Raw genomic sequence first — 143,329 nt, 5'->3', positions numbered from 1 at the left:
ATACAGAAAACAGTTTCAACGAGAGCATCGTTTATGATGCCATCACAGAAACGTGTTCAAGAAAAGTATCGTAAATCAAAGAAAAAAATTGAACAGCACAGGAAAACTCAGGCACAAAGCTAACAACAATATAATTTGGATAGAATAGTCTTTTTAATAAAAAAGCCGTGTAGAAACGTAGAAACATACCAGGTCTAAAACTCGAAAAGTGAAATTGTAAACTGAGTGCTCTACCTGTCTATTTTGACCTCCTCATTGAGCTTTTTTGGTAACGTTACTTTGTTTTGACTTCAGGCAAAGGATTTCAGGTCAAATAAAAAATTAATTTAGTTTGCAATCGATCTTTAAGACCACATAAACTTTTGTGCCTGAAAATAAGAGACGCAGAGATCATTACTTTTCTGCTAATTGAAGAAAACTGAATGAAGAAAACTGTTGAAACTGAGAAAGCTAATGAAGAAAACTGCTACAAAACCGCATCAAAAGACTGTCGAAGGTTGATTTTGGAAGACCGCAGTGCTTGAAACAGTTAAAAAAATTAAAAATGGCGATTTTGACTTAACAAACAAAGAGCGCCGGAGGATTCCAAAAAAAAGAATTTTCTGATGGTACAGAAAGGTTGAATGCATCACAAGCTCCTAACAGCTGGTGAAACCGTTAATTTAGATCACTACTGACAACAAATGATCAATTTAAACAATGCATTGATCGAAAAACGTTATGGAGGCGCCAGGTGGGGCTCAATGGCACTGCAACTGGCGTCTCCATGACACACAAAACAAAACTGGGTCAGGATGAAATGAAATCGGATAGGAGTTGCTATCCCCCAAGCTGCATTCACCGCGCTTTTTCCGAATATCATTCATTTTCATCGATGGGACACGTATTTGCTGAGCAGCACTTCGTTTCCTACGAGGAAGTCGAAATTGGATGACTACATTGGATATCTAAAGGCAATATTCCGTTTGTAATTTAGCTGTTGTTAAGCATTTTCTACTATTAATTGTAGCAATTTTTCCTGAGAACTGGTGCATTTATTACTGAACTTAACTGCATTTATTACTGAAACAGTACTTATGGCACTGTTTCATTCATGGTGCATCAAAACAAATTACACAATATTGTCCTCTGAAATGAAGAGCGAATGCTCTTCTAAAAAAACGAATGAATAATCTTATCCTATCCTAATCCTTACCCTAATAAAAAACGAATGAATTCTATTAGATGGAGTTACAACCTTTAGAAAGTGGTGAAACAGCCTACCATTGTTTTGAAACGCTTGCTTGTTTTCACTTTTAATTTTTCGCGTGTTCAGTTTTTGTTAATCAATTCGGCACAATGCTAATTTTATGAACATCGTGTGAGAAGCGGTATCTTTCAGAAGCAGTGTTCATTATATGGTTAATAATTAAACCACAACAGCACTCATAAACGAATTAATCATCAACGCACACATTTAACGACACCGTCAACATAACACGGACATTAAAAGCAAACAGCCCATTATAATATACCTCGTTCGGAAGAAGTATCGCTCTGCATGACGCCAACGTTTACGACGACCAGACCAACCAGCATATGCCGCTCTCGTCAGAAACAGACACACTGTGCCGCAAAAAGAGTGAAAGACTATACCAAAAATAGTCAGAAGGTCCTATCACTTTCCACACATCCAGCCTGCAGTTTTTTGTAACTCCAATCCATTATGGTGCTATCCAGGAGTGTGCAACCCACAACCATCGAACGGCAATTTCCGATAAGTGAATATGATAGCCGAAACTAAACGATCCTCCCAGCACGGTCACCAGCGCGGTTATGCTCACCGTTGGCGTACTCGCTATGTCGTGCGTTCGGCCATTAATATGCTGGAAGAAATTTATTACTATCACAAAAATGTACATCTATCATGGGCCTGAAGTTGCTGCCTTTTTGCGCAGCGGGTGACCAGCCGCTCCTGCAATGGTAATGATAGCAAAAAAGTCCAGCAAAACTCTGAACAAATGGATCGCTTTTCCGACCGATCTCAGCAGGAAGCAAAGCGCAAAGTTTCTTTTTATCGTTCGCTTAAGCGTCAACCAAATTGGGCAGGCATTCTGGGCAAAGCAATCACAAGCATAACTGTATTTTAATGATCGTATCAGGAAGCGAAAAATTCTAAATTTCTTCACACAATATGTGAACATCGCACCACACTCGACTCGGTGGACAGTAATTGGCACTAATGTTCTATTGCAAATGAGAATAATAAATTAGCTGAAATGATTTGTGGAAATTGCTTAAATGTTGCACCATTTTCCTGGCAACCTTAACAAAAATCAATAGCTTATAAACCATGATGCTCTGAAAAAGGAAACAAAATAGAGTCGTTACGTTCAATTAACATCATTTACTGCATCACCGCTGAAAACCACGGAGTGGGAGCTACATCATGACACCAATGGGAACCTCATTTATGGGTTAATGAACCGAGCATCTGTTACAAGCACACGCATAATATTTATGTTCCACACAATATATACAAATGCATGATCGAACTCGTCCATAAAATTCCATCCATAAACTCAACAACTCCAGAAGCAAACGCATGAGAAGAATTAAGGTACTGCATTACGTCGTTATAGGTAGCGGGTCCTTCGATTTCTGTGAAGCAAGCAACATTTCTTGGTACCAATGATTAACGACACAAATTTTCAACTTCTCCAATCGTGATTTGTACTTCTCACGTCATGGCAAACACCGAAGGGCCTATCGAAAAGCCACCGTGCAGAGTCTTCTGGACTTCAACCCCAACAAACACTCGCCTGATAGTACTCGTGGGAAAGTTCAACCAGAAAGAAAGTTCCGTGTACCCAGCGAGGTGCAAAAGTCATCGATCATCAATCACGTATCCAAACTTGTGTCTCGTTTGATCATTCAAGCATTACTCAAGCAGTGTTCATCAAATTGCCGTCATCGATACGCTAGCGAAATCAGTCACGCCATCAGCCTTATCGCCACACCGTCCCGGGGTTTTCAAAAATATGCGTGATTGATGTAGCCGTACAACTGCCGAAGGTTTTTGCACCATAAATGCTGAATAAAAAGTTTCTTCCAGTTGGTTCAAGAAAATCCGTCCATTCTTATTGTCATGCACCGTGCTAATTGTCAATAAACTCGACGAATATATCTTATGAATATTTTCATCATTCCCCATTTCACAAATGCTATGTCTGAATGCACAGTTTAAAATATTACAACACTTCTTCTTACAAACTGTTCCAAAAATTTCCTCAAAAATCCATAGTAATGACGCAAAAATATAATAAATAATCTTACAGTAGTTAAACCTTAACATCTTACTAATAACTAACACGAAAAAAACTGTGTCTGCCGCACAATAACCTTAAACAAAATAATACACAATAACTTTACACAATAACCAAACACGATTTACGCCAGACTTGCACCAGTGTGGTGAAATAACGAAAATGGTTAACTTGCAAACATCGAAATATAACCACCGATTTGACTCACGAAAAGGGCACCGTACGCTAGCTTCAGATCAGCCGGCCTACCCGTAGTTTGAAGTCTCAGCCATTTTAATTAAAACTTCCCCGAAAGTATGCATATTTACCCTCGGTTGCAACACTTGAACCAACTCTCCGCGGACAACCGTGAAAACCACGCAAAATCGTTCCCATCTTGTGCATAATTGCCAAGGCGCCAAACAAAATTTGGTATAAGACAACATGCCCCGAAAACAAACAATCAAATCAAATTATCCTTCAAAGACTGATTCCTGTCGGGGCCATGTAACCATATAAAGTTCCGCCGGGGAAGCTCCAAGCGAACGAAAACTTTTGCACGCTACACGGAGCACAAAACTTCTTACACCGGAATTTTCCATCGCAAATAGAAAACATTTCCCAGTACGTGAAGAACGCGGAGCCCCTCTTTCATCTTTCGATTTTTCTGAGATGTAGCTGAGCGGGTGTCTTTTTTTTTGTTCGAATCAAGGCTGCCCATAGTTCTCTGTCTCTGGCGCAGACGATGCCACACTGCTCCGTCTCACCGTTCGTCCAAAGGATTCTCGCCCGAGGAGCGATACGATACCTATGCAAATTTGCAGATAATCATCCTGTGGCTACGGCAACACCCAGAAGCCTCGCTCTCTCGCCTAGGTCAACATTATATTGCTTCAGTCGGCCGGGTCGAAGCGAAAACATAAACTCAATTAAAGTTGCCAAAGTTTTATCTGACGCTTTTTATTTTCGGGTTTAAAAAAGAGCTTCCTGGAAGCGCTCTAAGTGCTTCCACTCGCCGAAGAAGCTGAATGCCCATAATGTAGCGCACATCTCTGGAGCGGTTTGACGCAAGACTACCATCCTGCGGATCGATGCGCCTTATTCAATTTATTGTTCCTCTCGGTTTTTGTGGTTTTCCCTGTGTTCGCTATGTTTCGCAGAGCCATAGGCACGATTATGATGGCGAAGCACTTTAATCTGATGTTTAAAAACTAAAAGCCAAATGTATTGTGAACTCACAAAGGAAGACTAATGATTGCTTCGTTTGGCAAGGAACTATAGAACCCATGCACAAAAGGCGGCAAAGATATGAACTAAAAATACTGCTTTTAAAGATATTTTATGCAAAACTGCAAATAAACTCAACGGCATTACTCGTTAGCCGAAAAACTGGCACGAAATTGTGAATAAACTGTACATTTTTATGACGAAAAAAACTTCCCAACGCTGTCACATGTAGAGCAAGACGTTGATGAATCCATTAAGCTGTCACGTGCGCCAAAGCTTCGGCTGAACGAAACGGGAATGCAATGTCCGGGGCAATCATCTTCTGAAAGATGACACGGATAAATAGGAAAGGGCCTGGATGGGGCGAAAGTTGAAGATTGTTTAGCGCATAGCTCAGAGGGCGAGCCATTTGAGATGGATGGTCGCTAAAGTCAATTATCGCAAAGTGTGTCCAATGGCTAGGGCTGTTAGGTGCACAAGGAAACGGATTTTAAATGGCTGCCAGCTATGGTAAGACGAAAATTTAAGAGGTGAAAAATATGGCTTGAGTTATACCCTCTGGCAACATTATTTAGTTTTGACACTGAAAGCATGACACACTCTATGAGTAAGTTTAAGTATAACTTGATTGGTGCATGTCAGTTTGAGTTTCAAAATGTGCAAATTGGTAAAGAAATATAGAGCTTAATGTAAAATAATATTTATGGCCAGCTTTTGCAAAAGTTAAAACTAGTTAAGTTAAACGTGTAACTCTCGTTGCTTACGGTTCCAATAAATACCCATCACAAGTTGTTTATTATTTCGATGCTCGTTGACTTGCCGTGCTTTGAAAATGCCTGCGGTACACTTCCATGTGACTGTGCAAGCTTTTAAGACAATTTATTTGACTTACACAAATTTTTATAAAAGCTTGTTTGTAGCACTATTTAAGCAATGTTTTAAGGACCAGCAATTGAGAGCTAAATTAAAGATATTCTTCTAAGAATGCTGAGGAACTATTATTACAACGACTCTACGAGACATAATAATAAGAATTATATAATATTTAAAAAACCAATCCAAAAATTATCATCATCATTTATCACCATGATGTTTAGAATAAATTCTCACCAACTTATTCAGCTATCTCTCATGCTGTTGTGTGATATTGTGATTATTATGTGATATTTACTAAAACTTGAGCAATGAAAAAGTAGGCAAGAAGATCATTTCATACTTCATGAAAACTTGGAAAAATGTGAAAGAGTTTCTGAGTAGCACCTCATAGCCTTCCCAAACACATTTCAACGAAAACTTTTTTAAAAACTAATCATTCTATCGAAATTTTGAAATAGAAGTACCATCGATCAATTATGAAATTAGAGTTTCTGTTAAATATGAAATGTGCTATGCAATAAAGAGACAGATTCACACGTGTGCAGAGAAGCCTCCCAAGAGCACCAAACAAGAAAACCATCAGACCATTGCACATCATTTATTCGGTTCTACTTCCATCAGCCCTATCTTTATCACATGCTTACCCTAACCCGGGTGTATCAGCACTTTCGGGAATTCCTCGTTTTATATTGTCATGTTTTCGGTGGTCCAAGCAAATCACCGAGGCTGAGAACGTCCCGAGGCCCTCAGCAAAGCCCAATAAATCATTTTTGACAAGTGTGATGCCCAGATTCTCGAGCTTGTTTCCCGTCTGCCGGAGCCTTCCTAGAGCCGTACTGTCCCGCCTGTTTTAACGTGATAAAAATATTGCCCTCATGCCTCAGTCTGTTGTGTGTTTAGCAGAGACTGGCATCATATACTCGTACATTCTTTATGCATGCAGCTGCTCGTACAAACAGCGTCAATGTAACGTCTGCCTTTTTTTTAGCTATTTGAAAGATTCCAAATCTTCCAGAAATTTATGATATCCTTTCGCAATGCAGTCGGTGCACTGGACTCGTGACAAATTCCTATCTCACGCCGGAATGCGCACGTACGCAACTCCACGGCATGACAGCCACTCCTGCGATGGTACTCGTAAGCGCTTTCAGCGTGACAAACAAAATAAAGCAACAATTCGTGAGCATGCACGTTCACGCAAACACCTCGTATCGGTACAGGAAATTAACATAATAGTGAAGAATACGGTCTTTCCATTTCCAAAGTTTCCGCATGGAAATTGGATGTATATTTCTCGACAACGTTCACCCGCTTCCTTGAATTAGTTCTTCTACTCTGACAGCCTTGGAAAACCCAAAGGCCAAGTAAAACAGGTACGCAAAGGTTATGCTCTTTTACATAACAAACAAATGCAACTTTTAAAATCGAAATCTCAAATCCAGCCACCTATGGTTAGCTGGTCGATTGTTAGTGGCACGGTTTTCCGAAGTTTTGCTACAACGTGCTTTCCAGGTGTATGCCATAAGATGAGCGAGAACTTGGGAAAGTAAGTTGACAAAAAGTTTTCTACATCCACCAGCACCATGCACCAGCATATGGATTCGTCCGAGAAAACCGATCCAAAATTGGGCGAAGAAATGTTAGCATGCTTTCACGGCACAACTTTTCGGCACGTTTTTCTGCATTGGGTCGTCGTCGACTTGCTTATCAATACCTTCTAGTGCCGGTTTCTGCCTATTGTATGTTTATTCGCAAACATGTTTCATGAACGGTCCTGTGGCGGGGTAAGTTTTCATTTATTCCTGCAAGGGTTAGGCATGCAAAATGATGCTCGTAAAAACTGAACAAAGTTCACTGTTTGAAGAAAGTTAACGAAATTAAGGTTCTCGATATGGGTAGTTCAAATTTATCAACTGTTGAGTGCTAGGATTGAGTCCTTACTATATAAAATAATACAGTAAGCTAGTACTGAAACTCTGCTTTATGCATGAATTCAGCCGAACAACAATACCATCGGACAGAAATGCTTAATGAACTGTGCGAAAAAGGCGTACCGTTTGACCATGAAGAATACATTCCAACGGTCGGGTTTCCCATTAGCATGCTCGCCACACACCGGGAATTCAGTCGGAGAATCCTTTGCGAATCGAATCCCTTTGATCTTCGATCAGAAAATGCGTTCCCAATGACAAAGCTTAGCCATTGGAGAGCTGTTATCCTTTCTCCCGTCTTATTTTCTACCACGCTGATAGCATACCATAGTCTTTTGCTTGTGTCAACCTTCGTCAAACGCAATACGGCTCGACACAAATGAGATACGCGTGAGGATAATGTTCATCAATCATTCCCTGATTACAATAAGAGTCAGAAATAAAACGCAGGAATCGCAGGGAAGAGAAATAACAAACCGAAACGATCACAACATTCGATGTTCGATCGATGTTGTGATGATGTATTTGGACCTTTACGATATTCATTGTTTTTTCTTTTCCCATCGCAGAAGACATCACAAGGCACACAACTCGCAAAAGAGTCGACAAATAATTTCAAGTGGGCTATGTTATGGCAATGGCGGAGTAGTATAACACGTACTTTTTGACAAACCTAGATTCTGCCATTGTTAAGTACTAGAACGAAGCTCATCAACGACAACTGACTAACTGCTTTTTAATGTATTTGATGTATATTTAATGTATTAAATGAAGAAATTCCATAGCCAAAACCCTCAACTCAACTTAATTGTCAATTGCGACAAATACAAGTATAATCCCGTTGAGTCCGAATACAAAACAACATCGTAAAGTAGGGCAATTTGTCATTTAAGTGTAGCCTCGCTGTTGTGGCATCGGGCAAAACTTTTGCCATCCAGCATGACATAACAGTAAAGTGGCATTGAAATGAATAAGACTGAAATTGATAGGTTTTAGTCCTTTTTCTGACCTTCAATCAGTGCTCGTTTCACTATTTACGATCCTTCTCTCAGACCTCAATTTTCTTTCGAATGCTTGTTATATTTTTGGTATGGGGTGTTTCGTTATTTTTCTTTAGTATGTCTTGCACACTGAGCCGAAGTTGTGAAAAAGTGAGCACCTCATTTGTTTTGCTCTTGAACATAGGAAAGAGCAAACATGCTAAGCTTCCGCCATTGTTGACCCGATACAGCAAAAACCATCTCGTTGATATCTTAGAATTTTTTTTAAATCCACCGCCCAGACGCAAACCAATAATGTGTGAACAGTTTCCGCGATGCCACAGTGGCAAACGATACGTTTCGTTTCGTTTCAACGAACCTGACCTGCAACGTAAGAAGATTCAATCATTCATATTCGTTAAAGGGTCAACGTTGAAAGAATGTGAATAGAACTATTGTTAAAATCGGATCCCCATTCAAATTGTTTTCCTAGACTAATAAATATCGCAATACGTGTTAAAGGAATGTGTACACAAAAAGTGTGCTTTACTCCATATACTTCCATTGCATCGAGCAATTCAGAACATGCTGTAGCTTATGAGTGTTCAAGTTTGATAAACATTGACAGATTCGTACAAAGAACGACGTGCAATTTAATTGAATTACATTCTTACACCACATTACCGTGTATGTCTGTGGAGCAAATATATCCACATCACAGATTTCAACCGGTTCTAGTTTCGATGCGATTGATACATTTTCATTTGACGGTCAATTTGCAGTTGAATAACTCGCCTGGAATACGAACCAAGATGGTACCGTCACAGATATTGTCATTGGGATCCGAAACACACATGAGGCGCGAGGCTGGCGCATAGTTTTTGAGGGTGAATAGGCAATTGCTGAATATTTTCAGTATTCGCACAGTGTACACAACTGTTGGAAGTAAAATAAACACCTGCAAGCAATCACCACCTAGACCACAAACCGCTCATGCTGGAAGCGAACCCAACTTTTTCATCGTAAACTCCTAACCATTATGCTTAATTTCTCTTTGTTTCTGTACTGCAACAAAAGCCTATAGGCACGAGCACAAAATACAAAAAACACAAATATTTCTTTTCGCTTTTGAAATGTGAAGTAAGCACTTTCATAGCAACCGGAACCGTTTGCTTTGCTTTAATCCTTGCACTACAGACCGAAGCCGCTGTTGTCGGCTTTGGCAAACTTTGAATGCATAATTTTGCCGTGACTGTATAAAGCTTCTCGACATTTTCTCGCTGGTGTTGATTTTACTCTTTCATGCTTTGTCAAAATGTTTTCTTACAAATGGTAGCTGAGGTAACAAAGCATAGCGCTGCGTATATAGGACAAAAAAGGTTCCACGTATTTTGTTCTCGATGTTTTCATGCCAGGTACAATAATTCACAATTTAAAAAAAGATTCTTAATACTTGTTTTTGCTCTCATGGAAAAAAAACTTTACACAGGAACATCTGCCAAAACAAAATATGAATTGGTAAACCTCACTGGCAACAAAAAATAAACTCTCACTCCATGTTAAACAGAGATCTATTCTATAATAATCCATTCATGACGGTAGATAACGCAAGTAAACGGGAGCCAACATAGAGTTTGGTTTTATTTACTCGCAACCAAGCAATTCGTTTTGAGGCGACCGAGGAAATGATGTTTCGAGTGTCTTCGCTATCGTACACTCGTGCACGTAATGCGGCAAAATGTGCATAATGAAGAGTGAAATACGACCCAGTTACTGCATATTTCTGCCTAAATATGGATGTTCCACACGCTACCGGGTACGAACATCCAGCGAGTACCGACTAATACCGACGGTGCCGGAACTTCCACTAGTCAAACATCGGAGCACCGTTGCGTTTCTGTGACATAAATATGGTGAAAAAATAACCGGTGCTTCTTGAGATACCGCTGCAGACACAGGAGACACCGTGTTATCTAAATATTTACCCATTGGACTCCGAGCGTACCGTGCACCCATGGACCTTGACGACAACCTGGGTTAAAATATGATCAAGTAGGAGGATAAGCAAACTTCCAGCAAACAGAACGCTAACAAATTCAACTTTCACTCTAATAAACGATGCAGTTCCAAGTAACTTGTCCTTTTCCTCGGAAACTGAGGCCAGCCACGATGAGGGTAGCATCGCACCCTGGCTCCGGCTCGGCGAGTGATAAATGGGACTGAAGGGGACACCAATGGTTGCAACAAATTTGGAAACAACGCCCCTACTAGGAGTTTCGCGTGCAACCGGAAAACATATGAACATTATGCAACATTGAACGCTGCAACCGTTTATCAGAACCGAAACTCGGTCGGGGTTTCTCGTAGAGGTATTACATGCGCAAGCTGTTTCTGCAGTGTCCCTGTACCAAAGGCCAACCTAAAGTATGCGCTGCGAGCGATCACCACTCGCTGTCGTCGAAAACTCGCTTCGCTACCGATGCGATCTCTATCGATTCACGCGGCACCAGCTCCAAGATGGTGTCACCAACTGATCGTCTCAGGAGCTGCTTCCAGGGCAATAAAAAACGTTACGCGACGTTCCATTTAACCGGTTTATCGGCGGAACATGGACCCGTAAATTTGTCAGCCGACCCCATTTGACTTACGAGACTTACTGTTCCGATAAGCCGCCGGGATCGCTGCACCCCTCCACTGCATAAGGCGCCACACAAGCGGCCCAGCGTCTCCACGACTTATTTGCCCCGTTCACTTTTCGGCAGCTATGCGTAACTATACCGTGGCACCCGACGCTAGTAGAGAAGAGTTAAAGGGCCCCTTATGAAAAGGTCGAGCTCGAAACAAGATTCATATTTCCAGACACTAGCCTGCTTCCGGTCTACCGTCAACCAAACCCTGGCCGACCCTTCAACGTCGGCCAACTGTATCTACGCATGAATAAATATGTATGTATTTTCCGGAGCTATAAATTATATCCTAATCCCATGTTACTTTTTCCGGGACAAACGAAAGGGGACAAGTCTGGCGGTTTTCCGGAACCGGAAGCTGGTGGTATTGCGATTGTCCAGCCGTTAGCGAAATTAACATTAGCAAAGCCTACACAAGAGTAAGCGCGAGAAAGCAGACCGTGTCATGGCGGTTGTGTTGATTTGGGTAAAAATGAAGCAAATTTCATACTACGTTATAAAAACATACAATCGATTTACGCTTGGCAAACAAAACAATTACCTCCACTGGAGCGTAACAACAACAAAAATCAACTCTTCGTCGGGAAGGAACGAAATCAAACTAATATTAGGGTCCTCTCGGTCACGTTCAAAAGAAGAAAGAAATCCATCGATCTACCAGAATCTAATGCTCCGGTGCTGTTAATGACAGCACATAATGTTTACAGGGATACAGAAATGGATTGTCACTTTTCTTAATGGTAGCCAAGTACACATATTTTACTTTTTTACATTTTACACATTTTACTACATTTTACGTACAGTCTACTGCCGAAAGCGCATTGTAATGAAATTTGTATAAAAAATTCAACAAATTTACAATTAATTATTATATATTTTATAACAGAAAAACAAATTCAGTGCGCCTTAAATTTAATATTCATTCACCAGGACATACTAGTTCTGTGCGTTGAGAATCGGACCGTCAACGCACAAAAATAGTTTATAATATGTTTATGCAAATGTCGGTTTATGCTGTACTGCCGTACTATCTTTATGCTAAATCATGGATTCCCAGACGAAAGAATTCTTCAACTTTTTAAGTAACCGAATTAGTTATCCCATTTCAACTTCGTCATAGAAAAACGAAGGGCTGCTCAGCCAATACGTGTTCCATCGATGAAAAAGAATGATATTCGCAAAGAGCCAAGCCTGGCAAATAACGCGGGGAGAGCTAGCAGCTCCCATCCAAGTGATTTGATGGTATCCTGAAACAGTTTTGCTTTTGGTGTCATGGAAGCCACAGGCCACGGGCCACTAGGCGCCTCCATTTTAAATAAGAGAAACGGGTTTTTGGTCGTTTTCCGATCAATGCATGATTCAAATAGATCATTTATTCCCAGTAGCGATCAGAATTCACGTTTTCATCAAGTTTTAGAAGCTTGTGAAGTGACCTTTCATTTCTATCAGAAAGTCCATTTTTTGAGTATGAATACAATGAGAACGACCGCAACCACATGCTTGGAACCGGATTCGCCGTGGGTCCACGGCTGAAGCCGGCGGTCATCGATTTTCGCCCGGTTAACGAAAGGCTATGCACCTTACGCCTGTCTGGCAGATTCTGCCATATCAGCCTGATAAACGTTCACGCCCCTACCGAAGACAAAACTGAGGAGGAGAAGGACCATTTCTATGGCATTCTCCTTCAAGAACTGGACAGATGCCCCAGATATGACGTAAAAATCATTCTGGGGGACTTCAATGCCAAGGTCGGTAGGGAGCCGGTGTACCGCCAATACACCGGTCTTCACAGTCTACACAGAGAGAGCAACGATAATGGTTGCAGGTTGATCAACTTTGCATCCGCAAGGAACCTGGTGATTGGAAGTACCAAATTTGCGCGAAAGGACATCCACAAAGCTACGTGGGTGTCCCCGGATGGAGCCACTTCCAATCAAATAGATCACGTATTGATTGATCGGCGGCATCAATCGAATCTGTTAAACGTCAGAACCTTTCGAGGGGCCAACATCGATTCTGATCACTACCTGGTTGGCGCAGTGATCCGATGTAGAATAACTCGCCGAAGTACAACGGGCGGGAATACCACGCAGATTCGATTCAATACGGACTCCCTGAAACAAGAACGGATGCAAGAGTTGTACAAACAGGCCATCAGGGAGTCACTGCAACCACTAAGAGAAGAAGCTACTACGAGCGAGAGATGGAGCGCTCTAAAAACATGCTTAAGGAGCTGTGCCCAAGATGTCTTGGGCACGCGTCGTGGTAAGACCAGATCTGGCTGGTTCGACGATGAGTGTAGACTTGTGACGGAACAAAAAAACATTGCGTACAAAACAATGATAGGCAGACGCAGGACGCGGGACAGCGTAAGGGAGTACAAGAATCTCAGGAGAATAGAGAAGCAAGTTCATAAGAAAAAGAAGCGATTGTGGGAAGATCAAAAAATACGTGAACTTGAAGAAAACAGAGTGCGCTACGGACCCACAAGACAATTTTACAAAGCGGTAGCAGGTCACCGAAACAACTTCATACCTAAGGCCACCTGCTGCCGCGACAAGGTTGGAAATTTGATCAGTAACCAGCCAGAGGTCCTCTCGCGATGGGCCCAGCATTTTGATGAATTACTCAACGACCAATTTACTGAGCAGCCAGAGGCTCCACTGGTGGATACAAATCTGCTCCTGCCACCGAGCATAGAGGAGACCCGAAGGGCCATTTGTCGACTGAAGAGCCACAAAGCACCAGGCACCGACGGGATTGTAGCCGAGCTCATAAAGAATGGAGGAGAGAGAGTAGAGCACGAGATTCATCAAATTATAGCTGGGGTGTGGGATAGCGAATCGATGCCTTGCGAATGGAATCTTGGCATCATCTACCCCATACACAAAAAAGGAGACAGACTATTATGCAGCAACTATAGGGGTATTACGGTGCTCAATACCGCCTATAAGATCTTCTCCCTCGTTCTGCAGGAACGGTTAGTCCCATACGCTGACGAGATAGTTGGTAACTATCAGGGAGGATTCAGAAGAGGAAAGTCCACCACTGATCATATCTTCACCATGCGGCAGATCTTGGAAAAGATGATTGAGTTCAGACAGAACACATATCACCTCTTCATCGACTTCAAGGCCGCATATGATAGCATAGCCAGAGTAAAATTGTATGAGACCATGACTAGTTTCGGAATACCGGCTAAACTTACCAGACTTGTTAGAATGACCATGACCAACGTCACAAGCCAGGTGAAGGTGGATGGAAAGCTCTCCAATCCCTTTACTACCACCAAGGGGTTGCGCCAAGGGGACGGTCTAGCTTGCCTCCTCTTCAACATCGTGCTGGAGCGAGCCATCCGGGACTCGGGAGTGGAGACCTCAGGGACAATCTACTTCAAGTCCAGCCAGATCCTGGCCTATGCTGACGACATAGACATTATAGGTCGGCGGATCTCCGATGTAGCCCAAGCCTACACAGGGATCGAGCAAGCCGCGGAGAACCTTGGCCTGCAGATAAACGAAAATAAGACCAAGTTCATGATGGCGCCACCGTCAGCAGCCCCACCAACAACATCGGCGAGCATACGTGGGGGTGACGTACTAATAGGTGATCGAAAGTTTGAGGTCGTCCCGAACTTCACCTATCTAGGGTCAAAGGTTAGCACCAACAACGACATAACCGAGGAGATTCGCGCAAGGGTGCTAGCAGCCAACAGGTCTTTCTACAGTCTGAGGAAGTTATTTCGCTCACATCTCGTGTCGCGACGGTCGAAGCTGGGGTTATATAGAACCTTCGTAATCCCAGTACTCACATACGCATCTGAGACATGGACACTATCAAAAACTGACGAAACCCTCTTAGCCGCGTCCGAGAGGAAGATGCTCAGATCGATATTTGGCCCCGTATGTGAGGAGGGACAATGGAGGAGCCGCTACAACAGCGAGCTGTACGCAATGTACGACGACCTCACTGTCGTGCAGCGTGTGCACCTCGCCAGGCTCCGGTGGGCTGGTCATGTCATGAGAATGGCGGACGACGAACCAGCCCTTAAAGTCCTCTTAGGCCGTCCAGAAGGACAGAGGGGGCGTGGTAGGCCCCGTGTGAGATGGAGAGATTGTGTTGACCGGGACGCAACAGTGGCCGGCATTGCAATGTGGTGGACGAAGGCTCTCGACCGCCAGCGGTGGAAAGCTTCCTTGGAGCAGGTAAAGACCGCTCGGCGGTGGTAACCGGATTAAGTAAGTAAGTAAGTGATACAATGAGAATCAAGAATTGATGAATAGTTGAATACTTGGCCGTTTTATCTTCCGCACAGTTCAATTCATTATACTTCCTTTGAAATAACATAAAAGTACTTACGTGAGCAAAGTCTCAATTCTAGCAACAGTTATTGAGCATCCCAGGGGCCATATTACTTCCATGAACACTTCATAACGTCCCAACAGACACCTTCACCAGTCATACTAGCCACAAGATATCAATTGGATCCCACAACCATAGGCAATAGGGGCCGATTTATCGGGAAGCAGGGCAGATAACAGCACTACCGGCACTGTTGCGGTGGGAGAAAACAACATTGTGTTACACGGTGTTGCTGTAAAAGTTCAAGTTTGTGCAACACCTCAGACCATCGCACTCTGCACGTATGTTCCGAATTTGACGTAACACCACCAAGCAACGGTTGGTAGCATCTGGTTTTGATGAAAAAGTTTCGGTCACGTGTCATAAAAACAACGTCACTTCCGACAGTAAAGTTGGCAGCTGCTACCATTCTCATTTACAGCCAATTACCTTCTCACTGACCGGTGTCTTCGGCTCTTAAAGCCACGGCAGGAATGCATTTTAAATCCCATTGGCTCGGTTTGAGTCGATTTTTCGCTATATTACCATTTTGGTTGGGTTTAGTTTTTTGTTCCGAATAAAAATCCAAAAGAAAGGTAGCTGAAAACAAGGATATTAACTCTCTAATGTTACCAAGGATATGAAAATATTTACCACAATTTGTTTCTGACAAGTGGTTGCTGTTTGCGAAAGAAAATTTAGCACATAGATTTTTTAGAAACTTAATGGCTTCATAGGATTTAAAATTTTTTATAAAACATTTGTAGAAATGGCCGTAATGCTACGTAGTTACTATTAAGCGTAACAGTGAATTAGTTATGAGAGTGAACAAATCTGAATAGGAGTCATGACATGAAAAATGAAAAAGAATCTCGCAATCAACACGACATGGACTGTCGTTTGGGAATCTGATATACCTCCGCATGACAGTACTGAGCTGGCAAGAAATTAAGTAATCTGTCATGTTACCCTACACATGGCAAGCGCTTCCTCGAGCGTTATAGTTGCGTAAATCAACACCTTTTTAGTCTGGTTTGGTGTGGTTCTGTTTACTCTAGGCTCTTCACCTTGGCGTCGAAAGGTAGCGAAAAGCATTTGTCGGGAACATATTACCTTTTTTGTCCAAAAACCGTGTCGCACACATTCTCATTTCAATTTTGTGCGCATGCAAAACTTTGTATCCACTTTTATTTGCGACTTTTTGCGGACATTTACGCTCTCCCACGCAGCCACTTCACTCTCCTTGCCATGGTCGCTCCTGTCTGCTACTCCCGAGTAATCGTATTTCAACGCGCTGTGAATGACGCTTTCGTCGTAACCAGGGACGTTTCGCCAAGAATTGTGTCATATCTGCGTACCGCTTGCGGTTTTCGCATCATGGCGGCAATGATGATGTTTCCCAGACCCGTTTTCTTTGATCCTGCCGTGCTCCATGTACAACGTCACACTGCGTACCGCCTCAGCTCGATCTTCCGATGCACTCACGACACAGTAACTTTATAGCACCGTCGCTCACGGTGAAAAAAATTGAATCAACCTTACGACATATAATGCTTGCTTATCTGCATTTGGCTTCTTTTCTGCTCCGCTTTCACTGAGAAATATCCCACCAACCGTACACTTGGCCAGCAATAATACTGCTGTATCGTACACCATGGCGTTGGCACCACGAACGACCGTATGCGAACAAAACGTACCGAGGCTGGCTCCCTAAGAAATGGTGAAGTGAAACTTTTACAACTCCTACCGTGCTCTGTTGCTCGATGAAATCCGGGTATCCGGGCATTAGATCTTTCTTAGCGTCCAGCGTCAGAAGAACCCGTGACCATGTAGTTCGGGTTTCCTCGAAGCCATCAAAGAACGCAATATTTTAGTCGCCATCTTCAAAGCCGCTTGGTGAAAGTTGTGCTGGCTACAACCGGCAGTCGTAAATAGGGAAAATAGTGCTAGAAATGATGCTATAACCGTGCACTAAGCACTGGAATCTTTTTTTTGCTCCGTGTCACTGAGAGCGTTTGCTCTATTGTTAAATATTAGCACCACTTTTCAAGACTAAATCATGCTGGATATCTGCGAGAGTATTCCGCAGAAGGAGGTTCTCACTGCGTGCTGAAAATAAGTTGTTTGAGTATTAATGAGAATAATTATGCAATCGACTCACAGTGAAGATTTCAAAACGTTAAAAAGGTGTAATTGGGAACCTAACTCGAGCCCATATTGGACTAGATGAAAACCATCTAACTGCAAACTAGTATCATTTATTGTCTTGATCTCTCTCTGATTCATAGTTCGAGAACAAATTCAATGTTTCTGGAACATATTGAAACAACATACAAACATATTGGAAAACCAGTTAGGGAAACAATAAAACCTTTTTGTTGGAAATTACCTTTACTTATGGCTGACTCACCAGATTTTGCTCATTCCCACTACCACCTTTTTCCATCGCTGGGACATGCCATTGCCGGGCAACGCTTCAATTCATACGAAAACGTGGCAATATATCCTGAAGTACAAATTGCTTCACAATGGCCACAAAAATGAGGCCTCTACAAGTAGCCAGAGAGATTGCAGCAATATATGCGGTGTTACGTTAAGGGATTACTTCAAAATAGGTTTTCTCTGCTGAAATTCAACTTTTCTAACTTAACCTTAATAAATTCATTTAATACTCACTTGTTGAGACGAAATTAACGAAGCTCATGGCTTCGTTCAAATATATCACTTAGCCTAAGGTATACTAGCAAACCATTTAATAACAACAATATAAGGCTGCCAAAAAGCGCAGAAAAACAAGAATTATACAACATCTAAGCTAAAAAATATTTACCGTTGTTCAATTATGGAAACCTACCACATTTTGCACAAACCGTGGCCATAATTATATTCCTGGTTGAGTGTTGTTTTAAATTACTTTCAGCTGATGTGAAATTCGCCCCGTTTCAGCTAAACAGCTAACCAAGAATGATCAATGAAAGTTTGTGCAAACAACAGCCCACGCTCAACGAAGATACCCGAGATGATGACGTGGTGGCAAGGTCCCAGCAAAGAACCTTTATTAAAATTGGTTTTCCCGGAAAGTGTGCCACTTCTCTTGCGTAAACTTACACGATGTTCAGCGGCTACCTGAAAGCATCTTGGAACTATAGTTTGCCAACGGTATTCGGACGGTTATCCTTTCAGAGTTTCGTAAAACAACAGCCTCAGATACGTAACGAGTCAGCCCATACGTAAACGATCGTCGAAAGGATACTTTACGGTAGTCGGCCGGGCGGCCGTGTTTTTCGGGGCCGTAAAACAAGATCATGGGAGCGTTCTGGATTGGAACATTCGAGAATCATAATTCGTTTATCGCGTGCAAAAAGTCGTACCCTTTGTTTCACCGTTTGTTTAAAACGGGCCTGGCCCAGCCCCGCCTGGTGACAAGGGAACGGCCCTTCCACCTATTCGGTCTTCACCCTAGCAACCAAGCCAAACCCGAGTCCCAACTAACCGATAACCATTTTATGGTCCGGGTCTCACGCCCAATGGGTTCGATTGATAACTGATGAAACCGGCCGACCAAAGCACCACACCGGAAACGGAATCGCAAGCGCAGAAAAGCTCTCACACACGGGTGTCACGGTTAACACGGGAAACGAGAAAAACCTTTCAACCGAAGGTAAAACATGTACTGGTGATGCCGTTTTTGTAGCGGCCGTAGCTAGTTGGTTCAACAAGATGAAAATGTGAAATAAATGTTCCATCCTATTGTTTTACAAGGTCAGACGCCTGTTGGCTGAGGCTAGTCAGAAAATATGAAGCACATCACTTTGACGAAACTGCCAACCGGCGTTTGTAGCGGATATAAATTGGAATCGAAAAGTTTCACAATATACTTGTTGATTTCAAAGACTTAATTTGAAATTCAAATGCTTTCAGTTTGTTAGATGAACGAATATAAACTTGTGTGCGATTTTAATACCTTTGTTTTCGCAATGGACCCAATAGAATGAATCAAAAAGCTCAGGCAGTGAGCAAAACTTTTTCCAATATGCTACATCAAACGATTCCTAGAAAACCATTGCACTTAAAGAAATCATGCTCTTTAAAGAACAGTTCAATCGACTGAATGTCAACCGACAATCGAACCGTTCGTCAGTCACCAGCAAGTTACTGATTCCAGCGATTCCGGATTCCGGAAAACGTTACCTTTCAATCAGGCGAAAATAGGCAACCTTTAACTTCTGGAAATCGAAAACGAACTTACGGTAGATCAGTAGTTAAACGTATTGATTGTGTGACGCCAAGCAAGTGTGTCAAAAGTGGACACCCTCGAATATAAAGGTACCGAAGATTGAAAGTAGCTCGGTAGCAATGCCGGGTATATTGAGCAATACGGAAAATCCACTTCAAGATATCGAAAAAGTGCAAATGGAAAAAGATCCCAGTTTCAAGTAAATCAATCAACTTTATCAACAGTTTCCATCGGGACAAAATATTCTTCAGGCTAATTTATTAAATCTAGTCCTTGTCTATGATGTTATTGCGAGTCTTCGCTCAGTCAGCATTCGAAAACGTATAGTGAGAAGTCACGTAACTACCACGGAGCACAGTGAAGTTGCCTACTCAACGGCGGCAGACCAGAAACCTATCACAAAATCATTTCGAACGCACAATTCCACATCACCTTCGGCCGGTGGCACGGTGAGTATGACGAGACGGCACTTTGGAAACTGCTGACAAAAATTCAATTACATCCACCAATTTAATTCGCTCCCTTTTACCCTGACATCCGCCAGAGTCTTTCTTTCAAGATGTCCTGACGGTGACTCTATCGCTTCTACTCCAGCGCTTTTAGTCCAGACACAAAAGCAAAACCATCACGGAGAGCGCCCGATCGGAAACTAAAAAAGGATACCGGAAACGGTGCAATTGATCTCGGTACAGACGAACGATTGGTGTCGCACCGTAAGGGCGTACCCTAACCGCGAGGTGAAGGAAAGTATGTCAGCAGTTCAGACGAACGTCCACCCGAGTACAGGTCAGCTGAATGTCCAATTAAACTTTCAACGCGCTCCACGATATTGCACGTGTGTGAAGAGCAACTTTTAAAGGAGCAAAAAGTCTAAAAACTCGTTATATGTAAGTATACCGGAACGAAAAATCCACCAACCAAACAAGTTTGATAAAACCTGCATTGAAAGTATAAAAACGTGTCACAAACACGTTGAAAACAAATGTTGAGACGTTTTTGTGCTTTATCAATATTATCATAATTAGTAGACGAAATCAACCATGAAAATAGTGGAACAAAAAAAACAACACTTGTTTTGGCAAACGCTTACTGTAACTTTACTGTAATACTTTATGTTTAGTCATCACTGCTTAAAAATGAAAATATGTATGCATTTTTTTTTTCATTTTGAGGTTCGGAAAGCTTTGATGGTTGTTTATACAATTTACGTAAAAAGTACTTACAACTGCAATCCGTATGCTCCAACTTACGGCCGTCAGCAGTAAGCAGCTCAACACCGCTTGGTTATGCTCCAGACAGCAACGTCACGGGCACCGACTGGAAGCGCCGCGACAGCATAACCACACCAACGAGCGGCATCAAATAACAACGGCCAGACCAAGGGCAAGTTCCCACGCTCGCAGACCAGAGCCAAGGGACAGCAACCCGTTAACTGATATTTGTTAGAAATAAAATTAGTCTTGTCCCAACAGCCAACCGAAAAGCATTTTCATAAGCATTTTCAAGGTTCCGAAAGAAACATAACTTCCATTGTTCGTACGTTTGCGTCCCTTCAATCCTTAGGTAGTGAACCGCATCAATCTGCACCGACTAAGCGACAGTTGAACGATTGGAAAAGTAAAACCAAAATCTGATCAACATCATGCCTGATTACCACAAATGAGTGGCTACTGTTGGTGTACGCAATCGTACCATTTACTATATTTTCCTCCATATCCTGGCTAGCCACTTACTCACTTATACACTTTCTGCATAATCGAGCAACTGACAGCAGCTCCGCTGCTACCGTGTGCGGACGTAGAAGCACGTTCTTTCGCAAGATCGAACTGCGAAGCAATACCGTTCAAGAATTATAATGTTCTTTTTGCTGCTGCGCTATGGAGACCCACCATCGGACGTGGCTGAGGTTACTACCGCCCCGTGCGGTTTGGTGCAAATCTCCTTGCAGTGTGCGCTACGGCCCCCTTGAAGAGTCGAGCGTGAAAGGCGGCACTATTATCGAAGCGGCATATTTGACTATGGCAGCCAATTGGTTTCGATGTTGGGACGAGCAAGAACACCACCGGGCGCGGTTGGCAGTTTTAAATTGAATTGAAAATTGCAGAACCGGAAAACTTGTTCCTTCGTGTCGACGAATACCGCTCCGACGAGCGCTGCATACGCTCTTTCTTCAAGTTCGAGCCATCTTTTCACACGCCATCAATCGAACAAATTGGTATGCAGAAAGCGCTAAAATATACGATTTGGCAAAAGAAAAACTAGAACCAGCGGGCCAACGTCGTTGATCGAAAAATTTGCAATGGCACAATCTGAAGAAATGTTTTCAGACCAGAAGAAAGGTTTATGCTCAACATACTTTAATGTTTTAAGCACGAATGCTGTTTAGGAAGAAAAAAAGCGGAAATGGCTAAAGAAACCTTAGGCCAGATCAAATGCATTATAATCCAGTCAGTTCAGCGGCTGCGTTTACATCAATCAACTGTTGGTTGAAGTTTTAAATTAAGGACTCTCCGAGCAGCAGAGTACTTTGAAGGCGGGTAACAACCCGCAACAACATAACCCCAGAGCCAGTCGCCAGTGACGCGACGCCGTTTCTCGGCTTTGCAATTATCCATCGGCTATCCGTGTTAGTCCTTTTGCATCCATTAAAAATCCATCAAACGGTGGTCGCCACAGCTCGTCACGTCAGTGGGACTGCCCAAAAGAAAAGTAAGGAAAAGAAAGTAGCTCCTTAGCTTCCTATAGAGTGGTAAACGCAAATCGTAACATTTTGAGTGTACTTTGCGGAAGAGTGGCAAATCAGAAAAAAAGTATACAAGTTCGAAAAAAACCAAAGACCAATAAAACATCGTCGGGCACCTTCAATGGTCCGTTCAAGCTGGCACCCGGCCGGCCGCTGGGGTTTGTGCTGACGGCGGCTATTTTATTTTGCCACCACTTCCTACAAACCGTTCTCTAACAAACCGTGGCTAAGGCGTGCCGCCTTCCGTTGTCCTTCGTCGCGCTACAGCCTGTTTTACGACCGGGCTCAATCATCACTCTCTAGTCGGCCATCACCAGTAGTCGAATTTAACGCTAGATTACTGAGCAGCAGCAATCGTTAAATGAAAATGGTTCCAAGCTTTGACGAATTACTACCGGCGAGACGTGCTGACTCGTACAAACTGCGCGCTTCACGGTACCCAAACAACTGTACACGATGAAGCCAAACGTGTTGGCCTTTGATTTTTCGTCAAAAGTACTCGCAAGTCTGAATCGTTGGGACGTTACGCCAATTTATTGCGATTTATTGTAGGTAAACCAAAATTCTAGTAAATATACTGTAAAATTGAAACATCTTTTATCATACTACGCTGTTTACGTCACTGCCGGACACTCAGTTGTTGGGAAGTATGCTTATGACAGCCGTGCCAAACAAACAGAATTAAAACCGAGCCGTGAGCAGGCAGTAACAAATTAGTGAATCGCCCAAATGCTTCCGTTGGATTCACATAAAATCACGCTTAAAGCGCAAACCTCGATAATCTGCCAGTGGCCTCCAGGCAGGCTTTCCAAAATCTCCAATATTTTCTTCGCACAGCTTGGCGAACGACAATATTTTCGCTCGATGCTGCCACCAATTTTGTGTCTGCACACGTAAATATAACATTTGCATTTATATTAGAATATAAAACGCCTGTGGATTCAATTTAGATGTTATCGGCAGCCAAACTCGCACACCCTTTACGCACCGCGCACACCACGCGTGTACGTGTGCTGATGCTGGTGACGACGACACAGCACAGCGAACAACACACTAACTCGCCTGCAAAATCCACAAAACAATTGGCCGGTTGGCATGGTCTGCGGCGTCACAGTCCCGATGGGATTTTATGACGGAAAGCCATTTTCGCGAAAAACAATGCCCGAGAAAAAGCGAAGCTAGCCTTGTGAAGGATTTTATTTAATTTGGGAGAAATACTAAAAATTTGCACAGTTTTACTCCGTAGCCGCCGAGGACGAGAATCGTTTCTAGCTAAATGCACGGTGTGGTGCTGCACCAAGCTTTTCCACTACTTAATGCTTCTTTCGCATGCAACAAACATATATTTTAATCTGCTAGCAACGCTGAAAAACTCCTTTTGACGCATAGTTTGGTATTTGATCCAATTATGTTCAGCTCGATTAAAAGGCTTCTAGCAATGATCTACAATCTAGTCGAAAAGTTTTGCTAATATCCTACATCAATTGGAGTTTGCACAATATGAAGCTGCTGATAACCGTAACATAAGATGCTCAGGGTACATCCCAAGTTAGGTGAATAATACTAATAAGATAATGGTTTAATTACACACAGTTTCCGAACATTAAGCTCAAGGCTTTCACTGAGTGATGGGGCCTGCACCTAGCATAATGATATATGAAGCGTAACCATAAATTCGATTAATGAACAGGCACGTTATGGGTGTGTGCAAAAGTGGCCGTGTCGGCCACTCCATCTGCTCCATCCGCTCGAGTGCAGTCATGCATTATGATGCAACGCTACAGTGATAATCGATTAACGTTCCAGTACGCTTCACAATTCTACCGATCCGGTAAGCTTGCCGTGTGCGGACATAAAGATAATGGGTAGTCAAGACCAACAAAATATACTCGTATATTCCTTCGGAAAACTCTGCTATTTACGGTGGCTTATTCGGCGAAGCGTTCGTCATGTCGTCATGTTCGTCTGACAATGAACATTTTTCGAATCCATGTTATTTACACGCATTTGGTAGTGTGGTTGCAGCACTTTGCCACACCCTGCATCTGCCGTCCTTGACCGTCTCGATCATTTTGTTCAAAACGCAACCGTCTACCATGGTTTCGAGCCATTTTAGCAATTCTCATTGACCACTTATCTAGCACAAGGACTTTGTTTCTTTGTTTGTATGATTTATATAGTTTATTTTGTGAACTTTCACTCTCTTTAGTTTTTCCGCTAAAAATTAGATGATATTTGCTGTACGTTCAATATGTGTTATGCAAAACGACGAGACCCATACCGTCCTAGAAGTCGCACAGCTGGATTGTGTCACAGTTGCTTAAACCGTGGACAATGTGAAAATTTATTAAATTCATGAATCAAAACGAACATGACAAGGAGAAATTTACTGACATCCGTTTTCCACTGCGAAAAAGCTTAAGCAATTAAAATACACTTGCCAATAAAGATGTCAATAAATTTTCTCATACTCCATGCTCTTCAGGTCGACAGCACGGCTTTAGGTGCGCCACAACTGAACCAGTAGTAGCCTTTTGACACTTACCATGCGCTGGGTATGCAAAAGCACGATTATGAATAATTCAGCGAAGCTCACACAATTTCTAACGCTTATTATCATAATTTTCAATTAAACAAACAATTTCCACCCAACTCCGATGATCTCACACTTTGCTGGAGAAATAAATCCTCCCGAGAGGCAAAATTGCTCCGGGCAATCAGGGTGAAGGCAAAAAATAGAGAAGAAAATTGCTACATTCCTGTTACTGGCGCCCTTCGAAAAATAAATAGTGAAGGCGACCAACTCGAGAGCATTTTAAATTAGCACGAAAGCACGCAATAAAAGGGTTTCGCAGAACCGCCTCTTAAGCGTCTTTTCGTGTCACATTTCTGAGTATTACATAAGATATTTGGATTTTTTATTATTGCTGTTCATTAAAAAATATATTATTATACAATGCAAGTTTTGTTTGCATAGCTACTGTTACAATGCTATAAAGTTGTCGACAAATTATGTTTTTTTTTTATATAATACAGCATTATTGACAATTTGTTGCGAAAAACCAATATCAGCGTATGACTGACGCTTCCATAGCGGCTGCAGCGACAACATATTCCGGTTGCAATGAGACACGGAGAAAGAACATCCATCGGCGTTTGCAGCACATTTTGCTGACACGTGAACCAACTTGATAACATAGCTCTCCAACACCTCTTGAAGCATCCAGCCAATGCATGCAAAAATGCAATGCCGGAAAAAAAGGAAACCAAATATGTGTATTATTTATTACTGCACACCAGGCCATGCATAAATATATTATCATTCGATCACGGTTGCACCTGTTACAGTAAACTCTCCAGGAGATCTCGTCGGACACATGGCGCAAGGAGGAACTCGGCACCAATGTTTACTTTCACTATCACTCGGAAACACTTTAAATGGTGCGATATTTATTCTGGGCAAATACGAGTACAACGAGTGCCACATGCTCATGAGATTCGGGTTACAGGGTGCTGTGTGAATCACGAAACGACTGGGCGGGATGCTCAATGATCCGATAATATGTACCGTTCAGGCGTGCACAAGTAGACGAAACGATGGGACGTGTTATTGGCTGATAGAATGCTGTTCTCGGGGATAAATGCAAATAATGAAGCAAACAATTTTAATACTAAGCAAATAATGAATCACTCGATCAGCATATTACGGCTGGTGCACACTTTACTATGCCCTGCCGTTGTGTGATTTTCCGAAGATTGCAAACTGTTTGCCTAAAGGAAAAGTGTGAAATGCAAACCAAGTCATGAGAGCAATTAAACTATCACTATAGTGCCTAATGAATTGGAAAGGTTACGCCCAAAAGTTACATTGATTTCAACGAAGTGTGTTTAACTGATTTAAATTCAAATATTGCATTGAATAAATCAATAATGAAATATAGAAGCTGACGAAAAATGCCTTTGATCATTCCACCAATACTTTTTTATTGTTATACCCTTTATGTATAATCGTTTAGTCATTAACACTTTTTGTTGTAGATTCAAGTTGAAAAAACAACCTTTTTTTTATATGAATTCATTAACTTGGAAATGGTTGAAAATAAAATGTCCTGAATAAAACATGTAACCCCAAAACACACAGTTCAGTATGCCATTTAAACTTGACTATGCGATTTATCATAATAAGTAGTATAAGCTTGTAACAAATGATTCATCATTTGCTTCATATCTGTCCATATCGTGTCCGTATTTTCCATATTGAAACGATTCGATTTTTGTCATTTTTACTTCCTTCAATGCTCCTTTATTTGAGCGATATTTGACAGCAATTAATGACAAAATGCTATAATTGATGCAATTTTGTTCCACGGCACCAACGTGACTAATATAGATATTTATCTTTGGTTTGTACGTCGAATTTGTGTCCGGCCCACAGTCTGACCATGTCTTGAAGCTAGCGACCAGCGTGGTCGATCAGTTGGAAGATACAATCAATCAAATGAATTGCTGGACGAGTTATCAGCCCATAAATATCGGATGACTTGCATCGACCTTTTCCTCTCATCGACCTGTCCTTTCAGGGCGTTTCAGCAGGGCCACCAGCGGAAGCAATGAAATCATTCAACCTCGTCACTTTCCCCCTACAGCTTGGGCGAAAGGTTTTTTGGGTCAAGATATTTCGGGGTTATTTTATTTTCATCTTCAGCTTCTAGCCGCTTCTAATGAAAAACCAAGAGTTCAATCGTGCTTCAAGGACTGGAGCAAAAATAAAAAGCAGTTTACACGGCACGGCAATGGTAAATTAGGCGAAACCGTTATGTTTTCTCGTACCACCTTCGGATCTTAAAGTTTAATTCTCTTCAGCCTATTCATTTTTACATATTTCAAACGCTTGAAGTGAATTTCGATGAAAGCTCTAATTTGCATAATCCAACATGCTCTACCAACCATGTCGAACACAGTTCGTACCATGAGAGTGCATCAATTTGATTGCAAAAAATAATGTTAGCCCGTTCTATCATTACTAAAAACACGAGATATAGCTTGAAATAGAATAACATGAAAATCATGGAAATAAAGAACGATTCTTATCGCCCTATGAAAATGCCCTAAAGGCTATTGAGTGAAGAAAATATTAATTATAGCAGCAATATATTGCCCGGACATCATAATTAAGTGCCCCACAGAACGAACCCTGCGCCTATTATTAAATCCTTTAAGCTCGTAGGGATTTGGCCGTTATTTTTCCCCATAAGAACAAAGTAGAAATGAGTCACTAGGGATACTTTGAATTTCCCAGCTGTCCGTACGTTGAGCGAATGACGTGAGAAAAACCCAGTAAAATCGATAAGGGTGTCCTGAGCATAATTAAGCTAACCTGGCAAGCGGTAACAGAAGGTATCGATATTGTCTGCTTGTTACGGTCCGTCCTATAACGGGAGATTTTCCTGTCCTAACGAAGCATCGATGATTTATCGACTTCTGCAATGATTCATCACATATTGTTAAAAGTGAGCTGTGCTTCGCCTTCTTATTTATCATTTCACGTGTTTGAATGTAAAGTGTTTGAACGAAAAAATGAAAATAGTAATTTAACAGATTTAAGTTAACAATATCCATAAAACTAAACTTAATCGGTCTTTAACTAATCGACAAGTACTGGTTGGTAGTGAAGGATAACAACCATACCAAATACATTTATCGCAGTGATTCTTCAATATCCCATCGTAAACCAGTTCAACGTCAGAAGAGGCAAAGTTTTTTGATTTAAAAGAACCACACAGAACAACAGTGCATCAAATGTCCCTCAGAGTATAATTTGGAAAAGAGAGAGAGAGCGAAGCAACATGGGCTTTGGTCAAACAATTACATCGTTGCATCACGCTACAGGGCGCAAGTTCTAGTGAAAGATAAGCTTCCTAAATATACTTCTGGGAAAAGAGGGACAAATCTCTTCAGCAAACTGTTTTAATTACTTTCACAAGTTTAATACTGCTATCCTTACTCCTGCGCACGACACTGATAGAACTCACTAGTAGAACATGGTGTTTGTACTCGTAAGTCGCACCTCAAATGATCACAAATCACTGCTTATGAAAGATTATAACATAGTGAAGAAGGTTTATCAAATTAAAAGATTCAATTCAATAACAACGATATAAACAAAAGGCTTCATCTATCATCTCGATCATTTTACTAATTGCCGTTGGCTTTGCTTAAAATAGAATTCAAAAGTTTTTTATTTAACATGCCAACAACATGTTATTCAACATGATGTGTTATAAGTATTTGTTGAAAATAGAAATTTTACAGAATTCTACTCCATTATCGTTTTATGAATGATAAAATACTTTATACAAGTAAAAGTTAGTTAGTATACTAGTAAGAGATAAGGATGCAAAACATGTATTCAGCATTCACGTGGCACGTATAAGCAACTGAGATGAATCCGTTGCCTAGACAGCTGGATGTATTGCACTAATCGATACAAGTCAAACGATTAATAACTGCAATTTACGTTCTTTTGTTGGACGTTGGCCAGCAATAAAAAATGTAACCGGTGTTCCAACCGACGTAGCGTACGTCTCACCGACTTACTCATAAAAACTCGATACGTAGGCAATGAAAAATGTTCAAACCGTAAATTTTTAACAGATGGTCTCATGTAAAAACACAATAGAGAATGTTTTTACAGTCCCCAAGTTTTAGAAAACTGTAATGTTCATGCGTGTACTAATAAACCAATACAAAAGCTTAACTTAACAGTCAATTATAAATCCTTCACATGATCCTCCATCACCATGATTCCTTCATTATAAAGCAAGATAAGCAAAATAACTATGCGGATAGTAAAACACACATTCGTTTAACTCATATCCATATCTTTACAGTATTAAATATGTAGAGTGCATCTATTTTTCACAACACTGTGAGACTTCGACCAGCTGTGTTGGTTACAAAGACTATCTTGAAAGTGAAATTTTAAGCACGTTCGTTTGTTATGTTTCTCTGTGTCTTGTTCCTCTTCCCAGCAGTTCTCAGCACCATCAACGAAGATGAATATTTTCTAGCGATTCTCGCTTCACTCATCAAAAAGATTAATCCTGCTCTCAACTGCCGACTGTCACCTGTTTCGCGTTTACCGATACAGCAAGCATTTGCCAAACAGGGCCGCGTTTGAGGCCACCGGCACGTTTTTTTTCATAAATATTAAATGAAAACCACACTGACGTTGTAACATTTTACTATGGGGCGTGAGTAACATGGTAATGGAACATCGTAAAAGTGTCTTCTTCCATCTGCCATACCTTAGAAGGTATGACTTCTGCATCGTACTTTGCCATTCCAACGACAACGATGCACAAGGCACTCGGTATCCGAGTTTCCAGTCCGACTTCCGCTCAAAGCCCATTGTAGTTGAGCAAGAGTCTGCCGAAACTGTATAAAAAGAGCTCTTTTCTAGCCTCAATCAACTCCAGTACGATTGGCTCAACGTTGACGAAACAGAGCAAACCCGATTATACTCACGTTATGAAGAAATGAAATAAAACAATTCATGAAGCGACGAATCAACATAAAAATGGAATTCGCTTCCATGGTGCATATTAATTTTTGAATGGGAATCTTCCACAAAATTGTCCTTTGCTCAGGTACGTAAATATTCATCCCTTCAAATAAGTCGCGTAGGGGCCGCAGAAAAACTTCACCTTGATGTAGTTAATGTGTTGTGTGGTTGATCATCTTTGCACACCTTTTTAAGGCTATTGAGAGAAAAAAAACAATAATCAGATTTTTCTCAGTTGCGTACCGCTGCAATGTCTTGGAGCTGAAACTGTATAAGACACTGCAGGATGTTTCAAGCTAAGAGCACAGTTCTAAAAGTTTTGACAAATTAAAATTAGGTTTTGGTTAAGTTTAGCGATAATATGATTAAAAAAAGATCGAAAAACCAATTGAACACAATTAAAGTTGATGGGATTTCTTAATTTGTCAATCCACGTTTAATATTGCATAGTGCCGAAAGCAATGATCACAATCAAACATAAGTTAGACGAAACATCAAAAATGTAATCTAACAACTTATTTAGTTCACAATCGCAAATAGATATCCGAATAATCAATGAATAATAATGCAAATTTTATATGTTTCTTCTATAACAAAACGAAGAAAACCAATTAGTTTAATAAAAAATATTTATCTACTGTCAACTCTGATTCCAATCTGGGCTCAATCACATACACATACACATAAATTTCTTGAAAAACATCGACTCATTGCTTGACACACGCTTCAGAAAAATACTTTTCCATCGTCCATTTTTTCTCGCAGATCGATTGTGGCCGCCGATGGATTTATATGCCCTTGCAACACCGACCGAGGGCATCGAGTGAAAGCGGCGACATAGCGTCAATGGGCACGAAGCGAATCTGGAAGACGTTTTATGTTTCGAAAAATACAAACCCCGGTTCTAATGCTTACTAAGCTTCCGACGTCAACGCCGGTGGCCAGCATTTGCATTTATATTAGAATATAAAACGAGTGGTGAATTCAATTTAGATTTTATCGGTTGCCACATATTTTCCTCCCAGCACCCAGCAACCCGCAGGACTCTGGGCCAAAAGCGGTAACCTCAGTAGTGCTGGTCGAGCCTAGGCTTGTGCATTTGGGCAGACACTTTGCTGGGTTCAGCGGTAACTCGGCACCATTGCGGTGTGGCTCAATAGGATAAGCTTATACACTGGTCTTGAACAATTTCATATCAAACAAGGCAACACTTCGTCTAGCGTTTAAGAACATAAAACCAAACAAATATGACCAAGCAGTTTAGTTTGAAAGCTCCTTAAGGAGAATGAAAACTTTGACTTTGACGTTTATTGAAGTCGGTTTTCACATAACATCAACACCTCATCACAACCACATTTACTATACTAAAACTTTTACTAAATTATTTTCTCAATAAATTATGTTTTAAGCTACTTCATCAAATCTTTTAGGGCAACCTTCACATGCTCATGCTCTGACCCAGATTTCGCCCACTGAAATGCTTTCAAACAGATAATTGAAGTATGTATTGGGCTTTTCTTGTTACATTGATCGTGGATTCATTTCACACAGTCAAACAAACTAGTATGGCAACCACGAAACAACTTTCCCACCGTTGAGTTCGCTAGTTGATCAGCGAGACCGATTCCAAGCGCAACCATTCACTAGCTCAATTACCAAGAGTTCCCTAGGGAGCTCAGGATTACCAACTCTTGCTGGCTACTGCTAACCACATTCCAACCTGGTAGAAATCTTTACTGTACAACGCTATTGCAGACAATGCTATGCCTGACGTTATGAATCTCTACCGTTACATACCTGTCGGATGTAATTGCATTCATCAGTCGTTTCTGAAATTGGAGTTCGATGATAAAAGAGCATCAGTTAACTGCTAATTAACAGCTGGTGGAATTGCAGTAGCAATACAAGCATAAGAACGTAACTGAGCCACTTCCTAAACAGCTTCAAACTATCTACTATCTGCAAATCTTGACCGTATTCCAAGTGCTGCTTCTTCAAATAAAAAATATTATTTATTCTTAGCAGACTTAGAGTTTGCTTGATGGGTTCTTCTTAGTATAACTGTCCAAGAAAGTCCGGAATGTTCCTGACATGCATAAAAATCATTCGTCAACTGCGAAGCGTAAAAAAATATCACCCGCCATCTGCCAGAATATACAAATGTACAAAATAATTAATTTATTAAAAAGTGTAGCTTTCAAATGCATCAGAAACGAAACTTGAACTCAAAGACCGATGGATAACACTTTTTCCGCATTTACGTTCGGAATGGGACAGAAGGGTGACCGCGTGATCCCACAAACGGATTTCTAAACTTTAAAAGCCACCTTGCGGCTTCCATTCCGACCGCAAATGAAGCTCTGGTAAAGACAGCAACAAAACTTTCTTCCATTTCGTTCTTATCATTCCGTTTGAACTCGTTTGTAGTATCCTGTGATGGGCACAAGGTGGCCCCGCAAACGGAAGTCAGAGTGGGGAAATAAACCAGTTGCGATCAAAAGGATTACTTGCCGGAAGAGCGGCCGGCCCATTTGCCGGCTTAACCATTTGCCAATCGAACCTGTGACAGACCTCCTAGGACACACCGGAACACGGGTCACAGGCACTGGTGAAAGTAGCGAGATTTCATGATTACTTTCGATCCGCTTAGCCTCAGTTCCGGCGGAGCTTACCAAGCCAAGCGAGAAAGTGACGCCGTTTCGATGGCAACCAAAATTTGTTGATATTGGGTAAACAGCGGAATTTGCCTCGATCTAAATGTGAGTGATGAAATTGGATTATCATGTACGTAAAAAAATCCGAAACAGCCAACTGCGGCAAAGGTTGTTCCAGCGAAGCGAAACATTTTTGTGTTTCCCGTACGCTCAACTGAGCTCGGTAGAGAAAAAGGATTTCTTACCGTTAGTGCCGCATTTCTGCCGTGATTTTATCGGAAGTTAGGCCTGTCTAAGCAATGTTGTCGTTGCGTATGTATAACGAACGTGTGTTCACTTGATTTGCTTCAGCACAACTTGCTACAGGGACATGGAGGGGCCAGAATTTGCAGGCTTTCTGCAGGCGAGACATTACACACTCCTTTTTTATTTGTACAAATGTAAACATGCGATATTTACTCTAGCAAAGGAGGTGTTTTTGTTACGATTTCAAAATAGCTTTATTACCGCTTGTGGTTAGTGTTTTTGTTATGCTTTTTTAAATTTATATGAAGAGACGCAAAACATTCTGTGGTTTCTTTGATAGTTGATGTGGTAACTGTTATTTGGTCTAAATTGCATTAGCCGATTATTACCGAGCGTCTCTCACAACAACTCGAAGCTGAATCTACTAACACAACACCCCACGGTGAACGGTTTATTGCGAAATGATTTGAAATCATGAGCCTTTTCAACTATTCTTGAGCGACTTTAGCGTGCCTAACGTTCCTCGTCATCATCATTTAGATTATAAGCATTGAAAGTTAAACCGAATGGAGTGAAAGCATCAGCTTACCGGTAGCGTGCGAACCAACGCCACTGGCGTGTTTCTCACCATGCGTACTGGCCGCCATTTACGGAAACCGGGCGCAGTCATGCGCTGCCCTCCCGGACGTCCATGTACAAGTTCGATTGTAAATTCATGCTGACACGGCCAACGCAACGAGGGGCGTACATTGAAAACTAATTGAACCTGCGGCTGTGAAATCGGCGTAATCAGGCTCTTACATGCATTGGGAGGAAGCGAACCACGGAGTTTGCTACTAGCGTGGCGCCCTCGACCAGCTACAATGGGTCGCCCTAATACACCAATCTTATGCAGAAACTCAACTGCTACCGTTCCGTTGCGCTGCTAGTAAATCAGATAATTGCAACGTAGCTGCGACAGGAAGGTCACCCGGGTTCGCAACGATCGAGCATTTCCCAGTTATATTTTACTACTGCAGCCACCGAAGTATACCACCAAATTTTAGTCGGATCGACGCCACAGAAGAATTTATGGTCACTCCAGTGCGGCGGAAACCCGGGGCTCATGATTCACTGCATGGGACGTACCACGATCGAACAAAACCTGCTGCATGTACGTCTGCATGGTACATTTAACTCTGCTCAGTTGTACGCTTTATCCAGCGTGTCGTCAATTTGGAGTTCTGAAAATACAAGATAGTTTATTGAATTTAGAGCTATAATCTCCACCAGCAATTTCGGATGTATTCAAATTGTAGTTTGATAAAGCAAAAGTTAAATATCATTAGTACCAGAATCTAAATCTCGGTACAACATCAAAAAACTAACATTCCCAAACCCGGCTTAAATGAGACAGAAATGGAAATTTATTAAATTTACTTTTAGTGAAAATTAACTCTGCAGATAACTTAAAACAGGCTGCAGATGTTGAGTAGAGGCGCCTGGTGCTCCGTATGATTTAAGTTGTGCTCTTCTACTGAATTCCATTCTGTTCAACGTAAATTTCCGAGCTCGTTGCTGTTAATGATGATCGGACACTTTTTGCAACCCTCTTAGGCACTCATAACGAGGAAGACCGACACTGATTAGATAAATTCTGAGTCGGATACAACCGTCACAAAAAGAGGAAAAAAGGCGCTCAGCATCAAGTCCGGGTGAACGATAGAAATCTTTCATCAAAATCAACAGCACTACACAACCATACAGCAAAACGGTAGGAAGCAGCTTTGATGCAGAGAAATCGCTGCAGCCACAGCCTTTATATTTTCGGACACAAGCTGCTTCCGGTGACTTGGCAAGTGCGTTGGAAAAAATCCTTCAATGTACTTCAGCTTCGGAGGTTTCCACTTCGCATAATAGCGGGTGCAAAAGGCCGGCCGCTGTAAGTCTGCTATCGGTTACTACCGCAACTGGCCCTGACCGTAACTAATGAGATTGTTATCCGACCATTGTCATTCCGGCACGAGGACTCCAAACCCATTGCAGTCCTCTCCTGGTGTTAAATTTTTTTTATATGAATCGAGGTTCTTCTTTTATTTTACATTCTTCCGCTACATTACGCAATTCTGCAGTTCATTTACTGATGGGGAAATTCAACTGGAATCTTCCGTTGTACAATGGCTGAAATAATGTGTTTTTTGGATTTCGTTTGATGGGCTATGACTAGAAAATCGATGATCAAAATATCACATGAAACTATTCTTCGGTGGTCAGTGACGATACTCTAAGCTATTACAATAATACATTTCATCACTACTGAAAACAAAACGATTTGTACATTTGGACTAACAATTCCCCACTACTTGTCATCTAATAGCTACCATACATGTGAATAATGCAACCATACAAAGTTGCCGGCTCTAAAAGATTTCAATTTTAAGCTAACGCAACTTATTCGATAGTTGTGAAAAGAGTTGTTTTGTTACGTTCCAAAACACTGCTCAGTGCTTAACGGCTGTATCATATTACTTCTGCTGTTGCAACACCGATTTTATCTATCAGCTGATAGTGCGCCAGAAAAGATTTCTAAATGTATAGACTTTATTCCGTACTAATTCTTTGGGTAAAGTACCATTACTTTTGCAGTTATTTTTTATCCACTTTAGAAATCGCTGGAATCCTCTTTTCTTCTCGGATAACAATGCTTACCGTCTAGAGTGACGCAAAACGTATGTTCCGAAAAACCGATAATGTCATGAACTCCTTACAAAAGCCCCTCGAAATACTCTGCTACTCACCGCCATTGTTCTTTATCCGCCTAGTTGTCATCATGTTTGGATCGTGCTGCTGCACAGCAAACGGCTCTAAAAACTCTCGAGCACACATCCACATGCCTGCCCTGTTTTTACCTTTATTATCTGAACAAGACGCTAGAGAATGTCTGTAATCCTAACTTCTACTTATTGTCCACAGATTTCTATCCTGTGCGAGCATGGATAATGCACAAGTTCGAGTGAATCCCGCATCTAAAGGACGCCGCTCGGTTTGGTGACACAGAGGAACCATGTCAAAAATTCGGTCGTCACCCCGTACCTCCTCCAATTCGGGCTGGTACCAGAATTAAACGTTTGGCTCCACAATTCCGCGCTTTTCGAGTTGAGCTGGGCAGACGATGAAAAACGAACTACGGCGTTGCGCTCCGGAGTGTGGTCCTACGCAAAGAAAGCGCAAATTTTCCGTGTTAAGAAATGTTGACATTCGTTAAACAACGACGCGTTCCCGACCGCTCGGCTCCCAACAGTGGCCTGGACAACCGGCCGAATGCGGACACTGACCGGAACGAGCAGACGGACGAAATTAAACCGAAGCTCCGCACAGGATGTGCATGAAAGCGACGGCTCCGGCGGTAGCAAAACATTCATTCCGACCTTCGTCATTGCCATTGCGATGACAATATCCTGTACATAGGTGCCGGCAGCATAACCATCGCACTCGTGGTATGGTTTTTGTTTGCGTTATTATTTTCCGTGTAACCGGGCTTCCTTTTCTATTGTTTTGCTTCGCTCTATACCTCAACTCCACGTGTTGGGAGCTGTTTGTTTGTGTTCGCTGGTTTTGGGTTCGGTTTCGCAGCGAGCCAGCCTTGTGTCGGCCATACTATGTCCGCCTCTTCACAAATCACCAGCACAGCAGGCGTAATATAATGACAAAATAAGAGTCAGCGGTTCGTACTCGAGAAGAGATCCAAGAGGGAAGGTAGAAACCGTAGAGTTCTAACAAGAACTCCGGTCCAGGGCAGAATATAGCCAATATCCTCTCTCGAAAAACCAATATCCTCTTTTGGTCGAAAAACCAAAATAGTAGACAAATTGACAAAATTAGCAAATTCATCGCAATAAAAAGTCCCAACCGCAAAGATCGATTGCAAATATTAGTGACATCGTTTGCATTCGTATAAATTTAATACCGTTTGACATGAATTCGTTCCCACAATGCTAATTACGACGGGTTCAAGAATGGAAACGTAGAAACTCACAGTTAAGTGGGCGTGCCATCATTTTGCATTTAATTCAATTTGTTCATGCTGTTCTTTAGGAATGACATTCCTCCTTCGTTTTTGGGGACGCATAAGGTACAAATTTCCATTTTCCTCGAGTTTCTTGATTTTCCTTGAGTTTCTTGCTTTTCGTCTCCACCAGCCAAGCTGTGCGTGGTGCCAAGCTGTGCCTACCCACAGAGTGTCCTTTCATTCAAGCTTGTGTACTTGTAGCGATCATAAAACCAACTCATACTCTGGTAAGGTTGACTACAGCAATTATTGAATTATTTTGCAAAAAAGGCATTAAATACACTAAGCTTCCATTAAGAGAATAACTCAACAATAACTCTTGAGTGATTGGTACAAAATACGCTACAACTCGCGAGGTCTCGTAGCGTTCCGCGAATTGTCGTCTGACCGATGTTGGAGAAATTACTAGCAAAATATATGAGAAGTTTGAGCACCAAAACACAAGGGCCATAACTCAAACACAATAAAACCATATAGTTCGCTCTCGCGGTGTGAGCTTCCCGGACCCCCGAAACAACAACAGGTGGTCCATCTTACGCAACTCATCATTCGTGACGCCGTGTTCGTGACGCTTATATTTTAATAAATCATTTCAAGTGTAAAGCGTCACGGTAGAAACGCCCTACCCAAACACCCCGCTCGTTTCGCCGAAGGGCAGATTAAAGCTCGCCTTGGCAGCCCTCGAAACAATCGCTTTGCTTGTCGCTAATCGTGTAGCCTCGCCCACTCGCTGCCTACTTGTAGCTCCTCGGCTGGCCATTGTGAGAAGCCGAATGTTGACGATCTAGAATTATTAATACCGCCACTCGAAGAAGATAAGGGTTCGATGCGTATCGCTGGTGCTAATGCTTCCTGTAAGTAATGCTTGGCCATCTCTTTGATGAAGCGTTGTAACCAGTTTTGTGAACTGCCACACCCTACCAGAGCGAATGCTTCATAAAAGGCAACGAAGCGTAAGTCTTCCGAAAACAAGGTTTTTATTTTATAAGCTGCAATATAGACGTTTGAGAATTATGCGTCGGATAAAAACTGAACGGGATAGAGAGAAAAGCATGTTGTTTCCCTGTCGTCTTTCGCCCAATTTCTCTTGGCCACATTTTTATCTACTAATAGTCTGCACGAGGAAAAAAACAAACCGCGTCACGAAAGGGTTCTCTTTAGCGGCAAAATGTCTGGTGGAAACCCTCGCTCCGGAAAGGATTTCTTTCGATTCTTGAAAAGCGAATAAATCCCTCAACCGACACTCTAAACTGTTTGTGGGTTTGCCCAGTCTGGCCCCCCACGAACGAGCACCTTGCTTCGAGCTCCGAGCTTTCCACTCTAGCGTTTCGCCTTTCTTTTTCCACGCTTTCCGTTTTTGGCGGTATTTTTGGGACCATTTTTTCGCTTGGAAAATTTCCGTCCAGGGATAATTGAACATTACGTTCGGTGAATTAAGTTGAGTACACGAAGTACTTGAGCATTGAAGCGATCATTCTGGCAGTACGCTTCTGAAGGGTGCTTTGGGAAAACCGGAACGGCTGAATCGTGTGACAAAAATACGCCCGAGACCCTGCACTGTAGCTTTGAAAGTGCTTTAGCAGAACGATTGATCAGTAAAAGCTAAAGCGTGTTTCACAAAAAAGAGAGAAAAATTTAAAGCTTCGCTATAAGTATTAGCATAAAAAGTCATTTTTTATTGTAGTAATCAATCACTAAGATCTACTACAGTCCGTCCCGGTCGGTCGCTTATCCTACCAACTCAACATTGTATCACCCGCTGGATCCACGCAAAATTTAACTGCCCGCCTTCGTTCTAAGATGTCAGAAGGTCTTACAAGAACCTACCGAAACCACCCCACCCATAAACAAATAAAAAAGGAGCGCATCCAAAACTTTCCACCCGTGTCATCCAATAATAATCAGGCAGTTGAACCGAAGAAACCCAGAACCGGTATGTATCTGGCCGGTAAGTCCGGAAGTTTCATTTCAACTGCTCGCCAGGGTGATGTTTCCGGCATAGCTCATCACAACCATGACCTTCTTTCCGTTGCCACCTTCTCCTACACAGCAATGGTGTGCGTTCGGCGTTGAAATTTCCGCCGTTGTTGAGGTGTCTACGTTTAGGAAGGTCGGACCGAAAAAGTTCACCCAAGTTTCCTGCACAACAGTTTGACACTTTAGCGACAGAACGAGTGCCAGCGGGCCAGCGCAAACATCATTATGAATAATTCAACGGCGCCTTTTACGTTTCCTTCACTAATTATAATAATTTTCAATTAACAAAACACTTTTGTGCACCTTATAGAAGTACGGCAGAAACAATGCTTTCAGTTTTATAATAGCAACCATATTTTCCTGATAACGTGTCTTTTTCGATGGAATTATCTAGCCCGAAAATTTCCCTGGAAAACCTACTGTTTCTGCTGTTTCAAAGGCACAACAGCGTGAGATGACGAAAATAGTTTGGCGGATGCTAAGTCCAATCAGTCTACGTTGACGATGATTAAAACTTGTACGTCCTGCAGCCCGACACGACCTGAGGCTGAGTGCGTTTCCTGAATTGTTTCTTGCGAAAGAAAATCGACTTAAGGACTTGTCGAACTAACAGCATCTAATCTTTCGAGGGCAACTATCAACTTTGTAACTTTGTAGTCACAGTTTTTATTAATCATATTTTGGAAGTAAATTAGAAACATATGGAATTATATTGTTACCGCAACTGGGTTTGCGTGCTTTATTTATGTGTTCGAACATAAACTTTCGCGATTTTACCCTCTATTAAAGCTACTTAAAGCTAGATCACATACGACATCATGTTTTAAAAATAGATTCCATTTTTTTACTATAAGAACACCCATAGTTGGCAAATACAGACATTTGAAAATACTTGTGACTATATAAATATGAGTTTATGTAAAACTGCGTTCCCATACTCGCAAGTACTTGAAACCTTTATCGTAAAATCGTTATCGTTAAGATCGAAAGTTATACTTCATTGATTTCATATAAATCATAAAAATCTCGCTTTTCCAATTTCTGGATACGAATCAACAATGTGTAGTCATGCATTAGAAACACTTATCATTCTGCTACATAGCTAAACTACTTCGCCTGGACTTTGTGCCTGCTTCATTTGAAATGACCGTTCACAATATTGCTTAGCACGCAAAATGGCGACACAAATTGTTATGTAATCGCTCCATACACTAAAACAGAATCACATGCACGTGGAGATAGTTCTGTTCATTTTTCGTCAAAACAATAGGTACCAGACTGTACATCAGAATCAATTTCATTTCAGTTTGATTGAAGTTTCAAGCAAATATATCTCCATTGCTTGTGTAAAATACTTCGAACGAAACTTCAAAATAAGAAGATAAAGCTCAAACGAGCGGCGGTAAAATGATTTTATATCTGCTTTAAATGTTTTTAGCCAAAAATTTACAGCAAACATAGTTATCACAGTAAAAGCTATCAGATCGTTCAATATAACATTCTTTTGTTGTTTTTGCAAAGCTCGATTCGAACGCTTACCGAACATATAAGAAAGTTGATTGAAAATATTCCTCACGTCACTCAAAGATTTCAAGGACTAGCGCACAACGAAGCAACTTCGCACCAGATACGATACACATGAAGTATAATGAAACACAGATCATCATGGCACCGCCCGAAATGTGCTATATGATCATCGCTGGAAGGTGACGTTTGTCATTTTGCTCTGTCGTGAAAAGCATTAGTGACTATCATCGTATCAATTTTCTTCAAACTTTGAAGGCGATTGTGATGGGCAAAACTTTCTCATCATTCATAACGCTGTTGTCAACATTTTCATTATTTATGATATCTAACAATATTCACAAAACATTCAACACAGGGGCAAATGCTTCAATTTTTGCTGACACTTGAAATTTGTGCATATTGCTTCGTTATATAAGATACTTATAGGTAGGTGCTGGCGGCTTCTGCGATGCAACGAGCAATTAAGGCATTTCTAATTGTTTTACGAAACAACCATTCGACCGAAACTTTAAATGTAGTAATGACAGCAGCAATAAGCTGTTTTTTGTAAGTAATTGAAGAACTATTTCGTGTTGTAGCTCTTAAGCATAACACTTATACTATTAGTATCGTCAAGGCATCAGCAGAAGGGTTTCACTAGAATGTAGTAGAAATGTGTTCAGTAGTAGAACCAACCAAACGGCAAACAGTAGTCAAATGAACACTGAGAGACCATGATGAGGAATTGCTTCGGAACGGGGAAATACATAAGAACCGATTAACTGCAATAAGCAGAAAAGCCCAAAGATTATCTCATCATTTGCTGCTAAACAAGCGAAGCACTGTAACCGGAATCCTAGGCAGACTGTGCCGAGAAGTTAATCGCGTAAAAGCTTGCCACTCGCCAACGACGATTGCAATGATGGCGGATTCGCCAACCAAAGTAGCAGAAATTAAATTGAACTCATTGCACAAAATCTGATTATAAACACTAACTGCAATTTAACTTCCGCACCTTTCGCTGCATCGCCGTACCGAATATCCTTGCATGGCGCTGCCCCGATTCGTGGCGGGCGATAACGCGATGGTCCTGCACCGGGTTCTTCTCCGTTTCGTAAGTACGTTCAGATGCTGTAAAATTTTAATGGAAAAACTTTGATATTATCATTCTCCGGGTGACTTCTGGACCTTTGTACCGCGATAAAGAGGGCAAAAACGACAGGCACATCGAAGCGGAGCGAGACGGCGATAGAACGGGAAAACGATGCATCTGCATCATCAGCAGAAGCAACGCTTTTGCCTCTTTTCTTAAATCCTGCTCGGAAAGAAGCTAGCAAAAGTTTACTAAAAGTTTGATTTGTGATACTTCTAGTTTCTCTTTGCCGAGAAGCATTACTTCGGGCGCTGCGGTCCTGGAATCCTGTGGCCTGTGTTGTATCTCGCGGCGATCTGCTCGTAACCCGACCATGAGAACCCCACAGCCTGGTGTACCGTGGCTGGAACGCTGTGCGTACACTGGAAAGGTAATGCCACCGAAAAAAACATCACAAAGAAATAAAAATAAAATGCCAGAGCCGCCGTAAAGTGTCGCCCCGTTACATAAATGCTCTTTCCCGGCTGGTACTGAGAGCACCAGGAGAGGCATGTGGTGCCGGGAAATTGTTCCGTACACAAAGAAAAAGCAGAAAAAGTGCGATATTAAGCACAGGAGAAATCCAGTGCACATACGGGGTCGAGAGTTTAAAGAAAAGTTTCCCAATGGAAGCAACGTTTCAGTAAGCGTAAAGACCGACTACCCGCATATCCTGTCTTACCTGTCGTCCGTCCGATGGTACTGCTTCAAAATAAAATTATCAAAACACAGGACTAACTCCAAAGTACGCTCAGAAAAGGAAGAAAACAAGCTTAACACAATGGGACGAAGGTTTTGCCAAACTTTCTATTTGACTTCTTCCGTAGTCGGACAGTTTTACTGGTTTGCTAGTCGTAATAACTTTTCCCTGGCACCGGGGCATGATCATATCGCCCTGTAAACTTATGGTACACCTAAGTAATAAGGTCTGAGCAAAAGCATTTAACGGCCATTTGTGCTCTAGCTGTGGGCACTCAATCAGCCGCAGAAATTGGCTGAAACTCTGCTCTGCGAAAATGGCACATTCTGTAAGATAACAATCTTTTGATGAAACTCATCGGGCTTGCATCATCCGCTGGCCGGCCGGATCTTGGTACTCAAGGGCAGAAATAAAAATATTGCGTTTTACAGAAAGTTTTTCTCCTTCTTCTCTCGCTCTCTTTCCGATTTCTTTCGTAACATTCTGTTGGATCATTCATTTTCGAACGGCCATTAACTGCAGTGGGCTAAATCATTTTCAACGGCAATTATGCAATTACTTGGCGAACCTAATGGATTGCATTCAGTTCGCCCGTTCCGAAGCACTCCGCAAACAATCTCTACTATCTACACTATCTCTACCCTATCTCTACTATCTACTAACAATCTACACTATCGCCGAATACCGAGAAGTGATGTTCATTTTTCACTTTAAAACGAAAAAAAAACACTTTGAAATGTAATGTCCTCAATTGATGCTCCTTTACCCTTTTCAGTGATACAGATCATTTGAATAATAGTATTGCGAACGAAACAAAAAATACAGGTGACGCGAGAGAGTTTTTGTACTTGAAAATTCACTACGCCCAACGCGCACAGTGAATGCGGAACATTGTTAAAAAGAAATCGATTTCTGTCGTACTTGAAAAGATTTTGCACAATACACATAATTATGCGGTACACGTGGTGGTAAACATCAATTAGTTATTTAATTTTCAATTTCCTGCCGTTGTCAGCCATACGATCGCTTATGTTAGTTTGCTTGTGTTTGCTCTTTTCATTGGGGCTAACAACAGTTACAAAGTATTGCTTGTTGCAGATTAATTTTCCTAAATGGTTGAATAAATGATTAAAATTTGTTGTTTGGTTGCTGTTGATTATATGGTAGCATAATAAATAATGCTTTTGGAAATAAACCTACAATTGATAGCATTTAACGGCCATCTGAATATTGAAACTAACCGATGTTGTGGTTCAATCCGATTCTCCAGTCGCCCCGATTTAAATCCCTGCAGTATCCCTAATACACCCCAAAGAAGCCGACAATTCAGTAAAACTTAGTAAAAAAGAATCAGACGTTGCCACTTGGGCGGCGAAAAGGATTCGTTTTATTTCATTTCAATACCATGAAACAGGAGTTTCGAATGGTTAGGGAGCAAGTATCCTTCGGAAGCTGCATCCCTTGAGAGGACATAGCAGATTTGATAGGGCTTTATACCGACGCGTGACGATACAAAACGAATCCTCCCGTGGGCCCTTTACTTCTGTTTCAAACGAGCCACACACGCGCCGCCACCGATGCCGGTAAGGGGCAACGTAACCGATGTCCTGCTAGTAACATGGGATATGTTTATTCAATTCTCTCGCCTCGCCAAACTTCCTGTGGCATTCCTACTTTCGCAAAATCTTAAGATTTTACAAAGGAAACCATGCCGGAAGCTAAGGTTGCAAACATCGACACCGGAACACGGATGATAATGGCTTTCCTATTTTCCACCACGTCGAAATATATTTATGAACAAATTTCTGCATACGAAACGATGAATAGGACTATTTCTCTTCTAGTTTTCACGCTGTTCAATACAGTATGACAATGCTGTCCACGGCATTCGGTTACATTGCCGAATAACAACGATAATGTACCATTTCACCTGAGGAAGGTATGCAGCACGTACCAGAGTGTTCTTCCACATTCTTCTCGATTTATTGGGTATAAAAAACACATTTCCGTACAACTGGTTCGGCTTTTGGAACGAATTTGCGACGCTAGTAGCAGAAGCTCGTGGCCATTCGGGTAGAAGTTCACCTATTCCAAATCTGTCATAAACACAAAATCATGGAGTCTAGCCAGATTCACGCCGATTGAGAAATAACAATGATTGAAGCCTGCAACAGCATATTTTCCTGGGTAGTGCGTTATTTTTTTCTACGAGCAATCACACCGAACACAACCGTACATGGATGAAGTGAACTGGACACTGCTTTAAACAGGGTAGTAAAAATAAATTGCCTCACGCATACGGTTCACAACGCTGTAAGATTAAGTGTAAAGGAAAACAGCGGACAATATTTAATGGTATTGGGGGATTCGGTGGGCCGTTTCATTGCCGATTCCAACTGGATGGTTGCGTCGGTAACAATGAATGACAAAAGTGCTTACGTCGAATCGTTGTTTGATTAAATGAATCAGAATCACTAACCGTTGAAATGATCACTTATCACTTACCAAAGCATTTATATTAAAATTGTTAAACCCTTAACATATGATTACCATTTTCAGTAGGACGTCGGTTCACTTTTTTGGAAAACGTTGTGAATTGAAATGAGCTTAATAGTAAACATTCGAATTACAATTGTTGTTTGGTAAAACAACATATGTTGCTTAACTGCTACCATAGTAAATTAGTACATTCATCGACTTATTATTTATACATTTAACGTACATTTAAAACATTTACATCGGTATTATAAAATCATTATCGATTGTAGAGCATGTAGATTAACACCGTATTAAAAAGTGTAATTTTCGTTTTCGTAAATGCGTCCACAACATGGCAACCAGGTTCAGATGCCTCTCATGAGCCGATCGTTCATCCTTGAGCATAACCCGATTTGTTCCTATCGACACAAACTCATGAAAAGAGCATTGAATGCCATACGAACACCCCGCTGTCAATAATATTGGATAATTCGATCTCGATAATAGACTGATCAAAGACTTTCGCAAATGGATTTATGGCCGCATGTGGCAAACGAGAAGAGAAAACCGAATCTGATTGTGTTTCAGCGTTGAACCCGTACGCAGCCAATCTATTTGTTGGTCGGCCTTTTTGTGAACGACCAACCGTAAACAACGGTACATACCAAACATACATACAAGGCATTAGACGCTGCCGCCCACTTCCCAGTGCGGATTATCAACACTGATTCGAGAAAAACAGGAAATCAAACACCCTGCAAGTATCAACGCTGACGCTTCGAGTATATCTGTCTGACCTAGATTGGCCCGGATCGGATTGGCAGGAACCACGGCCGGAGTGAGCAAGTAGCCACTTGACTGACTAACTGACGGATTGCAGTCAAGCGGCACCATGCGCCCCCACCAGACCCGGTCAATGAGGGAAAACCTTCGGGAAAGTGGATCCAGCAGCGGTAGACACATTCATGCGTAGCTCGTAACCTACTGCAATCAGCTTGGACTGGAAGGGTCATGCGATCGGGCACAACGATTGCTGAAGGACAATCGAACATTGCAATTGCCACTGTTTACTATCAATCATTTGCGTGCCATTATATGCTGCCCGTAGCTTTATTTTTCGAGCTGCCTTGAGGGTCTTTTAGTCCGCTCTCGAACGGAACGTTGGAAGTCGGAAGCACTCTCGGCTCCGAGGTCACCACAAAGTTGTCGAGCTGCTGTGCGGGAAAAACTTTTTTCCTAACCACCATTCACCCCCACCGACTAGAATTTCACCCTGCTTTTAGCTTGGCCGAAAGCAAAACTTATCGAAAAGGAAGTGCTGTTGCCGCGCAGTTGTCTTTCGGTGCCCATGGATCGTCGAAAATTCTCGCGCTGAAACGAAGCGGTTTTAATGCATTTCAATCAATCCTTTCCGAGCCCGAGGAGAATTTTACAGTTCGTTTTTTTTTGCTGTGATTCTTACACTGCCCGAAGGGTATCACAAAATATAGGGCCCCTCTCTAACGGTGACGATTGCTAGTCCGTCAAACTTCGATTCGATGCTGGCCAATGAAGCACACCTGCTGGAAATCCATTTCAACGTAGTTGGCCCCCTTTTGGTTGTGGGTGGATTTTCAATGACATCAATGACGCTGTGCACACCAATGAAAATATGAAACTGGGAGCATGCGATAGCAAACGAACGCTTTCGTGCATCTATCTTATGGTGGACTTTTGAACAAAACGTTTGTGCCAGGTCTTCCGTGACAAAAGGACATATTCTCAACACGCTGTCGTGACCTTATTATTTCTAGCGCACGTTTCAAACAACGATTATGCAGTATTGGGCGAGCTTTTTTATTAGCGACAAGTACGTGACAATTGTCACTTTAAAACCCGACTTATTGACCGCGTGCACCCTATCGCCACACTGCAATCTCTGAAACGTTGAGCAGATGTGTTTTCCAAGTGCTGATTTAACAGAGCTTCTCATCACTCACTCATTCCCACTCTCTCACTCTCTGTCTATGTCTCTCTCTTTCTCGCTCTCACACACACTAGCTCAATTTCTTTCTTTCGCATTTTTCCTACTGTTGGCCTATTTAGCTATCTCTTTATTACTTTTTTCTCATTCTGCCTTCTCTTTTCCACCTGGGCGCACTGGGCCGATGCACACCCAAAGCCCCGTGCACTGCCGACATTTTACGCGCAAGTCATTCACATTGCCGTACCGTGTCGCGTAGAAGTAGTCCGAAGCAAGCCACGAAGGCAAACAGTAAACGGAACTGGAACGAAATCCTTGCGGAAACGTCAAAATCCGGAGCCACCCGGAGACACAAGTAACGCCCCTGGTGCTGGTAGTCGGTACTAGACAGTCACATTCTCTCTGAGTTCCACTTGCTATAAAATGGAAATTAAACTGAAAGGTGATCCATTCAGATACTATGTCCTATTCAGATATAAATTCCGGTACTCCGGTAAACAGCCCGACCGAATCCGAATCTGAACGGAAATGGCAATGTTTCACAACCTTCGTGTGACTAAAACAATGTGCTCAATCGCTTTCGGTTTTTCTAACTGTTTTCATTTTAAAACTTGCATGTTTATAATCTAACTATTTCAATCTGAGCCACTTTATTCTCGTCCAGAAAATCCCACAGAAATTATGAAATTCCAGTTGCACTATCACAATGGTTTAATTTTCCACATTTTTCCCAATTTATTTCCCATTTAGACCCGTATACCGTGCCTCACTAGTCTAGTTCCCGGAGAGAAAGTTTGTTTGAAAACTTTCCCATTCGGGATGAGTTCCGATGAATCATATTTCTACCGATCCCAAAGCAGCCAGACCCCACCCGAAACTACAGTTTATGACGAATTAGGCGAACTTTGGCACCGAAACAACAACAGAAAGAACCGTGGTTGAGATTAATGTAAAATTTGTTTTTCTCGCTCCTGCTGCCCTGCGGTTTAACAAATTGTTTTATTTTGTTTGGTTTCTCTGGTGCCCCTTTATCGCATAAATCGTGCATCATCGAGCACCGAAGGCCGTTTGAACCTATTCGAGGCAAACGGGTTATGGGTAACAAATTGAAATGTAACTGTGAGAAGGAAATCTCCTGGTTCGATCATGGCTCACCAAAAATGAAGGATATTCGTAACGGTCAAAGGGCTCGTTCGCAGCGTGAAGCTGCGAGTTGTGCGTGTCTTCATTCAAACCACGTGCCGTACAGGATGCCGTCTCAGAGAACAGGTACACTTCAGAAACAACGAAAGAACAACTCTCGGTGCGCTGTAATAATCCTTAAGCCACCGACCACGACCGACGGCGAAGGGTGCCTGCCTAAAATACACCACGAAACACTACCCAAGCACCAACGTCTGAGAAGGACATGTATCGGTTTCAAAGCGATGAGATAAGATGCTTTCGAGAAAATGCTTTGTGGCAAGCAACTGCACGAATCATCCCTGTGCGCTCTCGAGACAAGAAGCAGGGGCACTGTATATGAAGGCCGCTACGCTGGGGTGCTGGGTGTACGTCTTTTGTTTTCGCTACACTAAAGACCGCCACCCACGACCACTTCCGCCAGCATCCTTTTCTCTGCCGCTCCGCTACACCTTCTAACGTGCCACCAAATGAACGGGCTGAATGGATTGAAAGATTGTTCGCGTATTGCAAACAGGCGACGATACGTGTCTCGGTTGATAACTTCATAAGTCTTTGTCGCGGGTGGTGCTGGGGAGTTGGCCCAGTTGTGCGAACCGCGAAGATACTGCTCCCTGCTACGGACAGGAACCAGTGTGCATAACCAAGTACCCTGACCCGGTCGACGGGACTGATTCCTACGTCTACCACCACGGAACGGGTGCGCTTTTATGCGCCGTGGTAACGCCGTGTCAAGGTATGACAAAGTACTGTCACGTGGGTGCGCATAATTTCTCCCACGCTTCGCACCCAGCGCCCGTAAATCTTATCATCCCCGTCTTAGTACCTGGCGGCTGTCATGTAACGAAAAAATGCTCCCCATTTTGTCACTCTTCAATACGCCATGATGTTCGCTTAATTTCCATTGTACGAAGCAGTGCCAGTGGGAGTGCCAGTGCTCCCAAAAAACGGACACGGCCTCACCCACCCGATGGTGGTTGAAAATTTAATTAAATTAGAATTACGACCATCTGCAACGTCCAACCGCACGTTGGTCGCCTGGGTGCGGTGACTTCTGGAGCTAACAAAAAATCGAATACCCAGTAACTGATTAGGATTTCCCGAAAGTCCAATGGACACGTTTTGTCCGTCAGACCAACGGACCCGTTCTATCCCGTTCCAATTTCTGGTGTGCCGTGCGGGCTGCAACAAATTGCACGAATGGAGATTAAGCCTCAGCGGGACACTTACACTGGCCGGCTGGCAAATGTGCAGTTGGCGTGCGAACCGGCGTCAGTCCTTCGCCCGTCTGACGCTAATGACTGCAACAAAACGAAGCGAAAGCCCCGAGCCATCTCCTGGCCCGCCAAACATGAACAGTAGTTTATGAAACTGGTACAATGTTTGGCGCTGTTTCTGTTCGAAAAATGGTTTCAACTTTGAGAATTTCCATACCACGATAAGAATGTTTTATCATGTGCATTTGTTTTCGTCAAGTGTTCGTCATTATCGTGTGGGTTTTCGCAAGCCGCTTTGCTTTGCTTTACCGCACCGGTTTTACAAACTGAACCGCATCCACTGACCTTTCGAGGCTGGTCGGGAAGAAAATATTCTCCTGAAACTGGTCGAGAATTTGTAACACCCACCATGTAAACGTCTTGTGCCGTGTGAGCATCCCCTTGGGAAGTCCTAATGCAGTGGGCAATAAGTTAAGTACCGCCCATAGCATCTTGGCAACACTGGTCAAACGTGGCACCGTAAAACAATAGCTTGAAACATTCATGAGCGGTCGCTTCGAAGACCTGCACCGTTCCGTGGCTGTGGTCAAAACCACTCCGCACGTTTACCATCGCCACCGCTTAGTGGGTTATACACTGTGGTCCTCCAATAGCAGCGATGCTCATCGAAACCCCTACACATTACATTGTATGAGCAAGTATAGTAATGTTTCAACGACATACTTTCGCTATAGGACACATGGTCCAGATAGGTGGGTCTCAGGTCCGTGCAATCGGCACGTAAACAAGCTACAGAGAACGTGCACCGCACTGAAGGATCCACCATTAGTGAAACCAATGAGTGATTAGGGACTATCAGGATTCAGCGATTATACAATACACAGACATTTATAAACTCATAATCAAACCACTGACTGTTACTTCCAAAAGGTATATTTAAAACTGGTATTACAATTTCAGATGTCGGTGTAAGAAAATACTCTGAACTACAATTCATTTTCGTATTCCTTCTTTCGCAAATACCGTATGACCATCACAAAAACACGCCATAGTGTCGTTTTCGCCTTTGCGAGCTTTCGGAACCTAGCTAATCGACACGACTTCAAATTTTTTATCGACCATTAAACGGTTACGGGTGGAAATCGAAAAACACACCCCTCGGTCATCACCTGAGTAATGGTGGCAGTGGACTAGGTCAAAGCGGGAGCCACATAACTAGCAAACGACAGGCGCTTTGGTCGGGTCGGGCACTAGCTCGAGTTTCGCAGGATCGCAGGATTGCTGCAGAGCACCATGTTCGTGACCCTCGTGAAACGGACGTTTTTATTACAATAAACAAGCTAAATGGTGCATGCCGCGTACGGCGAAGAGACGTTGAGATTTTATTGGACTGCATAGGGCAGTAGCATCCGCCGCTAGAAGGAAGGAAACATTCAGTAACCTCAGCCTTGACGCTGCTTGCTGAAAGATTTCCTTCTGCGAAGTTATGGCCCAGTCGCATGTTTGACACTTTCTAAATGCTCTTGACAAAGCAACAATCGGGAAAATTATGTGTTCGCATGTTGGAATGCACAACTTTAGATATTTTTACTCAACAGAGCGATAAAGTTATCATACCTCAAACATTGTACTCACACCAATAGTGCAAGGATGGCACAATAGAAGTGCATGCAAAAATATGATAACACCCCTTGAAATTGTCTTCCAATACTAGATTGGGACAGTCTTTGAAATGTATTTGGGAAAGATTGAAAAATCGATAGCTTCTGGCCAAACCGTTCGAGAGTCCGAATGTCGCATTCTGCCCCGGTATCATATCGGATAACGAAACGGCTCTTTCGCAAACCGATGTCCCAGTGGAGCAGACTTAACCTAAAAAGTAATTAAAAGTGTACAAATTATCAATGTCATACCCGCACCGGTGTGGGGCGCATCAATAATAAAGCATCAGACACGGAGTGGGCCCGAAGCATTGTGTACCCACCGGAAAGCTGCTGAAGATGATGGCAAATAATCGGCAGCACCACGGACGGAATACTGTCCACTCTCTGTTGGCCACCAAGGCCACAGTGTTGCCATTATTGCTCCATAACCGCACTCGAATGGCCACGCCGGGCTGCGGTCGCCACATCCTGGAGCGGAGTGAGGCAAAAGTGCAGCCTCATTCGCGGCCACACTCGAGCGGCCACTTGGCGACCGGACTCTTCTGCTCCCTCGGCCGGTAGCATCCTTTAGCTTCGCCCCGTTTTACTTGTGCTTGAAAAGTGTCAAAATGTGCATTCGAGGAAAGGAGCCCCGGGACCCGCGGCAAGTGACAACGCGGAAAACGGGAACATAAAAACCGTCGCATGATTTATGGATGGCAAGTTTTTGGGTTTTTCGCGTCGGTTTCCGTGCATGTCCGCGCGAGCGGTAAAGATGTTGTAGACCTCTTGCTTGCGCTTAGCCTACGGGTCCCAAAACCAATAAGATGGAAGACACTGCATAGAGTAAGAAAGTTCCCGGTTTTTTGTGTTGTCCCTGGCCTCCGTGGTCTCCGTGGGGACTTTTCTCGGAGTTTTCGCCTCCTGCGGCGAGAAAATGAGCCATAGAAAAATGTGCTGGCGCTGTTCGCTACGAAACCACTGTAAGAGGAAAATAAAACCTAGCGGTAGTAGCATCCGGAGCACTAGCTGCCCTGCGAAGCCAACTCCCAGGATCCGATTCCGGTTACCAGGTTGAACCCGGTTCTTGTGGACGGGGTCGGTCTTCAGCCGGTGCCAAGGATCTACTACGTACCGCAAATAAGAAAAAGCCCACCATGCAAGACTGACAATGCGCGCAGAGCACTGAAATTTGAAAGATTAGAGTGGCAGTCCCATCTTCAGACAGAAATCCCTGTAAGACTAGCCCGGCGTCACTTCAAACGGATGCAACCAGCATACGCGTACTCACTGGACTCTGCGTACTGTCTACAAGAACCGGAAAACACCCAACTCTGGAATCGATATGTCTATTTTGCTCAAAGCCTTCGGTGATGGATCGGAATCGAACCGCAATTCAATCGCGTGTGGATGTGCAACTTAAAACTGACTTCAGCTGCTGGCGAAATCAATAGCGGTAGAGCATTCGGTCGTCAAATCAGCTTCAATTATTGGTCTAGATATTGGCAGGAGTGTAAATTATTAATGTAGGATTAATGAATAACTATGCATAATGGACATGGACTTTGAAACTTTTGAAATAGAAGGAAAAAGAACATTGGTAGTCATTGGATTCAGAAACTAATCCAAGAAATTCGGCAACGTCATGGCCAAAAAAGGAGATCCTTGTTGTGTCAACGTTTTGCAAGCTTATCTCAAATTTGCAGAACATGTTTTCAATCAACCATTAGTTTCAGTGCGAGATTGCGATCTGCTTCTACATGTCAGTCTTTGAGATCTCTCTTAATGGCCCCCGGGAACGGAATAAAAATGGAACAATATCATAGAATTAAAACAACATGATAAACATGTTGATTGGGAGATACTAAGCAAGGTAGTTTTATTCAGTAATGGATTAGTAAAGGATGGAAAATTTTCGTCACAAACCCTAGTTTATAATGAGAGCAGTGAGTGAGTTAAAAAATATGACGAATAAAATCTTCCCGACCTGGGGGGCGGCATTTTTTAATCAACACGAGTTCTCAATGTACTGTACTCAGCTACCGTTAGCACCGTTTTAACAGTCTGTGGGGATTTAATAGTACCATTATTTCAGTCGGTAGACGGCATCTTGATTTTCCTTGCAGCGTAATCCGCACGCTTCGCCATTACGATTCATTCCCTGGGAGTCGCTGATCTGCACCATGATGCCTACGTAGCGCCTAAGTCACAGTTTGGCTCCCGGTAATCCACTTCATTTCTCGAGAGAAATCCCAGCCCGACAAAAAGACTGTCAAAACCGACAGTATCCACGACGCGACTCATGTTCCGCGGTGTGGCCGAGCCTTGCGCTCAACCGCAGGCAAAAGAATTCATCGAAACAGAATCTGCCAGTCCCACTACGGAGCGAGTCCGGCAGCTTCCCGCGCAACATAAAATATTTCTTCTCTGCATTTTTTTTTTTGTAATTCTCCTCAGAATCATATCGTAATGCCTAGTTTCGCCTCCTCCCATGCGGCCCATTTTTAACGTTTTTTCTCCTTCGTCCTCAACACGTTCTTCCAACGCTCGTCCCTGTACCGTTTTGCATGTAGGAAACGTCACCCTCAAGCTTACCTATTCAGCTTGTGGCGACGTTTTTAAAGCCTTTTTAACAATTTAAAGTGACCTACCACAAAAGAAAATAATTTTCGTCGTCTTAAATTTTCTATGTTACTTCCACCTGTACACCGCAAGCAAGCGACTTCTACTCTTTCATCCTAAGGTCACGCAATAGAGGAATGTCATGTAAAGAATACTTTTAGGAATTAAATTGTTCCGCCGGGAGGGTGAAATTCATTTTTTACTGTGTCTTCGTGGGACTCGTGACAATGTTTATATCAAAGCGCCCGTGCACAATAGACACCTATTGGACTACCACGAGAACGGTTTGGTCTCTACTTCTCTCTTGAAAAGTCTGGTGTTATTATGATTTGAAATTCCTTCAATTTAATAATGTTATGTGGCCTTAATCTATTCATATCTTGCCATAATCAGACCAGATATTCTGAGATCGCTACTTACTATGGAGTTTCGTTAACTTCGAAGTTGTGTTTCAGTGTACACTTAATTTTAACGAACGATAATGTACGAACAATCTACTCCACAATACTAGAGTGACAACAATGTTGCCTACGTTACAAAGAAAATAAAATTACGTATATTTATAGGTACCAAATATCGTACTCTTTACAGTCATATTTGATAATGATAGTGATTGTCATTTGTTGCAGCAAGATGAGCCGTCCAAATGCGATTGTAAAATTGCTGAAATTAAAGTAATAATCTGATATGATGTCATATGACGATTATTTCTGATGGTCAACCTTTATATCCAGCAGCCGATTGTTAATTAAATCATCAAGTTGTATGACAATTATTTATAATTGGATGACTTTTATTTATTTTTAATTTATTCTTCACAATACAGCAATTCAAGTTTAACTTTAAGATTAATGAAAATACTAATAAATAGTGATACAAGGAACAAATTGCAGAAATGGAATATAGAAGAAACGCTTTTGCTGCTTATGTACCTAGATTATTTTATGAATACTGCTGCACAAATGAAGAGCGTTCCGATTACATCAACGGTAAATCGTTTAAAATTATGCGTCGTTAAATTAAAATTCCTGTTTCACTACAGAGCATCATGCGTTGGTACATTTGGAGTTGACTGTTTAATTCGTACCATACTTTCAACTAATAGATCTAAGTGTCTTTCTTAGTTTACCTCCATTATCTATTTGGTGCTAATCGATTACGCTGTTGATCATTCAATGAAGTTTCTATACACAATGTTGTCTATTTATCCATGTTTTATCGTTTTCAGATGAAAAGCAATATATTCCGTAGCAAAATTGAATGTAATCGATTCTAATATGCATTTATAACTTGTTTGGGATTAGAACAAATATTCAGAAAATTACTTGTTTTGCCGAAATCTCGGTTAATCTGCGTAGATATAGGCGCTACTCGGTATCATTTTGAAGTAACCGTTGCTGTTTAGTGCTGTAAAGTTGAGTGCAGCTGGCATCTTCGACTTTTCAACAATTACTAGGCTGATGTTGTTGAAAACCGTGTCCAAGGTGCGTAGAACATTCATAGTTTCGAATAACGAAATATTCAGTGTCTGTATACTATTATTACCTAGCATGATGTTTCGAAGACTAGCGAAGTAATCCGTACACGAAGGTGCAGCAAACAATGCTGTATCACTCGTCTGTGCTTCATAGTATCGTTTCCAGGAACAGAAGTTATGTTCTGTAACAAACGTTTGATTCACACTATTGCTGAGGGTTCGAATTTCATTGTACCCCAGAAACAAACTTATCAAATGTTGCAAATGCATTAACTGTCCGAAGTCGAAGTGGAACAGCAAGTTTCCTTCGAGATTCAGGTACTTCAAGCTCAGACAGGCTAGACGATCCTTGTCAATTTTCACCACTACTATTTTGTTGTAACACACTATCAGCTCCGTTAGTCGTTTTAGCTCTTTCAGCAACGCGAAATCAAGCAGGCGCAAGCCTGCGTTTCGAAACTCTAGTCTTTCGAGGTTTGTCAAGATTAGAGCAGATGGTGGAAACTCATCCAACGTCGTGTTTCGTATTCTAATATCGGTAAGGGATTTGCTTGGTTGAAAGTGGACGTTCCAAATGACCGTATTACGGATGAGAACGGACGAACGGGCTGCGAACCGTGGGATGAAGACGTAGGGCGAATTGGAGTTCAACAAATAAATCGATTGGATCGAGGGGATGTTTTGCAATATGGCAAAGTCGATGCTTCCTTTTCCGTTGCTTACAACCACTGTTAACGTCCCGTTTGGTACAAACGTAAGTGCATACGTCCCGTCACAAGAAACGTCCATGTTTTCTACGGAGCAAACGTCGTTTTGGCAAAAAAATGTATACGATCCATCGACGGAGCTCGGCACAAACAGAACGACCAACCAGTTGTACACACTATAACCAAAAGTTTGAATTAAAAAATGTGAGTAGCACAAACTATAGGAAATCATCGTTTGTGGGCTACATTTTAAAAACCATTTCTTACTGGCAGGTGTGAGGTTCTCTACGACTGTCGAAACACTGGTCGTAAAAGAATAGACCAAACTGTAATTCTATTATCAGCATCACTAAGCTATATTTAATGGCAGATTAATACGTTGGCAAAAGTACCTGTGCGACTACAAATAACGACAAAACGGGTGAAATAAAGGGCGGTAAATTTGTAAAACATGACTACTTTACGACACACACCAATATTGTTTTTTTTTGTTTTTCTTCTAAATAAAAAAAAAGGAGTTGTTCCCGAAAAATTTGCGTAAAACAGGGTCTTTGTTTGTTTTCATCGTTATGCTGTTAATATTGTTTTTCTCATACCTAATTAATGAATATTTTTTCTGTTTTTTCGATTTTGTTGCTATACCAGCAAATAAGAACTTAAATTATCCTCTGTTTGAAAACAACGCGTTTGCTAACAGTGCTTATACTCGGATTTACGCCTCGGCCGACCCTTAAGCCGTCTTCACACCAAAATGAACTGAACGTAACGTTGCGAACGACGCGTTGTCTCATATGGGATTCTTTGCGACCCTTCACACCGCCGTCGACGAAAACTTTGTACGGCAACGACGAATCTGTATGAAAAGACAACGCTCCGTTTGTGTCGCCTAAAAACTTTGGCCAAGGTTCGTATACTTGGTTTTTGGGTGAGTGGGGCGAAGTGTTGTGTTTTGACAGATTATTTGTGTTTATATTTGGAAGATCAAGACACATTGAATTTTTGGTGCGAGAATTAAAATAGTTTTATGATGAATTTGTGTTTGTATTACAAGTAATAATTAAGTTAAAATTATTTTGCATGCTTGTGATACAAAAAAAAACGCCAAATGAGTAATCTTCGATTATTTTTTAACTACCCAAGATGTCTAATTGTTTTCGCCCGAACGAGAGGGCGAAAGACTTTTCCGTTGCCTGTCGCCGCCGTCGTAACCGGTGTGAAAGGTTGGAAAAAGCGTCGCGTCGAAACGTAATTAACGTTCCCTGTGTGAAGACGGCTTTAAACGTTTTGGCAGAGGCGTAATCTGGCATTTAATCTGTAATGTCAAAAACATTACGTTACGCCTCATGTAGCTCTTCAGTTACAGATTGTTTATTTGTAAATATGTGCTTTATTTATGTATTTATGTATATATATTATCTGAATAAAATGCGATACATCGCATTCCTGCCCCCCTGTTTGCCACACAGGATCAACACGGGGGGGAGAAACAAAAAAAAAAAAAAAGTTACAGATTGTTTCGAACAAAAGATGACAGTTCGCTTTCGAAACTGCGTATCTCATCTCTGGCTCTCTAGCTAGGATTCTGTCAACGCATTTTGTTTAATATTTGCGTGTATTGTTGTATTTTAATGCGATTCAACAAATGGAACAGCAAGTTGAGACCATTCTTGAAAAAGTGTAGGTTTTATATTCTGTTGAATGTTTAGTATGATTCGCTCAGGTGTTAGATTTTGCACCGAACCTGTAAATAAACTGCTGCAGGATTGAATGTTTTCATTTGTCTTTTCAGCATGGAGGTGCCTGGTAATGTTGGATGCCTTCTAGCGAACAACCAAGGGCTATGTTTGGGAGGTAAGAACCGAGCCGATTGCCAATCGATTTGTAATGCAGCATAGTTGAATTTTTAGCGAAAGGCAACGCGTCCGAGCATTCGGCGGGATTAATAGTAGCTATATCGAATTTGGCCTCAAAACTAGATCCAAAGTGCAGTGCCCCAGTGGTTTCTCTAGAGTCTTCGGATAGGTGAGCTTGCAAAATCATCTATTGTGACTGTTATAATAAACAATACTCTTTTGTTTCTTTCAGGATTTGTTTGATACACAATCATGGCATTACCGGTGCAATTTTTAAACAAAAATAAACTTATAAAGCCAAGGAAAGCGTGAACGTACAAACATGCAAATAAACTCTTTTCTGTTTCAACTCATACAGTTCTTCTGTACTGCAACTGCTATGTGCTACCTACCCTGACTGATTTAAGATTATATACTATCACAATGCCCCGGCCAGCCAACCAATTAGACCTTATATGTACATTGATGTTATTGAAAAGTAATGTGGAAGACGGTAGAAAAGACCGTATTACAAAAATACAAGAGCTTGAAAGCTAAAAGTACCTTTAATTCTACCACAACAAAGACACGCTGACTGAAATAATCTGGTCGGTGGTGCTGATAAAAAAATACGGTCACCAAAGTAGCATATTTATGTGTGGCCGTCAAACATGAGAAAAACATTAAAAAAAACTACTTAATATAAAAGTTAGAATCTCAGGAGCTCCGACAACAGATTTTTGTGAAGGTATACGCAGGGAAAAATGTGGTTTCAGTTAAGATAGATATATAAGATAAGATATCATCTATATCTACGATTCTTTATTTAGCTCTTTAACGTTTTACTATTGTTGATTATTTAATGTAATTGAAATAAAGTGATAAAGAAACTGTATTTGAAATAGTTTCTTATATCAGCTGATATCTCACAGCATCCCGCATGCCAGTGTTGCCAGATAAAACTTTATGCTGTGTTTGTACGTTACATTCATGATTTTTAACAATCGTCACACAACAATATTACAACAATGTATTATTTTTTTCTGTTCATTTTAGATGTCGACTTTATGTAGCACAATCAGATTCTTAATTCAACATGCTGTGCAGCGGAGCGTGTGATGCTGTCAGTAAGGTTGTTGCTGTTATTCGACGAAACGTCAGTCGCTATTTTCTTCAATTTCTTGTTTGTGGCCCGTGAATTGTGATGCGGCTGTAGCATCAAACACAATCGAAGAAAATAAAATGGTGCGATCAGAAAGCTGCACGTTGTGCTTAACAAGTGAATCGAAATGGTTTGTAGAGGTTTTCTGCGAGGACAACCAGTCAAAGGATATCGCTTTCATCATATCAAAACACCTCGACTGGTTCGACGTATGTGTCGCACGGTTTCTGCGGAACGCGCCCAAACATGTACCAAATTGCGTTCATAAACAACTCTTTCATTTATCTCTTCAGCTGAAACCTTGTGAAGAACCGTTGTACGTATGTGCTGATTGCTGGAAAAGTGTACACGATTTTGATCTTTTTTACTGTAAGTTGGAAAAAATCCATCGCGAAGTGGTCAATGCTCTGCCGTCCGGCACCGCTCAAAATATCGGCCAACCTGGTAAGACAAGGTTCAATGTTGCTATTCTGTTGCTAATTTCCCTTTCTACCGTCTTGCTGCGCATCGTCTTGTTGCAGATTTCGAATTTCAAGAGATTCACGAAGTGAAAATTGAACCTCCTGAAGGAGCAGAGAACGATGATGAAGCCGTCAACGACAGTCATGGGGCGCCATCCTCCGAGCAGCAAAAAACTGGTGACGAGGACGATAATAAAACGTTCACCGACATGGAAAAAGAGAGGAGGCCCAGAAGAAGCCGCTCCTATCCTGTAAAGTACAAGTCCGAATCCTCCAATTCAGAGTGGGACGAAAAGGACTTCCTTGCACCAGACATCCAATATGATGACGATGAGCCCGACGACAATGATGATGATGACATAGATGATGACGATGATGATGAAATTGACGATGACGGCTTCATAAACCATGATATACTGAATAGTAAGAAAACAAATGTTCTGGCACAAGAAACATCAGCTGTTGTAAAAAATGAACCCGCTGCCAGAGAAGAACAAGATGCAACCCTCAATGCCCCCGTGCCTCCGAAACGCGGCAGAGGACGACCACCTAAGCGGAGACCCGATGAAAATATCCCTAGTACCAGCAACGCAGACCGACCGAAGCAGCTCGATCATCGACCCAAGGGTAAACGTGGCCGCAAACGTGTGAAATCTGTAGCAAGTAGTGATTCCGACACAGAGTATTTATCTGATTACGAAGACACAATGAAAGTTAACAAGAACAAAAAGAAACCCCAATGCAAACGACAGGCAAGAGATGCGAAAATTTTTTCCTACATCGACGAGTTCTTCTGCTATTACTGTCCGGATAAAGTACTGTTCCAGCGTTTCCATCATGCGAATTTGCACTATAAGGAGCTGCACGATGAACCAGCCTTCCTGCGGTGTCCGCGCTGTGGCAAGAAGTGTTTCACACCGGGGGGATTTTTGAGTCACATGGAAACCCATGAAGATCCGGATAAGAACAAGTACGGCAAACTTTATATTGTTTTTTTGCATTTTTGTAGAGATATGATTTAATGGCTATTTTACTATGAACTATGCGTTTTGGGTGCCTTCTTTAGGTGTCCTATCTGCGGCAAGGTGACGGATCAAAAGATCACGCTCAAGAAGCACATGCGTGCACATCAGCTAAAGTTAGAGGGAACTCTCCCGTACCCTTGTGGGCAGTGTCCACGGAGATTTGAACAGGAGAAGGTTCGTGATAAGCACGAGCGATTGCATGGACGAAAGATTGTTATTCGAAAGGAAAAGGGTCGCGATCTGGAGGTGCTTGCGTTCTACAAACGCATCAACTGCGATGTGTGTGAGGAGACCGGACCAGGCTCAACGTCATTCGACAACTTTTGGGATTTGAAGGTTCACATGGGCAATGCGCACAACAAGAATCCATACCTCAAGTGTCCGCAGTGTTTCGTCAAGCTCGCCTGCCGGCAACAACTGCTGGTCCACATAGACGTGCACAACAATCCGCACAACTATCGGTATTGATAAAATAGCAGAGCTAGTGGCGAGTGGCAGTAATGTTTATGAACTAAAAAATTTCGATCTTTTTTACAGGTGTGAGGTGTGTGGTGAAGTACACCAGAATCTCGAAAAGCACATGATCAAAGCGCACACACCGGAAACGGCGATTCCGAACGACGAAAAGAATTACAGCTGCGAACATTGTGGAAAAATGTTCAAATGTGAAACGAATCTTCGAAATCACATTGATCGTTGTCACGGGGTGAAGGACGTAAGCTGCAATGTGTGCAATAAATCGTAAGTACCCCCTAATATGTTGTACTTGATAATGGAATCACTAACGTGCATTGATTTTGTATTTGCAGTTTCAGCCGTAAGGCACTTGGTGCCCACAAGCGCTCCGCACACAGTGACGAGATGTTTATGTGTGAGCACTGCCCGAAAATGTTCAAAACGCGCAGTGGGCTCGAGTCCCACAAAGGAGAACATGACGCAAACCTGCGCAGGTCGGTCAAGTGCACGCTATGCGGTAAGGAGATGCGACGCGGAGCCAGCATGGCAAAACACATGAAAACGATCCACTCGCAAGAAGATCCGGTCAACTGCAATCTATGCGGTAAGGTGTTCCGCACTTCGTTCCACATGATGCGACACCGAGCCAACACCTGCGCCGCCACCATCAATTCGCGGCCGTACAAATGCGAGGTGTGTGGCAAAGGTTTCGCCATGAAACTCACGATGACTGAACACATGACGACACACACTCGTACCAGTCTATATCAGTGCGCTTTCTGCTTCAAAACGTTCGGCTACATTTCGAACCTTTACAAACATCGAAAGAAGGCCCACCCTCTGGAATGGCAAGAGGTACAAGCGCGTCCGGAAGACGGCATTGCGACCGTAATAGAAATAAGAAACTAAACGCCTAGTAATGTAATTAGTGGGTGGTGTTAAGAGAGGTGCCATTCGATATTCTCCGATCTTGTGTACGAATTCTTCGTAGAGAAAGAAGAATTCAGAAGAAGAAAAACAAGTGTTACAAGACTGATATATATTTTCACGTCCGTCAGGTCGACGCTGTATTTTAACCATTAGGTTTGTAACATACTGCTTGCAATTATGCAATAATTTCTTCATTCGCGCGATGGCACGCATCGCAGGAAAGAGCAAATAGAACGTCAGTGTATTAAAGGTCATTATTATTTCAGCACAAAACCTTGTTTGGTAGATAGTAGAGGTTCATGCGAGATATTTTAGCTTACTGTGTAAAATTCACTTTAAAATACGGGAGATTTGTGAATCCGAAACACACCGACATAACTTAATATTGTAAATAATAAAACCATTAGAGAATGATTTCTGAGTAATAGCAAACTAATTGTGCAGTGCCGTATTGCGATTGTTGGCGAAAGAAAATGATCGCTTTGTCGATCCATCGTGGCGATCACGATGATCGCCTGTGTTCGAATGTGTGTCTCGTGCTAATTAAAATGTTTACGCTATTTTCGACCAATAAGCCAACTATTCCAGGCACTCACTCTGTTTTGACTACCCCGTTCCAAACTACACACAATAATATGATTTATGCAACAAACATAAAATAGCCAAGCTAACGTCTTCAGTGGAGTCAGATCCATCCAGAAAGTGACACCAACAATCGCCGATACATGTGTAACGCTTATCCTATTGTCGTTTTGAGCGATTACTCCTATCGCAGAGCTGCAATCGAGCGCCCGGCTGTCTCTTACTGACCTATCGCGCGACACTGCGAGTACAACGAATTATCTACAAAGGGTTTCGTGTATGTGCGCCTCCGGGAAGCGATGGAGATTCGCTCTTAAAAATGGTACGATAGTGTTCATGTTGCCACCGCGCAAGACGCAGCTCAATAAAAACTGCAGTTTATACGCTTTTATGTGCTTGTTTGATAAGTTGCTTATTTATGCCAACAATTCCGGTAACCAGCGACGGTCATTATCATAACTGTCCTCATACATCTAGTGTTTCCCAATGCTGCCCGCGGAACTAGAGTTTCTACGACAAAACTCGTCAAAGGATGGGTCATAATTACACGCGAAAAGGTGCAACCACCCTAACTGGCCGCGATCGCATTTGGTTGGGCACGTTGCTGGGCGCAGCATTTACTATGGAAAGCGCAGCGCAAGCCGTTTTACGAAGGGACCGAAATTACGTTGCCATCCGGTAAGTGTTGTGCAAAGTTGGCAATCGTTCTGGCTTTTGAGACGAATTTTTTTCTGCCTCAATGCAGGACAAATGAATGTACGATCTGTACGCACAACATTGACACGGCGCAGCGGATGGTGGTACTTTGTGGCCACACGTTTCACAGGTTCTGTGTAGTGGTGTGGATGCGCACGTACGGTTACTGTCCCGACTGTCCGCGAGAGTAGTACATAGGATGATCGATCTACAAAGAGTCTACCAACCCTTCTTTCGTGTCGGTTAGTTTACATAAAATAACTATGTATAAAACTACATTAAGCAATGAAACTATGTTTTAGATAGCAAATAAAAGCAAGTGATGTTTTAAAATGTTTTTGCCAAATCGGTAAAAGCGGGTAAGTGTTTTTCAATTGCCTTATCATAAAGTGAGCATCGCCCACCAGAAAAGTTGCCTTAGGTAATTTTTAAAGTGTCCAAGAATCGTTTGAGAATGTTCACGCCCAATGTTCACATCCCAAACACAAAAAACGCAATTTTACACATAACCAGGGTAAATACACTTTTCACCTACATTTTATTCGTTTTCTTTGATGGCAATCAGATGCAAAGTTTGCGCTTGCAACCGTGACCACGTGGTTTAAGATCGCACCGTCAGTCAATACGATCGATCACAGCTCCGTATGTTCTGCCTTCGCATTCGATCCCTCATTCTTAGTCTCTGTGGAAAAAAAAGAAAGATTCAATTATGCTAGATCAATTCTTTCGCCGACTCGCACTTACCATCGGTGGAATGTTGTTCGGAGTGCTGCGGAGAGCTAGACTCCTCCTCGCTATGTTCACTGTCCTCTGCCTTTGCCTGTAGCCTCTTAATTTCTGTATCGTAGTCTTTCCATTCGGGCACGATGCGCTGAGCGGCGGTCAACTTTGCTTCCTTTGTCAACGGATTGTTACACAAATCTATCGTTTTAGCGTACTGTAGCGTTTCGCTGCTGCACCAAGTTTCGCACCATAGCCACTCTTGGGGCAATGATTTGATTGCCACCTGGTGGATCATGTTGTTCGGCAAATCTTGATCGAGGTTGGATAAACTGTTTGGATCCTGGCTAAGAGCCTGATATTGACCACGAATGCGGTCACCAGCAGCAATCTTGCGGAACCGCTTCAGGTCTACCACGTACAGGGCTGAAATATGATACCGACGGCCCTGCAGATGGTTTTTCCAGTAACCTTGCTTCCAAAAGCGGAAACCCTCCATCTCTTGGCGCGAGTCACAGAACGGCGTATAGCCGTACGGTGCACCGCCCAAATCAAAGTCGTTCAGCTCCTTCATGTCCGCCCGCACGATCTGATCCGCATCCACGAAGATAATCTTCCTTACGTCGAGCGGAAACAGCACATCCAGAAACAGAATCTTGTAGCCCCAGATAATACGCTGCTTCTCCGTCTGCTGGTGCAACCAGCGTGGCCACTTGTACTGTACCAACTCGTACTGGAACCCATACTCCGCGGCCATATGCGGTAGGAAATCGATGAACTGCGGCGAGAGGTAGTTCTTTAGGAACCAAAACTTAACCGGGGTGCGTGTGTGCTTTAGCAGTGACAGCATCATGATACGCAGAAGCCGCTCGTAGAGATGTCCCGAGGCGACGGAAAAAATATTCAATACTTCCGGTTCACCAGCGGTTCCTCCGCTGCCACCGCTGTCGCTCGTTCCGACAATTGAGCTGATCGAGTCCCATATTCCCCCACCTCCGCCACCACCGGGACCGTCCTTGTCGTCACCCAAGAGATCCATCCCGGCCATGCCGGGTTTCTTGGTCACGCGCAGCTTCAGAACGTGCGAACGCAACGAGCTGATGATGACACGTGTGCTTTCTGCTGTGTGCACTGTGTTTGGTCCATCCGCACTCGTGATATCATAAATGTCGGCACTCTTGCCGTGACGCAGTTTTAGAATCCACGCACCCGGATTAGCTTTGAGTTGGAAATAGCCCAAGTTTGCCATCACGATCGTATCGACGATAATGGGATGATCCTCGGTGCCTAGTGTGATCTGCAAGCCCCGCGGAGGTGAACCGGTCGCACTGTCGAAACAATGGCCCTCGAGCAGCAGATGCTCCAGCTCGTACTCCGAGTGCACCGGACCGTTGATCTCCGACAGTTTAATGTTATCCAGATCGTACACCGAGCGCACAACCTCGACCAGCCAATTTTCAGGCACCTACAATTTCACAGACATTCGGTAAGAGTGGGCAATTTGCATGGGATAGCTAACTTACATTTAAACTTTGTGTCAGCAACGGGCTTGCTGGAAGACCTACAAACTTTGCCGACGGACCGGCTCCCAGTCGACCATCGTTGGTAAAGTGTAGCTCGGGTTCGACCACAAACCGATAAAATCTGCACAAAACAAGAAAAAATAATAGAAAAAGTAATGCCAGTTCACAAAAGCTATTTCAACTATCAGCTACTCACGTTTTGACTGGCATATCGCTATGCTTGTCGATGGCACACAGGAAAATTTTCATCTGACAATTGACGACATCGCGCAATAACAGCAAAAGGGAAGACAGTTTCTGCGCACCGCGAGAGGCCGGATCGAGAACTGCGACGATCTCGAAAAACGGTTGGTCGGCACGCTTTGGTGATAGCTGCACGACTGTTCGACTTTCCTGGACATCCGACGGAATGGTGTAACGTGATTTCGATTGCTGGCGGGGCACGAGAATCGAAACCAGTTTCATGATGGTATCGCTTGACATGGGCGGCGCATCGTCCTGATCCGACAGCGAGGCTTGCTTTAGCGCCGTGCGTATCTTATCGGTATACTGCAACCCGTTGAAGCTATCGAGCAGTCCATAATCTTCCGTCTCAAAGTACTCGTCCGTTTCGAACACACCCAACAATCGTCCGTTTGCCATGATCGTGCTAGCGGATGCGCGTAACTTCAGCACGCGCTGACAGTAAACGCGCAGCATTTTCAGATGCATTTGCGTGGCGGGCAGGAATCCGAGCACAGAGTCGGCCACGACCTCACTCGGATCGGTGCCGGCTTCGGTTGCTTCTAACAGTTTCATGACGATATTGTATGTTTCGTCCGCTTCGAGTGTATTAATAGTGGCCCAAACTAGTGCATTCAAGTCCTTTTTAAGCTCCGAGCGTGCCGCATCTTGTCCGTCGACATTGGGTATAAACGCAACCCGTACACCAGACGACGATTTCTACAAAACGGAAAGGTAAAGTGAATCGGGAATTTTAGGCACAACCACAAAGCAGCAATAACGTACCATAAACAGTAGTGCATTACGAAGCTGCTTACGAGCTGCCGCCCGTCGCAGATCACCGACAACCCAAACGGTAAGAAAGTGAACCCGATTGCCAAGGAACTTTTCATAAGTCGCCTTGCCACCAAAGTACTTCAAGTTGCTCATCAAGGTGGCGGTAAGGTCAGCGTTTGACAATTGCCCGAGGGCCGATACATCTTCGAGATCAGGGTGCGGCCGTCCAGACATGTCGAGAAAATGTGGTTCTTCTTGCGAGAGAATGCGTTGGTTCAAACGCGGCATCACATGCGGCTGCTTCATCAGATAATCGATTACCGGCTCGCCCTCGTGCAAATCGCCCATGTAGACAGCTTTCTGCAGGGTGGGTGTTTGTTGCATGATCTCGGTGAGGATCGTCTCCTCAAACTCGTCGCTGGTGAGCGCTGTCTGTGGCAACAAAACACCGTTCAGCAACGCTTGTGGAACCGTCTTGAGTCCCAACCGACCAATAAATTCTTGTGCCAACTGGCGTCCATAATCAAAGTCCGAGTCCTCACCCAACACTTCGTCGATTTCTTCCTGCTTCAGACGATTAAATTTCTTGCGCAACACCTCTCGTACGTCGGCGTACCGGATCACCTTCCGCTCAACCGTTGCCGCAAACAGGTCCGTTAGAAAACCGAGTGCTTCGCTAGCCGATTTTTTCTGATGGACATAGTTGAAAGCACACGTTACAGCTCTGTAATCCTCGCCGTCACCAGTTTGAAACACCAATCCAATGCGCACCGGAGCCATATGCACAATGAAGCTTTCCGCAAGTTTCACAATGTCTCGCCCGGCACTGTCACCGGCTACCGGGTCAACAATAAGCACCAAATTGAAGAGATTCTTGCGAATATTGCGTAGCATTCCCGGAAACGTGGGCCGGAGCAAATCCTTCAAGCTGGCTGGCCAGCGACGGTACTGAGCATCGTTCTCGAGATCGTTTATCCACGTAATGGCCGAATCACGGAGGTCAATCGCAAACTCCTTTGAGCTAGACGACAGATCAAGGCCCAGCAATGGCGTGGCGCTTCGCCCACGGATGTTGATCCGGTTCAGACCCTCGAGAACACGCATTTCCGAACGAAGCGTATCTAGCAGCGTAATCGTGTCGATCGTATCGGCGTCGAAAAACAAACCATTCAGAAACAAAGCCGCGTCCGGTGGTTGTAGGTTAAGGTTGCGGCCAAACACTTCGACATTGTTCCTCATTTCCTTCTTGAAGTCCTCCGAAACCGATTGCGTTAGTAGCGATTTTGCTTGCGTGGGAAAATTCTGAGCAGTGAACTGAAGCATCCGCAACGATTCCTCGCCCTGGAGTTCGGCGATTCGCTGGGCGGCTTGCAAACCCAGCTCCTGGAACTCCCAGGCTTTTAGCGGTTCAATTTCCTCGTGCTTCTCGAGCAGCGCGTTCCGGAACCGGTCCAGCGAGTGCGCCAGATGAGGTAAGCGCGTCTTGAGGCTTGCAAAGTCGAAACCCTCGACTTCTGCTTCCGCCTGCTCGTCCCCGTCACTCTCCACATTTGCCGGCTCATGGACGTGTTGCGCGTCATCCTGGCTCTTGTATTCCGTCGATTTCAGGTGTAACTCAACGCCGTAGCCCGACAGGCGAACTTTACGTGACGAAATACCCCTCACGTAATGTCGCAACACGTACCGCACTGTTCCACGATCCGTCTCCGGGCGAATGATGTCATGGAACCGCTTGAATTCTTGCGTACCGAGCTCGCCGTACAACACCACCGTGAGGGAATGATTCTCCGATCCGGGATAAATGTGATCGATAGCGAAGGTTTCAACGGTCGATACATCTTTGCCACCGGCTCGCAAGATACTTTTGAGTTCGTCGACCTCACACGCAACCTTGCCATTGACGCTGGCAAATATCGTCGTTTCGCAGTCGCCCTTAGCCAAAACTTCGTGAGCCACCTGCAGCGAACTTTGCACTTTGGGTGAAAAGCTATGCAGCGAAAGAGCCAACTTTAACAGGCTAATTTGGCCATCTCCGAGAATCTCCGACGCCAGCTCAATCGACTTGCGGTAACGTTTCTCTTCGGTTTCTGCAAGAAAAGCGGGAGAGGACGAATGCAAACAATTCAGACCGGATACTTGCTCGATTCTAAAGTAACTCACCCAAATTGTAAAGCGTGCCACGGACGTTGTTCAACAATTCCACGTAATCCCAGAACGAATTGGCACTTTCTTCATCGATGAATTCGGCAATCTCCAGGTGTACCGGAGTAACACTCCATTTGGCCGACAGCTGCGTGGTGATGGGATGGTTTTTCGCCGCGATCACAGCCACAAAAAGGCTTAACGTGAACACGGAATACACCGAGGAAGCCATAGGTATCCTCGCAAGGTTCCGTGATCAATATGCTTGCGTCCAGTTAAGGGGGATTCTAGCTGCCTACGTTCTACTCTTTTCTCACACTAACTGAAGCGCCGTATCTAGCGCGGGAACATAACGCGGACGGTTCACGCAAAAGTCCAGCGTTGCGCGAGGATATAGGAAGATTTTACACAGGCTGATCCGATGCGGATCCGCTTTGTACTAGGCTGTTCAATAAGTTTGTATGGTCGGTAACAAAGAGCGCTGCTACGAGCCTGATTAAAAATTAATACAAAATTAAGTGACCGAATGAAATGAAACTTCACATACGTTCATTTGAAGAGTGTACCAATATAACAAAAAAAATCAGGCTCGAAGCAGCGCTCTCTGTTACCGACCATACGAACTTATTGAACAGCCTAGTATGTTCCCGGCGGCAGATTCAGAATTGTTTTGACACATCATCCAACCAATCAGCAGCAGACAGATGGCAGATGGCAGATGTTGCGGTGTGCGTGTAGCCGGCGCCGGCAAAAACGCGATTCGAGCAGTGGTGCTGCGTGCTCGAAATAATCACTCGAACATTTGAACTTGAAACTCAAGGGAATAGAAATGCCGCACCGCGGAGAAGCCCTGAAGGATTAATAATCTGATAGTTTTATGAGGTTTCTATACACGGTTTTTTTTTATCGAGCAGATCACCCTTTAAGATCTGAAACCATTTACAAGGAAAACGAGATAATGAAAATCACAAAAGATTATTAGAATAAAATGATCGCCTCTATCTCATTAACCGGTCTGTACATATCAATTTTTCACTCATTAACCAGCCTGTACATATCAATTTTTAAACTGACTAGCTTATGCCTGGTCTACACGCTACGATTACGATAACGATATCTGCGTAATGCCCGGTCTACACGCTACGATAACGATAACGATATCTGCGTAAGTGACGTCTCTGGAGACGTCATTAATGTCACTGACGCAGATTTACAAATCTGAGCAAACGAGCATCAATTTGTGAACAAATTTCAAACAAGTGCCAGTTTGTGGGTAAACTCTGCATTTTAAAGAGAAAAACCTAACCTCACTGTGAAGATGCTAACGAATTTTACGCTACGAATAACGGCAATTCGTAACGCGGCAAACTCAACGGTTTCATTCCTTGAAGCGACCGAGACGGGATCGTGATAAACATCATCGTTTTCTTTATCAGTAGCTTCAATTGTCGTTAGTAGGTTTTTCATATTCACAAACATCTTCCCAAAGCAGCTATAACGGAAATAACGCGTACTGTTCGCACACAAACTTGTAGATCACTTGAAAATTGTCAGTAAATTCATGAGATTAAAACATCATTACAATCATCATTACATCATTACAATTCCAATCATGCGTTGGATAGCAAATAATCGTTTATTAACTCAAAGAATAAGCTTAACCTGCAGCAGCAATTTCGGAATGCAGTGGCACCATCATGTCTGTTTAGTCCTTCCTTCCTTCGAATGCTTCGAAGTAGTGCTTGTCGGATTCGTTAATCCGTTCCAGCAATAACAACCGAGAAATAAAATAAAATAACAATATTTTCGGGCACAACTTACACTCGAAGCGCAGCTAGTGTAGTGTAAGTATTATAGAGCATATTTATAGCTAGCCGGCAGGCGGCAGGCGGCAGGCGGCATAGCTAGCCGGCAGGCGGCAACAATTTATAGCTAGCCGGCAGGCGGCCGTTGTTCAGATTTGTAGATCTGCGTCAATGACATTAATGACGTCTCCAGAGACGTCACTTACGCAGATATCGTTATCGTTATCGTAGCGTGTAGACCACGCATTAAGCCGGCGCGCGTCACTGCGTCTCATTTCATCCTTATTTCGCGACGGGGGCGATTCGGAGGACTTCTTTGTGACGTACCCGTTCAGCTTCCCTTTCTCATTTCGCGTTAGTCCTACTTTTCAGATGATCGGGCTTCCTGGTGACGTATACGATCGGCTTCCCTTTCCGCTTCCCATTGCCCCTCCCATTTTTCGTTGATGTATCTCTTTGATCGAAACAATGCGTTCATGTAAGCAGTCATATTCATATCCTTTTTTAAACTCACATGGCATTCGATTTGTAGCAGAAATTCGATATTTGCTTCTTCGATAGTGCTTTAATTTTTTTTGGTGTAATGCAGATCAGGCGTTTGAAAACCTTAAAGCACCAAAAAAGCTTATTTAATGTACTTAAATGCGCGTATTGCACAGAGAAAGTTGAATTTAATCAAAACACATGCAAAGAAAACAAAAACACTGAAAATTCATAGATTCTTCCTAAAAATAAATATGTCCGCCTTTCCCATACAAATTCGCACTGTGCGCGGTGGCGATGTTTTCTGTCGTGCCGATGTTTTCGCTCGTGTCGATGTTTTCGGTCGTGGCGATGTTTTCGGTCGTGGCGATGTTTCCAACCGAGCGATGTTTCCTCGATGTTCCTGTGCGCACACATGCACATTCACCGCCGGCCAGCTGCGCGATCGAGTGTGCTGTGATTTCCTGCAAGGAATGAGATCGTGAATCGTGAAAGTGATGCACGCGGCAAACCCGGCGCGAAAGGTGTGAATACGAGTGAACGTGTGAAAGTGCGCTTTGTTTTCTTTTTGTTTGGCGCTTCTGTGGATATTCGGATCGGTAGGTTAACCCTGGAAAGGGCTTTGAAATTTGAAAAAAACGGAGGTTCGAAAGTGAACTACAAAACAATTATTCGCGTGGTTCGCGTATCAGGCAACGATACTTGTCTTGCTTCCAGTGCGGCGGCTAACCTTATCGTGTGCGCGGAGGGAAAAACGCGAATCGATACGGCAACAGTTTACCTTTCGGCCAGCAAGCAAGTGGCGAGTGGCGAGTGGCGGATTTCATTGATTGAAAAGCAATCAAAAATCCATATCGGGCTGCGGGTAAGCTGGCGAGTGAAAGAGACCGATGCGTCTCCAGCGGTGCCAGGGAAACGTTTGTGTTGGTGGATTAGGCACCATTTCGGATTTTACCCTTGCAATCCGCCGCCGCATCCTTTTTCTCGCATGCCCGGGTGTCTGGGAGGGTGGTGGTGCATAGATACCGGCTGCAGGTGAACGAGAGCCGCCCGCTCTGTCTCTTTCCCGCTTGCGCATGCCACCGGTTCGGTTGTGTTTGTGATACGCAGCTCACAAAGCGAAGCGTGAATTATCACTGGGGTGCCAGATGAAGCGCAAACACTCGATTGGGCATTTCAGATAAATGTCAAATTGTTCGCGCTTATGTCAAAACGTTTATGAGTCGGGCGAGGCGTAAACCGGAGCGTAAACACTGTTAGCAAACGCTTTGTTTACAAACAGAGGATAGTGTAAGTTCTTATATGCTGGCACAGCAACAAAATCTAAAAAACAGAAAGAATTATTCAGAAATCAACTTACCTTTTCGATTTCTATTTTCTCGGATCAAAAACACGAATGTAAGCACGTTTGACGTTTCGGTTGTAAATCTTAAGCCTGACGAAAGCATAAACGGTTTGACATTTTTACGCTCCGATTTGCGCTTCGTCTGGCGCCCCAGTTACCTCTCTCACGCCGTCGCCTTTCGCAGAGAATTGTGTGTGCGAAGTTCAAGCAGGTGAGAACGAGACCGCAATCTAACCGAACTGCGAGCAAAGAAAGACAGCGGCCGAGTGATAGAGAGAGAGCGAGAGAGTTCTCCGATCGAAATGTGTGTGCGTCTCGCGAGAGAGTGGCACTCCGTTCCGTCGAAAACGCAGCGTCGAGAATACGCAAGAAGTTCCGCGCCTCAGGACGCAGCAGCCGCACATGGCCGATCAACCGCCCGCGAGAGGAAGTCTGTGGAAAAACAAAGAAACTGAAGCGCCAAGCGGCGAAGGAGGTTCTCTGCGGCCTCAAGAAAGTGAGCGAGCTGAAGATTAAGGTGAATCGCAAAACCGCTTGGACAAAGTTTTTGCAGTGTTCCTACTCCAGTGAAGGGGTATGTGTGTGTTGGAAATAAAAGCAAAACACTCCACGTTTTGACCACTAGACACACACCGCAGAAGACGCCCTCCAACGCGAAACTATCGTGGCCGGTGCTGTCCTGCTGCTATGTTTGGTCAGATCGGGGACCTGAGTCCGGAGGCGCCTCCTTCCGCCAGACATTCCACAGCCAATTGGGCAGGAAAAGCAGCATTCCCCGTGCCGAGTATGACGAACTATTGTGTCTACGCCGTTTCGGACCAACACTCAGTGGAGAACCGTGTGCGGTGAGACGTGAAACACGTAGGACACAGGATTTCCAGTTTCACGAAAGCGCTTGTCTGCGACGCGAGTGATGTGTAATGTTGTTGACCAACGGGGATATCATCAAAGCAGCTGCTGAACAAAAGCATCCTTTGGGGTGAACCGCCGTCTTACGAGCCCGTCTTTCCTTTCCTAGGTTGAGTCCGCGGTGTTTGGTGCTCGCTTCGCGTATGTTCCCTGTTCTTTGTGTGTGCCCTTCGGTTGTGTCCGCGTGTGACGCCTCAAGTGTGCCTAGCGTGCGTGCGTGCGTGTGGGCCACCCTCCGTAGTGATCCAGGAGCCCGATAGTGATTTAAAACAAAGTGCAATTTTGACCGGAAAAAACACCACCCGCGTCCGAGTCGGCGTCAGGAGTTCTCATCGCGAGGACACGCATGTTGATGAAGCGTATTGACGAGCGTTGCTGGCGGCGACGACGACGACGGACGATGGGGACGGCGACGGTTTCCGCCGGCCGCCAGACGGTGGGTCACTTGTTGATTGCCGTCCTGTGTCTCGCCGCCAGCGCCGCTCCCCGTGTGGCCAGCAGTGCCATCCCGTCGGCCTCCTTCCCGCCCAACAATGGGCTCGCCGCCAACAGTGCCTCGCCGGTGGGGGACGGTGGTCCGCGACGGGCTCTCCCGGCGTCGTGCGTTGCGGTACACCCGATGCTGAAGGCGCGCGGCGTCGAGCAGATCGATATGCCGATCGATCCGATTCCAGGTAAGCGAAGCGATTCACCGTCCCGATATATCCGTCCCTTCTGTCTGTCTATCGCCAGAGCGACACGTGCACCGCGCATTGCGCCATCCGACGGCCGTGAGCGGGACGTCGATTCGCATTTATCTTATCGGTGCAGCACCACCTAGCGAAGGGAGTCACCTCGAAACATGACGCACGCGACCGCAATCCGTCGACGCAGGTCGTTCGTGTCTTGTTTTACATTTATTGATGTGTCTGCCAGTAGTTTTGGGCGAACGCGACACATTCCGGTGCTGACCCTGATCGGGGGGAGAGCCCACTCCCAGATGCGCAGGATCGGCGCCAATGGCGCGATCCTCGCGCTCACGGCGTGTCACGTACGCGCGTGACGGCGCATCATTTTCCCCGAAGTGCCCGGTCATTGGCCTCGGCCGCCAGGAATGATTTAAGTCGCGGATGACCAATGCGCCGCCAGCCACGAATCGAAGCCTCGCTCTGCTCATTCGGTATGCTGAAAGGTTAGCTGAATGGTTTGTTCCCAGTCTCGACTCGGGCTTTGCATGAAAACCGCGCACGGTGGTTAATGGCGTTTGCGTGTGCGGAATGTAGCATGTGGCCATGTTTTGTCAACGTTTACATCATGTTTGGGGCATTAGCCATAGGCGTTTCTTTCATTTTCAGCCCGGTCTTTGGAGAACCGGACATAAAAACGGCAACCAAAGAGGCAGAGGGGTTTGAATGACTTGTCCGGAGGCTGTTTGTCCAGCACGGAGGCAATTGAAACCCGAGTGCGCTCAAAAGAACGCTGCGAACGATGTTTTCCAGTCGCGTCCCCGGTACGCCACACCGCCGAGACTCACCTCACCTGCTCAGGCACGTAATGGGCTCGATTAACTATTAATCAGTAAAAAACGGACGCCTAACCGCGCAGTGACTTAGAAAACGTGAAGTGACTGAGTAATCTGAACCGCTCGGCCGAGGCCGCACCGTAAATGCTGCCTAAAAAAGGGGGCACCCAAGAAGATGATGTTCTCCCATTTCAGCCACAAAAACACTGGCCCAGGGTCCCAGTATCCCGGTGGTGCAAAATGTCTCCATTTTCAGCAGACAGCAGTCCCAGCGCTGGCTCGGTTTTCCGTTTTTGCGCTGCATTTTGGCCGCCGATGCTGTGTGCGCGCCGAACTTCCTGCGCTTTGCCGAAACCGCAAAAAGTCGCATGGGTCTTTGAAAACGAATCATGGGCCCCCGGAATATTCTTCGTTATGGCCGGTCCAATCTATCGGCTTCTAAGCGCACGGACATAATTAGCCGAAGGTGCGCAAACTTACCCTCCGGCAGAAAAGTATCCTTTTTCCGGACCAAACACTTCGGCGTGGCCCAAACACTGGTAAGCTCGGGCGCGCGCGCGCGTCCCCTTGCCAGTGCGGCGAGGCACGGGATTTGGGTTTCACGACGCCGCCCGTCTCCGAGGTGGTTAGGGTTTTAATGATTAGTTTTGACATCGTTCCTGCCCGGGGCAAACAGTGATGAAATTCGATACACATCCCCGGGACCCCGGGATTGGTAGCCGGAAAAGCGTTTTTTGTTCTTCAGATATCGACGTAAAAATCGATTCGATACTTGATCGGTGTACCCTCAGCTACAAGGATATAGCAATGGGGACTCGCTGCGACCAAAACTAAATTATGATTCACTCTCGCCTTTATGATTCTGCCTCGCCATCTAAAACCTCTGTGGCCCACCACAACCCGCCTCGAAACAAGCTTCGAATTCGAAATAGTTTCTTCCGACTGTGAAATAACCTCTGCCGGCTTCTAGCTTCGATAGGTGAACTCCGGGATGATTTATAAACTTTCGGCCACCTATTAGGCCCATGTTGTTGGTGGGCCTGCTGACGATGGAATTTGGTCTTGCTCTTATTTTGTCCCATTCGCATCGTTCCCTATATTGTCCGCAGCTTGCTCAATGTCAATGTCATTAGCATAGGCCAGGATCTTACTGGACTTGAAGTAGATGATCCTTGTGGTCTCCACTCCAGAGTCCCGGCTGACTCGCTCCAGCGCAAAGTTGCAGGGGACGAAAGCTAGTCCCGTCCACCTTGTGACGTTGGTTACTGGCATTCTAACAAGTTTGGTGAATTTGGCCCATATTCGGATACTAGTCATGCAGTTTTACTCTGTTGTGGAAGTGCTCTGAGTTTTAGTTGTTGCAATCTACTTACTTATCTTTCCTGCACCCAATCCGAACCACCGTAGTCCACTGAGCCATCCCTCGCCCAGGGAAATGCTTGTTCACGGATGTCAATTTACCCACGCGGGGCACAATAAACGTCTCATGGTATAAGATGCTTAAAGCGTTATTGTACGCTTGGGCTTGGGAACTTTGAACCCTCTGCGGCATTAGGATTAGGCCCAATAGAGTCCTCCAGCGTCACAGTCGTCGAGCTGCGTCATTGTGTACGGCCCGCTGCTTAATGGAGCTAAAGTATGCTTAAAATAATTGCCAGGAATTAGGCAAAAAAACGTGCCTGCAACAAATTAAGCCGAAGCGAAGGAAGCCCAAAGCCGTCATTCCTTTTCAGCCAGCCAGCCAGTGTTGGTGTGGATTATGAGTTATCTCTGCATTCCTTCGCATCCTTTCCCGACGAAGGACACACAGCTTTTCTGGCACGGTTCTTCTGTTTTCCTTTTCTTTTTCACCCGGCAGTCGAAGCGCATTGCCCTGGAATTACCCATTGTACGGTGGATAGCGGAGAAAAGGAAAATTAAAAACACGACCCGGAACGCTCTCGAAAAGTCTTTTAATGAGAGACAATCCCTCAAGCGCACGTCAGGGGCGACATACTGCCCGAGCTTCTCGACGGTGCTGTGCAAGGATGCGCGAATTGTGCAATACGAAGCGCTCGCCGACTTGTTGTTTTCGATGAACACCCATCCCTTGTCGGATTTTATCTGACCCAGATACAACCGCCGGATGCATATGACACTGGGGAGCACTCCCCAGGGGCTGGCTAGATTTTCTGTGCCATTAGCGTAATCATACAGCGTTTTTGTATCCCTCGCTTGTTTTGTTTTCTATTTGTTGTCGAAACCCGCCGAAAGAAAGAGAATCATCAAACGGCATACCGCGAACGGCAACCGTGGCCGATCGGCTGTGAATGGCCTGGCTGCCGGTGTTTCCGGCGCACATCCTGCGCCATCGCTCGTTGGGCTCGAGTTCTGCCACTTGACTTGCTCCGCTTCTCCTAGCTGTGCTTGCCTTTTGTTGTTGGAAAAAATAAAAACAAAACCAAACAACAACCTCCAACCAGCCTTCCGATAGTGGTCAGCAGCCAACTAGGGGTTTGCGGTGGTAGCTAAAAATAATAATTAAGAGATTTACCACTTCATCTGCTGGTTGCTGCGTGGAGTGTCGCTCCTAGGAGTACACGAACGGCGCAGGCAACGGAACGGGATAAGTGTCCCGTTGGCTGTGGGTTAACCTTTCTGCTCGTTTCTTTCCTCCTCCGGCAAGCCAGACGAGGGTTCGGGGTGGGCACGTTGAGACGCACAAGAAGCGCACATAAACGCGCCCCGGAAGAACGAGATTTCGGATCCATTCATCCTCGGCTTTCGGATCGATTCGGAGAAACCTGGCGGCCGTAGTCCACTCTGTCCACCGTGTAGCCCCGGTTTAAGGTGCCCTGATACGATCGGGTTTTATTGAGTTTAAACTTGTCTTCGTCGCCAAAACGCCCTTGCCTCTCGGAAGAGAGTCCACGGCAATAAAGCGCCGTGTCCCAGCGAGAACGGCGCGGACGACGATAATGAGGTGGGAAAAACTGTTCCGCGCCAGGTGAAAGCATGTGCATAGGATGCTTTAAGGGCGGCGATATTACTGTCCTGTGGTCGATCCTCAAGTCGGGTTCGGGAGAAAACTAAACAAAATCAAATTGTAAAGACAAACACAAGCGTGGAACTAAAACTCGGCACAGTATTCAGAAGGTGGTCGTTTCCGTCATCCGTCCTAGCTTCAAAAAGCCATGTGCCATGTTCCGTAAGCCCGGACCCTAAGTCTGCTGAGCGACCGCGAAGACACCGGCCAGGAAAAGGAAATGTAAATATGGTGTGTACTGGCGGCTGGCAGGGAAGTAAAGCAAACGGAGCTCGTCGCGACGCGACGGAAAAAGTCATTCCGATGCCCGCCTGCATCCGTCATAGTCATCCCGGTGATTGGAATCCCGGGTGTCGGTACTTACGTACTTACACTTCGTTCTTATCCGGTCCCCGTCCGTCGGTTCGTAGCTTCATCAGTTCATCATCAGTTTCGTTGCCTTTTTCTCGAATGGTTGTGCCCGTTCTTTTTGCTCCTCAACCTCTCCTCGGAGGATGTAACCGTAGGCCAGGTTGGTCCTTTTTATCCGACAGCTTGTTTGATTTTCTCAAAACTTCATCTTCAAGGAGCCAGCCAGTTGGAGCTCTTTCAAAGGTAGTGCTGGTTAGAGTGCTTCTATCGCAGACCCGCAGAACTGGCCAATTCGCGGCTCGGGTTCGCCAGCGTGGGCTACTTTTTGTAGTTGCCGCCCTGCTGGTGCCGAGTTTCATTCTTGTCCTTTACGGAGCTGCATTGCTCACTGGCGCTGATGTGAACGGTTGGTGAACGGCTGAGTAGGGCACGTCCGGTGCACTATCAATGCACGCTGTCTGCCGCTGTCTGAAGAGAATATTACGCTGAAAGCTTGAAAGCCACCATCAACTAGATTGCTTTCGTTTGCTTCCGAGTTTTCCCGGTGGCCCGCGGACTGCACCGTTTGGCCATGTTCTCTTATCTTCGACTGCAGCTAATTTCTGATGGTGGTTTTTCGAAGAATCCTTTCGCTTGCGCCATCATTCGACGACGCAAGCTTGTTCATCATCTCTTGAACTGCAATTGGTAAGTTTATCAATTATAAAGGATCCAGCTTTTTTATGGCATTCCATCGGCAAATCGGAATCGGACAGCAGCCGGAAGATGTCTGGTTTGCGATGCTGCACTGAGACTTCTTTTCACTGTCCCCATGGTCCAGAAAGCGTGCTCTTGCATCCTCCGCGTCTCCTCGGCCTCCGTCCGGAGTGCGATTCTTGGTGGCCAGTTTTGTCCTTTCACATTACTACTCACGCTGGCTGGGGCTGGCATGGCAGATTTCCGCGAGCTCACGTTTCCGCTCACGGCATTTCTTGGCGGGTCAACTTTCTAGCGAACACCATCATCGTGTGCAGTGTCGGTGGCGTCGTGAGCAGCTACGGAAAGGCCACACAATAATAACAACGAAATTGGCCCGGAACTCCCGGATAGCGGAATGGGCGCATGAAAGGCTATACATAATGAGCCAGCATCCCTATCCAGCGAGTTAGGAGGGCTATTAGTTCCCAGCCCGGCTACTTATGGATGCTCTTTCGCTGCCCACCGCAAAGCCTGTGCCGGAGGCCGATGGTCGATGAAAATTTAATTTGCAATCCCTATGATTGCCGATCGCGTTCGCCATTCGTCACGCCATTACCACCCAGCACACCACCTACCAATAAGCCGTTGGCGTGCGCACGTTTAGTGCCGTTTGATGATCGTGTGGATCGGCGGCACCATTTGTGCAACAATCGACACCACCAACCACCCTTTTGCGACAGAAGCAGCAAACTGTTGAGACCGCGTCGCTTCAGAGGAACGAATGAGATGTGAGTGGAGACCGGACCAAACCGTATTGAACCGTCTTCACCACGGCCATTTCGCCATGCGTGTGTGGAAATTGTGTCAACAATGGTCGTCAGATTCAGCCACTTGGAGACACCCAGCACACCCAGAAATATGCTCTCGATGCTCGAACCCTCTTGAGCATGGCCCAGGCGCGATCCGCGCGGCAACGCGAAGAGCCGGGGCGATCATCCACGGTCCACGGTTTTGGCCTTTCGTGCTCTGAGAAGGTTCCTTGGTTTTCGTTGCTGCCTTTTGGTTCGTACCGGCGACCCACGGGGATCGGTGGCGCGCGCGTTGTTCAGTTGGACTTCGATCATAAACAATCGTGGTCTTTGAATATAAACAACGCGCAAGCCGGCGAAGCGGTCGGCGGCCACTCCGTCGGGTCGGGAGAGCCCCCCGGTCCCCTGGCTCAGCCCAGACTCCCCTCTTTTCGAACGGGGTGATGGGCCTACTCCAGCGCCCAAGTGCGCTGCTCGGCTCGGCTCGTGTATGGCTTGAACGGCCGGCCGGTCAGCCGGCGATTTATGTTGGTGGTGGCTTCCCATTTTCGCCCCCCACCCCGGCGGGGGGTCAACGCTTCGAATGCAGTGTGGGGGGGCGCAATGTTTTTCTCATGCAAATATCATTCCACTTTCGTTCGTGGTGGGCCGCCCGGGACGCGCAAGTAAATCATTCCCGCGCTTGAGCCATTGAACAGTTTAAAGATACACATTTCGGAGTTTCTATTTTATTTTCCATATTTTTTATCAGCCATTGGAAGTTTTATGTTTCTACTACATTCGAATGAATCGCCCAGAACATTCATCGTGTCGTCCTGAACGTTCGCGACACAGGGACCCAGTAACCGGGCCCGACGAGGGCCCCTATTTGCGTCCCGGGTGGTAAACATTATTACGCACTGCAAGATGTGTCTGCTTATCGCACGAAACCAGAAACAATGTGACAGTGGCAATAATTATGGCGCAGGTCACATGGCAGCCTTCGAGTCTCGAGGGGTCGAGAAAATAAAGCAGTAAAGCATCGCAATCACATGCACCACCTCGGCCGGCAATCATCTGCTGAGCCGGCCACCTTGTGAAGGCGCCTGCAGAAGAAAAAGGTGTGTTATCTGCAGTCGCCTCGCCAAACATCGCAATCGCAATTTACTTGGGCCGGGATATGGACCGGGTTGGCCCACCCTTCGACTCGTGCTCAGGTGGCCATTATGTGTGCGTGCCGTGGATTTATTTCTCGACGGGTGACAAATCAAAAACATATTTGCCATCGCGCACACCGAGAGTGGGGTGGTGAGAACTGAGAACCCGCCGGGGCGCGAGGCGTGTGCCGCCGCCCCCTATGCCGCGGACGGACGCTGCGGGCAAACTTCAGACACTCCAGTGTGCGAGTGTGCCCTCTTTTTTTCTCTTTTCCATTCCTCCGTTGGCTCCTGGGTGGGCTGTGCGGAGTTCTTTGCCCTTGCTGCTGCTGCGTTTGCAATCACATAAATCTCCCTTCGCCAAATCCCTACCGGCAGGGGAAGGAAGCTCCGGAGGCGGCTGTCGAAACGTTCACATCTGCACCCGAATCCTCGAGTGAGGCCCGGGGACGATGTGAGGCAATGAACCGCGCAACCGGGCGGGCTTCATCAGAGGGGATCCGGTGCCTTTCCAGAAATTCACGAAAGAGCCGAACATATTACACAAAATATTAGTTGTTTTTGCTTGCCTTTTTGGGATTCCATTATTTTGAGCTCTTCGATCGATGGCGATTTGTTTGAAGGCGAAGATCGCCGCTGACGCTGCTGCGAAGCTCTCCGTTTCAAGACGATGATGTGAGGATGATTCATTCGTGGCTCTCTGCTTTAGCTGAGCTGAGAATGAGGGCCAGTTTCTTGGGGCCCACCACCGTCGGCACTTGTGGTCCACATGAAGTGGTTCCACTCGTTGCATTCAAACGGCAATCTCCGGGCCCGGGTTCTGAACTCACTCACATGGAAGGGACTCTAAAGCACAGTGGTTCGTACGGGGGTTCGTTTGAAACAGTATGAGGCCAGTGCCTCTGTCTGTGACGCATACCCTTCAACACACTCGAACGGTTCGTTTACTTGGACTGTCTGGGCCGATGCGTTGCTAGGCCGATGTAAACTGCCGTCGAATGCGTGTTCTCCATGCTCTTCGCTTTTTATTACTCTATTTTGTCACATTCTTCAATCCGAACGGTCCGACCGCCCCGGCGTGTCCTTTATCGATCCAGGCACGACCACCAAGCGACAGCCCGAGCGAGTTCTGGAAGGAATGGAGAGGCGAAGAAGGATTGGAAGCAGCCAAGAAGCGGTGGCTAAGATATACCGCTGTCGCTGGTCGTCTGCAGTTGACAGTCGCGGTGGGGGTGATGGAAAGCTGCTCTCAGAATGTGGGTGGAAGGTTTGATGGAGCGATGCCATGGCGATATCGCGTGGTGAAGATGAAAAATGAGATCACATTAGATCCGACCCGATGATCGCTAGTGACCCTCATCTTTCGATCGCTCGTTTCGATGGCATTGACGCGAGTTGCTTAAATAAATCTTCACCTTCCCGTTCCCTGGGGTGACCCTGTCCGCCCGCACATTTATATCAATCCTCGCGACTGTAAAATGTTCTCTGCTCTTCGGTGCTACTCGAAGGAAATCGAATTTACAACAAAATTAAAGGTAATTCCACGTTCAATGAGCCCCGTGCGATCCCTTCGGATGCCCCATTACGCGCGCAGCCCGGTAAAGTAGCACATAAATGAGCAGTTCCCGGGCCATGAATGAAATCAGCTAAAAGATCATAATTTTCCCAAAACTGTAAACCTTCCTGCTGGCACCGGGCAAAAAAACAAAAAGACCTGCCCATAATAAGGCTTTGTGTTGTTTGCGCCTTTATCTTGTTTGCCGTCTCTTCGTCCGGCGGCGATCGTGTCCTGGCGGCGTCCATTGTGCAACACACCGAACTTTCGGCTCTCTTAATTTTCACCTCCTCCCGCTCTATGCGGTCCCGCCCCGCGCTTCTCCCTTCTAACCGACCGACCGTGGTGCGCCTTTGTGCCGGATCCGTTGGCGCTTTGCTAAACGCACAGAAAATTGGGCGAAAGTACCGAGCGGCGGCAGCAGCAGCAGCAGTAACCGAAAGGGCACAAGCAGAAAGCGGCCAAGAAAGCAAGCAAAGGACAAAGAGCACAAACATAGACCGAGGCCGGGATGTTGGGTCAAGAAAAATCATAAAACAAGAACGCGGAGCCAGAAGGATGCTGGAGGACGCTGGGCAGGGTAAGGCAGGGCAGGGCAGGGCGGTTGGTCAGCAGCAGTCGCCGCGAACCGATCGCTGTTCCCTTATTTTTTCGCTTTTCACGGTCCCTTCGGTGAAGCAGTCTGGCCCGCCAAGAAGCAGTTCCTGAAACCAGGACCACCGGAGAAACCCTCCACGCTGGGAGTGGAGTGCGTGTGTGCGTGTCCCGGGACCTGGCGCGTCCGGCGTCCCGTTGGGTTCCAGTGATTCTTCGATTCTCCGAGCCGACGACACACGCCGGCCACGCAGACGTCGGCGTTTGCTCATCAAATTTCCACCCGGCGCACAATCATAAGCGCAGGGCCTTCAGCGGGTTCCAGGGAGCATTGCGATTGGTGGCTGCACACGATGCGACTCCTTAAGCGAAAAGCATCGTAAGAACCGCCGAGGATCGGTGGCTAATCTCTGATTTAGTAAGAGAGATCGATGGATCATTTTCCCAAGCCGCAAGGTTCAAGGATAATGTTGACCCAAGAATTTGTCCGGGAATGTCAGAAGACCAGCCAAGGTACTTCAGAGTCCAGATCCAGAACACCCGATCCCAAATCCGCCGCGAAAGATGATGTCTCTACTCTGCCGTGTTCTCTTGGTCCATTCAACAAAACTGGAGTGTGAATGAATCCTGGACAGACCGGGTATCGGGAACCTGTTCCGACGATGGCAGCTGCAAACCGGGGGAAAACCAACCACCGAGTGGGCATTCGATAAGAATCGGCATCGGAATTCTCGGCTGCGCCTCTGCCCTATTGTGGCGTTATTGTACCCCACGGTGTGGTATTGTGTAGCATCTCGTCGGATTCGAGATCCCTACTCGAAGGATCCTCAAAAAGCCAACCAACAAACATTCCGATTCCCGACAATCAGTTCAATCCTGTCACTGTGCGTCCGGTCAGCTTCATTGCTCCTTTTTTTTGTTGCCGTTGAGGCCTTTCGCCTCCTCTGGCAGTAATTTGTCTTTTTCCTGCGTTTTTGTTGTTGTCTCTGCTCAGTTTCCTTCGGGTTATCCTTTCTCTTCGCTCCGGTCCGGTTTCTTGTGAACTTTTCATTACCTTTTTCCCGTTTTCTTTGGCTTCTGTTCCCCTGTTTTATGCCCTTCCTTCGCCACCAACCCAAAAATGCAGGTGCCCAGCGGCGGCCAGCGGCACCCTGAACTCTGAACGCCTTGGGTCCGAAAAAACCGGGTTGCAACAGGTCCGTGAATGTTGCACCGAAGTTTACGCGCCCGCGTTAAACTTCTCACACGGAGCTTCGCACTTGGCTAGCCAGACTAGCTAGCCAGTGGAAAAGCCTGAGCCCATGAACAAGGATAACCCGGGGGTGATGGTCAACCAGCCGCCGTCGCCGTGCCAAGAAGGATGGCAACTGCGCTCTCTCGGTAAAGCAAACAGCATAAAAAAGGGCCGAAGAACGGCCATCAAGAGGGGATCTGCGCCCCTGTGGCTTTATGGCTTTCGGCCGCTCATCATCGCTCGCTGGCCGCCCTAAATTGCTTGATCCCGACGATATGTGTGAAGCAAATGAAGCTTTTCCCAGCCGTCGAGGGCAGCCCGCGGTTTTACGGCACACATCCTGAATGATTTCGATAGACACAGAACCCCGAATCGCTTATGCTGTTTATGCTGTTGAAGCCAACATCGTAAAGAACCGTGATAGAAGTGACTAGTGAAAGGACAGCAACAACCAAATTTAAACATCAATCACCTCTAGAGTGAGCCGGTGTTCTCGAGCAAAATGTCAAACATCGGAAAGAACCCCCCAACAAAGGCAAGTGGCCCCAAAACAACCAGGAAACGGTACGGGCATGTGGGAAAGTTATGCTTCTCACCGATCGGCGAGAAGAAGCCGCGCCTTCGTGAGTGCATGCGTGCGCCCGAAGACGCCAATAATGCTACCTTTCCACCTGTGTGTGTGTGTCTGTGTGTTGGTAGTTTTTATGCTCTTCCCCGTCCGTCCGTCTATGCCCATGCCGGCAGCGGTCAAACCGTATCGCACCCACACTATGGCCCGTTTGCGCCACGATGTGTGCGCCCTTCCGATTTATGCTGCGCGCCATGCTTTGATGTGTCTTCTGTATGCGGAGTCGAAGAGTCAAGAAAAAAAAACGAAGGAAGAAACAGCTGTGAACGGCGTCGGCACCGACCGTGTTCATTCAAGTTCTCTGGCAAGTTTTGCGTTCCCAGCGGCGGCGGCCCAGAGGAGAGAATAGCGGGTGAAAATAACACCAATAATGATAGCAATGGCTGCGCAGGATACGATGCTCCGGGTGTCCGGGCGGCACCCGGAAGAGGCACCCGAATAATGGGCTCAGAAGGGACAAATTATGGCAAAGTTATGTTGTCTATTTAACCAACATTCCAAGTGCGTCCGGTTTATGACCATGTTTTTATACCAAATTTGTTGCTTTATTATGCAATTTCTTCATTCATGATTTCTGATTTTGTCTCAAATATGGGTTCAATTTTGTATATATTTCTCCCAAAGTAAACATGAGATCTTCAATGGTCTGATATCGTTGTGTGACCGATTGCGAGGTCGACCCAGAATTGTAAATTTAAGTTCGACATCCTCACGACGCCGGAACGGAGAAGGAACATCTCGCCGACCACCAGCAGCGCGTCACGCAACTCACGCGCGCGCACACACGGTTCGGTTTCACTTTCCCGGTCCTGTTGCGACCTGCAGCTGGTGGTGGTGGGATTCAAGGATCCCCGCCTGGTTCCGCGAGAAGACGGAGGACCGTCAGGACTTTCTCACGCAATGTTAAACCATGCAATTACATCGTGTGCTATGCGCGCGGGAGCCAAGCGCCGGAAATGGTCCCACTTTGTGCGGTCTGAACGGGATGACGCATTATCGGAACCACCGATGAGGATCGGCGCCTAAACTCCGTTTGCTCCCATCTCTGCCGAAGGTCCCGGCTTTTTCTCGGTCCAGGTTCAGTCTGCAGCAGCCGCCACGTATGCAGTTCACCTCCAGTTTGTTTGGTGCTGAAACTTGAGACCGCCGTTGGGGAAAAGAAAATCGCAACACGCCAAACCAAACAAACTTGTGCGGCATAGTAGGACCACAGGACCCTCGGCCGAATGGCCGCGAAAGAGGACCGTGATGATGATGAGAGCTCTCTCTGCCGAGACTGCAGAATTCTTCGGCGTCCAGTTTTATCATTAGCCTACTCTGTTCTCTCTCTCTGGCCCTTTCGGGGTTTCGTGCTGCTTTGCTTTCCATTCCAGGCGATTCTCCAATCTGCACTCTTTGATCGTGATCGTGAAGTCAAAGCCGATGGAATCCGGATGGCCGCGCTTGTCAATGAATGCCATTTCGCCGAAAGGCTACGCCGTGCTCCGTCGAATACGTTCTTAAGACGCTAGTTTAATGCTGAAAAAAAAAACTGGAATTTGGATGGATCTACACTCTCAGAAGGCCGTAACTCCCCCCCAGTGCTGTGTTCCGAAGCACCCGGGACATTCTTTCTGCGCTCCCACATCCTGTCCACTGCAGCTTCCCGGTCAATTGTCGAACAAATTGAGTAACAGCATGTGAACCGCGGCCCCGATGTCGATATCGCTGAATCGGGCGTCGGTGAGCACGCGGATGTGGATCATCAGATCCGTGGCCTTTCTCTTTTCCCTCCAGCCAAAATCGCGGCCTTAATTTTTCTTCATTCGCAGCTGCTTCAGCGTTCTTATCGCCAGCGCCCAGCGTCCAGCGTCCAGCGCTGAGGTTGCGCTGACCGCCGAGTTTCTCGGATAGCTTCTCCGGTTTCTCACATTAGTCAGCATTTCGCAGCGCGAGGTGGAAGAAGAAACGGGCCGCGGCCAAGAAGGAAGCACACAGAGGAAGTGGCCTCCCAAAAATCTCCGTTGCGCAGAAGAGAGAAGGTGGTACGCCTCCGGGGCCCTCGCGTATCTTGCGCGGGTCTCGAAAAGCAGTCACCGTGAGCCTCTCGAGAGCCGCGTACCTCGGCCACGGGGCGGGGTATATTTCACATTCCAATCCTATCGTAGTGCGCGCGGTTTCCGAATCGGGTCCGACCGAGGCACTGCACGCAAAAATTGCGAGATCTTCGCCGTCTTCTTCTTCGTCCCCGTCGTCGTCGCCGTCCACTTCGTCGGCGTCTTGGCGCGGGCGCGCGCGCCATTTGCGAAATTCTTTCGCAATGACGCGAAACTTTTTCGGGACCCCGGGACTCGGGATGGATGGAGAGTTTTAATCGAGCGGTGCCCCGGCTCGGGGCGGGCGAGTGAGCTGCTTCTCGCTACCCCGAGGCCCCCTCATGCCGGGCTGTTGGGGCTGGGTTGGCCTCGAGCCCCGCGAGAGGTGTTGATTCGATGTGTTCCTTCCCGCGATAGCGATAGGTTATGCGCCGACCGGGACCAAACCTCCTGTGGAGGGCCGATGGCGATGCAGTGGACCCCGAAGGGGCCAATACGGAGCGGCAGGTGAGACGAGCGAAGAGATAATTATAGCTTGTTAACTACAACCGCCGCGCAGAGGCACACCGCGCGCTTCTTCATTTCCATGGCAAGTGGTCGCGCTGTTTCGATTTTAAATAAATCTGGGAATGGTCTGTTGGTTCTCCGCCGCCGCCGCCGCGGGTCAGCCGGACGCCGGACGCATTCCGGGGCACGGCCGAACGCGCGGAACCCCGAAATTATCTTGAGAGGCGCTTTAGAGTGCGTTTGCGCGAAGCGCTTGGCGAAGCCCCACAGAGGGCCAGAGGAAGTTGTTGAATTAAGTAATTATACTTCCTGTCAGTTTAGCGTTTCGTTCTCAGGTCGTTGGTTCTCGGCGGGGAGTGCCGCCCCCTCGGTGGGCTTCGGATTCCGAATTCCCATGTTGCGCCGGCCACTCCTCGTAATTGAATCTCGATTTGAAATAGGTTCGATTATTATCTCATCACTCGCGAGCGCTCGGGCGTCGGACTGGCGTGGTTGAGTTCTTCCTGCTGCGAAAATGGAGGCCGCGCTTCGATGCAAAGTTTACGAACTTTTCTCGAGTTTGTTCAACTGCCCCCGGGCCACTCGCACCCCCCCCCCGGCGAATACGGACCCGTACGGTGGCGGTGCTTGTTATTCGATTTATGTTTCTATTTGAATGCTTCCTGTTTTGTGTTTTTCCGACTTCCTTCGCCGCGCGCGCGGCTTAATTTCAATCGAATGTTTTTCTTGCCTTTCCCGGCGACGGCTGCGGCGCCGCGTTCCCGGTGAGCCACGAAACGGCACGAAAAGCCATGGGCAAGCGGATGATGCGGCCGAGATGGTGTGTGGTGTGGTGATGGAATCAAAGGCACATTTACCGGGCGGCCCAGGAAGCATTTCTTTCGCGGCCGCACTTCCCAAGCACGCACGTTTCGGTCCTAGATGAAGTCATGATTGCTTCGGCGCGGTTGCTCGCGTAAATCGCGACCGCTGCTCCGACGCCTGCCTGCCTGCCTGCCTGCCGCCGTCGGCAATTTCACGCACATTTGCGCACCGAACAAACGGGCAGGCGAGCTGGGGGCGATCGAAAGAATCTTCTAAAATTAATTCTAATCCAAACAATTCCAACACAACACTACACAGCGCACGTGTAGCAGAGCATACTGGCCGGCGTGCCATGCTCTCGCGAGATATGGTCAACGATCGAATCGACTCGGCGAGGAAACGTAGAACTCGTTCGCTTCGCTTCGCCATTAGTTCCGCGTTCTGGTGGTGGCTCTGGCTCCCCCCGCGGAATGTCTAATGGTGTGTGCGGAGTGAAGATGATGTGGTGATGAGTCGCGTTTTTCGGTGAGTCATCGGCCCCCGAGGGGCTCCGAGAGGTCCCTGTCGGGCTCTCCTCGGGATATAATGACTTTTATTTGCCGATGAATGCCGGGATTTAAAAATTCGAATGCTAATGATAGCCGGGCGGTGGTGTTCGATATCAATAAATTAAATACAAACCATACAGCGATTACGAATCTCGAGAAGTGCCTGAACTGGTGAATGCAAGCGGAATTTGACTAAAAAACAAACGTTCATTGGAATCAACATATTGATGGTTGGTTTGGTAGTGAGGGCGTTTGAGGCTAATTTCATTTCAAGGTACACCATCTGTCGATGAATTCCTCTTGTCGCTTTCATACAAGAAGTTAAATCTGCACAGTATGCCATTTAAATAGCGAGATTTCAGCTGTAAAAAATATAAAATGCAGCCATATCTGTTAGTTAGTAACATCGTTTGAAAGGAACGTTTTTTTTTTCTTTGAAATTCATGCAAATTTCATGCAAATCGCATCGCAGATTAAACATTTCTGCGTATTTATGTTACAGTAGGTTTAATTGAACAAAACTAAATTTGTGTCATTGAACACCTTCCGTTTTCGCGTGATCTATTACTACGTGTCTATTTCCTATTTCCTAAGCTTCAATTAGTCATGAAAGAATCGTTTCATAATGCCATTCGAGCGATTTAAGCGGTTCTCACTCGGGTACTCAATCTAACACATAAAGGTGCATAAATTGTTTATCTTTCATCCGATTTGGACGAAATTGGATGCGTTTCAAAGAGGAAAAACGTAGCTTTCTAACAAACCAAGCTATTTAAATTGCTAACTGTGTAGTTCATACTGTAAAACCTTCCGATAAGAGAGAACGAAAGAGAGACTACACCATTCGTTTGGATTTAGAGAATTTGCGGACAAACCGCGGGCCAAACATGAAAATCGGTTAACAAACATAGGGAGAGTGAACATGGCTAACGGGATAAGAATTGAGACATTCATCCGACTCAGGGAGGAACCCTCGCACAATCATGATGATGATGATGATGATGATGCCACAGGAGATATCAGGAGTGTTTGCAAAACCTGTCCCCGGTGACAGAGCACTTCGTTTGGCATTCCACGCAGAAAGTGGTGCTCTTTGTAGGGCCTCTGTCAGCACAGCAGAAAAAAGCTAAACGACCCGACTGTGGCCGGTTCGATTTCTGCTGGTTTGCAGTCATCATAAATTCGCACAGATTATGTGTCTTTTGCTGCTCGCGCTCGATTCAGCCGGAGGAGCTTGCATCGAACGCATCCGGGGAACGGTGGGGGGGCCCTGGGCTGGGCGTCGAAAGGAAGGCAGGACCAGAGCTGCCGATACACTTTGATAAACAAACAGCGGCGTTCCGATAAACATCCGAGCGCGAAACTGCATTCCGCGAGTGGGTTGAGACCCCGATTGTTGCCAACTCCTCGCGACTCACGTTCAGCATTCAGTGTGCAGGGTGTGACGTCAGCTGCTGCCCACCACTCATTTCCCACATTCTAATTCGCATTTTATGGTTGTTTGATACCTTTTCTTTTCCCTGTTTTTTTTTTGGTGCTCTCCATTTGTTGATGGTCTGTCGATTTTGCAAAATAAAAACACCAAAAAAGAATGCATCCCGCCCCGAAAGGTTTCGGCGGTTAAAATGGCGAAACATCCTCCAGCTGTGCTCTGGCCCGGCGGGTGGATGTGTTAATTTATTGCATCTGGCCGGGGTTTCTTCACCGAACGAACTCTTCACCACGGTTGGCCGGTCGGCGAAACGATCGTTTTGTTTACACGGGTTTGGGTCCGGTTCGATCGAGCGATTTATCTTTTCACGTGCGCCTCTTTTTTTGCGCCCTGGCCCCGCTTGCATTCGGGAGCTTTATCTGTTTTGGGCCACATAAATTCGCAAAACGATCGCACTCTTATGCAAATTAACGGTGCCGACGATGAAGATGAAGGCGGACAAGGCACGCGTTTTTTTTTGCGCCGATCGCCAGCCGGCCCGCCATTTGTATCGATAGGCCAATCGATAATCTTAATTCGGCGCTAATGTCATTCCCTCGTTTCCTACTTCAAACGACCTGAAACGGGGACCGGTCGCGAGTTTTTGGCACTGATAAAAAATTGAAATAATAATTATCCGGTGAGGCCGCTGCCGGTGCTGAGGTGGCGCCCACTTTGCCGCCATTGTGGCTGCCGAATGTCAATTAGTTTTCGGTGGCCGGCTTACGGGTTTATGATTGATAGCCCAGGACCGGGGCGGTTTGATTACGCCCGAATGCGTACGGTACACGCAAGGTTTCCCTCGGTCACACACGTGCTATGCTGCGGTGCTCCTTATCTCGGCCGGAGCTGTCAACGTGGGGTGGGAAAGATTTTGGTTGGATTTTCCCTCCGCTTTTATGTCCTCGGCCTACGGGGCTCTCTGATAGCGGTTGACTCATTAGTCACCCAAATATGACACATCGGTGCGGCTCGTCGGCTCTTTCGGGATCGTTTTGGGCGGCGATTTTGGTGTCGGTTGCCAGCGGTTTTATCATATCCCCCATTTTCATGCGACGCCGGATCACTAACTGTTGCCTAATAGTTGCTTTCTCTCGTTGCTTTCATTGCAGGTAAGATACTGCCGTTCCGGTTCCGTTTGATCCGTGCGACAAAAAAAGTTCAGAATCGGCCGCGTTTTCTGCGGGGGGTTTCAAAGAGAAAGTCCGTATGGTCCGATTTTGGCAAATAGCTCTGTTAAACTGTTCCAGTTCGGCTGCTTGTAAGGGAATTGTGAGTGGAAGTAAGTACCGAAGGTGTCTCAGCATTAATGAGTGAGAAGTTGAAAGAACGCACCCGACGGTGGCTTGCGTGTGTGCTCTGTATGTGACTCATTAAGGCTAATCGATCGACTCATCGATCAGTGCCAATCCTTCGAACCAACACAGGATATGCGATGACAGCCGAGAACCCTCCGCCGGGGACCGTCGTGCAGTCCTGCAGCCTCCGTTATGCTGGTTGCAACTCGTTCATTCATCGCAACGTTAACCGCCCAAGAATGAGTGTACATTCCCGGCGCAACTCTTCGCTTCGTTCGTTCGATCGTTGCATCATCACCGGAGTGACTCCTTCGCCACCGACGAGTTTCCCACAGTATACGCTTCTCACCACCACCGCTCTGGGTGTATGTGTGCGACCGTGGGACGATTACATTCCTAAACGGTTGCCCACCGGCCGGCGTACGTGCAGAGAAGAGACAGAGATTCGCGAGAGTGGGCGCAGCATCAGAAAACCAACCAAAAATTGGGCGGAAAAAAACGAATCAAAAGTAAATTAAACAAAATACAAGACAATAAATAAGTACCAAAAAAATAAGCAAATAAAAAGGTAACAAACGGGAAAAAAAGGAAGCGAAACGACGACCAGCCGAAAAACTCGCCAAAGAAGCAGAAAGCTTTTTGTGAGAAATCCCAAAACAGCAAAAATTGCCCCCACCAGAGAAAAGAGTAGAATGGAATGCAGTTTTCAACCCCGGCCTCGGTGGCCCCCCCTCAGGACCCTGACCCGCCCGCCGGGCCGTTTCGTGGAGAATGTGAACAGGACCGGGGCATTGATTCGCCGTGCAGCAGCAGCGAAGAGGTTGCAGAACCTTTTTGCGCAACGAAGAAAACGGACGAACGCGGCGCGGTGGACGGCCGTCCTGGGGCCGTGGCAAGCGGGGGGAATGTGTGAGTAAGGCGCGGTAAGCGAACCCCGTGATTGTGGACAAATAAAATTACAAACACACGTGCACGCAGACACCCGCCGTGTGGAGCACGAAGGACTGCAGCAGCGGGAACTGCACCGCCGCAGCCGCGCTGCCCCCTTTTTTGCGGGCGAAACAGGCACTTCTCTGCGCGCTGGCCCGCCTGGCTCTGACCCATTGAGTGTGCAGTAGTCTCACCTGACCGCGGTTGCCGTTTGCCGCAGTCCTTGTGCGACGTGGAATGCGACGCGAAAGAGTCGGTTCGAGCTAAGGGAGTAAAATGTACGACTTCCTGACTTCTTGGTGAAGTTAAAAAATATGCGAAAAATACGCAAAACACACACAGCACACGGTACGAGCGGCAACCCCTTTCCGGCGCGGGTCGCACTCGAAAGCATATTTTTCACAATCACCGTTCCCCGCGGGGTGTGAGTTTTGAGTGGTTTCAGCAACGGTGGCCCCCGGGAGAACCGGTGTCTAAGGTCCCGCACCTTCATCGTGCGCGCGAGCGAGCGAGAGTTTGACTCCAGCAACTTCTTGGCCACTACACGGACTCGTTTGCCACTCGGCGGTGGTGGCGACCGGCGAAGAAAATCAGTTCAGACACGTCGAGTGAAAGCGAGCGAGTTATGTGGGAAACGCGAGGAGACCTTTCCTGGCCATAGCCGAGCCGGGCGACGAGAAGCTTCTTCTCGAAACACCACCACCGCCGGATGGCGTTTTTAAGGAGAACATATTTCACACAATCAAGCGAACGAAGGTTTACACGAAGCTCGGCATGTAATTTGCCTACTTTACACCTCCGTAAGTTTCTGGCAACCGTTTAGTTTCCTTCCTTTGTCGTTTTAGTTTCTGGTTTTGGTACTTTTCCCGCGGCCTTCCCGAGCGGCAGGAAGAAAAAGAGAAGGACCTGCTCGGCGGCGGAGTATCAGCGCCTGATCCCGTTCCCATGCTTCTTGCTTTTGGTGCCCGTGGACTATCGAACCGAACTGAACCGGCGAACCGGCCCTCGGTCTCGGCCTACACCAGCTCATTATTGTTGCACCCCATCACCTTATTATTACGCGTCCCAAAAGGATCGACACCCTGGCTCCGGTGTCGTGGTGATGCTGCGCAAGAAGTTGGCAGCTGGTTTTCGGTGTCGCGGCTCCAAAAATCGACGCGTTTTGCGCTTAATTATGATGCTTGTACCCACCAACCACAACCCGGTCGGTGGGGGGGTCAATGTTCGCTGAACGCGCCCACTGCATTGACTGTTTCGTCCGGGCCCATGCTGGCCCATCCGTGTCTGCGGTTCTTACGTGTCAATCTTACAACATTGTAGCCGAGGCACACGCCACCGAGCGGGCCTTCAATGGACAGCCGCCCCACGGAAGCCCCACAACGGATCGGCCCGGGTCGGTTCGATCGGTCCGATGTCGGCCGGCTGATTTTGATTGCCGGTGCTAACATTTTATGGGTGTAATAATACTTTATTGATTCGCCCTTTTCGCCGTGCTCTTCTCGCTGGCTGCGCAAATATGCTCTCCGGCGGGGGGTGCCGTTCGCGAAGCGAGAACTCGAATATTTTCCGTGAGGCAGGCAGAGGCTAGCAGAAGAGAACCACTTTACGTCGGATAATTAAGCAGTGACAGTGGCGGCAGCAGAGCGCTGAATACTGTGCGCCGGTGGAATGCGCCGATCCTGGTTAATTGGCTGCCGAAAGGTTGATTGACCCGATTTACGTGAGTTATGATGTGTAGTCGTTTCTGTACGCGCTCAACACTAATTAATGTCTTTGCGATTTCGTTTCAAGTACGCCCCCGTGCTCAGAGCCGCGGCGCTGGCCAGCCGGTTGATGGACGGTAGCATTCTAGGGTTAAATCTCCGAATCGGGTTGGGGGCCACGCTCCCCACATCAAACGGCATCCCCCGCGCCAGTCATGGGATCGGAATTCGATCAGCCACAACCACACAGGCCACCATCGTTTGGGGCCAAAAAACCCGAGGCCCCCATGGCACACCGATCAATTTACCGAACATATCGCGGTACAATTAAGCGAGAGGACGTATCGAAATTGATATGATCTCATCGGCCGAATTCCGGCCCGATCGTGATGGCGGGCGAGAACCGTACGCCATTTCGGTATGCAAATCTTGGCCCCCGCCACCGCCCCGCTGGGCTAATGGCCTCGGTTCCCTCTACTGGCTCGCCGATGGCACGGCAGGGAAGCGAAAGAAACATTAGAAACGGATAGGACATTAGCACACCTTTCCTGCTACGCTACTACCTCCCTACGAGCTGGTCCGAGAAATGCAAATGACCACACCGCAGTGTGTTCAGGCCCCCCAGCGCCGCCATCTGCCGCCGGGCTGCTGCCTGTTGGCTCAATTTGTCCAATTATCAAATATTCGCCCGACTCGCAGCGTTCGCCGCCCGGCTCTGAGATGTTTGTCTTTGTTTGGGGAGCCCGCGATTGTTGATTTTACCTTCCCGAGCACCACATCTTTCGGCTGGCCACAGGATCGGACAAGTTTGCACGGGCACGATCGCACCGGTGGTTGATCGGTTGTCCGTTGGTGGGTAGCGCACTCAAACCGGCTAGGCCGATATGTGGGACCTAACTCTGGAGTCTGTGGTTAATAGTTTCTCGTCGCTCCTGCCACCTGTGCCAGCGAGGACGGGAGGAACCATAATTCTTCCCCGTTCTTTTTCACTTCTCAAGAAACCAACCCCCCCAGGGAGAGAGAGAGCGAGAGATGATTTACCGAAAACGGGTTCCTCTCCTTCGTCGTTTAGTGAAATATTTGTTAATCGACTTCGGATAGTTCTTCGTATCGACGTCCTCTGCAATCGGATCAAATCTCAACCTCTATCGCCCCATTAGGCTCCGGATGCTGCGGTGACACGCACACACATGCGCGCGGGCGCGCACGCGTAACCTCAGGGTCTGCAAACGAAGCACCCTAATTAAGATAGTACGCGATTCGGCGCGATTGGTGGCCCCTTCGGATTTGTTTGATCGTCGATCGAAGACAAGACAAGAGAGAGAGCCGGGCAAAAATAGCCACACGGATCCCCCGTGCTGTGGCCGTTTTTGGGGCAACGTGCTCTGCCGGACTCTGCCAGAACAGTCCGATCGTGTCGGTTCCGATTTTAAGACGGTGCTCCGGTGGGACCGCTCCTGTGCCGTGTCTCGGAATGCCGTGCATCAGGTGCGACGCTCGCCCCAGCGACGGCATTTCGTTCCGTTTGATGTTTTAAGTTTATTAAATTATAAAATTATGCAAAACGCCACCATCGCTAAGTTATCGGCCGTAAGCTCTCCGCAGGGCCGCCGCTGCCACCACCATCGACCGAAAAGTCAACAAACGAAACGCGATTTTGCGAAATGCCTTGGAATGCTTAATGAGCGACGAGGAAGAACCCGAACACCACAACCAAACGCCGCAGCACGAATGAATCCGCGCTGGAAGAGAAATGGCCGCCACAGGAGGAAAAAGAAACTGGCGAAGGAATTCGATTTATAAAACGGCGATCTCCGCTCTTCGCTATTCCCGGCCCTGCTGGTGCCTTTGCGTTGCTGCATGCTGCCGAACGGTCATCGTCCCGGTCGCGCGAGCTCCCTAGAGTGGAGGAATATTTTGTTTTTAATTTTACCACCCAGTGACATGCGAACTGAGACGCCGCCGATACCGGTTGGAAAAGTTTTGTCAATACTTCACAACGGACCGGGAATGGCAGACGGCCCTCTGCTGTGCTGTCCGCAGTGGGCTTACGGTTCAAGCATCCGTATTTCATAATCCGCGGTGCGCGCGCTAGGCTTTATCAACCCGATTCCCACCGAAACCCTGAAAACCGAGCGGTGGAACGCGCAGAAACCAGCTTTAAAACGAACCCGAAAAGCATCAGCACGAAGTCGCCGTGACTGGGCCACGGTTGGGCGGACAGCATAAAACTTTGTGCCCGAAAATAGGATTACACACTGTTACAGCTCGTTTCGTTTACGAGTGACATCTTGTTCGACGCAGCTAATCGGATTTGGAGTTCGGCACGTTCTGCGTGGTCGAGCGGAAAAGGAAGACACAATGGGGACAGGGCGACCGAATCCGCTGAGATCCGCAAGAACCGTGTAGTGGCTGTGTGTGGGACATCTTCGGAGCAGCTGGATATCAAACATCCGCCGACTTGAAGGACTACGATCGTGGATCTGAAGCCTTCGTTCCATAGCTGTGCAGGTTGTAGCAATTGTGAGGCACCTTAAACCTGACCCAACGATGCTGAACGCACGCAAGTCACAAGTAGCCACATCCGCAACAAGTTGACGGTTCGACATGCGTTTCGGATGGCGTCACCCAAGAGTAACGCTTGTTGGTTGGTAGCCCTGCAAAGATCCTCTTTCCTCTCGGGACACTTGAGCTGCAGCCGACGACGTGTCGCCATCGACAGTTCCGGAGATGCGCCCGCGCACGACCCGGAAACGGTACCGGACCGACATCCGGAACCACACCTCGGCCCACCTCTCGACAAGTGGTGCGTGCATCACGGCGCAGACCCAAACAGGAAGGGATTTCCGTAGCGGAATGGGATCGCAAAAACGAGTCGAGTAACCCTAGAGCGGTGACATTGCCCAGACGCAGATCCCTTGCCGTGCCCGTTTCCCGTTGCTACAAAGCGCAGGAAGTACACATACGAGTACACAGACGCGTACATCCTCCGTCGGTTCTCGACCGGGCCCGGAAGTAAGTGTCAAATGTGTCAAAAACGGTGCTCGCCCCGTGTTCGGATCTTCCCTGGAACATAGGCATAGCGTCAGTTCTAGTTTTTCACCTTCCACCCTGCGTGGCTGCGTGCGGGACAAACATCCGGCCAAGAGCATTCTACTGTTTCACCGGAGATACGGCGAGAACTCGCTGCTGTGCAAACTGCGGCGTGCTGCCCTCAAAGAGGGAGCAATCGAAACCGGAAAAGGTGACGGTGACCCAATCGCGTGTGTGGCAAAGGTGGTGGTGTCTTACTAGCTCCCTTAAATGCGCGTGTCTTGGAACCGAACGGGGACAGCTGGTCGTTCGATTAAGATCAAAGAATATTGTTTCCCGTTGGAGTCTCTCTTGGCTAGCTCCACCCGATCGACGCGCTTGGATACACAACGTACAGTTATTGGAATCGGTCCTCTGTGGCAATTAAATTGTGTTGTTCCACGAGATTAAGCGCGATCGGTTACGGTTGGGTCCCTCGTTCCTATGGTCGCGATCCCAATTCGATCACATCTTGCCGTCGGTTAATGAGACTAAATCTGTGGCCGCGATGCTCGAAATGAAATCATTAGACCACCAGTTGGTCAGTTGGCTCGCGGACTGCCACACACCAGCACCGCCTCTGCTCAGCGGGAGCTTCATTAATGTGTGCCCCCCCTCCTGCCCCAAAGATATTAAGGCCACTGAGCCTCTGAAGGCTTTATTTCGCCTTCTCGCGCAGACCCTTAATTCAGATTAACACCTATCCGGGACCGGGCGCTCCGAACCGTTCCAGCGGCGTTTCCCGGGGGCCACGGTTCACGATCTTTCTTGCGACTCGGATCTGGATCGATATTAATCACCGTCACTTTCGGGGGTCCAAACAGCCCGGATCGGACCGGCCGACGGGGCGGACTGGTTTCGTTGCGGTTTTCAAATACCTTCCATCGGCCGATGATACTCCCTGCTCTGCTCTGTGGCTGTATGTGTGTGTGTATAGAACGTTGCGCCAAGTCCGAGCCAGAAAAAGGAATTTCGTGACCACACACGGGGGTGAGCCATAACGCCGGACGGGCCAGGCCCATTAGACCCCCAGTGCTGGGGCCAGGGTAACGACGGATAGAAATTCCGGAATGTGAAGGAACAGTGCGAGAAAGAGAGAGAGAGAGAGAGAGAGAGTCGCAGTCCTCCTGATGCTGTGCCGGTTGGATGCACATTCTTTGGGCGGTCGGCCGGAAAAGGGAAGCGCACACGATGTGGCCCCGGGCTGTGTCGTCTCGGTGGCCGTAGCAGCAGCAGGAGTAGCCGACGAAGCATGATTTATTCGACCCATCGGCCCATCGGGTTCCGAAGATTCCTCCACGCGAGAGGTGCGGCGCTCGCCCAAATCACTGACCTCGCGTCCGGCTGACGGTTCATTATTTGGAGATTAAGAACACCGAGCCACCGCTGCTACGTACACTGAGCCACCTCCCGTGAAAGGGTGAATCACGTCGTTTTCCTAACCCCCCCCCGATTTCAATGGTTCCGTGGCCAGCATAAACCCCTCTGTATGGGTGTGTGAGTATGCACCGAAGGAATCTGCTTTTCCATTTTCCTATTCCCGTTCCGTTAAACAAATCTCCCAAACTTCGCTCTGGCATAGACCGACTCCAAATGGAAGTCTGTCTGTTATCTTGCCCGCCGTTAGTTTTGTGGTCGGCGGTGGTTGGATGGGGCGCCGCCATCGGGACTTCGATCGTGTGTTAACTGGACAGTCGAGCCGCGCCACGACCGCTGGCTGGCTGGCGGGATTAATTGCCCGAAAGCGTAGAGCGTGAAGGTAAATGGAGAAATAAAACCAGAAAAATACATGCATATGGAAAACGGAGAGCGGCGGCGGCGCCAACGAAGAAATTACCACCGGAGGCCCCCGCCGGAGACCGGTTGCTAGTCGCCACCGCACCTTGTGTTATCGTGTCGGAAAGGGTACTTGTCGGACCCCGAATCGCCGGAAGGAAGATGGAACAGCCGTGTTCTGCTGAGGCAGGAAGAGTGTGAAAATGTGAACGGGCGCACACTTTGGACCACTCGACCCCACAGATCCAGGCGACAACCACCGTCCAGGTCGTCCAGGTGCATTCCTTAGGAAGGTAACTCCTCAGGGCTAGCGGTGGTACGCTCGGGGCAAACATTGTTCAAGAACGTTTCCCGCGTCTGCTCTCTTGAGACGCCAGCTATCCTCTCGGCTACGCAGGAGGGCGATCAGGTTCAGGCGTCCCGTGCGTCTGACAGGGTCAATGATATTTACACACTTTCAGACGATTTAACACATGATTGGTGCGCCGCTGGTCCCGAGGTGTACCGTGGCTAGCTCACTCTACGCGTACGAGGTGCCGGACATTAATAAGTTAATTAAAAAAAAAGTCGTGAAAAGTTCTCCAGTGTCCGGTGCGCTGATCAGCGCCAGGAATTTAATTAAATATTAATTGAATGGTCCAACATAACTCGGACGTCGCGGCGGCCGGCCCGGTGTTGGCGGTGCAGAAGAGGAGCTCGGTTCTTGATTTATGTTTTCATTTTAGTTCTTCCTGAAGACGTTCTCCATCACGGGCCGCGCCACGAAGAGAGATCGCCCTCCCAGCAGAGAGAGAGAGAGAGAGAGAAAGAGATCGTCGATCGACCGCGAGCGCATAGTTTATGTTGCTTGGGGTGGAGAGGGCGGTGGGCAGACGATCGAGCCGCGCGCACTCGTGAGTTACCCGTGCGATGCAGTGCTGCGTGCATGATCGATAGAAGGGAGAACAGCTCTCGCCGATCGGTCGGCCGTTCGTTCGTTTTGTTTATCGCCCTGGTCCTGGCGGTCAGGCTGGGTGGGTTTATGCTGCGGCGGCAGCAGGCTGAGCCGGAGCGGCAGAAAAACAGGTTTTCGGTCGGAATTTTCACCTTTCTTTCGGGGGCTCCCACACACAGCCACAGCCACAGAGTGCCCAGTGGTGTTGGTGGTGGTTTGTGTGGCGCAACACTGTGTAACCGAGTTTTCCACCTCATTGGGGCCCGAACTCATGCTGCATCATTTGCTGCGTATTTATTGCGACGCTAATCTTTGAACCGGCACTTCCATTCGCAACGTTTCCAAAAGATATAAGGTTAATTTGTTTAGATAAAATCCCATTCGGGGAAGGGTTGTTTAAAAACAGGAAACATCAATTGGCAACAGAAAGGAACGTGAAGGCGGTGGTTGAAAATTCGCGCAATGCTCGGACAGCACTGTGTGTGCTTTCGGGTGGGGCAGCAGCCCAGTGGACGAAGTGAAGGCGATCCCCAAGATCCCCAAGGGTGGTATGCGGAGACCTGGCGCCCGATTTTGGTGACCCCAGCACGCTGCCGGTCGCGGTGGGAACAGAGACGGGGCATATGTTAGCTTTGACTGCCGCCGTCGCTGCCGGACTGCCCGCGGAAACGATTTATCTTCGTGGCCGGAGCGTGCGAAGCGAAACGAAATCCGGAGTCAAACCGACCGACGAAGAGAAAAGCGGACCAGCTCTCCCCAACAACGAACGGGGTCAAGAGGGACTTCTCGGGGAACTCGCGGGGACTCTCGGGGAACATGTCGTCGCGTCGCGGGCCGGTGCGGGTGTGGTGCAGAAAAACGTCGAACGAAAGTAAACGAAAAACCCTCCCGGGCCACGGGATCATCTTTTGCGCTTTTCATTTCGTGGCCGCCCTCCCGACCTGGTGGATCACGTGGTGGTTCCTTCGCACGAGGAGAGTTTGTGTTGGAATAAAATTACCACCTCTCGAGTTGAGCGGTCAGAATGCTGGGGCTAGGGTGGAGTAATGGGTTTCGATCTCACCAAAAAATTGCTCATCCATTTCGGGGTGCGGTGGTTGTGTGGAAACAAGTTGACCGCATTCTTGGGGCCGGGTGCGTGATGCATTTTCCCGCTCCGCCGCAACACAAGCCGCTCGAATATGCGAACCTCTTCTTGAACCGACTGCTCAAACAAGTGAAGATCAGTTCTTGATCACGTTTATAAGCGCACTTTGGAGGTGTAGGTTATGTAATTGTGGCACGGCGATTGGCAAATATTGACGTGCCGATCCGGTTCGACCTTCGACACCGTGTTCAACCGCACCGCGGATTAAGTGGGCGCAATTATGGCTGCGGTTGTTGAGAGATTCTTTCCAGCTCCACGGTGGCTTCAGTCAGTGCGGTCAGGATTGTGATGGGGTTTTGAAACTCAGCGGTCACGAGCTTTTTGGCACAAGACGACTGTTTCAAGGACACGCTGCGAGTGTAGGACTAAGAGAGCTCAACATTTAGCAGTCCAAAAAAATGGGATAAACAGGCAAGCGGATTATTTTTAACTATCGACTATTTACCCTATTTTTTATCGCATTATTTGCCGCATAATTGAGCATTGGCAGATGTTCACAAAACAAACATCACGAAACCGCAGCGACAGTGTTTTACAATCAATGAATATGACAATACCAAAAGTTCTGCATTAGAGTGTAGTATGTAGAAAATCATATGAATCGCTCAAAGACGCAAACGTCGGCTGATTTGTTTAATTCATTATTTATCTATTCTTTTAAACGTATGCCCAGCACTTTAAATTTTTATTCGTTGCGATACACCTAACACACCTTTAACACATTGCTCAAGTTATGTCTCTTGTGTTTAGCGAAAGATCACATGGTGCCAAGTCATGCGAATACGGAGGTTGCGAATATGGTGTTTGTGGCACAATGATCACGAAAATATGATGCAAAAGCTTCTTCGTGATGCCAAGATTTGGCTGGAAGGAATTCATAATGCATCAAACTACGGTAATTTGAAGACCACCCTTTTCACGTTATTTGCCCAAAGTAAGAGTTGATCACACTAGAGCTGGGCAAACAAATACAATCACTAGCGAATAATAGACAACGTTTCGTTGCATGGACCTTTGGTCCTTGGATGGTTTCCGTTTCGAGTGTGTGTACCCAACTCTCTGTACGGTGTACAGCGCGGTCCCTTTATGCGCTATCTTATGTGTTATTAAATTCACATTTTTTCTCCCTCGCTCAACGCACCTCAACGTTCTCAGTGCCGAGGCAAAACATGGTTTGGCACAAAAGGATCCTTTCGGTGATCCTCCTCTCCTCCAGCTTTACAGCAGCGGCGCCCAGCAGCCAGAATGGCTAATGGACAATGAAAATAATGAATGAATGAATGAATGTGATGCCCTTCTGCGCCCTGGAGCTGCGCCGTGTTCGAGCATAAGCGCGCAGACACGCCCTGGTATTGGTGGGCCTGAGGATGATGATGATGATGATGCTGCTGCTGCTGCTGGTGATGATAAACGAACAATAAAATCACCACCACCGAAAGCGGCTGAGAAAGGAAACCAAGAATCCACACCCCAAGAGGAATGGCCGTCGGGAATGGCGTTCCCCGTCCCGCGAGGCACAGAAGGAACGAAATCCTTCAACCTCTCTCTCACTGCATTCCTCAGCGGGCGGCGGGCGGTCCCGAGGCTGACCCTCTGGCTCGCTCTCTGTCGCTCCTCCTCGACACTGCACGCTGCGAAGAATGTTTCGAATCGTTTATCGAAGGCCCAGCCATCGAAGACTCCTCGGCGATCGACTCCTCGAGGATCGAGACGCGAAGGCGGGGCGGGTGAAAAGAAGATTCTTTATGTTTCCCATGGTTTTTAATTCTCGCTCGCTCTCTTTTGCGCCACCGCCGATCGTGCACGGCGCCGATCATGTCCGATCCTGTTCGGGCTCTCCAGTCGCGTTGCTCCGCGTTCTATTGCGCCTTCCGCTGGAGCATCATTTTGTTCTCGTCCAAAAGCTGCGTTTATGAAGGATGTTTCTTGAAATTTACAATTTAATCTTTCGACCATTCACAAGGCGCGCTTGTGGGGTGGCCTACATACCGCAGAACGATTAGCGGAACCGATTCTGCTGACCACCGACCGTCAGAAGCACTCCTCCGCCGGTAGGAACAGAGCCGCACACAGATTATGCTGCCGGAGGAATGAACGGGATCGTACATGTTTGATGCTGTCGGTGCGCCGTGTTCCGGTGCGATCCCGGGCGATCGAAATCGGTCTCGATCGAGAGTGGCCGGCCGATGCTTCATGGCCATGGTATCTTAATTCAGCCATAAAATTCGCTCTCCACACAGTTTCGAGCCTCTTCGAACCGAACACGCTCCGGGGCTCTGGCGAGGGTTTTAATAACGCGACTTGATTCGGAAATGGATTGAAGTTCTCTTTGGCCAAATCGACCGACAAACGGGGGCCAGCCAGACTACCCGAAATAATTGAGCGAAGAAGGGGTGAGCGCGATCGAACGGAGACCGAATGTATGACGAGTGCGGAAACCGTACCGAACCGTTTCTGGCATGTAGCAGAAGGTAGTCGTCCCGATCGCGAAGGCGAAGTTTATGAACCAGAAAACGATCTCCCCCGAAACGACAGGGGCCGCGGCTGGCCGACCACAAAACCGACTGTCGGGAGCTCAATTGAGCGAATAACAGCTGCGATGATTACGGGCACGGCGGCCGTTTGCTGAAGGAAGCTTAAGGCTTGTACGACTCGGTGGTTGATGCTCTGGACCGGAACCACCACCTAGACTGAAGGGCGCATACGCGGTGTCAAAGGGTGCGCACTTAACGCCAGAGCGCTAGAACTCTGTTAATAGAGCTGTAAACGCTGCGTGCAGTCCTTTGGGAGGAATAAGTGTTTTAAGACTACGCAAGTCGCTTGTCGGTGTGCGGTGAAGTGGAAACGCACCTCTGCGCGGTCGGCAGAGTTGGGAAGTAATATTTTTGTTACAATTTTATTATGATAAAGCCTGTGGGATCTTTGAAGCCGAAGTGGGATCTTCGAAGACAGTTACCGGGAAGATCCGGTAACCGTTCACCGTCTTAGGGCGCCCGATATTCCCTCGATCACGCATCTCGGGACAGCACCACCACCACCACCAAGAAGGCACCCTTTTTGTGTGTGGCCGATTATGAGTTGCATATTTTTTCGACGATTAAGTCAGTCGGGGATCATGGGGAACGCTCTGTGACGGTGGGATTTTATGTTTTCCATGGGAACGCTGAGGAGAGTTGGGAAGAACTCAGTTTTGGGTTGCCACGACGGTCTAATCTCGACAATTCTCCCACACCCCGTCGGAACGGCCAACGGGGTGGCCACACAGGATTCGTTTCTTTTCTTGTCCCGCTATCTCGTACCTTCTTTACTTCCAACAGGTCGGGTCTCATCCCCTCGGTGCCGGTAGCCCCGAGGTTTATTATCTGCCTCCGAATGGTTAAAGAGCATGTAAATATGGGTAGAAATTAAAAACTGTATCCCATTTTACGATCATGCCTGACGTCCCAAAGAGTAGCAAGTTCTGGTGATGATGAAGGCTATGATTCATCGTCCATGCTCAGGTCTGGCCCCGGGGGCCGAACACTTAAACACCCTCTCCAGGGTGGCCAGCGGAGTTCTACTCTTAATTCGATAACGATAACTATGCGATAATTCGAAAAGGGTGGTAAAGTTAGTACGGAGTTACGCTACCATCTGAGGGGCCATCTGTTCTTGCCCCCGACGGCAATCAGTCGCACGCACTGCGGGTGTTCCGAGTCGGGAGGTTTTCGCCACCAGACTCCAGGTCCACGCCAGTAAATTAACGGCCATGATGTGTGGAATATTACGTCTAACAGAGACGCCTCTTGTTGTGCGTGTAAATATGGCAATTACTGTGAGTGTAGCGTGAACGTGGCGTGATTTAAGTGTAAAACCTTTACCCAAAATGGAGCGCTAATGAAATGAAGTTTTAATTTATTTTCGCGGCAGGACCTGGGCTGGCCAAGATTTGATTGTTTCGTTTCGGGAAGCTGTAGCGTTATTATATTGCCGTTAGAACGGGCAGAGTCGTATTAGCAGCAAGTAAGGGGTTGTGCGTTAGAGTTGATGTCCACTGTCAGAGCTCGAACTGACGTCTGCCGCTTGATCGGATGGTCTATGGACGAGTTGTAGAATTATATAGGTTGTAATTGAGCTATCGTTCACAACTCTATAGTGTTCTTAAATGTTCTCTGAGTTGCTGCACTTTTTAAAATTAAGATTTTGTTTGCAATAATCATAGCATTGCCTGTCAACGTTAGTTTCTTCTGAACGGAATGACGACGGCACTATAGAGACAAGCAGTACAGTTCGATCCAAAGACCGCCAAGCTAATGGCGATGACGCATAGAGAGGTATTCAAAAAAAAAAAGAAGATGTACATAGCCCGGCAGTCGCGCACAAATACCGGCACGGCTTATGGCCCCTTAAAAACCGCACACCGAGCGTGTCCAATGAAGATTTGTAGCCCGATTTTCTGATTATTTTCCATTGTGACCGATTCGTTTCCCTTCCCGTCGCTCGCTTTCTGCCGCCTTTACACCGAGAACCGCACGCTCCTAGCTCGGCCCCGAAGTCCGATTTTCCACCATTCGGTGCGGTTCCGGAATCTCGGCTCCGAACGCCGTTTGGGAACTCTTCCCATTTTTCCCGAACCCCGGGGCCCGACGGACCACCCCGACAGTCTGGGTGCTCTCGGACGTGGTGGAACTTCCCCGGGCGGGAGAGCGGGGTTCGGATTATGCTTCAGTGCTTCCCGCTTTGTCACGCACAGCATAGGCTAGGTGTCAATTACCTGGCGGCCCCGGGGGCGGTGATCATTGTCACACCTCAAGGCGTCCGAGCGAACCGATTCATGCCCTCCCTCCGTTTCCGGTACGCATCCTTAATTGAGGTGTTTTTTTTTGGTGTATGTTTGAGGTTGTTCAACACCCTCACGATCACTAATTACTGGCTGTCCGAACGCGTCGATTTCTGCTCGTTTTCCGCAACCAGGGCTGTCTACAAAGATCTTCAACGCGATCCTGCCGAAGATCCTGGTCCGATCAACCAGGGATTGCCATCTCGCGCGGCAAACGGACTGCTTTCTGGGCCGGCCGTGGGATCATCATTCGGCGTGAAACCCAAAATTAGGCATCAATTTACGACGGCTTGACCTCTCTCTCTCTCGCTTTCTCCAATAAGTGACAATGAATTGACTCATCTTGGGCCGCGTGCGCGCGCGTGGGTGATCACGCGTGAAGCACGAAAAATACCATCACCGTCACCGTCTCCGGTGGGCCCCGATGAAGGTGTCAGCTGGCATCGGCGGCGGTGGCGGCGGCGACTTCGTCCCTTTTTCAAAGGTTCTTTCCGCTCGACGAGACTTGCCTGCCGATTCCTCCGTTCGCTCCGCTTGGGTGGCGGAATCATCGAGGAAACACGAAACTCCGGAACTAATGACGCGTGTTGTGATGGCATTACGATGGTGCGCGGCCTGCGCTTTCATTCACGACGCCACTGCCTAAGAAAGTGTCCACAGTGATTGTCCGACTATTGCTTTTGTAGAACACCTGGGATGGGAAGGCTTCAATTGTTTGAAGCGCGTTCGGCGCTCCGATTGGTCTTGTGTGGCATGTACTACGTTGGTGATCGTCATTCAGTGATCGTTCTGGTCGATTGTTGCGGTGTACATGTGTTGTGCCGTTTAATTTCCAATCTGCATTACCCTTTTCTATTCTTTGTACGCCTGTAACTCACAATGTAGCGTTTGGGTTTCTCATTGATTTTCATCATCTGGAAGAAAGCAATTCCGGAAGCGAATTCCTCGCGATGTTTTTACATCACAACTTCGTGATCATTTCAACACCAACTTGCCCCATATTGTTCCACAATTACCTTATTCGTCTTTTTACCTTGTACCGTCATTAGTTGAGATAGTCCAAACGAAGAATGTGTTGAAGGCTATTCTTAACGAGGCTTTCAAAACTATTCAGGCTGTTTGGAAAATTAGAACAAATGTAGATGCAGATGTATTGCGTAGAGTAGGGATTATTTTAAAGGCCATTACATAAATTTAGAAAATTAGAGAAAAATCGAGTTTTAAGCGAATTCCCGATATATTTTGGCTCCACTAGTATTCGGTCCCCCTGGTCATGTTTCGTAAAGTGAAAACAATTCCTCAGTTTCCGTTGAACCTCTCCATGCACGTTATGGGTCGGCTATAGATATTGCATAAACTCATCCAAGAAATGGTGGTGATGGTGGTCCGCTATGCAATTTTATGCGTAACCTAAAAATAGATCCTCTCAGTCTTCGCTAAGGGCGTGCCGAGTAGCTGGCTTGAGACCGAAATGGCGAGGGCAAATAGCAAAATCATCGTTGGCCGGACCGATTCTGCTCTGATCTACGCTAGCTCAGTCCGCCTCATTACATCCGAGAGTACTTCCTTCTTCAAAAATAGTTCCCGCACTGGAACATTTCTTCGGACCACATAAAAAAGGTCCGCAGACTCCAATCTGCCCCGCTGGCCCGTCGTAGTTGAATATTTGGCAATCCCGTAGCCGCAGCTAGCCAGTATCGCTCAGTTAATAGGCCAGATGTTGCTGGTCCCGTTGAAGCTGTAGTATGTTCGGTGCTGTGGTAATCAACGTTTGCTTACGTGCACTGCCCTGTGGTGGACTGGTTAATGTATTTTTGTACTTGAAGCCGGTCCGACGCGCCCCGACGAATAAATAAACGGCGCGCGCAACACGTGCAATTGGAATTATCACGTGCAACGTTAGCAAGATTAATGGCTCAAAATGGACGGTCATGTTTCTGGATACTCGTCAAACCAAACAGGCGAGGACGAGAGTAGAGTGGCGCGCCGCGAGTTTATTTTGAGCCCCGCCAGTCGAAGGCTAGGCCTCGGCGCATCGTTGTTTATTTAAGTCTAACCACACCCGGGCCGGCCCAGGGCCCTGGTTGGACCTTTTGAGTTTCACCATCGGGGAAACTTTTTTTGTTTAATTTTAATTCCCGGAAATTACTTTCTCCGTCGCTTCCAGGGCGCGACTCCGCGTACGAAGGCTCTGTATTTTCTCCAGTTTCGTGTCTCTTTTCTCAGCTCACCTCAGTTCTTCACTGTACAGTCGCCACTTTCGGCCTCTCTCTCCCTCTCTGGTGGATAGTTAAATATGTCGATAATCATTCCGATGCAGGCCAATGGTGGAAGTCGAACATGTGTTCGATGCGAAGAAAAAGTCGTTTTCCCGCGCGGTCTTTCCCTCGATCGGGCAGGTGCCGGAACATCCTCGCGCGAAGCAGTTGTGTCCGATCATTAATTCGACTTCGGCTCCCGCGGGACTCTGGTCTACGATGATGCCGACGGTAATGGGCGCGCTTCCCATCTGCTCCATCGTCCCCGGCGTCGGCGTATCGCGGCGTAGAATTATTAAAAGCTCGGCTCGATATTAAATGTGATAGATATGTAGCACCGTGCGTACGTTATATTGTCCTACGGCCGATTAGATCGAAGGCGCCACGCTACGAATCCGGCTTAAGATGACCACTCTTCGGCATGATGAAGTTCCCTCTTGAGAAACGATTACTCCATAAACCTGGGCGGACGGCGAGGGTCCATGTCTTCGGGACGGACTTTGAATCGATCGCCGGGTCGCGATCAGTGTCATAAAAGCCGTGGCGCTGGCTTGCGAGCTGCTTGCGTTCCATACCGCCACCGACGGCCAACGGTCGTCATCGTCGTCGTGGCTGGGTTCTCCCAGGTGGAATTCCATCACCTAGCACAGAAGACCCTGGGAATCGGTGGGTCCCGCTCCGGGGACGGGTTTTATCTCACCGGAGAGACAAGATTTATGCTGTGGGCCGTTGTCGTTCTATGGCCGCAGCACGTAAGTGCTAATAGAGGTTGACTTTATTGGGAAGCCGGCGGAGGTGACGCTGGAGGTCGTGGCGAGAAGTTCTTCGGAAATTCATACCAGTCCCGGGATACACTTCAGACGCGGTAATTATAACCACTTAATGGACATTGGGCCACGATGGCGCTTCCAGCGCCAGGCACAGGCGAGCGATGAAGATATGTGTACACAAGCTCGCTCGCCCCAGGTCCCGGCGGTCCCCAGCTCTCCCACAGCCGAGACAATGTTCTGCGGAAGTATCTGCGTCCCAATGAAGCACGCGGCTTCTGCTGCTGCTGCGCGCGGCCGACGCACGTTGGTCACAATTAAAGAAGCCGTTATCTTTACAGACCTGCCGCCGAGACAGAAGAGCCAGCGTGTGCTGCAATGGGGCGGGATGTCTTAGAAACCCCCTCCGGGTGGTGAGCCGTATGAGCGCGGTGGGAATTTGGTTCATTAGGGAGCTCCTAGACACCCGACGCGGGCCGTCATCTCGGGAGCTCCTCGGTGCGTGCGGTGTGATGGAGAGATATGCAAGAGCGCTGAAGGGACCTTTGCCTTCGGGAGAATCTATTTTGCGATGTTAATTTTGCCCATCCCGTAGCGCATAGGTCCCCACCACCACCGTCGGTGAAAGACCTCCTTTCGCGCCAATGTTCAAACACACGCGATAAGCGGCTGCCGCGGTGGCGTAACTTCTGATCTTTCCGAGCCCCTTGGCGGAGGCGGTCTCCAACTGGCGCATTCTTACACGCTGGACAAATCTACGGAAGCAGTTAGGCATGGCATAGCAGAGCAGCAGCGGCAGGACGGGAGGCCAGTGTGGGAGCAAACACTTGCACAAACAGTATGTTGTTTTCCTAACACACACCCACCGACCTGCGCTCTCCACCTGTCGAGGGTGCAACTCTGCGGAAAAACCGAAAAAAAGCGGCACAACATACTAGGGTGTTCAATAAGTTCGTATGGTCGGTAACGAAGCTGCGAGCCTTTTTTTTTGCTATATTGGGACACTCTTCATATGAACGTATGTGAAGTTTCATTACAATCGGTCACCTTTTTTTTCTTTACAAGCCATTTAGTATCGACGTGTCACAGTATTTTTTACAATGGAAAATATCAAGTATCGTGCCGAGATTGAATTTTTATTTTCAAAGGGTTTAAAAGGAACGGAAATTTGTGGACGAATGTTGAAAGTGTATAAGGACTCTTCGCCTTCAATTAGGGGGTTAAAATGGAGGTTTCTGAGTTTAAACGTCGTCGTACTAGCTTTAAAGAGGATCCATGTCAAAAGCGTCAAAACACAGACACAACACCTGAAATCGTACAAAAAAATACAGAATACCGTATTGGAAAATCGTCGAATGACTGAAAGAGATTTAGTACAAGGCCTAAGCATCTCATTAAGCAGTAACCAATATTTTGACTGAAGTTTTGGGTTTCTGAAAGCTGTTGGCAAAATGGGGACCGCATTCGCCAAAAATGGAACAATCCACCAGGTCACAAGAGCATTTTGAAAATGGCAAAAATCCATAAATTTCTGTTCGAATTGTTGGAGTAGCCACCGTATTTACTAGCGACTTCCATCTGTTTTCAGACCTAAAAAAATCATGCGTGAAAAGCTTTTTGGATCCAATGATGACGTCATAACAGCTGCGGAAGCGTATTTTGAAGCCCTTCCCGTTTCTCACTTCAGGGATGGAATTTATAAATTGGAGTCTCCTTGGAACAAGTCACTCTGATCTCTCTCTCTGAAGGGACGAAAGAAGCGTCAAGCTCAAAGCCTCTATAAGGATAATAACAACAAATCCTTGGAACAAGTGAAGGCCATACTGAATAATAAAGCCGTATTTCAAATAAAAAAAATGTGTTTTTCTTATCGACCACACGAACTTATTGAACAGCCTTGTATGAACCCAACACCCAGCGGGGAATGAAAAACAAAAAGGTGGTTGGTTCACAACCTCCCAGCGGCGGCGGCGGCGGCGGCGGCCTTTTTCATGTCCGGGCGCAGCGCGGCACACTTGTAAAACATTCCGCATTTCACGCCCTCCCGCACGCGGGTGGGACAGGAGTGGAACAGGTGTGTGTACGGTGAAGATCAGTACGTAGTGGACAGCGGGCCCTACGACGGTGGCGAGAGATTTCCACTGGCGGCCGGGAAAGCGCAGACTTGGTGACTTCCTTTCGGTGAGACTCCTCAAATAGCGCGACTTCGTCGTCGTCGTCGTCGTCGGTGGGCCTTTTGATAGTGAACTCCCGGGCACTGGTGGACCCGGCGGAACTCGGGCTCGGGCGTTTGCAGAGTGCACTGTTTATTCACATTCCTCTACTCCAGTCAACCCGCGCACCGACCGTACTATGTTTGCAGGCACTCGGCCAGTTAAGGGGTCTGCTTATCTGCCCAGTTTGCTAAACCTAGTTCCCTTTCGGGCGAAGACACACCTAGAAGAGCGAGGAAGGCAGAGGCTAATCAGGCCGCAGTGTAGACAACATTGTTTTACACCACGACACGGGGCCCGCGGCGACGGTGCCGCGTGCGTGCTAATTTATGAACCATTTCGGAATGATGTTAACTATGGTCCGCCTGTTCTCTTCTACGTCCCCAGATCTGACGCTGCGTCACTGTGAGGTCCCGATCGGCGGGGGAACCTGCTGCACGCAGACCACCGAGCACAAGCTCGCCCTGCACTCCAAGACGATGCTCGAGCGCAACACCAAAGACAACATCTCCAAGCTCTCGTCCGTGCTCGGGGCCCGGGCCGTCCGGTTCAATGGTAAGTAGCGGGAGGCAGCGCAAAAACACCACAACTGTGTGTGCTCATAGCATAAGGGCAGCCTCTGCTGCCGGTTGCATTCCGGCGGCAGGTGTTAAGTCCGGCATAGACACACATGGACTGGAACTGGGCCCCCCCCAGAACCCACAATTAGTGTCAGCTAAATTTGTACATCGACAAAATTCCTCGCCCATATCCCCGTGAGCTCTGAGGACCAACGACATGCCCGAAAGCAAGAAGTCGTGGAAGAATCGTCTGCCCATAAACGACATCCTGCGGTCCTTGGATCGGATCCTCGTTCCCGGTCGGTTCGGTTCCCTCGGTTCAGTGACTAATGGCTAAATTAGTGTTTCGTCCGCGGGATACGCTCAGAATGATCGGCCCACAGTCAGGTTCAATAATGGACCAGCAGCAGCAGCAGCGACAGCGGTGTTGATCGCGAAGAGTCCAAACCCAAACACAGCCTGACATGATGCTACACACTCTGCAATCTTCGTGTCACCGGGAAGCGGAGTGCCCACGCGGCGTACATGCTGCTGCCTGCCAATCTGCGGCCGATCGACTTTTTACCGGACGAACTCTACAAAAAAGGACGCGGGGAACGCAGCTAGTCTCCAGCGAGTCAGACAGCCAGTTGGCGGCCACCATAACGGGGGCCAGTTGGTCAGCGGGGTGGTGCGGTGTGTTAACCACGCCACAGTTGAGACTGTCCGGCGAGTGAAACGAAGATCGCTCGAAGGGTAATCCGTGTTGACATCTTGACGCAAAATGGGGACCCCACAAATTTGCCTGTCAAACTCAACACCTCTCTCTCTCGCCCTCCGGACGAGAGGCATCTGTGCACGCTCTCGTCGGAAAAGGTGTTGTAGCCGTGGTCCGTGGGGCTTGGTGTGCAATTTGCCCCGTTTTTTTGTTTTCGTTGCAAATCTTGCTCGAGACGACCGCAAGTGGATAGGAAAATTACCAGCGAGCAATTGTCGGGCGTGCGTTAGCGGAACTAATGCTTCCACTGACCGAACGTCCTAATCCTTCTTGAGAGCCTGCACTTAACGCTGTAAGCTTTGCTTAATTTGCGGGTTCGAAAATGTGCAGAATCCAGGTTCTTGCGAAATAAAGTTGGAGAATTTAAAACCATCCTCTGACGCTCGTCGCTACAGGTCCTAGCGATAATCCGCGCAATCCAGACAAAAAGCGAGCGAGTGACCACTTGGGGAACCACTCTCGTCCACTCTACAACTTTGTCCCACGCATACGCAGCACATCTTATTTACCGGCCACTTCTCTTTCTTCGCCGCCGGAACATCCACGCGGAATCCGTTCGCGGTGTAATACTACGCGCCGTTGTAAATTCCATTCCACAGGAGATGCCCACGAATTCTTGCCGTGCCGAGCGGAAAGTGTCATCGAAGAGCGATCTGAAGTTTGCTTAACAACCGGTCACGTTGTCGGGAGCTCGGTCTGCCGCTGTCACACTCTCGCGACTTGGCGACGGCAGAAGCAAGATACATAAAAAAGAAGGGTGGTGCCCTTTCCGGACGCGCAGTGCTCATTGCGCTGCGCCACGCACGTCCCACGCTGAAGGGAACCTGAGCTCAACGTCTCCGTTCCGTCCGCGATCGTTCTGGTGTTCGATCCGTGGACTCGCAACCTCGCACCGGCTTGCCCGCTCTTCTTCTACTTCTTCGCGGTGCGGAACACTGGAGCAACCCTCCTCCCAGGGCAAAAGCCTCCGAATACGGAGCCCCCGGGGTCCGAGGGAATTATGTTTACTCTCTCGGCACGGTGTGAAAAAGGGAATGCCAACGGACACGTCAGACGATCGATAGTTTCACTATCTAGAATCTGGTCCAGTCAAAAACGGAGCGCGAAGAACGGACGGGAACACGGGGTGCCCAACCGCGCCAGGGTCGATGTCTATCGATAGCCGTCGGCAGTGATAGTGGACGCACGCAAGTATAGGGTGGTGCATCAAGTGTTTCGATTTTAAACTACCGATTACTTGACTTTTAGAATGACAATTACGAAACGGAACTTACTTCCAAAGTGGTGAGTCTTCAACTCAAACTGTACGTAAAATCTGATTCCCCCCTTGCTGGTGATGATAGTAAACAGAATTGTCGCATTTGGGGACAGGAAAACCCACACGTCGTGCAAGAGAAGAGAGTGCCTGTTGGGTGCGGATTTTGGTCTGGCGGCTTCATCGGCTCGTTTTTCTTCGAAATTGAAGAAAAAATATTAAAGCTGAAAACTTGGACCAACAACAGGGACGGCACGACGTTCCATACAGCGACAGCCACAATCAATAGTTTGCTCCTCGATCTCTATAAAACACTCTGTCGAGTGTCGAAGTGTCGAACACTTCACGACTGTCCGCCCATCCGTTGAGGAACTTTATTTGTATATTGGGACATATGGGACAGGTCTAATCCATGGGTACTTTCGATTTTTTTTTCTCTAACCCTTACCAACCCAACGGAACGGAAGCCGTCCCAGAAACAGATTCTTGACGACGAAAGATTTATCAGTCACATTGACCCGAGGAATGCTTCGCCGAGCGGTTCCTGGGGGGTTTTGTTTGTACAAACTGTTCTCACTTTTCCGGACCCGTCTGTGGAAGTCCACCACACACCAAGGCGCGCAACATTCAATCAATCACCGGGCGGGGGCCCTTACTAATACCAACTTCACATAGCGATCATAACCCGAAGAATCCCAAGCGTGGAGCCACGCTTCCCTTGGGATAGGTCTTAGAAGAAGCCTTGTTTACTTTAAGGCCGCCACACAGTTCAGTACTCCCTTTCGCCCAAGGCGTGTCCCGTAAAGCAATCGTCTTCGGGAGAGAAAGAGAGCTCAAGGGGCGACGGAGAACCGGACACTCGGTTGGTTGGTGACTGGACTTGCTCATCGAACTGGCGACAGCAGGACGACGATGTTCTTCTCCAAACAAGCAAGTCTGCGGGGTGTATCAAGAAGCATAACCAGCGCGCCAAGTTGGCAAGATATGCTTGCCGCTCGTTTCCAGTTTTATGGCTTCATGCTTCTCGGCGATGATAGCCCCGTCAGCGCCAGATATCTTTTACCAACAGTTTGGTGGAGAGCGACACACACTTTTACGGACTGTACGGATTTCACTCCAGAGTGCCCCACTCTGAACATGGGCCAACCGCCGATGATCCTTGCACGGGTTGCCTGAATTTAGATTTCGGTTTAACATTGCCCTTCCCAATTCTTCACTCCTGACTCCTGGACTGTGAGGGGAAAGCAATAAAGTGTTAGATAAGAAACGGACTCCTCTGCCCCGCTGTGGGTGCGTTCCGGCCCACCGCGGCCCCGTTTCTAGTTCGATTAAAGCGCCCCATTAAAGTTATGGTATCCTGTTTCTTCCCTACGGTGCCCCTTCCGTCCCGGTTGGACTCGGGGTTATTCATGCCCCGGTTTAATGACATTTCAGACGGGAGAGGGGATCATTAATTGTGTGCCCCCCTTCGGTGGCAGAATCTCGCCGAATCGTGTTTTTTACCCTGTCCTCGGCTGGAAACTATTAAACTGCAGCCTTCCTCCACGCGATGGGGTACATTCCTGCACACGTCTAGTTTCGCCTTGTCCCGTTCCATACTAATTGTGTCCTTTAACCGGCTTGACAGCCCTCGCGTCCCGGTTCGCGTCCGGTTTCGGTAGCGAAGAAGCCACCATTTTCACCTTGATGCCGCCTTCGGCTACCGGGAGAGGTCCATCATTTGCATGAGAGAGGGGCATAATGAAACCGTCGCGGACTGCGCGGAAAACTCCTTTTTTTGCGCACTAGTGTTGCATCTATTATCGTGGTCGTCGTCTGTTGTCTGTGGCATTAAGGCTGTCCCCCGGTGTGGCCGGGCGCTCTCATGTGCATATTTTATGGGCAATGAATATCAATGATTTAGCGATGTTGTATCCGCGCCGTAAGCGTGGATAGTTAAAGAACAGAACGGGCACCGACCCAATCAACCCGGCCTTCTGGGGCCATCAGCATCGTCGGGGAGACAGACTTGCTGTGATACGTGTCCACACTCTTGGGGTGTCATTGCAGTCGCCTAGAAGCCTGACACCCGGCGCGAAATCGGTTCAGTTCGTGTCCTGGCTGTAGTGGGAAAAATGGACAATCCAATCTTTATCGAGTTGCTAGTAGTCGATCATATAACAACATTCCCGAATGCCTCTGCGTAGAATTTAAATTCCTTCGCGCACTGCACGTCAAAACCGGGTGACGACGGGTACACCGGGTCCAAGATTCCATCCTTCAACGCTTTCGTCGTCGGCGACAAGGGGGTAATTAAACGTGGAAGCTGCTCCAAAGCCGGATAAGATCGCCCAAAAGCGTAATTGTTATTCCTCTACGAAGGCCGGCGGAGGTACACGACGGTGTATTCGGAATGCTTTTGTGGTGGCGCCAGCACGCCCACTCCGATCGCGCCCCGGAATGCGAGACGGTATTGTGAAAGCGTATTTTGTGGAGTGCCTTGACAGTAGTTGCCTGGAGTGAACCGTCCCGGTGATAGGTGCTTTACTTAAGATCAACGCGCTGATGCTACCGAAACCTGCAGATGTGACCAATGGCGACGTCAACCCGTTGTCTGGTGTACCTGATGGCTACACAAGGACAACCATGTCACTCACAAAAAAAGGAACGGAAAAGCTCACCCGTCTTCCCGATGAGTCTGGCTCACCCTAATCCTCGGCTCGGGGGGTACAAATCGCAGTACGGCGGCACTGAACGCAGCTTCCTTGAACCTGTCCCTGGTACCTGTCCTAAAATTCCCCGACGAACAGGTGCCCGGTACAGTACTGACTACGCGGTACTGTCCCGAAGAGCTTGTCACCTGCAGCGAAGTCTAAGCGGAGATGGACAAAGTGCCAGCACGGCATCCTATTTTCGGAGGCATCCTTACCTTACCGTCGCCGCAGATAGGCATCGGCTCGACGGATCCCCGTTTGCATATTTCATCCGGATAATTGAAATAATATGTTAATTCGCCTGTTGCTAATAATGACAAACGATGGGAACCGCCGTCGTCTCTCTTGGCTTTCCGGCGGTGGCCACGCATATTAACTCGACAATCGACCGAGAAGCGGTGCCACTCAGCCCACCGGCTGCTTTGGCTTCTTTCTCGGCCATCGTTGCTGTGCTTCCTATTGCTTGCTATCATCGGTCTCGGCTACCCCACCGTGTGGCCGACCCAAGGACTGTCGAGTCGAGTGATGCTAAATTTGGATTGGTTGTGATGGTGCGGCTGCAAATCCTACGCATTTCCTTGAGCCTGTTTTCACACGATTGCTTTGGATTGGTATTCAGAGGAGCTCCATGCGAACTCAAACTGTGACACTTCCGCAGTGTCCACCAAAAAAGCGAACGCAACCCCGTCGATCTTCGTTTCAATTAAGTGTCTGGATGGATGTCTTCATGCAAACGATTGAGATTGTTGGCATTGGCACGAAGAAGTTATGACTGTTTTTGACAATCAACCCACCGTCTGGATCGACCGATCGATCAACGACTGGCTGATGCATGATCACACGAAATTGTGACCCAAGAAGTGAATGTCCACTTTGCGACTGCTGTTTTGCCTCTGTTCTCGCTCCCCACACCATCATCCACCGTCGGTTGGTCCGTGGGAGAACAAGTCTGCCGGCCAACTGGACCATTCCCCGGGAACCTGCGGTGTGAGCCGGGGACTGTCGTCGGTAATGAAGCTGAATGTCATATCAATTTATTGTCGGGCGCCCGACTCATTTAAAGGACGAAATGAAGTCAAAATCGCCAATCGCAATCAACTAACACGGGGCGGGCGAGATGTTTCGCTCTCACAGCCGCCGGCAGCGCGAAATGTGATCCCTCGATCCTATGGCTTCGTGTGTGGGTTGTGACAGTTCCTGACGAGCCTCGGCCGGACGTACATTAAAACCACGGAAACACGCCACGGTCGTTTGTGGTGTGTCGATGGTCTCACCGATGGTCAGCATCTTACGTTCGCTTTGTCCATCTTACGGTCGATCGACGAACGGGTAACTTATCCATCGCACTTTGGTCGTTGGAACATTTTTGTAATGATCGGGAAAGCTTAGCCGTACCCTAAGATAGACGCGAGCTCCCACAGAGGCTTCGATAGTAAGTTTATGATCCCCCCCCCTCATCGGTTCTATCGAACGGTGATGTAAAAGTTAACGATCGTTCCAATCTTTCCCGGTCGAAACTAAATCGGCCAACCATCATCACGCATATCGGTTCGGACGATGTCCCGAAATATGCACGTCCCTGCATCGCGTTTGCACGAAAGCCCCAGCTGGCCGGACTCTTCGGGCGTTCCGCCGAACTGAAGCTCAGCGTAATAATTAACACCGTGACACTAATAATTCTGTTAATGGTATTGGTTTTCCCCACGCTCCCCGCGCGTTCCTCTGGAGGCAGCAGAAGGATGCTCCGGACCGTTTATTGGCCGGGGTCACAATCTTGATGACGGTGATTTGCGGGTATTTTCGAGATAATCGCAGCGATTTCTCACAGTGAGACTCCCGGGGCTCCGGCTTAGTGACGACAGGCCGACCGCGAGACCGTTGGAATCTGGAACCACTTCAGCAGCAGCAGCAGCTTAGGGTTGGAATCTGGGTTTCGAATGGAACAAGAAACCAAACGCGCCGCGTTGACAGCGGCCTGTGTGCCCCACGCTTCCGTCGCTGTAATTAATTATATCTTGATAATAAACGACGACGACGGGATTGTGGCTGGCTGGTGGCAGACCGGAGAAGCGGGAGAGTCCCGGCAGGGGTTTGCGAGAGTGGCTCCGATATGGTGCGTAACGGCGTTAGCGGCGCAGCTGATCGATAACATCAGCCGGCAGCGTCTGGCCGCGGGCAGAACGCGGCGGGAACCGTGTGCCGTGGCGCGGGGGATTTATTTCTTTATTTATCTAATAAATCGCGGCCATTCTTCTTCGGGGCGCGTTTTTCTCTCCCGCGCTCCTAAGAGGGTGTTAGTTCCAGCAACAAGATTCGAATCGACAACCGACCATATTGGAAGCAGGGGCGTCTCAAGAACAGCGAACGATGTTCTTCGATCGTGTCCGGGGCAGGCGCGCACACTTATCGCTCGACCGACCTCCTACGGCTCGCGGTGAGATCATCTTGCTTCATCACGCGCGCGCGCGATGCCTTGGGTTTTGCTCGGAAATCGCCCATCTTTACGATGGAATAATGAGCACCGGGTTTTTTGATAGCCGCGTCCGACGCAGGTCCAATCGAGTAGAAGAGCGCGTTTATCTAGCGACACGATCCTGCGACCTGATCAGATGGCTGGATCGCGCCCTTTCGAAAGTCAATCAATCGGTGACAAATGCTGAACGATGTGGAGAAATCTGCAAACATGACCCAGTAGAGAGAGAGACCGATTTTGTACCGATTGTAGAATGTGTAATGGAGACATGGACAGTAATTGAGCCTTATTTTGTTTCTCTTCATCCGCAGATTTCTTCTCCAAGCTGCTGACCGAATCGAAGCACGAATTTCACGCCATGTTCAAGCGAACGTACGGCACGATCTACGAGCAGAACTCGTACGTTTTCGCGGACCTGTTCGGTGAACTGGAACGCTACTACGCACAGGGGAAGGTCGATCTGTCCGAGACGATGGACCACTTCTTCAACATACTGTTCCAGAAGATGTTCACCGTGCTCAACGCTCAGTACTCGTTCGACAACAAGTGAGTGCTTTGTCACCATCCGGCCCCAGCAGTTTGGCCAGTGCCTTGCGATCGCCGCATCATTGTTTCTCCGTGTTACTGTTTCCCTTTCTCGCCCTTTTAGGTACTTGGGCTGTGTCAGTGAACACATGAAGGAACTGAAACCGTTTGGTGACGTACCGGACAAGCTGTCGGTTCAGATCAAGCGATCGTTCGTGGCGACGCGAACCTACGCCCAAGCGCTAGCGTCAGCAGCGGAAGCGGCCAAGAATATGATCAACGTAAGTCGCGAGTGTGACCGCCCCGGGCCAATACATTTATCTAATTTGTTTTGTTTTCTTTTCGTTCAGGTGCGACTCTCGGCCGAATGTACGGCGGCCCTAACAAAGATGAGCACCTGCAATGTGTGCGCCGGCCAAACGCGAAAGCCGTGCGAACCGTACTGTCTGAACGTGGTGAAGGGCTGCTTCCAGAGCTACGAAGAGGTCAGCACCGAGTGGGACACGTTCGTCGGCAAGATGGAGCGCGTCTCGGAGCGGCTGCTCGGACCGTTCAACATCGTCATGGTGGTGGCACCGATCGACATCAAGATATCCGAAGCCATCATGAACTTTCAGGTGAGGGATGAACTAAGCTTTTGCAGACGTGACGAATGCAGGCATAATTTTACTTTCGGCTTTCCAGGAGAACGGAAAGGTCATATCGGACCGCATCTTCCAGGGCTGTGGCCAGCCATCACTCGGACGCATGAGACGCTCGAGTGAACCATCGGGAGCGATGCCAAGCGTACTAGCCGATCCTCATCCGCATCTGATAACCGCTCATAATCCGCGACCGGATCAGGTGCTATCATTAGTGGAGCAACGTGACCGCAAATCGGTGGCGCCAGCTGATGAAGAGTCTTCCGATTCGGACTCCCAATTTACCTTCGATGAAGAGGGCGAGGACAGCAAGGATTTGGTGGCCGAAGACGAAAAACGCATCAACAAACGGTCCACTGGCGGTGGCGGCGGCGGCATTGGGGCCGCTGATTCGACCAGCCAGGAGTTGAAATACGAACCCCTACAGTTCTCCGACGGCGATGTACAGTTCACCAACAGCAACGGGCCACCGATGGGTGGTCTGCCTAATCATCATTCAGCGGGCGATGCGAGCGGCGACGGTAGTGCCCGTCCCAGTCGTCGCAAGAACAAAAATGGACGCAAGCCATCGACGGAGCCGGACGAGCAGGACAATCAGGAGCCGATGATTGATCGGCTGGTGAAGGACATCCGGCAAAAGGTGCGCGACTCGAAGCGCTTCTGGGCGCAGCTGCCGTATATGCTGTGTAGCAATGAAGAGATGGCGGAACAGAAAATGAACGAGGACACTTGCTGGAACGGCACTGCGATCGACCGGTAAGTGTGGAGTGCGTGTTGTAGGCGAAACTTGATATTTACTGATCAATAACTCGCGCCATCTCCGATTTTCCACAGCTACCGGCCCGTAGTCCCTCCCGGTGATCCAAGCTACAATCCTGAGTTCTCCAACAAGGTGTATCAGACGAGACCGAGTACCGTCGTGCAGCAGCAGCTATTTGTTCTACGTACGGCCATCAACCATCTCGGTAACGCGTACGTTGGCCACGATGTCGAATGGACGGATCAAGGTATGAAGCAGCAGCGGGAAATCCGTGGAACGCTTTCTTGAACGCTTTCTATTTTTTGCAGAGGACGGCTACTATGGCAGTGGGTCTGGACAGGGCAGCGAAGACTATGAAGATAGTACCGGGTCGGGCATGGGTCTGTGGGAAATTGATCTGCGGAACGAGCGCCGGCCCGGTTCTATCGACATTGCCACGTCGGCTATTAACGTTGACGGAGTCACTGTGGATGGCAGCAGTGGCACTCTCGGCGGTGAGAACGGGCGTGATCAGCCAAGCAACGAGCTGGACTACACGGGCTCCCGTTCCGGGCTACCGAATGTATCGGCTGGATCTGGCAGCACAGGCACCGGCACCGGTACGTCGGACGCGACTGGTTCCCACAAAACGCCCGAGATGTCAATCGAGCGTGCCCTGCTGCAGTTCTTCTTACCAATCGTTATGGCGTGGTTCGGTGGCCTGTTTGCTGATTTGCTGTGATTTGTTCTTCACTCATCGTTTAGCTTGTAAGCGCTAAGGATGTGGTCCGTGGTGCCATGTCGCATGGAACCGCCACTATCGTGGTACTCGCGTGTGGTTTGAATGAGTGACAATCTGTTCGTTTCGAATAGTTTTCATTTTTATTTTGTACATTTCACCACCACCAGAGCCAGAACGTTGTATTTATTTTGCGTTTCGATCGAGAGTAACGATGCGACATCCCTCGGCGGGCGCGGTTCGATCAGACCGATAGGATGCGGGTACAGTGTGTTTGCGGTTAATTGTTTCTAAAACGACGCAAACCGCAGCAAACCCGAGCAGCGTTTGCTTATTTTCCACTTTCCGATTCAAGGATCGCCCAACACGTTTTCGAGAGGGTTCGAAGCCGATCGATCACCGATTCCGTGCGCTCTTTACAGCTGTGCGTCTTCTCCACGACGATAGGCTGGGTATCCACTTTGGGTTAGGTAGTTTAGTATACGACACGTGGCGCAATGCTACGAATGTTTGTTAAGAGAAAAAACCGCGAACGAAAGCAAAGGAACTGTTTCGCATAGTGTGTGTATCATGCTCCCTCCATTCAGTGATTGCCAGCATAAACATGCCGCAGTGATAAGGCAAAGTCCTCCCGTTTTCTTGTCTCTATTGTATGAACGATCGTTCGGTTCGTTTCAGATGATCGGTGCGTGAATCGACTCGACTATCGAAAAAGAGCGCCAGAGTGGGCCAACTTTACACGAAGGGAGTGCCGCGCGCGTTTGCGGCATAATCGATTTCATTACTAATATGCGTTTAGGCCTTATACGTTTTCCCATCTCTAGTCAAATTGAATAGTTTAAATGTCCCCCAAGCCAGCGCGATCGCGGACTCCCTCTGCTGGTTGAGCAAACCTGGTCCCTATCGTGATCGACTTTCGACCGATGGTTCATCTGCATACCGAGTGACAGGCGGAAACATTGGAAACTGGTTGAAGGCTTCTGAAAGCAACATCGATCGACTCGGCCAGAACCGCCACTGCCCTCCGTTTGTCACTTACAGACACACCTCGGGGTGTGCCAAACTGGCGAACATTAGGAAGCTTGCCCATGCTTCCACGTGATTAGTTAATATTAAATAAGTGTGTTTGACCCCACTTGTTTTAAACTGTACATAGCGCATTACAGTAGAACCTACTTAAGTGATAACCTCTAGATAGGACTGAACGTGGGATAAAACCATTGGCATAGTTTATGATTTAATGATCGGCAAATGCAGCTGCAAATAAATGTGTGCATGTGTGTGGGTTGATGAATGTGAGTGGCGAATGTAGGAGGGAGCAAAGCAAAACGGAAGAAATCAATAGGAAAAAATGTATCTTAAAGAGGGAGCTATAGCTATGTAACTATTGTTTACGCAGCTTAAAGAGAAAAAATGTGAATTTCTGTAAGCGAAGGGAAATATTTATCTTTATTTTAACTGTTTATTATCATAGTGTATTGTATTAGCCTTTGCATTCGAATCAATTCAAGCAGAGTTCTAAAGTGAAATACAAATGCTATTCCTTGCTCTTGCTTTCTCTCCTTAACCCAATCCGCCATTTACCATCCACTGCAGATGGTTTTTTCTAAATCACGCAATCAAATCAAACCTGTCAGTAGCACCATTCACAGCACAGCTATACTTATTCAAGTGAAACTTATTTGTCGAACACAAGCGCAACCTCCGCAAAACATCCATATCCACGTTCCACTTGACCGACATTACAGGGCATATGCTAGAAAGACTGGTTAAAGCTCACGATACTTTATGCTGGAAGGGTATGAACCCGTCAGAAATTCGGGACAAGTTCGTCGCACTGAAACAGAAATACTGACAACCCCGATAGGCACAAATCATGAGGCATTTGTATTTTGCGAACAATATTTTTAGTTCCCGAGAGAAGGAAGAATAAAACGTGTAAATAGACGAAAAACAAGGGAACGCGATGGTCAAACGCGAAGGCCAATTCGACCTGGTTACCTTCTGCAGGTTCAGGCCGCAATCAATCAACTCGATGGTTATACCGAAAGCCGCTGTAAATGCCTGTGAAACGCCAGGACTTGTTACGAAGACGACTTATTTAATAAAACGGGAGCACATCAGCTCACAGCGTTATTACCAACCATTGCATCAGACGGCCACTTTCCCCGAGTATACTTAACGCGGTCAAAGTATGAATGCAGCATGTTTTATAGCGAAAGATACAGAAGCAAATAACTAAGGATAACAAATTATATTTCAGAGGTAAATTAACAAAACAGGTAACGAGAGAAAGGCAGCGACAAAGAGAAGTGTTTAGTGGAGATATTGAAGAATCGAACCGATGTGAACAAAGTGAAAATAAACATTTTTTGTATAAAAAAGTTTGGCTTTGCGCAGTATTGCGTTATTCGTTGGAGCATTTCTCCGCTGTCTCGTACAACTCTTTCCGAATTTTTCAATTGTCGTGTTTAAGAAAATTGTTGCATGTAGTCCTGTGTTGCGTTATGCATAAATTTATGTTTTGTGCTTCACGAATTCTCACATCTGGCCTGGCGGAGTACTAGCGTTTCAACGTATAAAAAACGCAAAAGGTCTTCGCAAATCGAGGCTCGCCGTTCTCGAGACGCTTCCAGCCTTCTGTAGCGACCATAAGAACCTTGTAATACAGAAGAGCGGGCTGCTCACCTATTTCGAGCTTCCGCCTTCGTTTGATAGTTTTGCTAAAGTTAGTTTTTTGATCATTTGAATATTCATTTTCTTTATCATACGTAGATTGTTCTATTCTTTCGCAAAATTGTTCTATTCTTTTGAATTTCAAAATTCTTATGCTTCGCCCCAAATATAATTGGGAACGTTAAACAAACAGGAATCGTATTCTTGGTAAGACGTGACAAAAACGAATATTTTTTAAATTCTCTCGATTAGCCCATCAACCTATTGCTATAAACAGCCTTACAACGTGAGCCTCGGGAGCTTTCCATTCGCTGTATTTGTCACAAGTGACAGCAAACCATCGGTAAGTTTCTCTGGCATCACTGCTTTTTCCTTCAAGGTGGAGGTGTTTTGTTTTGAGCAAAGTTTTTTATTCACGCGTTTGTTTTTTGAAAGCGGAAACATTGCTGGTTCCCCTTTCGACGATTTCCACGCGAAATGGTTCTGGGACATGTACTCGCTGCCACGGGTGCTTTCGGCATCATCGCACTCGTCACCATCGGAATACTCGCGTTCGTGCATCAGCAGCGCCTTGAGGAGCCGCACCAATACGGTGGCCGTAGCCAATCGTCCCGTCGCAATCGGCGCTACGAGTGGAACGGGTACGATCCCAACGACGACAGGTACAAAGCAAGCGCCATGCACACCAAAGAGGCCGAGATTATGATTAAAAACCATTCACACAATTTTATACTTTCACGCCACACAGCATACCTTGCTCAATCTGTCAGGACCCGATGAGAGAAGCGGAAAAGTTCACACTTGCGTGCAAACATTCCTTCCACAACTCGTGCATCTTAAAATGGTTGCAGAACAAGAACGAATGCCCGAACTGTCGGAAGCCTATTTAATACCTTTAATACGCAGCCTCCCGTAGTTCAACCGTTCTTAGCCCTGTGGTCATATCGTTTTCCGACTGAGTGCTTTACTAACGTAAGAAATTTGATACTCTAAAATTAAGTCTTAAGGAAGTAGTTGGAGAAGGCACTATTGAAACTCCAGTACCATGACCGCCCTCCGAGGCGCTGGGTATCGAATCGAACGTGATATAAAAAGCAAACGATATGTCGTAGAAAGCTCCGAAATTATATGCTTGCGTTCTGGCAAATTTGAACCATTCGCGAGTAGTATGCAGATAACGACGAAAGTGTTACGTTAGGAAGCACGACTTCTTATAGATATTGACTTCCGTTTGTCTCGCAATAAAGAACCTTTTAAGCGTGTTGCTTAGCGTTACCTAGAACCCTAGTGTGAGCGGATTGGGGAAAGTGCTGTTGCAATTTCATTCCTGCTCCAGACGCTTTGACAACGCTTGTAGTTAGGCATCATAGGTAACTAATAAAGGATTCTTCACAAGTTTTTTACTCTTTTATTTAATAGTTCAGATGGTTACAGAGAAAGCAATAATTGAAATATTCGAAGCATTTTTTGTGCACAACATGTTCACAAGTTAGCTGCTTTTGTTCCGTTCGTAGCACATGCGAATTACACACACCGCACTTTTTTCGGCTGGGCCCTTCGCATGGATCCTGGTGGTGTTGCCTGGCGCTATTTGCTCGGACCAGCGGCGCTTCCAACTGTCGATTTTGTAGTAGCAGCACCACTCCCACTCCCGCTAGCAGTCCAAAAATGACGGGACCAATGATTTGGTAAAACATCGCAGTACTCAGTTCCGAATGGGTAATTGGCAATTAAATGTGCAGAAAACTAAATCAATTGCAACGTCGATCACATTCGTTGCTGTTGATCAAACTCGCACTGGACGAATTTATTTGTAATCTTGGTTTATGTAAACCCAATGTTTTCCAGAGATTCCTATCGCCAACTTTCTAAGTCAACAACTTCATTGGCTTGATGAAACAACGCGAAAAGCTTAAGCTTCGTTGGCTGTTAGCAAAGTCAATATAGCTGTACGAAGTCTGAGCAATTGATTTTGTTGTGAGCTGTCATTTAGCGTTTTTGCATGCGTTTCAACTTTTTTAATATGGAGTTGATACGAGAGCAATGACCCAGAATAATGCAATAATTGTTTTATGGCGGAAGCATTTGTTTGCATCGCATTCTCGGAAATCCTTTAACGAGTACCCTTAATGAGCCATTTTGATTAACGGCGCCCCCTCGATGAACCTATCGCTCAGACTTCATACAGCTAAATCGACTTTGCCCGTAAGAACCAACTGACAGCTATATTTGTAGAGCGTGGGTGGCATTTGACTTACACTCATAGCCTCTTAAATGACACAATATTGGCAAATCTAAAATGCTTAGTCGAATAAACCGCAAAAGCCATCTCCTCTCGCTCAATTTTACAGAACAAACGACCAGTATTTCATGAATGCTCTTTACATTATAACAAAGAGCATAAATTGGAGTTTATTTTCCAAATATCAGGCAACATACATGAAGAAGTAAATTGCATCTTTTCCACTTTTTAAGCCGATGGCTTGGCAGCGGCGGCGGCAGCAGCAGCGGCCGCAGCCTGGGCCTTTTCCTCGCGAATGCGGTCCTTCTTGAGCACACCGTAGTAGGCGCGCTTGTCAGCCGGCGTCTGGAAGCGACCATGACCCACCTTCGACGAGGTGTCGATGAACTTGAGTTTGATCTGCTCCAGAGCCGAGCGCTTGGTATGCACCAGGAGCGACTTGCGCAGCGTGATGACGCGACGCTTGGCGCCAATGCAGCATCCCTTGATCATCAGGAAATCCTGGTTGATCTCTCCATAGAACGGGAAGCCACCCATCGGCGTGATCGTCTTCTCGGTATTATCGTACTCAGTGGTTCCACTGTTCTTGACAACCTGCAAATGGAGAGAAAGCAGGGACGGTTAAAACATGAGCTATAATCAAACCAACAACGAATGATAAACGATGGATGTATAATTTTCATCAGTCCTATCATTATGTACACACAGTGTTTCATCTGAATTTGTAGTATTAAAATGATGTCGGCTACATAAAGATTATCATCACAGAAAATACACAGATACAACACACGGCCGAGCGAAAAGAAAAGTGCCAAAAATGAAAGTATTACCTTTCCATCCTTGGAGTGAATACCGGCTCCGATGCGGTAGATCTTCTTGTTTAGCTCCGTGCGGTGATGGTAGCCCTTCTGACCGGCGCGAGCAACGGTAAAGGCGACACGGGATGGATGCCAAGCGCCGATACAAGCAACCTTACGCAAACCCTTGTGCGTCTTGCGCGGTAGCTTCTTCGTGTGCCAACGGCTAGTCACACCCTTGAAGCCCTTACCCTTCGTTACAGCCACGCAGTCAACCATCTCGTCCTGCGAGAACACTTGCGAAACCGGGAATGGCTTTTCCAGATGCTCCTTAACCCAGTTAACCTTATCCTCGACCGTTCCACCGTTCAGCTGGATCTCGATAATGTGAGCCTTCTTCTGGCCTTGTTTGATCAACCGGATCTATAACAGAAATCGGGATAGATAAAGTGAAAATTAATCAAATAGAAACAAGAAATGGGATGGCGCTGTTTTGTCGCGAACGATCTGTGGACAGTATGGTTTATCTCCGTGATCATCGCCCAATGGGACGAAGGTACAACGAAGGTCAAGGAATATACCGTCCATCGCCACGCAGTCCTCCGGAGAGGAAGGGGCAATATGCTCTGCGACACCGAGGAACAACCATGGATTAAACTACCATCGCCGGCCCCCGAAAACGTTAGTGGATAACGATGCACCCGAAGGTGCATCGTATCCGTTGAGGTAACGGTAATGTCGCTCGACTGAGAACTAACTTACGCCAACTGCTCGATGTCTTAAATAATTTGCTGCTTTGCTTACCTGCGAGTGAGCGATGACACGGATGAACTTGCAGTAGCGAACCATCTTCTTGAAAGTGTCCTCGATCGACTTCTTGCCCAGATCGTCAGTCCACTTCTTCGAAGCCTTTGTGAAGGCCTTCTTCTTGCTCGCATGCCTTCAAAGTGCAGAATAGAAACCATAGTTGACGAAAGGAGTCCTGACTACGGAGAGGACTAGGCTAGTGTACGATAAGGAGACCTCTCTGTCTGACGGTGGAAAGCGGAGACCTTTCGACGACCAGATTGGCACAGAATGCAGCAGTCGCCAGTGACGCATTACGAGACGGAAAGAAAAATCAGGGAACCGGCCTCTTCACCCATGAGGAATGCGTGCGTGCAGAGCTGTCTTGCTTAGCGCTAGCAGTTGTTCCATCAGTAGGGAGAGCGGAGAACATCATGTTCCCTCGGCATGCTCACCAGCAACTCTTGGCTCGGGGAAAAAGAGCGCCAGAAGAACGAGGCGCATGTGTTGTGTTCTACTCAATCCCTTTGCCGAGTGTGGCTCACATGACCATTTGATAAAGCCCTCTTGCAACGATCGAAGGGCTGATGGTTGTTTCGATTAGAACGGCTGACTATGACTTACTAATCTAAGTTTCTATGCTTCTTCCGCACCTCACTCATCGAGTGCGCTCGTAAATGGAAAACAGACAACGACTGCAGTAGGCGAAACGAAACATCTGTGATACTCTTTCTGTGATAGATGGGAGAAAAAATACCGGCAAAGAAATCAGAAGGAAAGCAGCATTAAGAAGCTTCGAACAGGAAAGGTTCAGACATCTTGCCGTGCAAGAAAATCTTCATCATTTGTTCTTTGACCGGTACTTTTTCTCTTCAGTGAATGACGCATCGTGTCAGAATGCCATGGGGTAACTTTTCGCCCTTGCAACCGCCGCAGTTTTGCTCGTGAGTATGTGCAACTTTGACTATGTGCAACCTGTTCTTGACATACAAGTAATTGAACGTACCAGTTCTTGTAGAAGCGACGACGGCACTCTTCCGACAAATGCTGGGCCCAAACGTGGCAAAGAGCACGTGGTCCGAAGGGAGTTTCGATGTAGCCAACGGCTCCAACGACCACGAGGGGCGGCGTTTCAAGGATGGTAACCGCTTCCAGAACCTCCTTCTTGTTGATCTCTGCAGTACAGAAAAAATCGTTGTTTAGTGTTTTCGTTTTAAGAAATCGATTATGTTGCACTAAAAACACTTGATGCCGCTGGCTCCCAGATGTGTCAGACAGCCCTAGTTCTAAACTGGTTTGTAATCAAGGATTATTCAGAAATAACCGTAAACATTAAATAATCATCATGAAGAACGGGAGCAGCATCGAAACATTTCAGAAGGCACAACACCGAGAAGAAGGCATGTTTCAGAGTCTATACTTACTTGAGCCCGGTCGGTCGGCTTCACGTACAATATGCGTCATGCCGGCTTTGTAGGCCAGGAACGCGGTCAGATGGACCGGCTTCGTGGGGTCATCCTTCGGGAATGCCTTTATTCTACCCTGGTGTCGAGAAGCACGCTTCTTCGGGTAAAAAGCCATGGAGCCATGGCGTGGCGCAGAAAACTTACGATGAGACTGTGGGGAGAAGCAATGGAAAAAAAAAAAGTGAGGTTAAGGATCATGTGTGACGCACATGTGGCGTGGCACCGGAACTGATGGTGATTTAAGTGCAGAATAATCATGTAGTTCGATTTTTGTACACCACTATCGTGAAATGGTAGAATGCAAACTGTTGATCTCATTAATCGATCGATTTATCGAAAACCCCTAGTTTTTTAAGCTATTTAGAAGGGAAATGCAGGGCTGCGAAAACTTCTCTAGTTTCAACGAGTATAACACTATGTTCATTTTGCACGTATGCGGTGTGTATTGCGGAGGGTACAAGGAATCATTTAAGCAAAATCTAATTATCGCGCACGCATTATATTCTAATGAATTACATCCAATTCAATTTTTACTCACCATCTTCAGACACAAATATGTCCTCCTTCCACGAGGTACAAATGCGGAAAAGAAGGATTATGATGCTGCTACGCACCACGTTAAAGCAGATGTCGAGCAACCGAATGTCGACTGTCACGGTTGTCAAGGTCCATACATGTTCTGGTAGTCCGAAAAGGCCTTTTATTTCGACTGCCTTTCGAAACGAAATGGAACAACCTTGCCAAGAAAATGCGTGTTGCATAAATAAATTGCATTTTTAGTATTATTGCCAAATATTTCAATCGGAACATGTTTCTAAATTCATCAACAATGGTATTTATATAAGTAATCGCATAAAACTATTTCTAATAACCAAGTTTTATCAAGAACTAAATCCAAATATGGAACCTGAACCTGTTGTAATGAACGTAAATATTTCGTTCAAAAGAAAATTGTTGGATTAAGCATATTGTTTTGAACTTTTTCAATTAAAGAAGGTAAAGCTTTCATGAAGGACTAGCTTAACGAGAGTATAAATTGCCTGTATATAATTTAAAACTGCCGATCCACAATCAACATATTTAGTACTATCTCCAATCCTCTTCACTAACGGGTGAATAATTGATTATGTGGCGCAAAAGGAAGAAAGGCAAAGCCAACATTAAAACGGAGGATGCCATATCAAACCTAACGGCCAGAAAGTTTCTACTGTGGTCGAAATAATTTATTATGAGTTGCTATTATCGATTCGATAAAAAAATTCAGATCTCCACTGTCAACAAGAAGATTGTTTGAAGCTAGCGATTGGCTAGATACCGAATATGACCTATAGTGCGCCGTTACCACGGGGTGACCGTAGCGTTTATGTTATGATTTAGTTGTGGCTTTAACTTAGTACAGATACGTGGTCTGTTAAAAAAAATCGCCTATTTTGTTTATTATTTATTTATTGATGAATATCTATTTTGTCGCCTTCAAAGTAATTTCCATGAGATAAAAGGGTGAGCCACGTAAGATTTTTGTTTTTTTTGTTATAAAATTAAAATGGCTCAATATTTTTCGATGGTTGAACATTTATTTGAAAGGTTCATTCATGACATTTATGCATAAAATACTATTTCGGTTGCAGGTAGTACCGCATAAGCCATTTCGGAGATGTGGATGAATGTCTCTTAACGCGTCAACTCAGCGATTGAAATGTTCACACTAAGCGGTGAAAGGGGATGTAATCGATTGGCTGATATTATCCGTACATCACGTGTTGCAATCCGTTTCATAGCAGGAGAGATCACAAGGAGCTATCTATCCGACTATCCGACGATTCGAAAGCTCGTGGCTCCTTGGGATACTATTGAACCAGGATCACATTTTGAATACGTTCGCTTTCATCCGCCACCATCCGCCAAATTCGTGTTCAACGCCAGCGACTGATTAACTCGGTGGCTGCCCAATAGCGTGTAATGCTAACGAATAACGCAAAAGGATTTGCAATGGCGCCAAAAGGCGTCCGGCACAGAAAGTGTTGCATTTCCACGTGCATTTCGATGCGAGTGTGTGTGCGTGATCGTTTGCGATCACGAACAGCATCGAAAATGATCGGGAACGTTCGGGCAAAGTGAGAAGAGTGAGGAGTTTGCTCAGAGTAAGGTTCTGGAGTGCAAAGTCAGGCACGAAAGTCAGGCGCAAAGGTGAATTTCAAGCGCGAGTCCACAATTGCGGTTGCGCGAGCTAATCGAGCGTGCGGGTTGCGTGTTGCGTCCGTCGTGGGCTGTCTTCTTCTTCCTGCTTCCATCGAGTAAAAACAACGGGGAAAACAACGAACGGGTTACGATCGCCTTGCCGGTCTCGGTTTGTCCCCGGCTGCACGCATTTTCGAGCGCAGTCGTGATGGCGGGATCTTAAAATTGGATCCGATTACAGGGCTGTGGCATTGTGTGTGTCGGATTTTAGGTTTCGCCCGATGGATCAACCGAAAATCGAAGCAAAATAAATGCGCTTGTGTGTCGGGCTCTTGTGAAGTACCCAAAATCAGCCATTGGGGAAGACCGTCGTGAAGGTGTCAGTTTGATCGTTGATCGTTCAGTTATGTGCTGTGGTGCGGTGCGATGCGGTATGCAAATTTCCACCCGTCCCGGTGCGTGTTCTTCGACCGAAGGAGCCGAGCTACTGTTTTTTGTTGGGTGCGCAAGTCACCTGCGCAAGTCCTCGTGGGTGATAAATTGTGACGGTAGTTAAGTGGTGCCGGCGTTTAGGGCGATCAAAGTGTATCCTGTTGTGACAGGCGTTCTGTGAGACGGCGCCGGAACGAGAGTGTAGAGAGGGGCTACTTGTATCAACCGTGGCGATTTTACACTGTGATTCGTCGGAACTGCCGAAAACGACACTGAAACGAGAACGAAAGCCTGCAGCGGGCATAAATGGTCCACGGATGGAAAACAGCCACAGTCAAACCCAAAACTTGCCGCAACACAAACCGATTGTTCGGTGGAAACAGCCAGCAATGTTGCCTCGAGCATCGCCAAGCCCTTCCGTACCCGTTCCGTTTTTCCGTCCCTCCTGCCGGCGATCTTTAGGCCGCTTCTTGCCATGACCGCTTCTTGCTTTTCGTGTTGCACCGAATTTCATTCCGTTCCCAAGGACTCTCGCTAGAGGTGGGAAAACACACCGACATACCTCCCATGAGAGAGAGAGAGAGAGAGAGGGAGAGTGCGAGAGAGGGTGATCAAGAACAGAGCAGAGCAGAGAAAGAGTTTATAAAAGCACGATCTGACGAAGGAGTCGCGGCGGTTGTCTTCTTATCCGATGCGACCAGTCGCAGGGCTGGTCGGTTCGGGCCTTGGGACAGCGGGTACATTGCGCTTCTCGATTGCAGCACGCAGCAAGTAAAGTGGAGCGACATCAACCCTTCATGGCCGTCGAAGAAATCGGCACGAAAGCGAGGATCGCCTGTCGATCTTTATGGTCGTGATGTTTTGCATTTGTGCCCCGTTGGCTCGCGCTCGGCAATGTCGCGGTGTCGCCGGCAGGCTGGCCAGCCGGTTCCCTTTATTTCCGTGGAATTGCTTCATCGCAAGATGGCACCGCCTCGGAACGGGATACGGGGCCTGGTGCATATATACGGAACGCTGCTTTTGGACCATCCGAGTGGCTTCCAAATTTTGGTACTTCAATATAGAAAGGGCCAAAAGTGACCAAAATTTGCGCTGATCGTATTCAACTGCGCGCACCTTCATATGATCGTCGTCTGGAGCCACATCTTCAGGAGCAGCTTCATCGTTTCAGCTGACTCCGGTTCTCTTGGCTGTCTTGGCGAAGCAAACACCGGCAAGCGAACACTGTTGGGTGGCGAATGTAAAATCGTTTTCGCGAAACGGTGCTCCTTTTTGGCGCATCCAATTCTTACAGCATCGCGTCTTACGCTTTCCTCTGTCATTGTGCTCTGGCCACGGCTTGAGCGGTGCCGGGACTCTCCGCAGCAGCAGCGCGGGCTGAGAAACCATTACGGCGGCGAAAAGCGTAGCAGATGCTCGCCCGGGTATCGGCCACGGTGTGCTGGCCGCGCAAAACAGAAGTTGATTATTTCGGTAATTACTGACCACCGTCGGCGTCGGCGCTACGTCGAGGGCGCCTCGGTACGTAATTACGATGTCCCGCCGAGCCGAGCCGAGCCGAGTTTGCCAAGATCCACCGGAGGGGCCAGGGGCCAAACGGTGGCGATGGTTACTGTGTAAAATCAATGGGTCAGCCCCGTAGGCCCCGGGAACGGGCGGAATCGCGGTCATGGTCCCCGGACGGGACGAACCACACACACCGGAAGGTGGTACTTGAACATCACGTGCTCCGGAGTGTACCGTTCGGTTTGTTCGCCCCATTTTGAACTCTCCACTCAATGTTGTGATTTTCATGCGATGTTTTCGATGTTTTCGACTTCCGCATGCGAGCTCTCGGGCGGGGGTGGGGATAGGGGTGCCCCTGGCTCCGATAGGGCAGCAGGAAAGTGGACCTGATCGAACGACGAATTCGACTAATGATCTCGCGTACGGCGTTTAGGAATGATCGCCGATCGTTTACAGACATGCCGCAACTCAACGGAAGCTGATGCCCCCCTGATGATGCATTCATGCTAATCATCGTGCGGTGCAATAGTGGAGCAATTGACGGTTTTGAACAACGGACCCACCGGAAGCAAGACCTTAATGGGAACGCATTGTGAGCGCGATCGCGAGTCCATTTTTATCACACGGCCTCTACGAGCGTAATTCCACCGACGCTAAGTGGCTGTAAATAGTTGGCCGAAAGGCATGTTGTTGTTTGTGTTTGCAAATTCTTTTTTGCCACAAACAACACCATCATTAAAGCGATTAAAGAGAGTGGGGCTGGAAGCGGAGAATGGTGACAGCTAGGCCATTGTGGAATGGAAACGCGCAGCAAAACAGAGGCAATAGTTAATCCTTCAACGCGTGTGGAAACACCGCCAGGCTGAGTCGAACGCTTCCGCGGTGATAGAAAGATAAATTTCAATCGCCAATCGGTAAAACCTGGCGTACACATGTCAAACCTGTCAAAAAGCCGTGGGCCGTGGGCCGTGGACCGTGGCCGTGGCGGGAGCTGATCCGCATGAATGACCGATTGGCGGGGCTACAGAGGAAGGCGGCATTGGCGGTGGTGGTGAAAATAAGAATGAATGTTAGTCCACCTAGAAAGATCCCCGGTTCCCGCGGGGTTCGTTCATCTGTCCGCTCTGGCAGATCAAATAGATTGACGAAGTGTCTTGATGGATTCGATCCGTGATCAGGAAGCAGCAGGAACCCGTTCTGTCAGTCTGAGCCCTCAGGGACCAGTGGGTTCAATTCGCGAATCCGATCGCGAAGCTTTTTGGGCCCCCGCACCCCAGCTTCCCTTATTGTTGGAGATTCGGAGAAACGGGGGGCGTCCAACTGCCAGCTCTCGGTGCTCGTTTCAAAAAACGTCAGATCAAGAAATCGCCCAGGGCCCGTGCAGTGATGGTGGGTACAGTTAAACCTGCTCCCGAATCACGTTCGGCTTGCGGATTAATTCATGAATTATTTATTTATTTATTTACCACCAAAAGTCGGCCGATGTTTATGTGAGGATTATATTTGCGGCGGACTCTCGCCGTCTGTGTCCTGTTTTTTTTTTGCTGCTGGGGAATCCGCCAGTGGCCCTGGTTTGCGCCTCGCAATGGCTCACTCAATGGCAGCCTGGTACGCCCAGCTTGAGCTTGAGCTTTGGGCGGAGATTAAAGAAAGTTGTTGAAACATTAATGACGGATCAGTCAGTCAGTGGAATGTGTTTGTTTATGAGCCTACTTTGTGTCTCATTTTTTCGCGGCTGTTACAATTTTCCGATGCCTCAACCTGATGGGGCTAGTCGCTCCGCAGGAACACTTTCGATATCCTTATTCAAAAACAACATTCAACGCTTGATGCGGTCGCTTCGATCGTTTCGAAGATGGTAGAGATGTTTACAGTTTCTGGTTTCAGGAAAATAATACCTGTCAGTTGATCAGAGACCTGGTTTGACATCCAGAAAGTGCCTAGTGTGTTGGAGAAAATGCATTCATCAAAGCACTCGGTGAAAACGGAAGAAGTGTATCGTGAATTAAATGCGTGAATTGGCTAGTGACTAGTGCTGTGTTGGTGGCGATTGCCGTTAAAAGTGCAACAAGGTGTCCGATCCTCGAAACGTTTCCGTACCCAGTGCCGGCTGACAGGTTGGAATGTAGGTTCCGTGATCGTGGGTGACAAACTTTGCGTTAAAGTTTCGGAACGGACGGAACGAACGAGTACAACTGCGAGCGTCGAAGGTGTACGGTAAGTGGATAATTAATTTCACTATTCGATAATGGGCGGAACGATTGAAAATTCATTATTAATTGATACGTTACTATCGAGCCGATCTGGTCGACACGTCCGACGTTTAGCTCTCTGCTGCCTCAGCTCCAGTTGCTGGGCGATCTTGTGCAGCAAAAAAGGGGTTTCTGCTCAGTCGACTCACTGGCGACCTGAGGCAATCGCTTAATCGTGAGACAGCAGAAAAAATCTTGACCTTTCGCCAGTGAGCCAGCCGCCCCGTCGACTCGGGTGATCCATTTCTGGCGCGTAATGTGTGTTAGATCCCCTGGATGGATCGCTTCGCACTGGATCGAGCATCTCGTTGGCCACGCGTCTGGTGCCGTTGAAGTTTTTTCCACCGACCCAGGACTGATGCTGGGTTTCAGAACCGCGGAACATTCCTGAGCAGCGGCGGAGCGAAGCCCTTAAAATGACGCGGCGATTGCAGCCGACGGACGTCACCAATCGGTGATTGAGTTTGAATTGAGCCGCGGTTCGGGGCCGGTCCCTCCGGGGGCCTCAGAGGTGCCTTCGATCGACGCGAACGAACGACAGTTCGCTGGACAGCCGTTCGATGTCGCGCAGTTCATTCAAATTTCACTGCCGCCGCTGCGATGAAGAACTGTTTATCTTGCGTCTTTGCTTTTCTTCGCCACGGAAAGGGCTCTTAATCCGCGCGACTTTGAGGGAAAATAAACAAACACCGCCGCCGCCGTCGTCGTCGACGACAGCGTGCAGGTCGGTGGTCCTTCGCTGGACGCGATGGCGGCGAGGATCGGGAGTGACTTTATTCCATTCTTCGCGTCTCCGTGTCGGCTTCAACGGACCGGCGACGCCTCTTCACGTTCTGCATCTCTCGTGCGGGCAGGGCGAAGGGTCTATCGAAAGGCACTAAGTCGAAATCTTGGTAAGTTCATTACGGGATGGATACAGGGAGATTACGTCGGTCCAAAGTGGTTCCAGGCGGGCAGACCTACCGTGCAGGCCGGTGGGGCAGTTTCTGGGCATCCGACGTGTGTGTCGGATCACAGCTAGACTTTATTCTTTATTCTATAATTCCACAACTGGAAACCATGCGCTTAGACCCGCAGGTATCTGTACTCATTCCATATATTGTATTGCGGAAAATCAATATGATTTGCCAACCATAAATATGTATTTTAAATGAATAGACCCTCATTTCCGTAACGAGCAGTATTATAACACATTCAGGGTATGTTTGGTCCAATGGATCCAATTTTGTGCTTTGTGCTTTGGGTCTAATGTGTGTGTTGGGGATTATAGATTTAGTTTCGCGTTTACCATCCCAAAGCCATGACCAGTTGGGGCTAACCAGCGGGCCACCGAAATACTGGACCACAAATTTCGATAAAGGCTATCGAAGGCCAGGGCGGCTTAGAAGCGAACGACCCTGAAGATGATGGGCAAAGCATGTTTTTGGGTAGACGACAAATCGCTGGACGATATTGGGTTGTTGGGCTTCCCATTTCTTTATCTTCGCTGCGCTGCGCTTCACTGCTAGGGTCCAGGGTCTGTAAGGTACCTTTGAAAGTACGCACTACCGTAGTTCGCCAGGAGTCCGCCAGGAGTCCTCGGTTCGCCTCCGATCGTGTGCCGGCGACATTCATCAACAGTTGGCCACCACACTGATTGCGGACTGCGGCCGATACGGTGCGGACAAGCTTTGCTCACGTCGATTACAAACCCGCACACTGCTACTACGCCGCCTGGTAATGCTGACAAATCTTCTGCTGAGCACGTTATTTACAGACCTCCCCCGGTGGTTCGGATTGATTTTTGGGGTCACCTGGCCATGGCCACGCGAACGTGGTGGCTACTGGCTACCGCTTCAGAGAAACCTGGCGATAGAGCCCTGGTTCGTGCCGGTGCTGGTGGGTGGTGAGGTCCACCGACACCGGCACTCTTGAGACGAACAGTAAATATCCTTATTTATTGCGGTCAGTGTCATCTGGGCAATTTGTGAGCAGATTGGCTGGGGGGCCACCCCGGGAAGTCTCCCCGGCAAGGCCGCGTGAGAGGCTGTGCATTTGAGCTTCTACAGTTCCGCACACACCGAAGGTGCTCGCCAAGGGTGAACCCACTTGCGGACGATTTAAATTCACATAAGACGGATAACTTTTTCAAATTGATTGAATTTAAAAAATCTTGTTCCCACTATGGAACCGTCACAGATAGACATCTGTTAGATTTTTAATTACCATTTAAATGAATTCAAATTTAAATGAACCACCTGACCAACCGGAACGACGCCGTGGGCACCTATTTTGTGGGCCGAACTGTAGGCGGGTGTTCCCATTCGTTACGCGGCCCGGTTCCAGCAGTCGGCTTTCGGCCGATTGCCGATGAGTAAGTGTAGTCCCGGTAGCCGGGAATAACGTTGGGGGATTATGCATTCGTCCAGCGTCCGAGGACTCCGCGCAAGTGTGTGGGGCAATAAAACTGGAAATACAACGTATAAACAAAACAAACAAACGAACACTGCGGCCGGCCGGCAGCATCAAGGCGGCAGACATAACGAAGCAGCAACAGCTTAACGTTCGGTCAGGACCACCACCCACGCCGGCCATCTTAACGATTGCAAATGCTCGGCGGGGGCTCTCGGCTACCCATCGCAGCATACGCGCGTTAACCTTTTGATGGTGGCGGACTTTGCACAGATAGTAGACAGTTAACGGAACTCCAAGACTCCGAGAACACTTCAACAACGCAACGGTCTTTTTCAAGTTTTAATCGATTTCGCTCGCCATATCCCGAGCTGTACACTTTAAAAAGTAGATAAAGCCATTCAACAGCATCGGGTAAGCATAAATCACGGCGACATGGAGTAATAGAAATTCCACCCGACATTACGCGCACCCAAGTTCGGCACAGAGTAAATAAACTCACCGAACGCAGATTGCATCTTCTCCCAAGTGGCGCGAATTCGGCTGCATACATTAGAATCCCAGGATGATGGTCTACCGACAGCGACGGCCGGCCGGCCGGTAGCTTTCTTTGCGAGCTTCAGACCCAAAAGGGCCACACTTTCCAAGTTACTTCCGAACCCACGGGTGCGCCGGTCGGTTGTGGTGATATTTACCAGACAGCAAGACACCCGGAGCCCGGCACGGCACTTGCCACATTAGTGCCTTATTGCGACGCCTACGTCTGGCGAGAGCGTCCCGACGGCCCAGGCCCGTGGTTTGCCGCCTTCGGCAGCTTTCGGGAGCTAGCATCAGCATCATCGGTCGGGGCCGGCCGCGAATACACAGCCCACAAACGGAGGCCGATCGGCGCCGATAGTTGGTTGCATAAAAGTGCACGCTGCATCCTAGCCGTGCGCTGGTGCATCCACCTTACGCTGGTCCGACGGTGAACTTTCGGGAACAACAATGAGCACTTTGCGAACGGGGCCGGTTCATGAATGGCCGCCCGAAGACGACGGGGGCCAAAGCAGCAGCAATGTGCAATGTGCGCGGTGCAGTGCCTCTTGAAATTACGGCTACCATACCCGGAAGGGGTCGGTACAAGCAAATTCACCGCACCGTGCCAGCCACCGGCAGCAGCCACTCGAATCGGATGCAATCATTACGGAGTCATAAATAGTAAATTTGAATAAATAAATAAATAAATTATCTTCTTCGGCGGCGGCGGCGCTCCGTGCGCCAGGCCGCCCACCCGCGAGCATAGGTTCCCGGCACGAGTGGCCCAACATGGCGCAGTAGAGCTCCTCCCTGGGGCAGATCGGCCGCGTCGCATCGGTCGATTGCTGTGCGCTTTCGATCACAGTGACGGTCGTGTGGTGCAGCCCAGATTTCTGTTGCGATCCGAAACCGGACCTCCCTTGGCAGATATTGGGCAGTTTCGGGAGAATTTCCAACATTTCCAGAACCCGACATTTTTTAGATAGGTTTTGACCGATTTTGGGATGGGTGGTCGAGCGTTGTCATGGTGAAAAATAAGTCTATCGCGGCGTACACACTATGAGAAACTTAGCAAAAATGTATGCCAAGAAACTATCAATCTCTTGCTAGAGTTCCGTGAGCTACTTTGAGTTGCTGTTGAGCTCTTCCTGTTCATGAAATATTTCACGCATTTTTTCAATGTGAACGTTGGAGCCAAATTTCCGCTCCACAGTTTTTTTTGCTATCCAAAAAATGGATAGTTTTTCGACAGCGGATCAGATTTAAACAAATATGGCAGTAGAAGGAGAAGGAAAGAAAAATTGAAAAATCACAACAAAAACAAACGACATTTTAAGGATATTTTTCTCAACATTCCCACGCTAACGTATCGTTCAATAAGTCCTCAGTAGCAGCGATCACCTCCTTATTCGGACCAAATCTTTCGCCCTGGAGCATCTTTTTGAGTCGCCGCAAAGAGCCAGTAGTCGTTGGGGGCCTGATCCGGCGAGTACGGAGGATGAGGAAGTAGTTGGAAGCCTAATTTGTTGAACTTGGTCATCGTTTTGATGGACTTGTGGCATGGTGCGTTGTCTTGATGAAAAGGTCAGCAGCAGAGAAGGCTGCAAAGGTACGTCACTTTAACCACTATAGCTTTCTTGGTTATGTTTCGAATTACATCAAATTTTGACAAATCTTATCTGAAGGTTGGTACTTCTGAACCTTGGTATATAAATGGCATTATTAGCGCCATCTCTACGCTAATCCCGGGACTTATTAAGCGATGTGTTATTCAGGCGTTTGGAAACTGTCGTCTGGTCAACTGCTTAATAGTCTTGTTTAAACTTCAACAAAAAACAACCTATGTTGCGTTAGATACGTAATGGCAGTAGCTGTCAAACACATTTTCCTTTATGTCAGCGTTTTGAGTACACTTTAACACGAGCCTGACCCATTCGTTCTACAACTCACAGGCGTCGGTGTAAAACCTTGACTGGCCCCGTGCCTTCCTGCCACATCTCCCGTTGCGGACCACAACCATGCTTTGCTCTTGATGCTACGATGCTGCCGCGCAGGTGAACCAGGACGCGATGCTCCAGGAGATGGTCCGGAGAGCAAGCGCGATAGGGGCGATGCAGAATACAAAGTACCACCAACTCTCCCGGCGAACGAACGATCGGTCGGTCGGTCGGTCGGGCGTAATGGCAGCGCGGTAAAGTGCAAGACAAACGCAAGAAGCAAACTTTAAGCGAAACAAAGCTCCGTACAAAGCTACGACGACAGAAATATAGCGCCCCAGAGCGCCCCACCACGGCACCGCTGCCTTCGCAGAAGACGAGCCGCAGGAAAACACGGGCTCCGCCGAATGAAATATGATCACGATGTAGCGTTCGCGGGAAAACGTTCACGTTGTGTATGCTATCATTATTACTTTTATCTGGTTCCCTGTTTTGCCGCCAATGGGACCGGGCGTCCGAGTGTCTATAAATCTGCCGTAGCCGAAGACGTCTATTTAGTATTGATATTTGTTTATTAAACAATCGTACCGCTGCCATCTCCGACCTCAAGGATCCGACGGGTTCTTGGTCCCTTGGTCCTTGACGCCCGACCGTACGATGGGCCCCTCCGTTTTTCGTAGGATACATTGCAATGTGCGTGTCGTGCGGAGGACACACAACAAACTGGGCTCGTCGCCCTCGCACTCTGTCAAGGGTCCGCGGTGAGACGTCCAACTTAAGACGCATTCGGTCGGGGATTCCCGGGTATCTCCCGCGGGAAGAAGACCACGTCTGCCGCCCCGAGATGAAACGGTTCGAGAGTTGATGTCAGCTCAAGGAAATCGAAAGTGTGTCCGTGTTTGCGACTCGAGTCGAGTGCAGCACGCCATTGACGGCGCAGCGGACCCTCAGCCTTTCGGTCGTTTGCGCCACCTTCGCCTTCGGCGTGTCAGACCATTCGCATTTGCGCGATGCTGGCGCTCGATGACATGCGCCGTTTGGCCGGGCTGGCTGGACTGTCGACAGTTTTCGCACCTCGCCGCCAGTTCGCCAGTTCGGCAATAATTGCATTTAAATGCACATTAATTGACAACCACCCCATTGACTCCGTAGTGTCCGGGACCGAACGGACCGAGTCGTGGTGGCGGATTTTGTGTACGCGTTAATCAATAAGCCGAGCCGAGCCGAGCCTCAGGAAATCTCGCCAATTCTTGCGCCAGGAGTCCTTCACGATCTCGCGGCACGAGCACACGGTCCCGTCCCCGGCCCGGTGTCTAGCAGCAGTCCTCCAGCTCACGCTCTCTTGAGAGACGTCTTGTTGGTGGGGGAAAATCGGTGACCCTTAAAGGGTCCCGCCAAAACCCACAAGCCACTTGTCCCCTCGCGATACCTCTAATGAAGTTGCGCCGGCCTAGAGGCCGCCTACGCCTACCTACACTCCCACACACTCGATCGTTAGATCCTGCAGGAGGTGGCTCTACGTCAGCCGTCATCCCGACGGGCCGGTCCGCGGCTGCGATGGTGCGCGTCAAAGTTTGCGCAATCGGCGTTTCGTTAGCGTGGCGACACGCGTCTCAAGTGTTGCGTTACGGCGGGTGCTTTGAAGGTTGTACTTTCATGCAAATTTTGTGCAACCATCCTGCGCACGGGGGAACTGTGTGCTGTCGTGCGCCCTGAAGCCGGAAAACTGTGTGCGCGCCAGATCTGAGAAACTCGACGACGTCATCGGTTAGAGGTTGCGGTTAATCTCTGGTGTGGAGCTTCCTGGTGTGCTGGGCCGGGCTGGGACCACGAACCGGTCGGTTTGCGTGATTGGAGTTAGAAAACGGTGGCGTGCCCCCGACCTGGGAGCACCGAGATGATGGCCTACATGCGGATGGTTTTGGCCGGTGCTTAATTGGCGATGGATTGCACACACAGAACTGGTGTTGTTATAGGCACAGGGTCTTGTGGTTGCCACTGTCAGGGGCCCAGACGGAGCCGGCTCACGTCGTGGTCGCCAACTATCGTGATGGACACGCTGCCACAATGCAAATTGTGCTGACTTGCCGGCCCGGGGTGGAATGGCAGAAAGGCACGCACGCGTCACATTTGGAGCACCGAATACGTGGCGGGGCAGGGCACAGGAGAGAACCTTGCCGCGCCGGGCTTGGAATGCGCAAATATTTGCGACACTGCACCGCCTGAGGCGCTTGCGTATCCAAGCACATTCCGCCGGGTGATAGAGACACACGCAGTGGTCTGACCTTGGTGGCCGCGAGTAGTCCGCGGTAGTGGCATGCTCTTTGTTATCGTTTCTGGTTGAAGATTTTACATTCGCTACTCCGAAGGAACGGAAGAGTGGCTGCGGGTGCTCAGAATCCCGCCGTATCTACTGCAATCGCGCGATAAGCGAAGCACCGTTCGTGAGCACCGGTGAAGAATGCACCAGCAAATCGTAGGGCTAAGGAGACGGTCGGCGATGTCAGTGATGCACTAACCTAGACACACCTAGGCGTTTGCTATTGCGTTTTCGATGCAATCTAATCCCATCGGTTGGAGTAGTGTTGCGGCACTTGCTGCTGGACCTGGAAGAATGTGACAGTCGGATGGGTCCGTTCCGTTTTGCTTGTTTAAATGCAACCATCTACTGAAGACGGACAAATAACAGATCGCCCGAAGGTTTAGTTTTATTTTATCTTTTGGTTTATTTGCATCACAAAACTTACAAGCATACCAAATGCTGTCCCCCCCAACACTTGATGGATCATCCATCCATCAAGTGTTTGGATTTTAAACTGCCGATTACTTGAATTTGAAGGCATCAAATTGCACTCGGGGAATTGTGAACATTTAGTGGAAACTTTCCCATTTACGAAATGGGACGCTATCCGCTTGCAGAAAATTGGGAAATATTAAAAACATATTCAACTCAAGTTGCACGAAATCGGAAAAGTTCATTTCATTTAAGCTGATTGCCGCCTCAGCGGCTAATTTGTTCCAATTTCTCGCTAACTCTGCAGCATCCCGTATCACCTTTCCAGTCTTCTTCAACTTCTTTTTGATCTTTCCACTGTACTACTTCCCTGCTGTAGTCAGGCCAAACTTGCCAAATCAGACCAAACTCAACCAGACCTTTGTGTGACTTAATGAATGATGAAAGCCGCTTTTTGAGGCACTCTTCCTTGTTCAGAATTGAGTTCATCGTCGTGTTTGTGATGAAAACCTTGGTTTTCCGTCCGGAGGTACCAATTCCTTGCCAGATCATTAGTTTCCGTGCAAATTGAAAGAGCATTGAAAAAACAGTAGCTCCTTCGTAGGCAGATCCTTTGAACAGTACTTCTGCTGGCACCATACTTTTTTGCAATACCCCGTACCGAAAGCCCAGATATTTTGAGATTTTTGATTTTGAGATTTTTAAA

At 47.1% G+C, this 143,329-nt stretch overlaps 7 protein-coding genes and 1 non-coding gene across 10 annotated transcripts; 5 read left to right on the top strand and 3 right to left on the bottom strand.

Moving 5' to 3' along the window:
- The first annotated feature begins 56,984 nt into the window (after positions 1-56,984).
- Positions 56,985-57,678, top strand: LOC131211030 (uncharacterized). The gene is made up of 4 exons (XM_058204368.1): positions 56,985-57,099; positions 57,212-57,273; positions 57,330-57,444; positions 57,508-57,678. Exons 1-4 carry the CDS (start codon positions 57,065-57,067, stop codon positions 57,560-57,562), a joined length of 267 nt encoding a protein of 88 aa, XP_058060351.1. The 5' UTR covers positions 56,985-57,064; the 3' UTR covers positions 57,563-57,678.
- An 813-nt stretch (positions 57,679-58,491) lies between these two features.
- On the top strand, positions 58,492-61,621 carry LOC131209701 (zinc finger protein 93-like). Its single transcript, XM_058202823.1, has 6 exons — positions 58,492-58,625; positions 58,710-58,860; positions 58,938-59,847; positions 59,944-60,363; positions 60,440-60,643; positions 60,712-61,621. The coding sequence occupies exons 1-6, from the start codon at positions 58,497-58,499 to the stop codon at positions 61,265-61,267; spliced, it is 2,370 nt and encodes a 789-aa protein (XP_058058806.1). The 5' UTR covers positions 58,492-58,496; the 3' UTR covers positions 61,268-61,621.
- A 538-nt stretch (positions 61,622-62,159) lies between these two features.
- Positions 62,160-62,873, top strand: LOC131211128 (uncharacterized). Of its 2 annotated transcripts, XM_058204486.1 has the most exons (3): positions 62,160-62,192; positions 62,348-62,548; positions 62,616-62,873. In XM_058204486.1, exons 2-3 carry the CDS (start codon positions 62,403-62,405, stop codon positions 62,755-62,757), a joined length of 288 nt encoding a protein of 95 aa, XP_058060469.1. In that variant the 5' UTR covers positions 62,160-62,192; positions 62,348-62,402; the 3' UTR covers positions 62,758-62,873. The 2 variants fall into 2 exon arrangements, with proteins under 2 accessions (XP_058060469.1, XP_058060468.1); XM_058204485.1 differs by lacking the exon at positions 62,160-62,192 and having other exon boundaries at positions 62,221-62,548.
- Positions 62,874-63,198: 325 nt separating this feature from the next.
- Positions 63,199-68,182, bottom strand: LOC131207504 (UDP-glucose:glycoprotein glucosyltransferase). Its single transcript, XM_058200120.1, has 6 exons — positions 67,969-68,182; positions 65,818-67,895; positions 65,006-65,751; positions 64,810-64,930; positions 63,311-64,751; positions 63,199-63,248 (listed from the first exon to the last, which is right to left on the bottom strand). The coding sequence occupies exons 1-6, from the start codon at positions 68,180-68,182 to the stop codon at positions 63,199-63,201; spliced, it is 4,650 nt and encodes a 1,549-aa protein (XP_058056103.1).
- Positions 68,183-72,892: 4,710 nt separating this feature from the next.
- Positions 72,893-120,877, top strand: LOC131207503 (glypican-6). The gene is made up of 8 exons (XM_058200119.1): positions 72,893-73,166; positions 110,713-110,880; positions 118,375-118,609; positions 118,713-118,869; positions 118,939-119,205; positions 119,273-119,985; positions 120,064-120,236; positions 120,298-120,877. The coding sequence occupies exons 1-8, from the start codon at positions 72,893-72,895 to the stop codon at positions 120,708-120,710; spliced, it is 2,400 nt and encodes a 799-aa protein (XP_058056102.1). The 3' UTR covers positions 120,711-120,877.
- A 2,889-nt stretch (positions 120,878-123,766) lies between these two features.
- On the top strand, positions 123,767-124,773 carry LOC131210240 (uncharacterized). The gene is made up of 2 exons (XM_058203453.1): positions 123,767-124,045; positions 124,132-124,773. Exons 1-2 carry the CDS (start codon positions 123,861-123,863, stop codon positions 124,271-124,273), a joined length of 327 nt encoding a protein of 108 aa, XP_058059436.1. The 5' UTR covers positions 123,767-123,860; the 3' UTR covers positions 124,274-124,773.
- Positions 124,774-125,749: 976 nt separating this feature from the next.
- LOC131211368 (large ribosomal subunit protein uL3) lies at positions 125,750-129,281 on the bottom strand. 2 transcript variants are annotated; one of them, XM_058204801.1, is made up of 6 exons: positions 129,213-129,281; positions 128,633-128,825; positions 128,215-128,383; positions 127,227-127,362; positions 126,456-126,845; positions 125,750-126,219 (listed from the first exon to the last, which is right to left on the bottom strand). In XM_058204801.1, the coding sequence occupies exons 1-6, from the start codon at positions 129,213-129,215 to the stop codon at positions 125,854-125,856; spliced, it is 1,257 nt and encodes a 418-aa protein (XP_058060784.1). In that variant the 5' UTR covers positions 129,216-129,281; the 3' UTR covers positions 125,750-125,853. The 2 variants fall into 2 exon arrangements, with proteins under 2 accessions (XP_058060784.1, XP_058060785.1); XM_058204802.1 differs by lacking the exon at positions 129,213-129,281 and having other exon boundaries at positions 128,633-128,828.
- Positions 128,475-128,555, bottom strand: LOC131212997 (small nucleolar RNA U43). Its single transcript, XR_009156946.1, has one exon. It is a non-coding gene; the product is annotated as a small nucleolar RNA U43 (small nucleolar RNA).
- Positions 129,282-143,329: the final 14,048 nt, after the last annotated feature.

The sequence above is a fragment of the Anopheles bellator genome, chromosome 2, assembly GCF_943735745.2.
Source record: "Anopheles bellator chromosome 2, idAnoBellAS_SP24_06.2, whole genome shotgun sequence".
NCBI classification, from domain to species: Eukaryota; Metazoa; Arthropoda; class Insecta; order Diptera; family Culicidae; genus Anopheles; species Anopheles bellator.
The sequence above is the reverse complement of the archived record's forward strand: the minus strand, read 5'-3'. Positions and strand labels throughout refer to the sequence as shown.

Bases quoted from the DNA above. Each gene is read 5' to 3' on its own strand.
- LOC131211030 (XM_058204368.1), top strand. From the start codon at position 57,065: ATGGAACAGCAAGTTGAGACCATTCTTGAAAAAGT. The intron at 57,274-57,329 runs GTAAGAACCGAG...TTGAATTTTTAG, and splicing joins CCAAGGGCTATGTTTGGGAG to CGAAAGGCAACGCGTCCGAG. The intron at 57,445-57,507 runs GTGAGCTTGCAA...TGTTTCTTTCAG, and splicing joins TCTCTAGAGTCTTCGGATAG to GATTTGTTTGATACACAATC.
- LOC131207504 (XM_058200120.1), bottom strand. From the start codon at position 68,182: ATGGCTTCCTCGGTGTATTCCGTGTTCACGTTAAGCCTTTTTGTGGCT. The intron at 64,752-64,809 runs GTAAGTTAGCTA...GTGAAATTGTAG, and splicing joins TGCTGACACAAAGTTTAAAT to GTGCCTGAAAATTGGCTGGT. The intron at 63,249-63,310 runs GTAAGTGCGAGT...TTTTTTCCACAG, and splicing joins CGAACAACATTCCACCGATG to AGACTAAGAATGAGGGATCG.
- LOC131211128 (XM_058204486.1), top strand. From the start codon at position 62,403: ATGGGTCATAATTACACGCGAAAAGGTGCAACCACCCTAACTGGCCGC. The intron at 62,549-62,615 runs GTAAGTGTTGTG...GCCTCAATGCAG, and splicing joins CGAAATTACGTTGCCATCCG to GACAAATGAATGTACGATCT.
- LOC131207503 (XM_058200119.1), top strand. From the start codon at position 72,893: ATGGGGACGGCGACGGTTTCCGCCGGCCGCCAGACGGTGGGTCACTTG. The intron at 110,881-118,374 runs GTAAGTAGCGGG...CTTCATCCGCAG, and splicing joins CCGGGCCGTCCGGTTCAATG to ATTTCTTCTCCAAGCTGCTG. The intron at 120,237-120,297 runs GTATGAAGCAGC...TATTTTTTGCAG, and splicing joins TGTCGAATGGACGGATCAAG to AGGACGGCTACTATGGCAGT.
- LOC131211368 (XM_058204801.1), bottom strand. The intron at 127,363-128,214 runs GTACGTTCAATT...TGCACTTTGAAG, and splicing joins CGTCGCTTCTACAAGAACTG to GCATGCGAGCAAGAAGAAGG. The intron at 126,220-126,455 runs GTAATACTTTCA...CTCCATTTGCAG, and splicing joins TTCACTCCAAGGATGGAAAG to GTTGTCAAGAACAGTGGAAC.
- LOC131209701 (XM_058202823.1), top strand. From the start codon at position 58,497: ATGGTGCGATCAGAAAGCTGCACGTTGTGCTTAACAAGTGAATCGAAA. The intron at 59,848-59,943 runs GTACGGCAAACT...TGCCTTCTTTAG, and splicing joins GAAGATCCGGATAAGAACAA to GTGTCCTATCTGCGGCAAGG. The intron at 60,364-60,439 runs GTATTGATAAAA...TCTTTTTTACAG, and splicing joins AACAATCCGCACAACTATCG to GTGTGAGGTGTGTGGTGAAG.
- LOC131210240 (XM_058203453.1), top strand. From the start codon at position 123,861: ATGGTTCTGGGACATGTACTCGCTGCCACGGGTGCTTTCGGCATCATC. The intron at 124,046-124,131 runs GTACAAAGCAAG...CACGCCACACAG, and splicing joins TACGATCCCAACGACGACAG to CATACCTTGCTCAATCTGTC.